Source organism: Mustela nivalis (assembly GCF_964662115.1).
Source record: "Mustela nivalis genome assembly, chromosome: 17".
Classification (NCBI taxonomy): domain Eukaryota; kingdom Metazoa; phylum Chordata; class Mammalia; order Carnivora; family Mustelidae; genus Mustela; species Mustela nivalis.
Window position 1 is genome coordinate 39,586,294 of NC_139036.1, and position 121,896 is coordinate 39,708,189.

Here is a 121,896-nt window from a genome sequence, read left to right on the forward strand (position 1 = left end):
TCTACAGATGGGCGGTAGTCATAGTAGCTCAATAATGTGAATATGTACCAATGAACCATACAATTATAAATGGTTATGATGGTAAATTACATGTTACCATCTTACATTATAAGCATTTTACCACAATTAAAAGAAAAATTGATCTGGCTGTATTCTGTCTGTCTTCTCCCCCTAAGGAAACAGAGAATTAAATTTTTCTCTAGAATAAACTAAAATTAAGTAGAAACTCCTACAATCTGAGACAAATTAAGAAAGATCTGAGTAAGTAGAAAAATATATATTCTTTATGAATGAGAAAGTTCAATTTGCTCTCCCCAATGGAGTCAGTGCAATACCTATAACAATACCAGCAGGTTTTATTGTAGGACTTGACAAGTTGATCCTAAAATTCATATGAAAATTAAACAGACCCAGAATAGGCAAAATCATTTTTTAAAAAGAACAAAGATAGAGGACTTATATTACCTAATTTCAAGACTTAAACAGAACAGAACAAAGAGTACAGAAGTTCAATAGGGAGAGTTATCTTTTTATTTTTTATTTCTTTAAAAGATTTTATTTATTTATTTGACAGAGACACAGCAAGAGAGGGAATACAAGCTCTTTCTGTGACAAATAAATGTCTCAGAGACAAATATTTGTCTCTCTCTGACAAACAAATAAAATCTTTGAAAAAATATATGACAATAAAAGAAAAATTCAATCAATAGAATTCATCAAAGTGGTTGGCTGGCTCAGTCAATAGAACATGTAACATTTGATCTCAGGGTTGTGCCCCACATTCAGAGTAGAGTTAGCATACATACAGACAGACATGCATAAATTGGAATTCACTGAAATTGAAAACTTATATTCATCAAAAAAAAAAAAAAAAACCAACCCTAACAACAATGAAAAGGCAAGCGACAACACTGGGTGAGAGTATTTGCAAAACTATTTGACCAACAAACGCTTGTATCTGGAACATATATAGAACTCTTAAAATGCACTAAGAAGACAAACAAACCCCTAGAGAAATGGCAAAGGTTCTGAATAGACAGTTGACCAAAGAAGAGATAAGGATGGTAAGTAAATATGGACATGAAAAGATGTTTGACATCATTAGCTATTAGGGAAATGTAAATTAAAACGATAATAAGATACCACTAGATAATCACTTGAATAGTTAAAATTTAAAAGTGTTAGCATTTAAAAATAACAAGGATATGGAGCAACTGGAACTCTCAAACACAGTTAATGAGAACATAAAATGGTACAACCACTTTAGAAAACTGGTAGTTTCTTTAAAAATTCTCCATTTACCATATGATGCAGCCATTGTATTCCCAATTATCTACCCAAAGAAATGAAAGCATATGCCCACAAAAAGGGCACAGATTGCTTGTATATTTTTAAAACACAATCTTTTATATTGGAAATAAAAATAAAATTGCCAGAATTTCTGGTCTTGCATATAATAAGTTCAGAAGTTGCCACTCCATCCTAACAACAAGTAAAAAGCTAAACAAACTAAAAAATCAACAACTCTCCATAAATCTGTCAGAGACGTGAGGTACCCTGGGTAGCTCAGTCAGTTAAGCATCTGCCTGCGGCTCGGGTCATGATCTCAGGGTCCTGGGATAGAGTCCCCATATCAGGCTCCCTGCTCGAGGGGAGCCTCCTCGTCCCTCTGCCTGCCGCTCCCCCTGCTTGTGTGCATGTGCATGTACTCTCTTTCTGTTAAATAAATAAAATCTTTTAAGAAATAAATAAAAATTCCAGGAGAACCGGTCATGGGGGGACTCCCCTGACAGTCTTGTGAGTTTTACCTCTGAGAGTTACCAGGTCCTAACAGTGAATGAATATCAGAGAAAAATCCCCTCATGCTTCTGGCAGGAGGAAAGAAAAAGGAGTATTCTGAAATACGATAGGGCGTTCTGTTCTCAACAAAACCTGCCTTCAAGAAAAACTATTTTACCAGAGCTTAACCTGCTGGGTTTTGTCAGAGCCTAACCTTCTTGGGGAAAGGGAAAGAACAAACTCCAGCGCCACCAGCCATCCTGTCCCACCATTGGGGGAGAAAACCTGAAAGTACTGGTGAAGTTCACAGACCAGAGACACCAAAAGATTGAGACCTAGTAAGAGATTCATACATACTCCCCTTACCCCTTCACCTCACCACAGCATTATTAAAGGCCTATTTTACTGTCATTCCTTTTATCCAGCACATCATGTCTGCTTCTCAAAAAATACCGGAAAGCATACTAAAAGGCAGAAAATGCAATTTGGAGACACTAAAAAAGCATCAAAACCCGAGTCAGTTATGGAGGGAATGTTGTAAATCTCAGACTAGATTTTTAAAACTATGTTTAATATGCTAAGATCTTTAATGAGAAAATAGACACATCAAGAAGAGATTGATAATGCAAGTAGAGAGAGATTCTAAAAAAGAATTAAAAAATAAAGACAAATTAAAAGCATAGTAACAGAAATGTAGAATGCCTTTCATGCACTGATTGTTAGACCGTTCAAGGATGTAGAAACAATCTCTGAGCTTACAGACATGAAAAAAGAAACCTCCAAAACTGGGAAAAAAAAAAAAAAAAGACTTGGGGGGTGGGAGGGACCAGAACAAAATATCCAAGAATTGTGGGAAAACTACAAGAAGTATAACATATACACAATGGAATGACCAGAAGGACAAGAAAAAGAAAGGAACAGAAGCAATATTTGGAGCAATGACGGCTAAGAATGCCCCCAAATTAACATCAGACACCAAACCACAGATCCAGGAAGCTCAGAGAAAACCAAGCAGGATAAATGCCAAAAACTCCAAACGTAAGCATACCATATTCGAACTTTGGAAAAATCAAACATAAAGAAAAAGTCTTGAAAGAAGCCAGAGGGATGGGGCGCCTGGGTTGCTCAGTGGTTTGGGCTGCTGCCTTCGGCTCGGGTCATGATCTCAGGGTCCTGGGATCGAGCCCCACATCGGGCTCCCTGCTCCGCAGGAAGCCTGCTTCCCTCTCTCTCTCTCTCTCTCTGCCTGCCTCTCTGCCTACTTGTGATCTCTGTCTGTCAAATAAATAAATAAAATCTTAAAAAAAAAAAAAAAAAGAAAGAAAGAAGCCAGAGGGAAAAAACACTTTATTGAAGAGCAAGATAAGAATTAAATTCAAGGGATGCCTAGGTGGCTCAGTTGGTTAAGCCGCTGCCTTCAGCTCAGGTCATGATCCCAGGGTCCTGGGATCAAGTCCCACATCAGGCTCCTTGCTAGGCAGGGAGCCTGCTTCTCTCGCTGCCTCTGCCTGCCACTTTGTCTGCTTGTATGTACTCTCTCTCTCTGACAAATTAAAAAAAAAAAAAAAAATCTTAAAAAAAAAAAAGAATTAAATTCAACTTCTCAGGAGCCACACAAGCAAGAAGATAATGGAATGAAATATTTATTTATTTATTTATTTATTTATTAAGATTTTATTTATTTATTTGACAGACAGAGATCACAAGTAGGTAGAGAGGCAGGCAGAGAGAGAGAGAGGAGGAAGCAGGCTCCCTGCTGAGCAGAGAGCCCGATGCGGGACTTGATCCCAGGACCCTGAGATCATGACCTGAGCCGAAGGCAGAGGCTTAACCCTCTGAGCCACCCAGGCGCCCCATTTATTTATTTATTTAAAAAAAAAAAAAGATTTTATTTATTTCAGAGAGAGAGATCACAAGTAGGCAGAGAGGCAGGCAAAGAGAGACGAAGAAGCAGACTCCCTGCTGAGCAGAGCCCCTGATGCGGGGCTTGATCCCAGGACCCTGAGATCATGACCTGAGCCGAAGGCAGAGGCTTTAACCCACTGAGCCACCCAGGCGCCCCTGGAATGAAATATTTAAAGGGCTGAGAAAAAAAAACTAACTAGAATTCTGTATTCTTCAAACTGATCTTTCAAAAGTGAAAGAGAATGTTCCTCTCAATCTTGCTGTGAACCAAAACTGCTCTGAAAAAATTAAGTCTTCAAAAAAAAAAAATGGGGAGAGGAGCACGTGGTTGACTCAGTTGTTAAGCGTCCAATTCTCAGCTCGGCTCTGGTCATGATCTCAGGGTCGTAAGACATAGCCCCACGTGGGGCTCCATGCTCAATGTGTAATCTGTTTAAGATTTTTTCCCCTCCCTCCCACTCTGCTCTTCTGCCTGCTCATGTTCTCTCCCTCAGATAGATAGATAAATAAATAAATAAAATACATTTTTTTAAAAAGTGGGGAGAAATAGATTTTTGTCAGACAAACAAAAATTGGGGGAATTTGTTTCAAGTACATATGCTTTTACAAGATATGTTAAAAGAAGTTCTTTAGAGAAAAGGAAAATGACACAGATTAGAAACTTAGATCTATATAAAGAGAGAGCATCAGAGAATGAATAAAAGAAGGTAAAATAAAAATGTTTATGATTGTTATTTTTAATTGATCTAAAAGATAACTGTTCAAAGTATTAATAGTAACAATATTTGATTATGTTGGCTTCTGTATATGTTCATGCATAAGTGAAATGAATGACAGCAATGAAACAAGGGATGGTAGGAAGAAACTGGTCATATTTTGTTATTATAAGGTACTTGGTACTACTTGTGAAGCATTATGGTATTATCTGAAAGTGACTGGATTAATTATAAATATATATTGCAAACTCTAGGGCAACCACTATAAAAAACTTTTCAGATTAAAAGTAAAGTGACAGTAAAAGATATACTAACACTAATCAAAACAAAGTGGGAGTAGCTGCATTAATTTCAGACAGAGCAGACTTTAAAGCAAGAGAACTTAAAAGGAACGTTACATAATGAGAAGGGGGGCAATACTCCAGCAAGACGTAAAAATTCTTAATGTGGATGCATCTAATAATAAAGCATCAAAATACATGAGGCAAAAACTGACAGAATGGCAAGGAGGAACAGATGAATCTACTATTAGAGCTGGAGACTTTAACAGCCTTCTATCAGAAATAAACAGTGTCAGCAGCAGAAATCTGTAAGGATATATTTGAACTCAAAAGCACCACCAACCAATTGGGTATCTGTTGACGATTTCATCAAACAACAGCTTGTGTTACACATTTTACTCAAGCTCATTTGGACCATTCACCAAGACAGACCATATTCTTGGTCATAGATACACTTGAACTAATTAAAAAAAAAAAAAAGAAAGAAAGAAAGAAAGAAATCATAAAATGTCTGTTCTTTGACCACAAAGGAATTAAATTAGAAATCAGTAACAGGGGGCGCCTGGGTGGCTCAGTGGGTTAAGCCGCTGCCTTCGGCTCGGGTCATGATCTCGGGGTCCTGGGATCGAGTCCCGCATCGGGCTCTCTGCTTGGCAGGGAGCCTGCTTCCTCCTCTCTCTCTCTCTGCCTGCCTCTCCATCTACTTGTGATTTCTCTGTCAAATAAATAAATAAAATCTTAAAAAAAAAAAAAAAAAGAAATCAGTAACAGAACTATAGCTGGAAAAATCCTCAAACAATTAGAAATTAAATAATTATAATACTTTTTTTTAAATAATTTTATTTCTTTATTTGACAGAGATCACAAGTAGGCAGAGAGAGAGAGGAAGGGAAGCAGGCTCCCTGCTGAGCGGAGATCCCTGCTGATGGAGCCCAATGTGGGGCTCAATCCCAGGACCCCGGGACCATAACCCAAGCAGAAGGCAGAGGCTTTAACCCACTGAGCCACCCAGGTGCCCCTATAATACTTCTAAATAACACATAGGTCAAAGAAGAACCCTCAAGAGAAATCTTTAAATTGAAGCAGAAAGAATACTTCCTAACTCATTTTATGAAGCTGCATTACCCTACTATCAAAACAAAAGACACATAAGAAAACTATAGACCAGTGTCTCTTAGGAACATAAATACAAAAATCCTCAACAAAATATTAGCAAATTGAATCCAACAATATATAATAAGAATTATATGCCATGACCAAGTGGGATTTATCCTATTATGCAAGGCAGTTTCAACACACAAAAATCAATCAATGTCCTTCATCACATCAACAGTCTAAAGAAGAAATATTACACAACTATCAGAAGATGCAGAAAAAGCATCTAACAAAATCCAATACCCATTCATGATAAAATTTCTCAGCAAAGTAGGAATAAAGATGAATTTCTTCAACTTGTGATAGAACATCTACAAAAACCCTACAACTAACATCATATTTCATGGTGACAAAGTTCAAGCTTTCCAGCTAAGATGAGGAACAAAGCAAAGATGTCTTACCACTGCTTTTCAACATTGTACTGAAAAGTCCTAGCTAATGTAGTAAGACAAGAAAAGGAAATAAAAGGTATACATATTGGGATAGTAGAAATAAAACTGTCCTTGTTCACAGATGATGTGGTCATGTAGAAAATTCAAAGGAATCAGCAAAAAAACTCCTGGAACTAATGAGCAATTATAATAAGGTTGCAGAATATAAGATTAATATATATGTCAATCACTTTTCTATATACCAGCAATGAATAAGTGGCATTTGAAATTGAAAACACTTTATCATTTACATTATCATATTCAAAAACAAAATACTTAGGTATAAATCTAACAAAATATATGTAAGATCCAGGAGAAAAACTACTAAATTCTCATAATAGATATTAAAGAACTAAATAAATGGAGAGATAATCCATGTTCATGGGTAAGATTCCATATTGTCAAGACATCAGTTCCTCCCAACTTGATCTGTATATTCAATCCCAATCCCAATAAAAATCCCAGAAAGTTATTTCATGGATACCAAAAAACTGATTCTAAACTTTATATGCAGGGGTGTCTGGGTGGCTCAGTCATTAAGTGTCTGCCTTCAACTCAGGTCCTGATCCCAGGGTCCTGGCATCCAGCTCTGCATCAGGCTCACTGCTCAGTGGGGAGCCTGCTTCCCTCTCTTCCACTCTCCCTGCTTGTGTTCCCTCTCTTGCTGAATCTCTCTGTCAAATAAATAAATAAAATCTTTTAAAAAAACAAACAAAACAAAACCCACAGCATGTATAACACCAAGAGTGAACCCTAATGTAAACTACTGACTTTGTTAATGAGGTGCCAAGGTAAGTTTCACTGACTTTAACAATTGTACCACTTTGGTTCAAGATGTTGATAATGAGGAAGAGAAGGGTGGGTGGGACAAGGAATACGGAGGAAATCTCTGTACTTTTTACTCCAAAGTGCTCTGAAAAATAAAGTTTATTAGTAGGAAAAATAGAATCAGCATTTTTTTAAAAAAGAGTTTTATTTATTTGACAGAGAGAGGGAGAGAGTGTGTGTGCACACAAGCAGGGGGAGCAGGCAGAGGGGGAAGCAGGCTCCTGCTGAGCAAGGAACCTGACATGGGGCTCAATCCCAATATCCTGGGATTATAACCTGAGCTGAAGGCAGACACTTAACCGACTGAACCACCCAGGTGACCCTAAAATCACCATTTAATTCAGAAAACAGGATGCCCTGAAAGTTACCAAAGACCTGGGAAAACATCTGGTTCCTCAATATAGCCCAGAGTAGTGGTTAGCTTATGCATTAACACAAAGAACAATAGCACATAATAGACTTTATGTTTGAAATCCCCAAAACTCAATATACTCAGGACTTGTAAATAAAGCAGAGGCAAAATAAAAACAAGAGCTCAGAAATAAGGCCACTGTAGTGCCCAAAAAACTTTAAAAGCTTCCTGAAAAGAGGTATTCTGATTTTTTGAAAGGATATACCACTGGAACATGTACAGCAAACTAAAATAACCTGCTAAATATATTAAATAGTAATATAGCATATTATACCCCAGTTTCAATTAAGAATCTAGAAGACTCTCAAAAGGCTTTTTGCTCTTTTTAACGAGACAGCTATGCTCAAGTCTTATCTTCATGTCCAAGTGATAAAGAATATGCGTAACACACAGTTCCCTGGTAGGTTGCAAATTCAACAAATGTCACTATAGCCCCCAAAAATGTTGTTGGCCTGAAAAGTTCTTTAAAATTTGAATACATTTAAATATTCTTTAATACTTTCTTTGGTCTGGCCTCTGTCCCAACATTCTAGCTTTGCTACATCCAGTCCAATTCACTCATGTTTGTTATTTACTTAATCCCAACCATAACTTTGGTTTGAGGCCTCCTACCCTATATTGTTATTTGTATTACTAAACTTATACTTTGATTCTTTCATTTAAAATCTTACGAAGTTCTGCATCATATTCCAATACATTTGTATTAGAAATGAGTATTTCCCCTTCTCTTTCAATTTTCCACATTTCAGAGCTAGCACTTAATTAGTCATGCATGTATTTTCAGAATGATGACAAAAACAACTCTTGCAAAGAGATGGTGGTTTAATGCTATTCCTAATCTACATTTAACTGCATGACGACGGAATATATATCACTGATGGGCTTATAAAGGCCTACTGAAGCTCATGATAAAGGCCTCTGATTGAGTGTGAGGAACGATTCCTTTTTCTCAAGTTAATAGTTTTGCTCAAAATTGTTACCATTTGGCAGTATTTCTGACTAGCTGCTTCATCCTCTCATTAAACACATACATGCACTCATCTGCACACTGAAAAATGTACCTCTGCTTCAAGAAGAAACGTGTTAAGATTTACATGCCTTGCATGGATAAGGCAGGGTGATGCTAGTGGATCTGAGGCTAGAATCAGAACTTTGAATGGAACAGGGAAAATTTCTTCCTTACATAGCTAATGCTACAAACATACCTGAGAGAGTATACTAAGGGAAAAGTTAATACAAAACTTTCAAATGATCAATGTCCGTGTGGTTATGCCCAAGCCATCTATTAATGATAAATTAAAAGTCTCGTTACCTGTCAGGACCTGAGTTCAGGCACTCCTGCGGAAGCTGGTGACAATACTAACCCCTGCACTCACTGTGTAGGGAGGTGCACTCCTTGCACTGGGGCTTAAGTGCTAGTGATTTCACCAACCCTTGAAGTGCAGAACAGTAAAAAAACAGTTTTCAGCCGTTTTTCTTACTGAGTTCTCATTTTTTAAATATTACAAAGATCTCAATTAGGTTTTAAAATAAGTTATTTTTGTTGAAAAGGCAGTGCCTTAGTTTAAAGAGACACACGCCAATAGGTCTTTCTGGGTCACTGCACAAACCACAAAACAGCTTCTTTTTCATCAATTAAAAATTTATACAAAGAAGCAACAACTTCATGACTTCGAACGACTTTCTGATTTTACCATAAAGTACCAAGATTTAGTGGCTATACATATGTAACTCGGTCTTATAGGAGGCAATCATAAATATTAATAGGTACTGTACTAAAGGAGATCAGCCAAGTTAAAAAATGGTAGCTTTCCTATTGACTCAGTTATTCCCCTGTCAAACCATACCACCCTGGAAGGAGCTGGCAATCAAATTTGCAACTACTAATTTCTAAAGAACAGCATGTTGTACTCTTCCATACAGTAAAAATCAAGAAATGCTACTATGCCCAAGGATAAAATTACACTGTGTGTGTATCTGGAAGGCCAAAACTGTTTGACTGAAATCTTAAAATGCCACATTAATACAATTTCCCATTCTCTTATACTCTCAAATTAGATGAGCTTACACATGACTCTAGGTTTTTCCCATTGCTGTAGGAGAAATGAGTTGAAAAATACCCCTTAGCTAGTTTTGAAGAAAATACTTTATGTACCTAAAAAAGAGTAATGTTTTATCTGAATCTCTCTCCAAATCCCCTTCACTTCTACAAGCTTTCATTTCTCTTCTGACCCTCTTAGAACACAAACACTGCTATTCTAACTATTAGGAGCTTGGCACCATTCAGTTATGCATACTCAAAGCATTTGAGTTCTCTGAATTCTTTCCTGACATTTTAGTAGAGGAAGATAAAAACAAAATTTATAAAAACAAAAAAAAATTTAGTAGAGGAAGATAAAAACCTGAGCTGAAACCATGCCAACTGGAGGGTGCGAGTATATTTTACAATCTCTTCCTATCTATAGTGGCACCATTTTAAAACTACATCAAATTTAAATGTTCTCTACCTACAACAGAGCAAGCTTGCCTTGATATGCTTGGCTAAAATGCTTACATTTTTCTTTTCTTCACAGATAAAGAAACTAAATAACCCCTCTCTCATTTACCCAAACAATTTTTTAATGTTGGCACTCATCCAAAGTCCATTTGAAGGATGTGTTCCTCTAGCTTAAAATCACAGCAATTTGATCTCATTTACAAACAACTGAACAATAAATACTTTTTGGCAATACTCTGCTCAACTGCTACTTTTGGGGGGGTCATTCTATGGACAAGATAATTTAAGAAAAATTCATGAAATAAAATAAATTCATGAAAAAAGTATTTATTTTTCCTTATATGCTTCTTTTCAGTGTAAAGGAGAGGGTTAAGAGAAATACAAAATGTTAACTAAACGGCTAAATTTCTAACTTATTTGATATCAAATGAAAAGATTTTCTTTTCTTTTCTTTCTTTCTTTTTTTTTTTTAAAGTAAGCTCTACGTGCTAAGTGGGGCTTGAACTCACAACCCTGAGATCAAGAGCTGCATGCTCTACTAGCTGAGCCAGCCAGGCACCCTGATAGCAAAAAAAAAATTTCTAACAGGAAGTCTCATAGTAATGAAGACTAACCAAAAGATCATTCTGTCAAAAGCAAAAAGCACTTCAGTTCCAGTATTAATACACTTGTGACTTCATGCCAAATATGACAATTTTTTAAAATGGAGCTTATGTGGGAATAAGATTTCAGGCCAAAACAGACTACTCAATTTAATCCCTTGTTACAATTACAAGGTCTAAAATAGTTCTCATTTTAAAGATGCTAAGTGAGTTCCCAGGCATTCTATATATTTCCTTTTAACATATTCTTACTCTGTAACTAACTTGGTCATCTAGCTTCTAAGCTCCACATTCCATCCCGCAGGACAAATATTTTTCTCTCAATTGTGAATAAGATTCATTATTGCAATTTTAATCTACTGTTCAAGAGGGAAATAAAAAATCTTTAAGAAAACCAAATATGAACTAAGCCACCTTAATAAACCAATCTTTCATGTTCAAAGCACTTATTTTAAAAATATCGCTTCAGTTTTGGGTGCCTTGGTGGTGTGGTCAATTGGGCGAGTGACTCTTGGTTTCAGCTCAGGTTGTAACCTCGGGGTCATGGAATTAAGCCCTGCGTCGGGCCCCACAGTCAGTGCAGTGTCTACTTGGGATTCTCTCTGCCCCTCCCACTCAAGCTCTCTCTCTCTCTCTAAAATAAATAAATTAATTTAAAAAAATAACTCTTTAGCTTTATATGCATGGTATTATATTCATTTTACATTTATGGAAATGTAATCTGCCTAGGGTTACAAAATACGTTAATGTTTGAAGTAGAATTAGAATGTGGCATCTCCTTTATCTCATAGAACAAATTATTAAAATATTTCCCACGAACATCTAAAAATGTTTCCTATTTCTAAAGTAACAAACACTGCTACCTTAATCTGAAAATGTATATGCCACCACACATACATGATACACACAGAGAGATAGCAAATTAAATGGAAAACAGCTCTTACCTTCATCTCCCTCTGGTGCATATGAAGCTGTAATAATGTCAATATCAGCACAATTCATCACAATCTGATTGGTTGCCTGCCTCACCTAAGGGAAAAAGAAAAACCAGCAATGTCAGAAATAGCCAAGATTAATAACATGTACATCTTCATCTTGGCCTAATGTATGTCACAGGGCATTTTTTTAAGCCCAGACATCACTAAAACCTAGACTGAGTATTTATACCTAAATGGTAAAAAATAAATGAGTAGTTTTAGGTAATCTAAGGCAATTCACATTTTCTGAATTCTATTAAAAGCAACCATAAACACTTAAGTATTTTAGACTTTAAACATCTGACCAATGAGCTAAATAAAGCATTTTTCCTACTTAAGCTTTTATTTAAAACAATGAAAACTTTCCAAATTAAAAATTAATTAGGGGGTGCCTGGGTGGCTCAGTGGGTTAAGCCGCTGCCTTCGGCTCAGGTCATGATCTCAGGGTCCTGGGATCGAGTCCCGCATCAGGCTCTCTGCTCAGCAGGGAGCCTGCTTCCTTCTCTCTCTCTCTCTGCCTGCCTCTCAGTGTACTTGTGATTTCTCTCTGTCAAATAAATAAATTAAAAAAAAAAAATCTTTAAAAAAAAAATTTCATTTAAAAATTAATTAGGAAACATTTCTTATATATTGCAATTAATTATGTATTTCAACCTACACATCAAACCCATCATAAGACCTTCTTTCAGGATAGAGGAAGAAAAGTGGTATCATAAATCATGTCAAAACTTCGTAAGGCACTCTTTAAATTTTCTTCTCTTATCAAAGTAACATTTTGAATATAAGACACTAATGACTCACCACCAAGATTAAATAAACTTTTTAAGATTTTGTCTTACTTACTTCAGATCCCCCCCAATAAAATATAGATATAATGAAAGCTCCATCCTCGCTTCCTCATTACATGGAGATAACCACTCTCCTAAGGCTAATGTAGCTCTTTATCATGTGTATATATAGTACTTCTGCTACATATATAAAGATCAGTAAGCAATGTTTTTAGTTTTATACAAACAGTATCACCTTTGCACCTGCTTTTTTCATTTAACATTTGTTTCTGAGATAGGAAATGTAGACAGATATAGATCTAATACATTAATTTTAACTCCTATATAGTATTCCATTATAAAAATAAACCAATTATTTATCCATTTCCTTCCTAAAGGAAGTTAGGTTGTTTCCACTTCTTTTGTTTTTTAAAATAGTGCTATAGGGGCTCCTGGGTGGCTCAGTGGGTTAAAGCCTCTGCCTTCGGCTCAGGTCAAGATCTCAGGGTCCTGGGATCGAGTCCCGCATCAGGCTCTCTGCTCAGCAGGGAGCCTGCTTTCTCCTCTTTCTCTAATGCCTCTCTGCCTACTTGTGATCTCTATCTCTGTCAAATAAATAAATAAAATATTAAAGAAACATAGTACTATAACAAATATCTTGGTCCATGTTTTCTTATGCATATTTTTCTTTACCAAGAATATCCCAATTATACTCTACAGTAGTTTCAATTAACACTCCCATGAGCAAAGAGTGAAGAAATACCATGTTCCGGGTGCCTGGGTGACTCAGTGGGTTAAGCCCCTGCCTCCAACTCAGGTCATTATCTCAGGGTCCTGGGATCAAGCCCTGCATTGGGCTCTCTGCCTGGCGGGGAGCCTGCTTCCCTCTCTTTCTCGCCTGCCTCTCTGCCTACTTGTGATCTCTGTCAAATAAATAAATAAAATCTTAAAAGAAAAGAAAAGGAAATACGATGTTCATCATCCTCTAAAAAACTTAAAAATCGGGCGCCTGGGTGGCTCAGTGGGTTAAAGCCTCTGCCTTCGGCTCAGGTCATGATCCCAGGGTCCTGGGATCGAGCCCCACATCAGGCTCTCTGCTTGGCAGGGAGCCTGCTTCCTCCTCTCTCTCTGCCTGCCTCTCTCCCTACTTGTGATCTCTGTCAAATAAATAAATAAAATCTTAAAAAAAAAAAAAAACTTAAAAATCTTTGACAATCTGATTTTCCACCATTGCTTTAATTAGAATTTTCCTGATTAATTGTAGCACTGGTTAAGTAAGCATCTTCTCTACTTAGTTTCTTTCTCCTTTTTTTTTTTTTTTGCCATTGCTTTTTCTCTGCAAATTGTTCATTTATAACCCTTGCCGACTTTTCAATTTGGTTGTAGACTTGATTTTATATACTTGCTGCATTTAAACAGAACCTCAGATTCATTTTCAGACCATTCATTTGAATGATCTGAATGTGGCAGTTTTGAAGAAAATAATTTTTCTATCCCCTTCAGCCTCTCCCTCTCCCTCAGTCCCTCCCTGCTCACGGGCAGACACTTTCCCTATCAAATAAATAAATAAAATCTAAAAATAAAATAACAAAAGTACAGATGCCCTAAATCACAAACAAATGTCTACAGAGGCCAGCGAAACAGGTGAATAGAGTAGGCCAGGTGAAGGCTGTGGATAAAGGAAGGGGAAGTAGTCATTTCTTGGAGCTAACCAATTATGCTATATTGAAAAGCAGACTCCATATTAACAGATCTTCCAACTACAAAAGAACAAAAAACAAAAACAAACCCCACAGGGGCTCCTACTTGGCTCTTTTGGTAGGGCATGTGCAACTCTTGATCTCTGGGTCTGAGTTGAGCCCCACACTGGACAGAAAGATTATTTAAAAAAAAAAAAAGCCACAAATTCAAATTTCATATACGATCTCCCAAATTGTAACTGATGGCAACTAACACAAAATTTGCAAGAACACTGTGCAGTCCAAACAAAACCCACAGTAGGTCAATACTGCCTCGAGATCACTAACAGAACACAGAACCAGGTAAGGAAACAAGAGTAATATAATGTCTGTATGAAAAAACTATACCAAAGAGTAATCATTTTATTAATAACCAATAAATAAACACGATTAATCTCAAACTAAAATTACCTGACCTAAGTTACAGATATATATTAGTAAGCCTGTAAGAATGGCTAACACATAATGTGAAACTATTTTGGCTCATTAAAAAAAAATCCTTTTCAGAGACTTGCTACGTCAGTTGGTAGAGCATGAGACTCTTGATCTTGGGGATATGAATTCAAGCCCCACACTGGGTGTAGAGCTTAGTTTAAAAAAAAATCTTTTTTCATAAATCTTTCTGTTTCTAAACAAAAATGTCATTTGATGAACTTTAAAAAAAAAATTTTAAGTGGCAGGAGCACCTGGCTGGCTCAGTCCGTAGAGCATACAACTCTCTTTTTTTTTTTTTAAAGATTTTATTTATTTATTTGACACAGAGAGATCACAAGTAGGCAGAGAGGCAGGCAGAGAGAGAGGAGGAAGCAGGCTCCCTGCTGAGCAGAGAGCCTGATGCGGGACTCGATCCCAGAACCCTGAGATCATGACCTGAGCTGAAGGCAGCGGCTTAACCCACTGAGCCACCCAGGTGCCCCGAGCATACAACTCTTGATCTTGGGGTTACATACAGACATTACTTAAAAATAAAATCTTTAATTAAAAAATAAATCTTTAATTAAAAAATAAATTAAACTAATCTTTAAATATATAAATAAATATTTTTTGTAAGTGGTAATATTCCTTCACACCATTTACTTCATCAGGAACATTCCTAAGCAGTAACAAAACCTTTCTGTCCCAACTGAACATTTATAGCACTACATTTGAACAAATAAAGCAAAAATGATCCCTGTGCCTATTTATAAATTCACTTTTTTTTTTTAAAGATTTTATTTATTTATTTGACAGAGAGAGATCACAAGTAGGCAGAGAGGAAGGCAGAGAGAGAGGAGGAAGCAGGCTCCCCGCTGAGCAGAGAGCCCGATGCGGGACTCGATCCCAGGACCCTGAGATCATGACCTGAGCCAAAGGCAGCGGCTTAACCCACTGAGCCACCCAGGCGCCCCGAGCATACAACTCTTGATCTTGGGGTTACATACAGACATTACTTAAAAATAAAATCTTTAATTAAAAAATAAATTAAACTAATCTTTAAATATATAAATAAATAATTTTTGTAAGTGGTAATATTCCTTCACACCATTTACTTCATCAGGAACATTCCTAAGCAGTAACAAAACCTTTCTGTCCCAACTGGACATTTATAGCACTACATTTGAACAAATAAAGCAAAAATGATCCCTGTGCCTATTTATAAATTCACTTTTTAAAAATTCAGCAACACAGAGAAATGAAGCACTTAATGAGGCTGGGGTGGGCTGCAGGGAGGTGTCTCCAAAAAGTAAAAATGAATAAAAACCTTCCAGAATTTGAAGTTTATGCCAACAGGATAATAACAGCAGTTTAGTTACACATCTTCAACTTTATTGAGGCAAGCATATTTTCATTCAACAACATCTACAGTGAATTTAATGGTAACCAAGCAGTTAATCTGCCAATGTCAAGATAGCTGTACAACACTACATATGCCAATTGACATTCACCTCACTACTACTTAACATTCTGAGGGAAAGAGTTTGCATACCTTGGAAAGGCACAGTCTACAACATCCATTTACAAGTACATTCTAATTCCTCCTTTATTTAGGGGAAACCCACCTGTTTATACTACTGAGTTAAGCCGTTTGTTGAATAGCTAATAATTTTTTTTTTCCCCCAAGACGCTGCCATTTCTGGAAGGGTGGGAGGGAAGAACCAAAGGAATAAAAATACTTATCTTAGTAACAGAACACTACTCAAAATTTTAAAAATCTCACTGTATACTCTGCCTCATCTTAACCATGTCCTTTAAACAGGATAGAAAGTGTTTGTTTTAGTACTTAGTACCTGATTCACAGTAATCAGTTAATAGATATTGTTATTAAGACACACACACACAGAGGGGCATGTGGCTACCTCAGGCGGTAAAGCATGCAACTCTTGATCTCAGGGTTGTGAGTTCAAGCCCCACACTGGGCACAGAGTTTACTTTAAAAAAAAAAAAAAAAAAAGGCATACATAGAGACCAAGATTAAAAGTGCTGTAATCATAAAGATGTTCTTCCAAATATCATCTAACAGCATTCACCTAACAGTTTATAAAGTGTCTATCAGAATGACAGAAAATTTAAAAGCTTTGTGCTACATTATATAGTACTTTGGATGTCAGCATACATGTACAGATTTTATTTTATTATTTTTTTAAAAGATTATTTATTTATTTATTTATTTGACAGAGAGTGAGATCACAAGCAGATGGAGAGGCAGGCAGAGAGAGAGAGAGAGGGAAGCAGGCTGCCTGCTGAGCAGAGAGCCCGATGCGGGACTCGATCCCAAGACCCTGAGATCATGACCTGAGCCGAAGGTAGCGGCTTAACCCACTGAGCCACCCAGGCGCCCCGAGATTTTAAATACCTACATAGATTTAAGTGCTTCAGTGCCACACTGTAACACTGCTCTTTTTTATGTTTTCCCCACAATAGCACTGACCTGATGATTCACTACATGAATTCTCACATCTAACATCACCATTAGTGATATTTTCCACTACCAAAAATACAGGTAATAATTCAAAGGAATTTCAGCATTAAGATCTTCACAGTTTGCAAGCTTAAAATAGAAGCAAAATGTTAAAGTAGGCATATATATCGTGTAGATAACAAGCTCACTTTCAACATCTCCATTTGATGCTACTAAAGAATGGAACACAGTGTTTCCTTTCCTTGTTTCAAACCCAGGGTTAAGTCCTCTAGAGCCCCATACAGACTGCACTGCAACTCAACCAAACACCAAGTAATGGCTCTACTGAAGAGCCAGCTTGACCACTGGTAACAATTTTACAATGGAAGTTTCCTATGAGTTAGGAAGGCAGCAATGTGAGATTTTTTTTTCCCCCTGAATGAGTCTTTATTATGATCACTCAGAAATACATCTTACAGGTACTATATGACCCAAGAAGTTTTTCTGTGATTACCAAAGCCCTCAGATTTTAGTAAAAGAAAATCTCCAGTGTGACAACTCCAAACACCAGTCTGAAGCCTGAGACACTTTGCCTTACAAGCAATTTCATTGTTAAAATTTTGAAATAATCATTGTCTTTGTGGAATAGGGCTGTAATTTCTAGAGACAATAAGGAGCAGTTAATTAGTAAACACAAACTGAGCCAAGTTTTCTAACAAAAGAGACAGTGAAAAGAGCAAGATGCAGAAAGTCAAATGTAGCACCCCAAATGTAAAAATGTTAAACATACAGAACATTACTATTTATTGCTTATGGCTACTTACATACGCAATAAAACTACATATATAGGCATAATACTCACCTACCTAGAGAGAAGTTACCTCTGGGAGTGGGGCTAGGAAGAGATGGAAATGGACTTTAGTGGTATCTGTGACATTTTATTTCCCCTAAAAACACCAGGCGCAGTCTGAAGCAAATGGGGGAAAACTTTAATATATGCTAAATCTTTGTGGTGGGTTACTTTTCTGTATTTCTAAAGTATTTCCTAATTTAAGTAAAATTTTAAAGTAATTACAAGTGGCCAAATAAACTAAGAGCTACATACTTAAATGATGTTCAAAACTGTATCTCCAAGATCTGGAGAATTAATCTCAGTTAACAAGAGAGCTATCAAAAGACTCAGTCCTTTGCCACTGACTCACATATAGATTAAAATAAAAACTATTTTACAATAAGAACAGGCTCATTTATGTAGCAAAGTTCAGAGAAGTTTCATAATTTACTACTCAAGATCACATTTGTCCAGATTGTATTGATGGACAATATCAATTATTCAGAACCAGGAAGTTAAAAAAAGAAAAAGAAAAAAGAGCCTGTTTAAAAGCCAAAATAAATGATACAAAGTCCATACTATAAAACTCATTCCCTTCACTCAGAAGAGAGTCCATCAAACCCACACTTAGAAATTTCTTTTAAAGGTCAAACAAGCTTTTTTCTGGTTACTTAAACCTCTTCAGATCAAGCTCAGTAAGATAGAAGAGGGAATAAATTGCACAATAGGCAGCAACAAAGCACAGTAAGCAGCAAGAAGTAATCACCCAACAGTAAGAAAAACAAACAAATATGAAACTAACAAATTACAGTGCCCAGTTTGGGGTAATCTGTTGTTATAGGTACTAATGACATATCCAGAATGATATCCAGTATTTTTACAAAGAAAAAAAGAAACAAGACTCGATTATAAGAAACTAGAGTTTAAAAAAATAATACATTTTTGGAATATTTCCATCCAAATCAGTAAATATTTTTTAAAGTCTAAGTGCCTCAAAGGGTAAGATTCATTTATCTGGAAAATTCACTGTAAAATTCATTGCCAGATGATAGTAGATAAAGCTCAACATATAAAAGCTTCTTATATTGAGGTGTTTCATCATACATACATTTCAAGAAACAACAGAAGATCTAAACAAGTTCAATTTCTTATCACCAATCTTTCAAATTTAATTTCTTAAGACCATGTAGTGATCCAGCAAAATGTGGCACAAATTATTGATTTTACCACTTTTTAAGTAATTAAAAAAACAACCAAAATGACTGCATAGAAAATACTCAAGGGGTGCCTAGGTGGCTCAATCAGTTAAGCATGGGCTCTTGATTTCCGTTCAAGTCGAGTTCTTGGGGTCAGGAGATCGACCCCATGTGGGGCTCCACGCTCAGTGCAGAATCTGCCTAAGTTTCTCTCTCGCACTCCCTCTAACCCTGCACACTTACACTACCCACTCCCCAATAAACAAATAAATCTTAAAAAAAAAAAAAAGAAAATATGCAAAATTTGGGCAGAAAATTCCATAACACAGGATTGACAATAACATGCATTTAGGTGCCAAGTTTTAGCCTGCCAAATAAACTACTATATCTGTAACTCTCCTCTAAGTGCCAATTTAGTCATCACCAACACGAATATTTTGTTGGCAAAGGCCAGGGATTGTCTACTATATCCTGACTTCTGGCCTTGAAGGATGAAGTTAATTTCTTTGGCACAGGTTAAATATTTCCATAAGAGAAAGTCCAATTACTGAATAAGCCACAATGCACTCATAACAAGGCATTGTAGCCACTCACATAAACATCTTATCTATTTTTTAATTAATTATCCACAAAGCAAGAGAGTCAGAATTCAAAATAGCTACAAAAATCCATTGAGCTCAAATATCCTGATGTAAAGGGGGAGTGCATGGGAGGGGTGACAATGTCCCATTTCTCTAGGCCCATGGTAGCACTTTTGCAAAAGCTGCTGACCTAGACCACACACACTTATGTAAAAGACAACTACTTATAAAGTCAGTGCACACTGACTAATTTCTTCACCATCCCCAGGAGTCCACACCCCAGACCAGGTTAAAAATCCACTAAGTTTCTAATATGTAACCTGTACAAATACTCTGGGCTTATCATAAAATTTTGCAACTCAAGCAACCAAGCAACTTGTATACTTTGTGTAATGTGATTCCAACTGTTAGGAAACTGACCCAATACCAGTTACAAATCTAGATTTCTAGAGATACAATCCTGTCCACATTTTTAGATTTTCACAATAAGATACCTTATAATGCCACAGTTTAGTCTTACTGCTCCAATCCATGGATCTCAAAAATATGAATATATGCTTCTTTACTAATGTTAACTTTTCACCAACCTGAATTCCTTTATTCTTCCAAAGGTGGCAATGTGTACAATTAAAAAGTCCAATCATTCTTTAATAAAACCTGTTAGAATTCACTCTACTGCCATCTTTCATTTGTGTTGCCCTCTAGCCTGAAAAGAATTTCTGGAAACAACTGCTTTGAAAAGCTCCTGTTACTAAAAAAGATTTATTTCCTTACACCAAATTAACAATTCCCTGTTCATGTCTAGTACATTCCCATGTGCTCCCTCAATGGCCCGAAGCAGCCTTCCACATATTTCTCATCACTTTGGAAAAACAAGGAGAAAAGGGGGAAGGAGAAGCATGTCATTGTCTCCTGCTCTGTCCTAACACTTAAATAAAACCGTCACTTCCTAATAATCACTTAAAAATCTTTATAGACAATTTTTTTCCTGAAATTTTTCCCTAAATAGATATCTCTCAAAATTATAAACCGGTCACACCAGCTAATAAGGTAAAGAAATAAATGATTTTTTTTTTCACATCTTAGTCTTTTCACATAATGCGAACTCATTCATCACAGGTCCTTCTTCCCCAAGGTTTGCCAAGTCACAAGACACACTACTGTTTACAATCCCTCCCATCTGCCCCCTGCCAATATATATCAAACACTCTAGTCACTTGGCTTAAACAAATCGTCTACCAAATAACCCTCTCAAATCCTAATTTAGACTGAAGATACACTCACTCTGATTCATATTCTCAATGGAAAATTTTTAAATCACTTGACTTTCCAAGGGTTAAGTTTTGCCTTTTGATGCAGCTGGACCCTAGGGCCCTCCTGTTTTCACACAAGCACTCCATATATGACAGTATACTTTTTAATTCTACACTTTCAGACATAATTTCAATCTGAGTACTCAGCTTTCAAAGACAACTTCAAACTTTCAATTCATTCCAACACTATACATTTCTTTCATTTTACTGCTATATCCACCCTGTCTTTAAGGTTGAGGCCTACTGGTTTTTCCTGACTACAGTAAAAAAGACACAATATATTTACCACTCTTCTCTTTAAAAACAACTACTAAATAGTTCCCATTTTTCACCAGACTTCACATAATACATCATATAACAAGGTATGTCAGAAATGTCTATTGTTTGGGACCTCTGTAGGGCATCAGTACTAATAGTCTCCGAAATCAAACAATACTTCAGATAACGTTGGGGGGGGGGGGGAGCATGATTCACCAAAAACTGCAATGAAGAGTAATGGAATATTTTCAACAGTGGTATGCTAAAACTAGCAGCTTCTTTCAGAGAAGAGTACTGCTAAGCAACCATCGCCGTAACAATAAATCCACCTGCTTTACAGGCGGCAAAGCTAGGAAGAGGGGAGGAAAAGCAGAGATGGGGTCCTCCTTCAGCTTCTCTAGAGGTTAGGAGAGAACAAAGTCACTGCTGCACTGTCACTTGAGGGGAAGGGGGAGGGGGCGGATCATCTTGGAAACCCAGCCCCTGGGCCGGAGCAGGCGGGGAGAACTCTGCAAGGCTGCCTGGGATTAGCATTCTCCTTCTCACCCTCTCCCCCCTTCTAGAATCTCCCCTCCTCGCTAACGCGCGGCGGCCGGAGTCCCAGATGACCGCCCCCTTCCAATGTGTCCTCCGTGGGGCGTAGGGAGAACCAGAGAAAATAACTGAGTCAGGAGGCTGAGACAAGAGCGTGGACTCCGATGACCCCTCTGGCCTCCTCCTACAGCCTCCAGCCTCGCCCAGAACACTACCAAGCCCGGAAGGGCCGGGGGTCGGGGAGGGGAAGCCCCGCACAGGTGTGCTCGCCGGGGATGGGGGGATGGGGGGGCGCCCCTCGCGCAGTGCCCGCCAGCTCCCTCGCTGCTCCCCGCAGCGCGGCCCGGGTCCCAGCCCAACAGGGCAGAGCACATCGGCCAGGGCGCCCCGCGGCAGCCCCAGAGGGGCGCGCCGGTCCCCGAGCCGGCCTCGCCAACCCCAGGCCCGCAGCGTCCAGGCCGGCCGGCCCGCCCGCCCTCCGGGCCGGGCCCCCAACCCAGCCCGCGGCCTAACTGCTTGCCCCGCAGCTCGCCCCCGGCGCCCGAGGGTCGCCGTACCTGGGCGGCGGCCTCCAGCTTGCCCTCGAAGGTGAAGTCCAGCAAGTCAGGCTTGAGGCAAAGGCTGTAGTTGATGGGGGAGACATCGGCAGGCAGCCGCTCGAAGGGCCTCTTCTCCGGCATCGCGGCGAGGCCCAGGCTGTGGAGGCGGCGGCGGCGGCGAGAAGAGCGGCTGAGGAGAAGAAGGAGGAGGGGAGGAGGCGGAGGGCCGAGGAAGAGCAGGCGGCGAGCGAGGGAGGGGGCGGCGGCTGCCAGCCACATCCACCGAGCGCGGGCGACCGCCTGAAGAGAGCGACCGGGGAGCCTGGGGGGGTAGGGGGGCGGGGGCGGGGGAGAGACCCAGCCGGAGCGCTCGGGGCCGGGAGGGAGGCAGTGCGGGCGGGCTGGCTGCCTACGGGGAAGGGGGCGGAGGGGAGGGCAGGGGAGGAGGGCCTGCAGGGAGGGGAGGAGGCGGTGGCGGCGGCAGCTGCGTGCGCGGCCCCGGCGGGCGGGCGCGCCCCCGCTGGTGTGCGCGCGCGCGCCGGGATTGGGGGCGGAGCGGTGAGGGCGCTGCCGGCTTGGGGAGAGGTTGCGGGGTCGCGGGCGCGTGCTGGGGGCGGGAGGCGGCTCGCTGCGCTGCACCTGTCCGCGCCACTGGGGAGTGCCGACTCGTGGCGGGCGGGAAGGAGCCCAGAAGGGTTTGAGAAACAGAGGGAAGGCGTGTGAGGACCACCTCCAACTCCCAGGAGTATTTGGAAGTTGAAGCCTGTGCAACTGGCCCAGGGTAAAATGTTAAAATATAAATTCAGAGCGAAATCCCACATTGGATTTTTACCTCCACATCAGCAGAAAGCCCTGACTGGAGGCTCTTTGGCAGTAATTATTCCTATATTAAGTAGCAACTTCAGGAGATGGTTATGAAAAGATTTGTCAGAAAACCTTTAATAATCCAGGTTTCTTAAACCAATGCGATCTGAACCTTCGAGGTAGTGATTTCAGAAGTTAGGAAGATTTTTGTTTCCATAATTTAATGTTCAAAATAAGGTATGCTTCACCTTTTTCCCGTTACATCTTTATTTCTGCTTTTTTGAACTAAAAGACGTTTACCAATTATGGCCTCTTTAAACTAGCTGTGGTTCCATCCATCAGTGCTGTAGATAACTCACAAGTTGGGGTTATATACATTTTAACATAAATGTGTTCTAATTATATATAAATATGTATTACATATTTATATTTCTTAAAGTGTCAAGGGCAAGAGATTTATCCATAATCCCCATATTTCTTTATAGACCTTCTCATGTAGAACCTTTGAATTTCCAAAACTCAATGCTGAATGATACACGGGACCAGCACTGTACAACAGAAATATAATCAAGCCAACCAAGTAACTTTAAATTTTCTAGTACAAAATAAAAAAAAGGAAACAAGTGAAATTGATACATCATATTTAATGTAACATATCCAAAGTATCATTTCAATATGTAACCAAATGAAAAATAATTAAATTTTTTTCCGTAGCGAGGCTCTGAAATCCAGTGTGTATTTTTTTTTTATTCCAGTGTGTATTTTACATTCATAGCACATCTCAATTCTGACTAGCCACATTTCTGGTGCTCAGTTGCCATGTGAGACCAGTGGCTGTTGTCTTGGACACTGGGCCTCCCTCCTAGTCCTCGGAATCCTGAATACCTCTTTAGGACACACTGAACAACTGCAATCATTTCAAACTAAGATGTGAGATGGGCCTTTTGTTACATGCAGACCACTTCTAGGTCATAGAAATAAGAATTTTAATAATATGTTAATCAAATTAATATTTGAATAATAATGTATTGAGTGCTTGCTAGACACTTTTCATATTTTAATTCATTTAATTCTTTCAACAACTCTTTTAGGCAGACACCATTATTCCCATTTTACAGATGAGAAAACAAGCACACAGAGATTCAGTGACTTGCCCAGGATCATACAGCTAATAAATGGCAGAGCTGGCATCAGGACCCAGCCCTTTTTTTCCCTCTCCCGAAAAATTTTGAAGCAGCTTCCCTATTTTTCTCTCAGTTTTGTTTTATTTCAGTCCATCTGTATCTCGGCTTCCTACAGAGTTATTCTCATTATACAAGCACCCGTAAGGTTCCCTCTTGTCTGTTAAAGCGTATTTGATTTATAACCGTTTAGGGCACTCCGTGAACTGTCCTTAGGCTTTTTTTTTTTTTTTTTTTTTAACCCTTTAACCTAGATTGTCACGTCTTAGAAAGCTCACCTGTTTGCCATTTGGCCCTTACAGTTTGCTCATTTTCTCTTCTCTATCGTTGTCATGTATTATTGCTGGAAAGACCTCCTTATCCTCTTGGATATCCTCCTTATCCCCTTCCTTCAAAACTCTCCTTTTCCAGAAAGTCCTCATTGACTAACTCTACTCAGCTGCAATCCTTTCCTGTCAGTTCCCAAGTACTGGTTTTGGCTGATTTATTTGTACTTGTTCTGTAATTATACTTTTTTAAAAAAAGATTTTATTTATTTGTTTGACAAAGAGAGAGAGAAAGCACAAGCTGGGGAAGTAGAAGGCAGAAGGAGAAGGAAAAGCTGGCTCCCTGCTGAGCAGGGAGCCCCATGTGGGGCTTGATCCCAGGACCCTGGGATCATGACCTGAGCTGGAGGGAGACACTTAACTGACTGAGCCACCCGGGTGCCCCCCTGTAATTATACTTTTAATTTGTTTTATATGGATTTCTTTTTAAGACGTACTTCTAATCCTTTATAACTGAACAGAACAGAGCCCTGATCCTGGTCAGTTATTGACCCAGCTAACCCATTGACCAAGAGAATACTTTACCCAGTCTGCAGCCTTTCCTTTATGTACAAGGTGTGTGTCCCACAGAGAAATTATGTGAACCTAAGACTAGGGGTAACCTTTTTTTTTTTTTAAATAAATTCCAGAAATGGTTTGGAAAACCTAAAGGCAGCTGCCTGATTCAGTCAGTAGAGCATGCAACTCTCAACCTTAGGGTTGTGAGTTCAAGCCCTGCATTGGTCAAGGAGCCTACTTAAAAAAAAAAAAAAAAAATTAACAATCACAAAGGCCATAGACTTCATAACAGCAGTAGATGTCCCCCTGCTGAGGAAAAAAGGAACTTACTTGGCCCTATCCCTAGTCCCATGACCCAGGACTTTCCAATGAAGCAAGTCAGGAATGGACCCAGACCTACTACCTATAGATTTGGATTGGGGAACGGAAGGTTGTAGGTACAGTTCTCATAAAGAAGACTGGCTAGCGATCAGATACGCTCCAGGCAGTCTTTTCTGGAATAACCGAAATGAAAAACACAGGTCTCTTGGAAATTCATTTGCCTCCATGGTGTTTCAAAAGGAGGTGGGGGTGGGGGTGTAGTGTGCACCCCCACTGGGTGGCACAGTCATTTAAGGACTGGCTCAGGTCATGATCTCAGGGTCATGAGATTGAGCCCCAAGTCAGCTTAAGAGTCCGCTTCAATGACTCTCCCTCCGCCCCTCTCCTATGTGTGCATGCATGCGTTCTCTCTCTCTCAAATAAGTAAGTCTTTAAAATAAAAAAGGAGGGCTCCTGGGTGGCTCAGCGGGTTAAAGCCTCTGCCTTTGGCTCCAGTCATGATCCCAGAGTTCTGGAATCGTGCCCAACATCGGGCTCTCTGCTCAGCAGGGAGACTGCTCCCCCCCCACCTGCCTCCTGCCTACTTGTGATCTCTGTCTGGCAAATAAATAAATAAAGTCTTTTAAAAATAAAATAAAGGGACGCCTGGGTGGCTCAGTTGGTTGGACGACTGCCTTCGGCTCAGGTCATGATCCTGGAGTCCCGGGATGGAGTCCCACATCGGGCTCCCAGCTGCATGGGGAGTCTGCTTCTCCCTCTGACCTTCTCCTCGCTCATGCTCTCTCTCACTGTCTCTCTCTCTCAAATAAATAAATAAAATCTTTAAAAAATAAATAAAATAAAATAAAAAAGGAATGGGGGGGATTGAGTAATGTCTCAAGGTCATTAGTCTTACTTCTAACAGATTTCTAGGTTTCTCTGTTTCACAAAGCCCTTGAAAATCTAAATTCAAAATCCCATGCAAATCGCAACTTCAATAAAAACTAATTAAGAAAGTAAAAACTAAAGTCATTCTAGGGTCACCTGACTGGCTCAATCAGTAGAGCATGTGACTCTTGATCTCAGGGTCGTGAGTTGGAACCCCACGTTGGGTATAGAGATTACTTAAATAAAGAAATCTTAAAAAAATAAAGTCTTTCTAATCTTAGGTACTTTTGTTTTTAGGTTTTAGGCACTAACTAGTCTCAGAGTCTGAGGACACAGTCCCAATCTTATCACTAACTTTATCTATGGCCTAGCACAAATCTTATAATTTCCTTTCTGTGCTTTCCCCATTTGTAAATCAGTTAAGTGCATAATGCACACTTTCCTCAAAAAAATTATGTGACCTGTGGTTCAGGAATTTCTAAAAGAAGGCTTTCATGTTCTTAGTGTCAGAATGGACTTCATAGCAGGAGTGCTAGATAAAGAGTTGGAGTAAGGGATATGTAGAACAAATGTAAATCGTTGAAAGAGATGTTTTGAAGCAAAGAGAATATAAAGGAATTGGGAAAGGAAGCCAAAATATTCATGGAGGAGGGAAACATATCCTGGCTGTGGTACACTGAAAAGGGAAGAGAAAGATGTGGATGAATTTGGGAGACCATTACAAAACCCACCGTATTAGATCAAAACTAAGCATAGCTGTTAATATATAGCCTTTCTGACTTAGAAATTATGGCCTTCAATGTCAATTTCAAGCATGGAAATTATAACTGTAATTTCACTAATGTGAGTCTTACCTGCTGATGATAGTGAGGGGGTTCCGAAAACCAGGGACACAGAAAGCTAGAAAGCAATCCATAGGAGGCTGATGCCATGAGATCCCAGCTTTGACTCTTTGTAACTTAAAATGGCTGTTGGAATGACTGTTGGAAAAGTGGGGAGTAGATGGAATATTGCCTACCCCTCCTGTGTTTTCCATGAAGGGAAAGCAGATTAATTCCATATGTTTTAAAATGTATACTATATTTAAAATAGTGAATATGATACTGATGGATACTATATATAACAGGTGATGTGTGTGTGTGTGTCTGCATATGGATCTAAATACAGCTGACTCTTTTTTTCTTTGAGATTTTATTTACTTGAGAGAGAGAGAACATGAGAAAGGAGAGGTCAGGGGAGAAGCAGACTCCCTGCCAAGCAGGGAGCACGATGTGGGACTTGATCCTGAAACTCCAGGATCATGACCCTAGCCAAAGGCAGTCACTCAACCAACTGAGCCACGCAGGCACCCCTAAATACAGCTGACTCTTGAACAATGCAGGGACTGAGCCACAGACTCCTGTGAGTCTGCATGTAACTGCATGTAACTTTCAACTCCCCCCAAACTTAACTACTAATAGCTTACCATTGACTGGAAGCCTTACTGATACCAAAGTCGATCAACATGTATTTTGCCTGTTGTGTATATTACATACTACAGTTTTACACTAAAGCTAGAGAAAAGGAAATGTTAAGAAAATCATAAGGAAGGGGCATCTGGGTGGCTCAGTGGGTTAGGCCTCTGCCTTCGGCTCAGGTCATGATCTCAGGGTCCTGGGATCAAGCCCCGCATCGGGCTCTCTGCTGAGCAGGGAGCCTGCCTTTCTCCCTCTCTCTCTGCCTGCTTCTGCCTACTTGTGATTTCTGTCTGTCAAATAATTTAAAAAAAAAAAAAAAAGAAAGAAAATCATAAGGAAGAGAAAATACACTTACAGTACTGTATTTATCAGAAAAAAAAATCCATGTATAAGTGTACCCATACAGTTCAAAGCTGTGTTGTTCAAGGGTCAACTATACACATAAATGTCGGTGGCAAGAGGACATTATGTCCATCCAAATGTGGCCAAAAAAAAAAGGTCCTCAGAGTCAGAAAGAGTTCTATTTCTCTTGGTATCTTTCCATCAGGAAGTTGAAAAAGTCATACATTTCCACCTACCTTTCTTCTTTCCTAGCTCCGCCCAGCTCCCCCCCACTCCCCTGCCAACACGCCCATACTTCTACTTCCTTTTCCCCAAGCACTACTCCAGGATTAGTTACCAATCCCAAATGACTGACAGCTACACGACTAAACCCAAGCCCTCTGTTGGTGGTCTTCGTATTGCCATGAGCCTCTCTGGCGGTGTACTCTTAGGAGGGGTTAGCCACCAGTCCTGCAGGAATAAGAGTTTGTGAAACTGACATCCTCTGCCGCAGGCAAGAATGCATATGTCTGGGACTGATGATTCGAGAGTCTCTGGAATGCAACAACATTTCTCATGGAATCCCAAGTCCTTAAAGGTTGGAATGTTCTGGAGCTGGCACACCAGAATTAACTTAGCAATGTTGTTGCCTTGACTGCACATCTAGAAAAATAAGTGAGGGTTCACGTTGAACGAGACCGGTGGAGTAGCCAAGAGGATTAGAAGTCTCAGCAGCCTGGCCATCAGTCAGCCTCAGTTTCTCCACCCTTGGCTCTAGTTCTGTTTGCTTTTCAAATCCTTGACAAAAACAATGGACACCAGGCTTCATCCTCACTCAATACCTGATGCCATGCTCACCAAAGAGATTAATAATCTCAATCTCTGTCTTTCCCTAGATTAAGGGTGGGGTGAAGGAAAGAGACCCAAGACATTAAGACCTGCCAATCTGGGGGAATCACATCCTGTAGAGTGAGATTTTATGAGAGTGATTTGCTTTGGAGTTTTAGCCACATATCTTAAATGAGTGAGGATAAAAAAAATCTGCTGCTGCCAGCCTTCCTACAAAATTTGCATAGGAACCAAGATTAATAAACTCTTAAGAAGTATAGCGAGAGCTAGAAATTGGCTTGTGGCCTGCTTATGCACAGAACTGAACTGAAAGTCATCTTGTCCCCAATAAATGAAGAACAGCAGAGAAACTGTAAGGCGTGTATCTAAGCCTCTTCCATTTTCAGATATTCTATATTTTCTGGGAAAATAGTCTCAGCGTGGAGACTAGCCTTTGGGGATATGGTGCCTTTTTTTTTTCCCTCCCCAAATAAAATCTATATGGTGACATCTCTGTATTGTGGATTGACTCAGGAAGAAGCCAAAAAGAGACAAAGCAATTCAAACTGCTCATATTCTTTCATCCTGGGAAGCCATACCCGCGGATTTCTAGATATGATCTATTTTAGCTCAAAGTGCGATCACACTGTATAAAATATACATTCACTGAGAATAAGACATAGCAGATACCCTAGGGACCTGACATCAGGAATTAGGGCAGGCCAAAAAAAAAGGACAAAACTCTTTAGGCAACAAGGCACAATTCAAACATTCAAGAAAGATTTCTATTTGTCCTGCCCTGAACGTGCATTAACTATGACATAGAGACCACAATTTTAGGAACTCTGCAGCAGGAAGCCCTGAACTCTTGCTGTGCCCTCTCCTGATGTGTCTTCGTGACAAGAGATGCCAAAACAAGACATCTTTGTTTAGCCTTGTGTACTTTTGCTAAGGTGATTGATGACTGTCTTACGTCAATTTAAGAGGACATCACTATATGGCGGGGCTGTAACAGGATCAAAGGAAATGAGAACGTGCAGGGCAGAAAAAACAAGTCGCTACCTCACAGAAAGACTGTTCTTACTGTCTGAGGGGGCAAATCACTTTCTTTAATCTATAAGCCCCTTTGGGGACGCCTGGGTGGCTCAGTGGGTTAAGCCTCTGCCTTCAGCTCAGGTCATGATCTCAGGGTCCTGGGATCAAGCCCCGTGTCGGGCTCTCTGCTTAGTGGGGAGCCTGCTTCCCCCCCTCTCTCTCTGCCTGCCTCTCTGCCTACTTGTGATCTCTCTGTCAAATAAGTAAATAAAATCTTTTTTAAAAGTTTATAAGCCCCTTTTAATTTTTTCCAGGATTTAGAATACTGTGGGTTCTAGCCAGGCCAGATTCAGATTTGAAGTTTACAAATTAGTTGTCCTGAAAGCAGGCACAAGTTTCATTCTCCTAAACAAGGAAATAAAATGGTAAACTCTTTAAGACTTTTGTTTTCCATAGCTTCTCCCCATTCATGGTAAAGGGACAGAGAAACCTAGTAAACCAGGTCACGAACACTAGTATTTGACCTTAAATTTTAAGGCTAGGCAAAGTAAGTTGGAGAAGAGTTCCTTTCGGCTCTGTTCTTTTTTTTTTTTTAATTATTGGTAGAGGGGGTTTCAAATAAAAGAGGTTCAGAAACCGGCACAGGACAGAGAGAGGTACAGTACTATTTGTCCAAGTTTACCTGCAAAGCCGTGACTTTAAATCCACAATGAGAAGCATTTCTGATTGTCGGTCCTGTCTCCTCGCCAAATATCCTCGCCATCATGGGTAACTGTCAGAGGACAAGTGTTGAAATATTAGGGAGATCACAGGTCCTAGATTTTACAGGACTGTCCTGATTTCACATATTCTCTACTGTTGTTATAGCCATGTAACTGTCCTAGAAATTCCAATATTCTGGCATTGGAGTTTAAAGAAAAAGAAAGAATTGTGTGTGTCTGGGAGTCAAGGAGAAGAGGGCACCTGATAGTTGGTGTCAAGGCCGGGTAACAGGAAGGAGACAGAAAGATCTGATTGCTAGAATAACGAGGTAGCTCAAATGATGGTAACAGAATCCTGTGCTGCCAAGCATCAACTGAGGCTAAAAAGAATACTTTCTCCATAAGCGTTTATTTTAATTAATTAATTAGTTAATTAATTAATTAATTAAGAGGAGGATTTTCAATGTTTTTTTCAAGATTTTATTTATTTATTTATTTGAAAGACACACAGCAAGAGAAGGAACACAAGCAAGGGGAGTGGGAGAGGGAAAAGGAGCCTCCCTGAGGAGCAGGGAGCCTAATGCAGCGGAACTCCATCCCAGGACCTTGGGATCATGACTTGAGCTGGAGATGGCCGCCTCCGTAAGTGTTTAAAGATTTTTTTTTTAATTTATTTATTTGACAGACAGATCACAAGTAGGCAGAGAGGCAGGCAGAGAGAGAGAAAGGGAAGCAGGCTCCCTGCTGAGCAGACAGCCCGATGCGGGACTCCATCCCAGGACCCTGTGGGACTCCATCCCAGGACCCTGGGATCATGACCTGAGCCAAGGCAGAGGCTTTAACCCACTGAGCCACCCAGGCACCCCAAGTGTTTAAAACAAACTCCGCAATGTTGCTGTTTTCAACCCACCTCTGGAGTACCAGTACTCCAGCCTCCATCAGAAGCAGGCTTCCACCTTGGAAGCATAATATATGAGACCTCTCAGACACAGAACTAGTCTTATAAACCAAAACAGTATGAAAGGGGTGGGGGAATAACTTCCTTAGAAAAAGATATTTTCATGCGGCAATTTTGAAGTCTTCAAATCGCTTTACAAAGTCAGGTCTGTTCGTTCCTCACTTGGAAAAGCAAACCTAGCAAATGAGTTCTCTGGGTTTGCACATCCTTAGGGTTAATCCTAGGCTCTCAGCCCCTACGCAAACAAACCGTACAGCCCCAATAGCAAATACAGGCTGTATTTAGTACAACTAGTTCATTACCGCTTTAAATAATGGGAAAGACGTTTAAATGCTTTTTGCAGTATTTTTCAGTGTGACAGAGAGAGTAGAGATCCAGGAGCACAAGAAAGATTCAGTTCTCCTTTTCCCACAACTACTAACCTTGGAATTCCATGTAGGAACCCTGAAGACACATTAGCCCCAGCCAGGTTGGGTATCTTGTTCTGCAGAGCAGTAGCGTTCCCCGGGGCTAGGGTTGCCAGAGAAAATATAGGATGCCTAGTTAAATTTGATTTTCAGATAATACATAGTTTTTTTAGTATAAATCTGTCTCAGATATTTCGTGAGACATGCTCATACTAAAAATATACAATATTTGGAGGGAATGCTTATACTGAACGCTATTCATTGTTTCATCTGAAAGTCAAATTTAATTGAACATCCTGTATTTTTATTTGCTAAATCTGGCAAACCCACCAAGCAGTCTACTTTCAGATTTTAAAGATGGCCACCAAAGGCTTTTGAACTGTTTGATTTTATAAAAGGGAATTTTAAAATAGCTCTGTGTGTTTGCAAAAATCTTTTTTCTTGAGAGTTGATTGGCATTCTGTCATGTTTAGTGTTTTGGTTTTGTTTGTTTGTTTGTTTTGGTTTTTTTTAAGGCTCTGAAACCCCCAAACGGATTCTCTTTCTCTCCCTTCTAATTTCTGTATACCCTGAGGTATTAACCTTCATGGAAAACAGGATAGGTTCATACCAACGAACTCCATAAAAAAATCAGCTTGTCTCTTCAAACATTTCAAATACTTTAAATACTTTTTCTGAGATTAAATACTCATGTTCAAAATACGGTGGGGATTGTGCCATATTTTATAAGAGAAATTGCTTTGAGAGCGGTGTTGGCAGGACTGTGTAGAATGGCAGCCAAATGCTGATCTACCAGCCTGGGAAACCGGTAATGGTTTCTGACTTCTTTCTCTCACCACTGTTACTATCTTGATACACTTTCTGTGTTTCCACTCACCTGCAAATGATGCAGGCAGACATTATAGACCCAATTCTGCCACTCCTGTTGTTATCAAATCTTAACCATTTTAATGGTGGAGGGGAAAAAACCCCGCTGTGAAGAATAAATATTCACAAGATTTTAATCAAGGAGTATCCCAAGAGACTCTCACATTTTACCATAACCTAGCAGAAGGAAATCTTTTCTGTAATTAATAATAATTTGGGTCTTTAGAAAAATCATCTCCACTTGCTTATTAAACATTTATTGATTATGTGTGTGTGTGTGTGTGTGTGTGTGTGTGTGTGTGTGTGTATGCTCCTCTCGGTGTATATAAGCTTTTACTGAAGTAAAATTTACATACAATAAAATGGGTAAATAATTCTAAACTTGCAGGTCGGTGCCTACTGACAATTGTAACCTCAGTGTAACCACCACTTAACATAAAATACAGAATCTTTTCATCACCCTAGAAAGTTTCCTCATGGTCCTTTTCGGTCAATCCCCACCTCTGTCCCCAGTTCACCCAAGCAACTACTTCCTGGTTTCTGTCACCACAGATTTGTTTTGCCTATTGTTGTACTTCATATCAATGGAACCAGTCAGTATGTGTTTGGGGTGTGTGCGTGTGTGTATACACACACACACACTTCTGGCTTCTTTTATACAACCTAATGTTTTTGATCTACATGTGTTATATCAATGGTTCATTCCTTTATATTTCTGAGTAGCATTATAGGACTATAATATATTTATCCCTTCTCTTATTGATAGACATTGGGTTATTTCCAATTTGGGGTTATTATAACCAGGGCTAGCTATGAGCATTCTTGTACCATTTTTTGGTAATATGTCTTCATTTCTCTTGGGTAAGGATTGGTTAAGGATGGAATTGCTGGGTCATAGGTTAGATATGTATTTGACCTTCTTAGAAGCTGCCAAACAATTCTCCAATATGAGGGTACAATTTTGTACCCTCACCACCAGTGTATGAGAGCTCCACTTTTTCCACATCTTCACCAGCATTTGGTTTCATCAGTCTTTCTTCAAAGCCCTTTGGGCTGATGTGAAGTGGCATCTCCTTATGGTTTTCATTTGCATTTTCCGGATGATTACTGTGTTGAGCATTGTCATAGGTTGGGTTCCCTTGGAAGCAGACTCTGAGAGGGAGATTAGTCAGCAGGAGGATTTTTCCTGGAGTGTACTTAGGCTCAACCCCTGTGACATGGAAGAAAAAAGCATGATTAGACAGAGGAAGAGCTGAGCTCTGATGTAGTCTCAGAGGTTTCAGCTAACCCTAGAGAAGCACTGAAACTGGTATGACCCTTTAAAAATATTTTGAGTTTGGGCAAGGGCCGGGATGATTAGTCACTGTATGCACGCCACCAAGTAAAAGAGTGACCTTAGGCAGATCAGGACTCTTCAACTAAGGCAATCAAGCATTGGGATGGACTGATAGTCAATGGCTGTCTGTTGGCAGCCTTTTTAACAGCTGAGGAATAAATTCTTCATTCCCCAAGGAAAATCTGGGTGATATATCATGGTGTTTACCACAAGCACCCCTTCATGGCTAATTGGCCATTTATATTTCTTTTTTTTTTTTTAAAGATTTTATTTATTTATTTGACAGACAGAGATCACAAGTAGGCAGAGAGGCAGGCAGAGAGAAAGGAAGGGAAGCAGGCTCCCTGCTGAGCAGAGAGCCCGATGTGGGACTTGATCCCAGGACCCTGAGATCATGACCTGAGCCGAAGGCAGCGGCTTAACCCACTGAGCCACCCAGGCGCCCCGCTATACACTTTCAAAAGCAAAGTTTACAGTGAGGGAGTTTCTGCATATAAATTACTTGATCAACATAGTGAATTCAGAAATTTTAGATGAGCAATAAGAAAACAAAAAGGAGGGGCACCTGGTTAGCTCAATTGGTAAAACTCATGACTCTTGATCTTGGGCTTTTAGAGTTTGAGCCCCACTTTGGGTGTAAAGATTACTTCAAAATAAAATCCTTTTTCTTAAGGATTTTATTTATTTATTTGAGAGAGAGAGGGCACAAGTTGGAGGGAGGGAGAGGAAGAGGGAAAGAATCCCAAGCAGACTCCATGCGGAACATGGTGTCCAAATGTGTTGTATGTATTAATGGTTCATTCCTTGATATTTCTGAGTAGCATTATAGGACTATAATGTATTTATCCCTTCTCTTATTGATAGACATTGGGTTATTTCCAATACGGGGCTATTATAACTAGGGCTAGAGATTGAAAGGCTCAGTCTCACAATCCTGACCGCATGACCTGAGCTAAAACTAGGAATTGATGCTTAACCAACTGAGCCACCCAGCTGTCCCAAAAATAAGTAAATCTTTAAAAAAAGAAAAGAAGGGCGCCTGGGTGGCTCAGTGTGTTGAGCCGCTGCCTTCGGCTCAGGTCATGATCTCAGGGTCCTGGGATCGAGTTCCGTGTCGGGCTCTCTGCTCAGCAGGGAGCCTGCTTCCCTTCCTCTCTCTCTCTGCCTGCCTCTCTGCCTACTTGTGATCTCTCTCTGTCAAATAAGTAAATAAAATCTTTAAAAAAATAAATAAATAAAAATAAATAAAAAAAGAAAAGAAAAGACAAAATGAAATCAGATCACGTTAATAAGACATAGCACTTCTCAAAATCCTCCTTTCTCTTTTTTTTTTTTTTTAAGATTTTATTTATTTATTTGACAGAGAGAAATCACAAGTAGATGGAGAGGCAGGCAGAGAGAGAGAGAGAGAGGGAAGCAGGCTCGATCCCAGGACCCTGAGATCACGACCTGAGCCGAAGGCAGCGGCTTAACCCACTGAGCCACCCAGGCGCCCCCTCCTTTCTCTTAATACCTTATGCAGACGTTGATAGTTTGAAACTTCTCTCAACCAGCCCCTTTTCTCCTGCTTCCCCTGTGCCTGCCTTCCTTTTCCCATCATTTTTTCCTCCCCACCCACAGAATGTTCTGAGAGGATTCCTGTCATGTTTCTGTGAATATCTACCTCTCAAATGTCAATTAAATTAAAGCTGTATCTAATTTTCCCCAGGACCCTCATTTTACTCATCTAGCAGCAAAACATTCTTCTTGCCATGTGGGAGAGAGGAAAGTTGTGAAAACTCATCCTTACTGTATTTTTTTCCTTACATATAAATCACCCATATGAGCAAACTTATAGATAGCTATAACTCCCCCAACACATGATTGTTTGCTTAGACTAAATGCCTAGAGTAAAACCCTGAATCAAAGAGCAAGACCATTTTTTAAAGGATTTCATCTATTTTTATTTTATTTTATGTTCATCTATTTTTTGTAGTCATCTCTACACTCAAAGTGGGGCTTGACTCATGACCCCGAGATCAAGGGTCACATGCTGTTTCGAACAAGTCAGCCAGGTGCCCCCAGAATGTGAATATTTTAAAAAATATTTTATTTGTTTATTTGTTTGAGAGAGTGAGAGAGTTGGGGGTGGGGCAGAGGGAGAGGGAGAGAATCGCAAGCAGACTCCATGCTGAGTGTAGAGCCCAACTCGAGGCTTGATCTCCACCAGGAGATCAAGACCTGAGTTGAAACCAAGAACTGGACACTTAACCAACGGAGCCAGCGGAGCTAAACATTTTTAAGGCTCTTAATACACATTGCCTAACCGACCTCCAGAAATGTACTGATTTATACCCCTTCCAGCATTATATGAGAGTATCTGCTTCCACACCCCCAGAGTGTTATTAGCTCTGTTTTCTTTTCATCTGTGCCAATTTGGTAGATGAAAATGGTACCTCCTCACTCTTTATTTTGCATTTCTTTGAAGTGCACTTGAAGAATTTTTTTTTCCTATTGGCCATTTTTATTGCTTTGGTGAATTGTTGTGCACTTCATACTCTATTCTGTCACTCCCGCCCCCAAATATCACATGAAGCAGATGTTACTATTCTCATTTTTGAAAACTGAGAAGTGCGTGGATTAACTTGCCTGGGCTCTCAGCGGCTGGTAACTGGCAGAACCAGAGCAAGAACCCAAGTTTGCTTGACTTTGAACCGGCACTCTTTTCTCCTCCACTTCTCGTGATCTTTTTCTGTGAACTCCAGGGTTGATAGAATTCAACCCAAAGAATGGTTGGCACAAGAAAAGACTAGAGCTCGGGTTCCCATCTCGCTCTTCCCTAACACATGGTGCATAACTTGGCCCTGTGCAGTGCAGACGAGTTTTTACCCCCTGTTTCATTTAAATATTAAAAACTTGGGTTGCCTAGGTGGCTCAATGGGTTAAGTATTAAAAACTTATGAACATAACTTATTTTCTCTTGATGGCTGTCAGAATCTTCCGGTTTTCCAGCAGTGTCAACCAAATTCTTTATCTGTCTCTAGAACCTCTCAAAGCCTTAGTTTCTTCAATCGTAAAATTAAGTGTTGGACTGGATCATCTTTAAAGTTCTTTCTAGGGGCCCTTGCGTGGCTTAGTTCATTGGGCATCTGTCTTCGGCTCTGGTCATGATCCCAGAGTCCTGGGATCAAGCTCCACATCGGGCTCCCTGTTCAGCTGGGAATCTACTTGTCCCTCTCCGTCTGCTCTGCTTGTGGTCTCTCTCAGTCTCTCTCCCTCAAATAAACAAATAAAACAAAATCTTAGAGTTCTTTCTTTTTTCAAGATTTTTAAAAAAATATTTTATTTATTTATTTGACAGAGATAACAAGTAGGCAGAGAGGCAGATGTGGGGGAGGTGGAGCAGGCTCCCTGCTGAGAAGAGAGCCCAATGCGGGGCTCGATCCCAGGACCCTGGGATCATGACCTGAGCCAAAGGCAGAAGGCTCGATCCCAGGATCTTGGGATCATGACCTGAGCGAAGGCAGAGGGCTCAATCCCAGGACCCTGGGATCATGACCTGAGTCGAAGGCAAAGGCTTTCACCCACTGAGCCACCCAGGAGCCCCTTTCAAGATTTTATTTTTAAGTCATCCCCAACATGGGGCTTGAACTCACAACCCCGAGATCAAGAGTTGCACGCTCCAGCAACTAAGCCAGTCAGGTACCCCAAGTTCCTTCCAGGGCTTAAATTACATTTTCCCATTAATTTTCTGTAGAAAAAGTTAGTATGCTCCCATCTATCAGATTTGGCTAATGAGGGCTGCATCTAACAGTTTGTGAGGTCTAGGAAATTCCCCTTAATAGTAATACATATTGCAAGCATTGAGAAAATTTTCAAAGTTTCTTTCTGCAAAATATCATATACTCAATATCTAAATCCAAGTCAGGCTTGGGAGATCAGTGTTTAACATTGGATGTTTTGTGTTTTATATTTATATTATAATGTTCAAAAGGCAGGTATAACATTTTAATATTTGTCAACTTGCTTTTACAAAAGTAAATCCTAAATTACTACCAAAAAAGAAAAAAAAAAAAAGAATGCTTTTTTCTTTCTGTCCTTCTCACTGTCCTTTCCTTTCCCCTTGATATGTTGCCTTATTTTCCAGAGGATGTTTCTCTCTCTTTTTGTCTCTCTGTTCCCTGGGTTGGGATATCCGCCCCTCCCCACCCCAGTTTTGTTTCCATGGTCACATTCTCTGTTTCTACTTTTACCCTCTATCACTCTCTAGACTCTTTGCCATTTTCCTTGTTTTACTGTTCTTTACTGTTCTCTGTGTTCTTCTCTGTGGCAGCTGCAAGATAGCCATAAAGCCTGGCTTACTTTTAACAGATTGAATCTCCTTGATTGCTTCTTCTGGGGTTTGTAGGTTATTCCGTGAAAATGAAAATCAAAGGTCAGTTACACAAGACAAGGCATCACAGACTCATTTCAAGCACTGATAGAACCTCAATTAGTCCTGCACGCCCTGTGGACCGGCCCATCGCATTGAACTAAATGTTCCTAACGAGGGACATTGACCATATGATGTAATGTTATTGAACATAGCATGGATTGCAATATCTATAAGCCTTTTATTATGTATATTTGCCGGTTTCCAGGTTTTATGACCACTTGTAGTTCATCAATGGATTTTTTCCTTGCCTTTTCTCTCTATGTTATCCATATCTTCATAAGCATCCTCTTCCTTAGAACTGGCCCTTGTTATAACGATTTAACTTTGCAGACGGAACCAGACACTTAAGTGTAGTCTATTGAGAACCAGAAGTTGTAGAACAGCTCAGTTCTATTTTGACCCTTCTGTGTATCTGTCAAGGGCCAGAATTTCTGTTCCAATTAAGAGGAGGAAGTTACTCAAGAGAGGCCCCTTAGCAACACTCAGCATCCATTTAAAAAATAGCCTATAAGCCAAGGACGTTTTACTTTTCCGAAACAGTCTGAGAAATTATTAAAAACAATAAAATATGTCTCTGCAGAGTACTACTTCCTGAGGCCTTTAAGTGTTTATCTGTTGTTCCTTTCTTTCCTTTGTTCACAAAATCATTGAGAGACAAGAATTTATTATTCCCACAGCGCCAAAGAGAAACTGGATGTGCAGATCCGTTTTGAATTTCCAAAGCATTCAGTTTGTTGGGCCAGATCTGAAACCAGAAACTGGGTCTCTCTGCTGGCTGAGTCTCTCATCCCGAGCTTTTCATCCTCCTACCAGAAGCCGCCTGACTCGTGTAGAGGATGTGACTTGGCTTATTCATCGCTCTTGGAAAATGAACCTCTCTCCTCCTTCCCACCTTTTACCTCTTTAAAAAAAAAAAAAAAAAGGTCAATAATACCCTCACTTTACTAAATAAGCAGGAGAAATTTTATAAAGAATCTGTAGCAGCCTGGGCGCCTGGGTGGCTCAGTGGGTTAAGCCGCTGCCTTTGGCTCAGGTCATGATCTCAGGGTCCTGGGATCGAGTCCCGCATCGGGCTCTCTGCTCAGCAGGGAGCCTGCTTCCTCCTCTCTCTCTGCCTACTTGTGATTTCTCTCTGTCAAATAAATAAATAAAATCTTAAAAAAAAAAAAAAAAAAGAATCTGTAGTGGCCTGCCATCGGAAATGGCTCAGGTGACAGCCAGCCACTTGGACGCAGAGAAATGGCTCTAGTCACTGGCAATTTGGGTAATTGTTTCACTAGCTGCCATCACAATTTCCAGGAAAACTGCCAAGAAAAAGCAGGAATTTGCATTTCATAGAACCCACTCCCCCACGTTATTATGGACCTTGGAACTTTTCCCCCCATTGCCCCTTGCCCTCGTGCCTTCATTCCTCTGCCCTCCCCCCACTGCCAACCTCCCCCCCCCCCACCATTCCAGATAAACTGGCAAGGTATTTGACCTCACCTGTGTTTGAAGAACTCAGTACTCATGGAGGTGCTTCCCTCCTGTCAGAAATCCTTATTGAGACCGAGTTCGTATTTCTTTTCCTCATCTAGGATTGTTTTCTTAAAATCAAAACTCCCAGGGACAAGTGCCTTGTCCATACTTTCCCTTTCACTTCTTGTCCTCTCACTCTAGGCAATACACTCAGGTCCTTAGTACTGAGGTACTTCTCACACGGAAGTAACTGGCAATGGAAGCTTATCTTCACCTCCAGAGCATGTGACTCATTTATGTTGTACCCAAACACACCACGGTGCCTGGCCCATTGTTAGGACTCAATGAATGATTGTTGGATGGAACTTGCCTAAATTGGCCTTAGGCATCTCCTGAATTTCCCAGTGTGCCGAGTTCCAGGGAAAATGAGACTCACTAAGCCAACTGCTCCCTTTCCTGTCTGGGGAGACCCACCCAGAGACCAGAACGGGGTCAGCCACACCTCTGCAAAGGGAAAGGGCTTGACTGATGTCCTCTTCTGCCTGCGATCCCACCCCATACTTTTTCCTCTGCTGCAGGTGAAGTCAAGCAGTCCTGAAACTTGTTTTTTCCAGAGCACAGCTGCTAATAGAACAGGCTGTGGGTAGGGTTCAGGGTAAATACCAGAGCCTGAATTGTATCACAGGCATTGCTAAGAAAGGTTAGAATTTGATGAGGATCTAAATAGGACTAATCTCCCAAGAGGGTATCTATCTGTATGCAGGGGTTAAGAGCATGATCTCTAGAGGTCTACCATTTAGGTTCAAACAGTTTTTGCACTTTTTAAACGGTGTGACCTTAGAAAAGCTACTTAACTTCTCTATACCTCAGTTTTCTCACCCGTGAAGTAGGAATCATAATAACACCTGCATCATATGGTTGTTGAAAGGATTAAATAGTTTACTACATGTTAGTGCCCAATATTGTTATGCCTAGGGAGGATGGCTTTGGATGGTAACAAGTTTACCCTGTTGAGGTTTGTGTGTGCAAATGCAGGGCTGGGGCAGAGTTAAGTAGTAGGGTCTGGAGATAGCAGAATTACTTTGCACAAATGATTGAGAAGAATTTGGATGTCAGGGTAGGGGAGCAATCACAGGAGAGCGTAAGGAGGAGAAATGAGGGAGAAGGGGAAAATTAAAAGCAACTTCAATTTTTCACTAATACCAAGACATCTTTTAAGAATGGGCATATTTGGGGCGCCTGGGTGGCTCAGTGGGTTAAGCCGCTGCCTTCGGCTCAGGTCATGATCTCAGGGTCCTGGGATCAAGTCCCGCATCGGGCTCTCTGCTCAGCAGGGAGTCTGCTTCCTCCTCTCTCTCTCTCTGCCTGCCTCTCTGCCTACTTGTGATCTCTCTCTGTCAAATAAATAAATAGAATCTTAAAAAAAAAAAAAAAAAAGAATGGGCATATTTAATTTGAAATTCCTGGTGTTGCTGGGATCTAAACCACCACTAAAGTAAAATGGTACAACTCCTTCAAGAACAATTTGGTACTATTTAAATTAAAATGTAAATATCTTTTGACCCTTCAATTCGATTTCCAGGAATCTATCCTACCTTAGCACTTGCAAACAGATTCATGGCCTCCTTGTTTGTGATACCAAAAGCTAAGAACCACCTAAGGGCCTATCAACATAGTGTATCTACAAAATGGAATATTATATAGTCACTACAAAGATCAAGGCAAGGTTATAATACTATTCACAGAATAATACCCAAGCTAAAAAAGACAGAGGGGAAGCACCCAGGAGCCAATGAGAGAAGCCAAAGTCCAAACTAGAGTCTATATTCTTGAGAAATATACATTTACTAGAGTCTATATTCTAGAGGAATATACATTTCTAGAGGAATATACAGAAATCAGTACATTTCTGGAGGTCCGTTGGGCAATATGTATTAAGAGCCTTAAAAATGTTCAGCTGGGGGGCGCCTGGGTGGCTCAGTGGATTAAACCGCTGCCTTCGGCTCAGGTCATGATCTCAGTGTCCTGGGATCGAGCCCCAAATCGGGCTCTCTGCTCAGCAGGGAGCCTGCTTCCCCCTCTCTCTCTCTCTGCCTGCCTCTCTGCCTACCTGTGATCTCTCTCTCTGTCAAATAAAATAAATAAAATCTTTAAAAAAAAAATGTTCAGCTGGGCTAGCTTGGTCAGTTAAGTGTCCAACTCTTGGTTTCAGCTCAGGTCTTGATCTACTGGTGGGGATCGAGCCCCGAGTTGGGCTCAATCATGTTTGGAGGGGCTGATGGGGGTGATGAAGATTAGGAATCACAAAGCCTCCACAAGAGTTGCATGGAGAAACAATCCCCATTACAGCAGCTGGGGAATTAGCAAGAGGGTAGGTCTTTGAGGATTCCTTTAAAAAACAGCTTGTGCTTATGACTATCCATATAGAAATTCGTAGTTGTGTGGTGCCTCGGTGGGTTTGGTGGATTTAATGGGCCAGGGGAAGATCAGAGAAAGGTAGTAAAGGAGCAGGAAGATGGGGCTAAGAAAATGAGACAAGGGAGTTGTGGTTAGATAATCAGTTAGGTAGATTTTTAACTAGCCTTTCAAAGGATACTGAACTCAAAGGATATTGATTAAAAGATTGATATCAACAAAAAGAGCCCTCTCTGTCCTATTAAACATTTTAAAAAAATCAATAACTTGCATGATGATCTAGCTGGGAAAGATAATTAATAGGATGGATGATAGCAGTGAGATTTAAAATCATCTTGACAGATTGGAGCAAAGAGCCAACATTGACAAGATGAAATTTGACAGGGATCAAGTGAAGACCTACATTTAGGTTTTAAAAAAACAAAATCAATAGTACAGGAAGTAGTGGTACTGGTTTGACAGCATTTTATGTGAAAAAGGTTTAGGACTCACCAAACCCAAGGTGGTCACAGTTTCATGAAAAAACACAGTGTCATATCAAGACAGGTAACCATCTCATCGTGTATTAAACTGCACGGTTCTGGGTGTCCCATATGGAAAAAGACATCGATGAATTAGTATGTGCCCACTTAGAGAACAGATTGGAGAAGAATCCGGTAACTTTACCAGGGGAGGAAGAATTAGTGGAGTTCAGAGATATTAGATATGTGGAAAAATAATACCTGTCCCTGGTGTGCCTGTGAGGCTCAGTCGTTGTCTACCTTTGGCTCTGGTCATGATCCCAGGGTTCTGGGATCAAGCCCCGCATCAGGCTCCTGCTCTGTGAAAAGCCTTCTTCTCCTTCTACCACTCCCCCTGCTTGTGTTCCCTCTCTCACTGTGTCTCTCTCTGTCAAATAAGTAAATAAAATCTTAAAAAAAAAAAAAAAGCTGTCCTCAAAAAGCTTACTTTGTCAAGTATAAGGCTAACAATAAGAAATTGACCATGTTCAACCATTTTAATCTATAAAAATGGCAATTTCATGTGAATCAACCTAAGTAGAAGAGGATGTAGCCTCATTTTATAATGTAGCAGAGAGCCAATGAGAGTCATTGGGTGAAAAGGGGGAGCAAATATAACATCAATATAGAAAGGCATTTATTACAATCTGATGCTCGAGAGGAGAATGAACTGCCTTGCCCAATTCTGGGTTCCCTGTCACTGAGAGAGCCCAAGTGGAGCCGGGTGACAGTCTGTTAGGGATATGCAGAATTTCTGTATTTTGTGGGAGATGCTCTGTGATCCAGCCTGAGTCTCCAACCTCTACAGCTAGTTGCCACAGTACAGGGACAATGCACCAGATTCCTGAGCGCCCTGGCCACGTTGCATTCTGAGTCATCCATACGGGAGAGCGCAAAATTGGAGGAGGGAGGTGCATCAAGAACAAAGAATAAAGGGAAAATTCTAAGGTGGGACAGCCAGGACAGATACCCACACATGAAAGATACAGGAATGGGAAGGAAAATAAATCCTGGCTAAGGGTTAGGAGGAGGGGGTAGGTGTGGTTCCACTGGGCCAGGATTTTAGGCTTGAAGATCTGATATTGAGATTATGGAGCTTGGGGTTATAACCCTGTAGCTTTCTTCTTCCCTCCCTGTGGTGCACTCTCCCTTCTTCCCCTGTAGGCAGCCCTTATGGAAACTCTGAAACTCTTTTTCTCTTTTCTTCCAGATGGGGAGCTCTGGCAGAATGTTCTGGCCTGTGTGCAATGACTCCGTTCTCTCTGCCAAGGGATAGAGCTAAAATCTGCTTTCTTGGAAACCAGCTAATGTCTTTAGGAAGCATGACCCTAGTTAGGGAGAGATTGGGATCTTTGACTAAAGGGGAGGGTAAGAAAATAATGTTCAGCATCCACTGGCACAGTAATTCACAAGGATATTAGGATCTGAATACAAAAAAAAAAAAGATTTAAAAATGGAATCTTTGATCTTGAGATGTAACCTCACACAGACAACTGCATTGGTCTTCTTCGAATCTTAGATAACTAAAAGCATTTCTAACAATCTGTGGAGGAGGCAACAAAATCTAGCTCGCATTTCCACGGGACAGATATTGAAAGGGACACGTATGAAGCCCAGAAGCACATTATAATTGATTTCCTATTGAACCCTCATGAATTTGGGGGTCATAAGAACTCCCGTAAAGTCCAGAAAGCCCAGAACACTGCTATAGGCCATCGGTAACTAGGCCGAGGGAAAGAGAATGGAATTTGGGGTGAGGTAGGCAACTTGACTTCAGTCCCTAAATGGGCCCCTGACTCACTATGTAGATAATGACCAGTCACTTCCTGCCTCAGTGTTCCAGGCCCCTTCTCCCCAGCCCCTGTCGCAGTTCGAATAAAATCAAAGACTGCTTTTCTTCTTTGTTGAGAAAGCGAAGCATGATTTGTTTCTAGAAAAACAATCTGGAAAATAGCCAACCTCTTCGTGTAGCAATATGCGATGATTTGATTCATTTTGTAACCAGTGTAGCCTCCTGGGTGCTACAACATAAAGCCACGAGGACCCTAAACCTCTTCTTTGTTTGGCGGGTCCCCAGACCGGGATGAAGTAGGTAGGTGGTCTGCTTTCCTCTTCTGTCTCTTCTGCCTTCTGGGATGACACGTGTGCTGTTGCTAAGGAAGGCTTCTGGTGAGAGATTTGGAGATAACTGGGTAACACCCAGCTAGGTCAGGGAATGAGTCAGGGCTCAAGGACTCGATACCAACCTCTCCCACTCCTGCCAGGAAAGCGCTGGGTGAGACAGATGAGAGAGTCGCTGAGGGGCGGGCCTCCGGCCGCCTGCCCTGAGGCCTCCGGCTTGTGGTTTCACCCTGGTTTGCCCTGCAGCTGTAACGTGTCTCCTGACACGCAAGCCCTGACAGGCCTTCCCTCCCCCTTTCCCAGACTTCGGCTCTGACCCAGAAACAGATGGCACGTTCCACCCTAGAAGGGACTATGGGAGAAAAGAGAGGACAAGTGAAGAAGGGAACCAGGTGGAGAAGGGATGCTTCAGAAAACACAGGGCTTGGGGCACCTGGGTGGCTCAGTGGGTTAAAGCCCCTGCCTTCGGCTCAGGTCATGATCCCAGGTTCTTGGGATCCAGCCCCGCATCGGGCTCTCTGCTCAGCAGGGAGCCTTCTTCTTCTCTCTGCCTGCTTCTCTGCCTACTTGTGATCTTTGTCTGTCAAACAAATAAATAAAATCTTTTTTTTTTTTTTAAAGATTTTATTTATTTGTCAGAGACAGAGGGAGAGAGAGCGAGCGAGCACAGGCAGACAGAGAGGCAGGCAGAGGCAGAGGGAGAAGCAGGCTCTCTGCCGAGCAAGGAGCCCGATGTGGGACTCGATCCCAGGACCCTGGGATCATGACCTGAGCCGAAGGCAGCTGCTTAACCAACTGAGCCACCCAGGCGTCCCAATAAATAAAATCTTTAAAACAAAATGAAAACACAGGGCAGAGTGCAAGAGACACGGGGGATGGGGGATGTAGTTTAGAACAGGACTGAGGGCTAAGCCTGAGGAGGACCCAGCAGCACCCGCCTGGAAACCTGCTAAGCCTCCAAACAAAATGGCAAACAGTGATATTTCTCACTTGGAGGTACTCAGCTCTGACAAGTCCATCTATCTTTCCTCAGCACCTTTTCCAGTTCATGGCAATTCTTAGAACTCTCCTCCAGGATGAGAGCAGTGTTAGTCACCTTCTGTCTACCGGTCACGCTTCCCTATATGAGTTCACTCAGGACTCCCAGCAGCCTGACGAGGTCAGTTCTATGATCCCCATTTCACAGATGAGTACACCCAGTTTGAAAGTAGTGGGTCCAGGTCTCTATCTATTGCCAGAGCCCTCATGGATTCCACTACCTCAAGCTGCCTTTGATTTGACATCAAATCAAATCAAAATGATATCCAAGGTAGAGACTTCTTAAGCCTTCCAAGGAGCAGGCAGGAGCAGACCAGGTAAGGAACAATGAGCAGAGATCTCTAAATCTTTGAGTGGAGGTACTTGAAAATCCTGGAATGGTTAGGATCGCTAGGCCTCCCTGCAGCCTGAGGTCCCAGTGCAGCCTTAGTACCCTCTAGTGGAAGTTTTCTGCATTCACACAGCTTCCCTGGTTTCAACCCTGAACTGCTGGGAGGGAAGCCCTCATTCAGTCCCTGGAGAGCGTCCCAGAAGAATGGAAGATACATGTTTCTATTGTCAGGGTCTGTGAGGCGCAGAAAAAAAAAAAATACAGGCTGGAAGGGAGGGGTTCTGAGCCCTTGGTTCACAAGGGGCTCTAAAGGGAGGCCATGCTGATATACATACTTGAACTCAGGCCTTTATATGATTAATAGGAGCTCAGTACACATCACATGGATTCAGCTTTTGCAGCTCTAGAAAGAGCCTACTTGTCAGTGGGCAAAACTAGTGATCAGAGACACAAAGTGACTTGCCTGAGGCCACAGGGGAAGTCAGTGTCAGCAATGAAGGGACTACATCCTTGTCTCCTGCCTCTCAGCCCAGAGCTCTTTGTGCTTTATCATGCTCCTCTATTTGTGGGTTGATTTTAGCCATAAGTCGGTGTGCATATAAGGATATGAGGTCGTATGTATAACCAAAGAATTGCTTTTGCCCACAATTTACTTCCTGCCTGCAATCTGTAGACTTTGTGTTCTTTTGTTCGGCACGTTTATAGATCCCAGTTATTGCCAAACATTACTCAAGGCACTGCTTTTCAAATTTGTGGACCCTTTCCCAGGGTGCCCCAGCATAAGAGGATAGGCTTCCAAGCCCCGAACCCCTTGGTTACAGCCCTCCAGGTGGCCCCCCTGGGGCGTCTTCCTGGGATTTCCGATGCTAAGGTGTTAGATTTATTTCTGTCTCCTTCCTCCTGCAGAGGTAATCCCTGGGCATGGAAGTGGGTTAGAAACAGATTACTCTGATCCAGGGGCTTTGCCCTCTCCTCCCTGAACGTGGCACGTGGCGGAGGGTGGGGGCAGAGGGGAGGGAGAGGGGAGCAGGGCATGTCACAAATAGCCTGAAATTCCCTTTTAGGATTATTGCTTGATTTAGCCAGCTGGAGTGAAAGGGGAGCAAGAGGCAAGGGATTAATTCTAGACCGAGCTTGAACAGTAGGCAACAAGGGCTTCTTTTCTGGCTGCACCCAATGAGCACTATCTCTTCTTATATATACCTTTAGAAATAAGGAGTCTGAGGAACGCAGAAAAAGGTAAAGAAAACGGCCTTTGTGCTCAGCAGCAGGGATGAGTGGAAGAATGGATGAGAAAGAACAGCTAGCAGAAAGAAAGAAAAAAAAAAAGAAATGTGAGCAGCACAGAAATGAAGGGTCAGTTGTAGGCTTAGAAATTACATGCATTTCGGTGGTCTTAGCTTCAACAGATGTGAAAACTGCTGCAGTGGATAGAAGCAAAAGTAGGCTCTACTCTGAGCAGGAAACCCAAGGTGGGGCTTGATCCCAAGACTCTGGGATCATGACCTGAGCCAAAGGCAGATGCTTGACTAACTGAGCCACCCAGGGACCCCTGTGGTTTAGGTATTTAATTATCCCCTTTCTATCAGTTAGAAAAAAGGGTTGAGCTAAGATGTAAATTCAGACACTACAGTGTTCTTTTTTTTTTTTCTTTTAAGATTTTATTTATTCATTTGACAGACAGAGATCATAAGCAGGCAGAGAGAGAGAGAAGCTTAGCTGAGAGCCTGATGTGGGGCTGGATCCCAGGACCTTGAGACCATGACCTGAGCCAAAGGCAGAGGCTTAACCCACTGAGCCACCCAGGCATCCCTCCCTATAGTGTTCTTAAGTACGATGTGAAAGCTATAGATGGTTAACTCTTGGAATGACAGAGAAGCTTTGCAAACATTGTTAGCTAAAGATTAATTAGAAGCATTTCTTAGTAAGTCAGAATTCTTGGTTTCCTCTGTCTCTTTATCTTGAACAACTCACTTATTTTGCTTTTCATGCTTTCGCTCAAGAGAGGGAAGTACAATATAAACACATGGCAAGCCTATTACTTGCTTCAATCCAAGTATCACATTGTTTAGTGTAATCAATAAATATTATAATCAGAATCTTCCAGTTCTCCAGAAGGATTTTCTTGGTTCAAATCAACTGTGCTTCTCCTAGAATGTAGGTCACCAGGCACAATTTCAGAAGTTCCAATCTGATGTCATCTGCCACTGGAAGGACAAAAAAAACAAAAACAAAAACAAGAAAACCCCCCCAAAACCCCGCAAGTATATGTCCCACTGCTCAAGGGATAGCCCATTCTCTTTGGCTCCATTGAGAAGTTTCAATAGGAAAGCCAGGGATTCCAGGAATCCCCTATATTTGGAGAAACAGGAAATCAACTTTGCCTTCTGGGATTCTACTCATCCATCTATTGAATAAGTATCTGAGTGTCTACTATGTGCAAGACTTTTTTTTTTTTTTTGCAAGGCTGAGCTCCCAATCGCTTTACTCCTTCCTCTAATTGCTCTTATTTTGCCTTTCCAGAAATATGAACTACTAGGGTTGTAATATTCAAAAATATCCTTTCAGTGTTTGGTGTTAAGACAGCTCCAATTTTCCAGAGAGTTAATGAGATAGGAAGATAATATTAATTTTCCAAATGAGCAGCTATTAAAAAAAAAAAAACACTTACAATTCAGCTCAGAATGAAATTAATTGATATCAACTTCCCTTATTATTTCATTCAGGGTGATATAGACAAGTTTGTATTCCCTGAAAAACTGATTACAGGGGCCCCTAGCTGGCTCAGTCAGTAGAACATGTGACTCTCAATCTCAAGGTTGTAAGTTTAAGTCCCACATGGGGTGTAGACATTACTTTTTAAAAATATATTTATTTATTTATTTGAGAGAAAGAGTGTGTGCAGAAGCACAGGGAGCAGCAGGCAGAGGGAAGGGGAGAAGCAGGTTCCCTGCTGAGCAGAGAGGGGCTCCATCCCAAGACCCTGGGATCATGACCTGAACTTAAGACAGATTCTTAACTGACAGATGCTTAACTACATAAGGCGCCCCAGGTGTAGACATTACTAAAAGTAAAATCTTCCGAAAAAATAAAAAGAAAGAAATAAAATGGGGGGGGGGAACAGAAAGAAAAGTAAAATCTTAAAAAAAAAAAAAAGGAAAGGAAAAAAACTTATCAGAGAGCAGACAGAAGTGATCTGGGATGTACTAGCTACCATGTAAAGCCAATATAAAACTCAATGATGGGGGAAATAATCTCAAATAGACTATCTCAGTATTCTGTATTAATAACCATTCATTATGGAATGGAGCTTCCTCACTATGGTAGGGAGACCAGTTTAAAAAAATATCACATTTTATTTTCTGAGGCATAGAGTCTGTTAAGAAACAATGAGCTATCTCTCATTTAAATGCTTAGTAATATACATTCTTTCATACCTACATCTAGCACCTTATTTCACGTCGCTATTAATGCGTCATGCTGTAGGTTCAGGGCTGTGGCTAGAATTGTGGGAACATTCTTACCCTTGAATAATTTACAGTATAGTTGACAAATTTAGATTTAAAGCAATACAAGCGATCATGAGACCCAAAAGTAATCTCTCTTTGACATCTGCAGCATTTTATCTGGACTTTCGTAACAGTTCCATTCCAGCCTGTAAACTCTTGCATATGCATACCACAAGTTCTTAGCTCATTGCAAAATGCCGTAGGTAAGTGCTCAATAAATACTAATTGGCAGAATAAGATAAGAACTTACAGGTAAGTGTGGAAAGTGTTTGGCATTCAGCAATGATTACGGCACTGGATTTTCCAGGATGACCCCAACGTCAGAAATCCTTTAACAACCGCACTTGAAGCAGTACAGCATAGTAATTACGGCATCGTTTCTGGATTCAGTCAGCGTGGATTTGAATTCCAGTTCTGACAGTTATTAGCCGTGTGACCTTAAATAAATTACACACTTAATTTCTCTGTGACCCAACCTCATAACTAAGAGTTTAACTCTTGTTTGTGGTGAGGAGAGATTGAGTTTATACATGCAAAATGCTTAGAAAATTGCCTGGCACCTGGTAAACATTTCTAAGTATAAACTATTATTTGGGATGATTAAAACTGTGCCTCTTTCCCAAAAGGACAAACAAGAAATGTTTTTGTCAGTCCATGTGTCTTTTGCTTCAGAAACATAGTAGACATTATGTTTGTTCAATAAACACAGTAGGCATTGATCTCTTTAATTCGACAGAATTATCTTCACACAGTTCAGATGGGGGAAAGGATCGTTGTTTAAGGTTACATAGCATGCTGAAGTCAGATCCAGATCCAGAAACTAGTCATTTTTGTCCTGTGATCAAAGTAGGCACTGAAGAAAAACACTTGTCTCCAAAGTGCAATATCTGTTCATTCTTTGGGGAATGCAAGCAAGGTGCAGCAACACCCCTATCTTAAAAGGAATGCTGCAACTCCTTGCGGCCATAAGGCCTCAAGCGCACGCGCAGCTCGCGCTCTAGCGCGCTCTTGGCGCGTGACAGCCGTGCTCTCCGCCACACCCACAACGCCTCTAAGTGCGCACGCGCACAGTCCGTTCTCTGACCACACGCGCTCCCCCACGACGCGCACGTGCGCGTTCGCGCCGCTCATACTTAAGCGGAGGGCGCGCGCCCTGGAAAATTCCACACCCGGAGAAGCTCCACCCCTATGCGCCCTCTCCTGTGCCCTCGGCTCTTAACGCTAGTCCCCCATCCCAGCGGCCTTTGCGGGAACAAAATGGCAGCCCCCATGTCGCGGGGGTTGTTTTGTTTATCCAAAGCTTTAGGATGGTGGTCTCGTCAGGTGGGTCGGGACCGGGTGATAGGATTCTAGGGGCTGGGACTAGAGCGTAGAGGGGAATACTCGTTTTGCAGTTGTCCTTGGTGGGCTTGGGCGATACAAATCACACGCAGTTACGGAAGAGTTTGAAGTAGACGGGACCCAGCTACTAAGCAAAGTTGCGGCGTGGGGAGACCCCCGTAAAGACCCCGAGGACGAGCATATTCTCGGGATGAAGTTTCTCTAGTTTGCTCTGGGTCTGTCTAGCGGGGAGGTATTAAACGGGAAAGAAGTCATGGTTTGGAAGCTGGGCTCGCTTCCCCCTGGTTCTTATGCACAAATTGAACAGTTGAAAGGAGGGAGTCTCCTATTGTCGCTGTACCTGACTGAGCAAAACTCTAGGTCAGAGAGAAGAGAGGTCTGGGCTTTAAAGATATTGTTGATCTTTTGGGAGCTAGAATGGCAGAATGAAGTTTACAGTTGGGCTCCCAATAGAATGAGCAGGATGTAATCCAAGTAAATATAAGGGAGATGCCAACCAGAGGACTTTTCTTACTCTTTAATAATAGCATTCCTCTCTTTTCAGTGTTGGATTTATGTTTAAGTTCCCCATGGGACTGAAGGTTCTTTGAAAGCAGAAGCCTTGTTTTAATCAGCTCTGCATCCCTGGGACTTTGCATAGTTGTGTACAATGGAACGGTCCAGAGGAAAGCCTTTAGGATGTTGAGTGGTGTTAGATGTTGAGTGGTGTTAGTAAAGGTTGCTTACCGGCTTCTAGTTAAGACACTCATAAGTGTTTCCCCCATCATATGTGGCTTTATAATTGTTCCTAAGTCATTCTTTGGATGTGCCCTTCCTATCCGCTTAGAGTTTGTTCAAGATAGATTTCTTTCCAGGTCACCTTTATCATAACCTTTTCCTGTCTTACAGCCAGTCCTGGTGACGCAGTCCACAGTTGTAGTTCCAGTGAGAACTAAGAAACGTTTCACACCTCCTCCTTATAAACCCAAATTCAAATCTGAAAAGGAGTTTATGGAATTTGCCCGGAAAGCAGGTGTGGTCATTCCTCCAGAACGTTTGGAGCGTCCCCTACATCTGGCCTGTACAGGTGAGGTGTGGTATTTCTTTTCTTTCTTTTTTTTTTTTTTTTTTTTAAGATTTTATTTATTTATTTGGCAGATCATAAGTAGGTAGAGAGAGAGGAGGAAGCAGGCTCGTTGCTGAGCAGAGAGCCTGATGCGGGGCTCAATCCCAGGACCCTGGGATCATGACCTGAGCCACCCAGGCGCCCCAGTATACCATATTTTAAATATATTTATTTATCTTTGGGAGAGAAAAAGAGCATACACATGCATGAGTGGGAGGAGGGGCTTAAGGAAAAAGTCTCAGGCAGACTCCCCGCTGAGCTCGGAGCCCTACTTGTGGCTGGATCCTACAATCCTGAGATCGTGACCTGAGCCAGATTTAAAACTCAGATGCTTAACCGACTGAGCCACCCAGGCACCCCTCATGAGGTCATCTTTGATCTTGTTTACACACCTGTTCTTAGAATTTCTCCATTTTGTACAAGAAGAACTTGAGGCTCTGAGAGAAGACTTAAGTTACCTTATTCTGCTTTCTGTAATGTAACAGAGCTCCCTTTGCATGGAAGTTTACTTTATTAGTCTACCTTATAGCCATGGTACCTGTTAATTTTATATGACCTCAAAATGACTTTTTTCTCAATCTGTCAATGCCTTCTTGTATTCTTCTTTCATTACAGCTGGTATCTTTGACACCTATGTTCCTCCAGAAGGTGATGCTCGCTTGTCGTCTCTTGCAAAGGAAGGACTGGCACAGAGAAGTGAGCGATTGAAGAAGAAGGTGGCATCACAATTGTCGTAGGTGTCTGGAACAACTGGGAATCGGTATTAGGACACAAATTTCTTATTGCTACTTTAATCCAGCGAGGCCATCTTAGGTGAATTGGGTTGGACATAATTCCTTTGATAACTTGACTGTATATTTTTCTCTGTAATAGAATTTAGTTAATGTAGAAGAATATGGGCTTTTTGATTTTTAGCCTCTCAGCCCTCATTGGTCTTTTTGTCACATCAGTTGAGGGGGGTGACTTAGAAATTTGTAGAACACTTTTTTGATCACATATTTTAAAATTTAAAGTAATAAGAAAATCATATTTTTATGGGGAGTACCTTAGAGTTTGAACTACAGAGAGTAAAAAGCTAAAAAGGGTCAAAAAGACAGACCTGTTTTACGGAGCTAACTAGGTCTTAACTAAGGAGCAGAAGCCAGAACCTTCTTAGTCTCTCTTTTAGTTGCAAGGATGGAAATATTTAGTATTTGTCACTCAAAGGTTCTTTGGGATCATTTATAGATTTTGTGCAAAAGCATATTGAGTATTTATTAATTCTTCATGTAGCCATAATATATTTCTCTAAATACAGATCTTATCTTCTCATCTTTCCATTAAACCTCTTCTGTGGCTCCCTCTTACCTGGAGAATAAATCCAGACTTCAGTGGTATTCACAGCTTTTTGTAAATCTGGCTCTTATCGTCTGTTCCACTGTCATCTTCTTATTACACTTTTCTCATCCTAAACTTGAGCATTCCCAAATTAATTTCCAGTTCCTTGACGGTATTGTGCTATGACTCTGTGTCTTTGTGCATTTTTCCTTTGCCTTGAAAATGTTTTCTTCCTCCTCCTTTACTTGATAACTCTCATTTCTCAAGAACCAGTTGAACATCGTGTATGCTTTTAAGCCTTCCCTGACTCTTTCTGGAGCGGCCTTTACTGTAATTGTAACTGTGCACTTACACCTGCTATTTCTGATAACTGCACTGTGATGATTTCCTCTCACGTATTTCTGTTCAGGACTGTGAGCTCTTGGGTGGTCGGGTCCATGATGATGATGAACAGAGCACATGTGGTTCTATCATGGAGTTTTCATTTAAGGGAGAAAAACAGCCATTAAATACTGATTGCACACAATTAAATAATTACAGGTATAGTAAGTATGAGTGCTATGGGATCACATGACAAGGAAAGATAACTTGGTTTGGGAGTTCAGGGAAAGCTTCCCTGAGGAAATGACATTTAAAGCTGCGACCTACCTGTACCCCTGGGGCTAATAATACATTATATGTTAATAAAAAATTAAAAATTAAAAAAAAAAATAAAAGCAAAATCACCTAAAAGCAAAAAAAAGAAAAAAGCTAGGACCTAAAGGATTTGTTGCAGTTAGCTAGGTGTGGTGAGGAATAGCATTCTAGGAAGACAACAGCACAGGCAAGGCTCAGAGGTGGAAAAAGTATGAATGGGGTATCAGATTTTGTCAAATGCTTTTTCTTTGTCTACTGAGATGATCATGTGATATTTTTCCTTTATTCTATTGATACATTGTATTTCATTAATGGATTTTTTTTTAAAGATTTTATTTATTTATTTGACAGACAGAGATCACAAGTAAGCAGAGAGGCAGGCAGAGAGAGAGAGAGGAGGAAGCAGGCTCCCTGCTGAGCAGAGAGCCCAATACGGGGCTCGATCCCAGGACCCTGAGACCATGACCTGAGTGGAAAGCAGAGGCCTTAACCCACTGAGCCACCCAGGTGCCCCACATTAATGGATTTTTGAATGTTAAGCCAACCTTGCATTCCTGGGATAAATTACATATGGTCATGGTATTTCTTATCCTCCAGTATATCTACCACTTTGATTAGATCAGAATTTCCTGTTTACGTTATTATAACTATGAAAATACTGTTGACAGTGGAGTCGCGCAGGACATTGTCATGGCTTTTCCTGCATAATACGTTTTTTTCCAGGAGTTAAGTGTGGTCTTTTTTTTTTTCCCCCTCATTTGCTTAGGGAATATCTGGTCATATAAATTTCTTCTCAGTGCATTGAAAGCATCAAGTATTTTATTAATTTCATCTTCAAGAAGAAATCCCTCCTGGCCCTTTCTTACTTGTTTCTATCTGGACTGATTGCTCTTCAGGCCCACTGTACATTTTGTACAGTGTACATTTACTTCTCTCATCCTTTGGATAAGTCCTTTTGTCTCGCCCTGATGTTGTTTTCCCTGTTTCCTGGATTTTACATCTGTCTTTCACGGTTTATTCTGTTATTCTGGTGGAGCACATTCCTCAGTAGCTTCCTGAGAAAGGGCGCTTAGTAGACACATGAGATCATTCATGTCTAAGAAACAGTCTTTTACTCTCCCACTTGATTTATAATTTGCCCACGTGTACATTTCTGAGCTAAAAAGAATTTCCTCAGTTAACAGCACTGCTCTGTTGTCTTTCTAACTTCTAATGTTTCTAGTTAGAAGCTTGCCGTCATTCTTACTCTTGAGCTTTTGCGTAAAATCTGTATTTTCTTTCTTAGTGCTTATAAGATGTTTTCTTTAATGCCAGAATTCTGAAATTTCACTATGAGAAACCTTGGTCTTTCTTTAGAATGATTGATGTAAGTGTGAATTAGAAGGTCAACTTTATAGACTTGGCACATTCAGAAAACAATTATTGAATAAGTAGAGAGACATTAATGACAGTTAACGTAAGCTGTGAGTTATGGATAGTGTATAAAGTCTTTAGAAATGATTCTTGGTGTGCCAGCCTGGCCTAGTTGGTAGAGCATGCAACTCTTGATCTCAGGGTCATGAGCTCAAGCCTCACGCTGGGAATGGAGCTTACTTAAAAGGCAGAAAAAGAAAGAAGTATTCTCATACTTAAATATTCTCATACTTAATTTTACAGAGTCCGGAAGATAAGACAATATGATCCGAATTTTAAAATAAAGGACTTCCCTGAAAAAGCTAAGGATATTTTTATTGAAGCTCACCTTTGTCTGAACAAGTAAGTGAATTCTATGTTATACCTGTTATGTTTTCAGCAGCTGTTATTCTAGGCACAGATTTTTTTTCCTTTGGTTAAGAGTTCTAGAGTGATCTAGATAAGTCTCGGTGTGTGTTTGAGCCAGCCAGGCGGCCCTAGGTTCAGTTTTTAATGTTAATTTCATATCTTAGGAATTGTTTCATCATACAGGTGTCATAAATTCTGTGTCCAAATCTGAGTGTAACGTGGGCTTAGGATTTTAATTTTTTTAGTACCCCTAACTCAGCCCTTGATGGAGAGAAGCTTTATCTCTCTACTACTATTGTAGTCTTCCTTTCTTGCAGGTTCAGGACTCTATTTCCAACTCCCTGCTCTTTGAGGGTTCAAGGATTTAGGAAGAGTCTGTTCCCAGCCATCAGATCCTATTTCTAGATCCCTTTAACCATCCCATATGCTTTCATGATGTCAGGTGGTGGTCTTTCCATTCTGGTTTTAGCTCTCCTTCCTTTTAGCACCTAGGAGATTTACCTTTCATGTGAACTAGAGCATTTTAAAATGTGTATCTTTGTATATTACATTTCATCCAGCATTTCTAGATGTTTATAGTGGGAATAGTTTCACGTGCACTTAGTCCATTATGTTGCCAGAAATGGGTATCTTCCTTTTTTTCTTTTGGTGCAAGTCTATTATAAATGCTAAGTGAACTCCTAGACAAGGGAGTTTATTTCTACTGAAGATCTGTAGGCCAGGATAGTGAGGAGGAAGTGTTCACTGAGGGGTGCCAGGCCTGCTGGTTGCTGTAGTTGTCATCACCACTCAGGTTAGTCTGGTCTAGTCTAGTCTAGAGCTACAGTGGGGGAAATGACTTGCGGGAGATGACCTTTCCTGTTAGGAGTAGAGGTCAAGGGAAGCATGTGAACAGAACTAATCCCTTACCCACTCTGGGATTATTGGACAAGATTGTTTGAAGGAACAATGATTTAAACCTCCCAGGAGGTATAAACTGTGGGGGAAAGTCATGAATGTATATCTGAAAGACAGTAATTCATGCCTGACCTCAGGTTTATTTGAAACTCCTCAGCTAGGAACCTTCTAAAATCCTATAGATCCAGGAGCTGGGGTTTGCTGTCTATTTTCTTGCTATTACTGGGTAGAATCAGCATGACTTAGGTCACTCTGGTAGCAGCAAGGATTGGGGGAGGTGCAGGTGGGGTGGAAGGAAAGGACCAGAAAAGACAGCTGCTTGTCTTTTGGCTGGGTTCACAGACAGTGTAAGATGTAGGGCGCCCAGCTGATTCAGTCAGTGGAACGTGTGACTCTTAATCTCAGGGTTGTGAGTTTGAGCCCCATGTTGGGGGCAGAGATTATTTAAAAAAAAAAAAAAAAAAAAAGTTGAAGGTGCATGGCCGATCCAGTTGGTATTGTTGATGTGTCTGAGGTAAGAGGAGATGAGCTTTTTGGTTTTTTGTGATGGATTTGTGAGGTTCTCTTCCCCTTAAGGATGTGTGGGAATTGGGGCGCCTGGGTGGTTCAGTGGGTTAAGCCGCTGCCTTCGGCTCAGGTCATGATCTCAGGGTCCTGGGATCAAGTCCCGCATCGGGCTCTCTGCTCAGCAGGGAGTCTGCTTCCTCCTCTCTCTCTCTCTGCCTACTTGTGATCTCTCTCTGTCAGATAAATAAATAAAATCTTTAAAAAAAAAAAAAAAAGGATGTGTGGGAATTTCTGAGAAATTTGTTTCTGCTCTTGAGATTCAAACATAACTTCACTCTGCATTTAGATTTCAGGGTCTTTTAACCATGTTCATCTTTGTGTGCATGGAATTTAGCATATTACCTGACTTATTATAGGCATGCAGAAAATGTTTACAAAAAGACTTGTCCATATTGAGGGCCATTTTTTAGCTTTCAGAAGGGGCATCATGAAGCAGGAGCCAGTGATGTTTATCTTTTTCTGTTTTAGCTCAGACCATGACCGGCTTCATACCTTGGTAACTGAAAACTGTTTTCCGGTAGGTCCTCGACTTCCTTAGAACTGTGGGATTCCTGAATGGGCAGATTCTAGACATCACCTTTGGTTTAAGAAGGATCAGTTTCACAAGTACAGGAAGTTAAAGGCAAAAGCTGAAGTTCCATTGTTTTGGGGTGAATGGTACTGACTTGGCTTGGACTTTGGTAAGGGCTCCGCAGACAAGGAAGGAGGAAGTCCCACAGCAAGCAATACTGAAACCTCAGGCTGTGGGGGCTGAGGTCAGGGTGTGGGCCATATTAGACAGCCCTCTGTGCACCTGCAGGATTTAGCGAGCATTCACGAAGCTTACATAGTGTGTTAACCGGGTGCTAGGTACTATGTGGTTCAAGAATAAGAACTTTAGGGACGCCTGGGTGGCTCAGGTCATGATCTCAGGGTCGTGGGATTGAGTCTTGAATTGGGCTCCTGAGCAGGGAGCTTGCTTCTCCCTCTCCCTCTGTCTGCCACTTCCCCTGGTTGTATGTGCACATTTTCTCTCCCTCTGACAAGTGAATTAAAAAAAAAAAAAAAAAAAAAAAATCAGCATTAAAAAAAAAAGAATAAGAACTTAAGTTTCTATCCATTCAGCCTCATCTCCCTATGGTCACATATAATGATCATATATGTGATCATACAATGATTCTCACCAGCTAGCCTTTATATCTATGCAAAATCCCATTCTTCAGTGCCAGCAGGTGAGGGGGATAAGACAACATGTATGCAGTCAACAGGTACATGTGCAATAACTAACAGGTTATGAAAGTGTAAGGGAGGGGCATCTGGCCAGCTCTGTGGGTAGAGCATGCCACTCTTGATCTCGGAATTTTAAGTTCAAACCCCATGTTGGCTGTAGAGATTACTAAAAATCTTTTAAAAAGAACAGAGTGTAAGGAGGAGAGGATAATGGCGTATTAGATAAGCTGGCATTTTGGAGTGTGGTTTTCACTGATTTGAAGAAGGTTTCTTAAGAAAGTAGGTGGGTCTTGAGTTGTTAATTTGGGTGAATAGGATCTTTTTTTTCTTTTTTCTTTTTTTTAAGATTTAATTTATTTATTTGACAGAGATCACAAGTAGGCAGAGAGGCAGGCAGAGAGAAAGAGAGGGGAGGAAGCAGGCTCCCTGCCAAGCAGAGAGATCATGACCTGAGCCAAAGGCAGAGGCTTTAACCCACTGAGCCGCCAGGTGACCCTGAATAGGATCATTTTGAGGTGGGCTTCCCTAAAGGAAAGGAAAACCCCAGCTGACCTGTTCTCCTCTGCCCTCAGGACATGGTCTGGGACATCACATACAAGACCGTCCGCTGGAGCTTCGTAGAATCCTTAGAGCCACCACAGGTGGTTCAGGTCCGCTGTTCAAATTTGTTGAACCAAGGCAACATATATGGCCAGATCACTGTCCGTCTGCACACCCGGCAGGTAGAGGCACCAGTCTGCTTTCCTCTAGTTTTTCTTCACTCTCAGGTTGGGTACCTGTCTCTAGTGTCTTGGGGACGGCTTCCCAAGACTGGGCTCTAAGGAATGGTTCACTGTGGTGGTCTTCCTTGCTTGGTCAGCGTGCCCAGCCTACTGATAGATGTTAGCTCTGCTAAGACAGGTGTGAGGATACTCTCTTCCACCCATCCTGATCCTCCCTCCCCCACCTCCCCAGTCCTAGTCAAAAACCCTCCAGGAGTAGAGTGTCTATAGTTGATCACTTAATTATTCTAGATTTAGAATTCTGAAATACTTTCTCCTACCCATTAGAAGTTTTTGTTATGGTTGTTTTCAGATGGGTTGTGTGGCATTAAAAAAATTAAAAACAAAGAAATATAAAAACAAAACAAGAAACCAACTCTGAGTACTCACAGGTCAGATTTGCTTTCATCCTTGCAGACTCTGGCCATCTATGACCGGTTTGGCCGCCTGATGTATGGACAGGAAGATGTGCCCAGGGATGTCCTGGAGTATGTTGTGTTTGAAAAACACCTGGTAAATCCCTATGGGAGCTGGAGAATGCACGGCAAGATCGTTCCCCCGTGGGCACCCCCTAAGCAGCCCATCCTTAAGGTAAGGGTGATTTCAGAGAGCAGGGGCAGCGCTTATGCCATCTTAAGCCACCCCTGTTGGGTTCCACCTAGTGGAGAGAAGGGGTGATGCAGCACCAGGAAGGGGAGTGCTCCATGGAGGAGGTAAGGGTGAATCTCTTCAGGGTAAGTCATGGGCTTGGATGGTAGGTAACTCAGCTTTCTGCTCTTTCAGACTGTGATGATCCCTGGGCCCCAGCTGAAACCCTGGGAAGACTATGAAGAGCCACAGGGAGAGGCTCCTCAGCTTCAGCTGTCCTGATTGGAAAAATGACTCTGGGTTGAAACATGGGTAATGAGTTGGCTGGATGCTGTGGAGTCTGGGAGCTATGAAGTCCATCATCTCTCCATCATGCTGTAGAAAGATCTACTTTGTCCTTTCTTGTCCTCCTTGGGTGTTTCCAGCCATCTCGGCAGCCATGGCTGATGGCTGGGCCCAGGTAGGTGGCTGGCTGATGCATACACAGCCACGAGCCCACTTCTTATTCCTTTTAAAATGGTATATCTAGCTTCTGAGTTTCGGATACCTGTGGGAAGTATGTTTTGGATACCTGTTTTTTTTCAGCGGCAGAGACCAGCAGGAAGCAAACTGGCAGAATTTTCTTTTTAATTACAATGCAGAGATTAGAGTTTGAAATAAAACACTGTCAGGGTGTTGGACAAACTGTGGTGAGTTGTGTACCTGTCTGTGGGCTTAGACTAGAAGTAGACCAGAGGGCAGAAATGGAAGGTGGACTAAACTGTGAGTGATATGGCTTCTAAGAAATCCAGACGTGGGGGGCGCCTGGGTGGCTCATTGGGTTAAAGCCTCTGCCTTCGGCTCAGGTCATGATCTCAGGGTCCTGTGTCGGGCTCTCTGCTCAGTGGGGAGCCTGCTTCCCTTCTTCTCTCTGCCTGCCTCTCTGCTTACTTGTGATCTCTGTCTGTCAAATAAATAAATAAATTTTTAAGAAATCCAGACGTGGGAAAAATAATTAGTGTTCATTGAAGGGTCAAGGTCTTTTCTCAGCTACTGACTAGATATACATCTAATCAGCATTTGTATTTCAGAGAAGATTGTGAATCGAGAGAAATTATTTATCCTTCAGCCTTTGAACTGTGTTCCTAATTATCAGCTGCATCCTGGTGTGGTTCCAGGAAGCGTGGGAGGAGACAGGGGCCACGGAGGAGGTGATACATCTGGGAAATCCATCTCTAAGACTTTGTTCCCTGATTTCTAGAACCTTTTAGAGATGGTGACTGTTCTTTCCAGCCCCTGCTGGTAAGGCAAATATACTAGAATTCGAGCCTGTTTTGAGCGAAGCAGCCTGGCCCCATCTTGTTCCTGAGTTCTAGCTGGGCTATCAGGAGGAGGGTGTGGGACTTCACCTGTTCGCGTGTCCTGGCTGGTCTGAGGTATGACAAGGGAAATCACTTTGTACCAGCAGCAAGCTTGGCTGGTACTGTTACTTTGATCAATCCAGTGTGGACTCCCCTTAAAAAACAGGACCTTAATTATCATACTTCCTATTTTCCCTACAATTTTCTTTTAATGAGTCTGTCACTTAGGGTCAGGATTAATCTGTTCTGACTTTATCCTGAGAGCAGAGTCCAAAGAAACTAGAATCAGGTCAAGAATAACCTAACTCCAGGCACCTGGGTGGCTCACATGGTTAAGCGTCTGCCTTTGGCTCAGGTCATGATCCTTGAGCCATGGGATTGAGTCCCACATCAGGCTCTCTGCTCAGTAGGGAGTCTGCTTCTCCCTCTTCCTGTCATGCTCCCCCTGCTTGAGCTCTCTCACTCTCTCTGTCAAATAAATAAATTCTTTAAAAAAATAAATAAATAAAATAACATAATTCGGGCTGCCTGGGCAGCTTGGTCAGTTGAGCATCCAACTCTTGATTTCAGCTTGGGTCGTTATCTTTGGGTCCTGGCATCAAGCCCCAAGTTGGGTTCCACACTCAAGTGGGGAGTCTGCTTGGGATTCTATCTCTCCCTCCCCCTCTGCTTCTCTCTCTCTCTCAACTAAGTTCATTAAAAAAAAAAAAAAAACAACTAACTCCTCAGTCTCTCTGAAACTACCGCGTCAGCAAGGCAGCCAACAGACCAGTCCTCACTGGGGAAAACTGATGTTTTTACAACAGCTGCTGAATGCAGACGCTGGGAATGAAATGTGTATGCCTAGGGGAGAGGCAGCGCTGGTGGGTTAATCCAAAGCAGCCAGTCTTGATCATACTACTTAAGTCTCAACCCGTTTGGCTTAAAATGCACATCAGTTTGCAGCATTTCCACTGAAGTGAGGTTTGGCCACATCCTATTTGCCTGAGCCCTGGATTAAGGCAAAATGAGAAGGCAAGTGTTATCAGCAGGATCCACAGCTGGGCACTGTGGAGTGAGGGGAAGTAATCCAGGGAGGGGAGGAGAGCAGAGAAAGGAAAAGAGCGCACTTATTGGGCACACGACCGACGGATTTCTCTGACTAGGTAAAAACAGTGCTTCAAATGAGCTGTTTCCTCCCACTCCTCCAGATGGGTCTCAGGGGTCTCCAGATAATCCGGAATAGCTGCTGAGCACTAGCTGCCATGGGCAGCCAGAGGATAAGTGCTGTTTCCATTTTCCCTTGGGATCAGATCCAGCCGAGTGAATGGCCCAGATGTAAAGGATTGGCTCGAAGGCCTGGGCTGAGTCCGTCTGCGGTGCCAGCCATGGAGCTGGGAACTGGGCTGACAATTAGCCAGACCGCCCTGAAGCCCCGAAGGCCGGAAGGCTGCAGTGTAGTTCCCTCGGGCTAACCCTACCTGTCTACTGTGCCTGTTTAAAAACGTTGGAAAAAGAAAATCACCATAATGAATAAGCTGGAGCTAACGTGAGTGATCAAGAAAAAACATTCTTTATTTTTTTCCCATGGTTTATTTCTCAGTAGGGGTTATCGGAACAACTTTTCTGTTTCCAGCGAGACCCGACCCAATGGACTGGTTCTGATGTGTGTTCAGCAAACTTCCCAACAGCTTAGAAGCAGCAAGGTTAACTAGCCAGAGCCCAGAGCAGCAGTACGCTTTAATTACTGCTCTGAAATCCCAGGGCAAGGGACCAGGTAAGTGGGAGGGGCTAGATAGGAGAACAAGGGCATCTGGTCCCTGAAAGACTGGGTTTTTCCATTCTTTGTTTTTGGAAATGGAGGATTTTGTTACTTTTTCTGGCAAAGTCTTAAAGCTGCCCAGAGTATGTATATGCAAACTCGTATTTTACCCCCATTGGGTATTTGGTCTCCTTGTTTTGTCTTTTTCTTCCCTGTGAATGGCATCAGGGTCCACGCAGTTAGAGGGCAGGCTTACTGTCATCTTCAGGGTCCCTGCCAAGCTCTGCCATGTCTAGTCTGCCTGTTTCCTCCCCCCTCCTAACCCCTGCCAATGCCAGGGCTTTGACCAGCGCTTTTCTCCTTCCTCACTTCCCTCTGATAGTATCCTCTCATTCCATCACTCTTCTCTAGGACCACTTAAGCAAGGGTAGCCTGAACTGAACTCACTTGAGAGGATAGAACTGAGCTCACTAAGAAGGCTTTGTGCTTCTATGATGCCCTTTCCCCCACCTTCAGGCCTTGAACCTGCCTGGTAGGGTTACTCTTTCTGAGGACAGTTCTTAGCGCCGGCCATAAACAGGGCTTGCTTGCTTTCTTGCTTCTTGGAAAGGCAACTGATGGCGGGCCTCTTGTTACTGAGCAAGTGATTTGGAGCCGTACTCACATCAGAACCAGAAACCCCTGGCTCCTGTTATACCAACAGCTGAGTGGGGTCCCTTTGATGACAGCCCTGGAAGGCTGGAAGGAGAATGAGCCAGAGAGGTGAACTCACCGAGATGGAAAACATGGGGCAGAAGTGGGGGGAAACCATCTGAAAAAGCTAGTAAGGGGCACACGCAGATGGAAAGGGTGTCTAGAAGGGAGGGCTCCCCCTGGCAGGACTTGGAGCCACTGCCTTACCTCCTGTGCTCTCCATCTCTGGTGTTGCTTTGGATGCCACATGTTGGTAAGGAAGTAAGAATGTTCGATTGGCTCTCCATCAGCAGCCAGCAGGGTGGGCATGAGGATCAATACGGCAGAAGGGGAGAGCCAAAGTCAAGATGGAAAGGTCCTTAAGGCATTTCAGAACCCTCTTGAGCCATTTAAGTTTTTCCCCAGACTTATCCTTGAACTTGAATTAAGTGACTTCTCAAGCTGCCTACGGTGACCTTCACAGCCTTCCTCAGTCCCTAATACTGCCAGTGCCTTGCATGGTTTCATTTCTTCTCAGAAAATGGTCAAGAAAGGGGGTCTCCTTATGAGAAAACGTGGGCTGGGCCTGCTGACTTTTTTCCCCCCGACACTGGCTGCAGAAGCAGGTGTCCAGACACAGCTCGTGTTGAGTCCTCTAGCTGGATGGGAGGGTTCCCCTGAAGCAGAAGGTCTGGCCTTTGTTTTCAGGAGCAGGAACAAGAGAAGAGAAGAAGGGGTGAGACTCTTGGGGCCTGAGCTGCCCGATCTTATATAGTTTGTCTCAGAATGAGTTGCCTTCTGGCCTTGTTGGAGAAGAGAAGTGGCCCAGTGTCTCTGACTCGGCTCTTTGGGAACACGTAGGACTTGGAAAGGACCTTGGCTTCGGAAAACCAGCCACCCGACATTCGACTTCATGTGTTGGCATTGTTACTCACAGTCCCAAGGATAGACCGTTGGCGGGGAGAGTTCTTCGTGTGGAGCTGTAGAAACCCCTTCTCCTTGGTCCACAGTTAAGGAGGAGGATTCCTGAACCTCAGCTTCTTGGAGACTCTGCTCTGGGGCTGAGCTTGTCCTCGGCCCATGTCCTGAGGCTCCTTGGAGTTCTCTGACACCTTCCGGAGCAAAAGTATTGCCTGCCTTACTCACCTCAGGGCGGGCGCTTTTGCTTTCTGGAAGGGAGCTACCCAGAGGACTGTGGACTAAAAGGCATGGTGGGTTCTCAGGGACTGTGGGGAAAAACATTTCCTTCTGAGTTGCTGTTGAAGCCAGAAGGCCGGATTCCTCAGATGGCACTCCAGTTCCCTCCCAGTCACAGACGTCTGCCATGGTGCCCTTTATCTTATTCCCTTCTGGATCTGTGACTTCCCACTGACACACCTCTGCCATCCTGCTCCTTGCACGGCTGGCTCCCTGGGGACTGCATGTGGGATGGCCAGTGCTGGGAGCGTCTGGCTGGGGGCAGGGTGCCCCCAAACCTCTGCCTTCCTGGGGGCACACGGTCTCCTGCTCTCGGCTGACTTTTGCTGCTTCTTTGTAAATGTGTTCTTCTGTCCCTCCAGAGGCTGCCTTTTGAAGGATCACTTCTCCCCGCCCTCGGGACTTTCCGTCCACCTCTTGCCCCAGTCCTCCTTTCTCTGCAGCTTCCTTATTCACCTCCCAAGGGCAGATTTCCACTTCTTTAGCAGATGGAGCTGCTTCTGCTTCCCACGGACCCACTGCTGCCACCTTGGCCCCCACACTGCCTGCTGCCTCCGAACTGCCTTTACGCCTGTCAGAAGCTCGCGGGGCTGGCTGTGGAGACAGCTCCCCACAATCTTGACTCTCCCAGGGACACACCGCCTCCTGTTTCCCATCTGCCCTCTCTGGCTTCTCCTGAACCCGCACAGCTTTGGGCTCTGGTCTTCCCGGGGCTCTATCCTTCTCCTCTTGAGGTGGCCCTTTTCCATCCTGGCTTGCCATCCCTTTGTCTGGGGCCCTTTCAGGCACCTCCCAGGGGCAGATGGCAGCTTTGGTGCTGCTGTCAGGTTTAGGAGCATCTAAGGCAGGAGCATCCCACGGGCAAACCTCAGTGAGCCTGCCCCCGACGCTGGCCGGTGTCTGAGAGCCAGCTGTAGGTTGGTCACGGCCCTGATGGTCAGGGTGAGAGACAGTGCCTGCCGGGGCCATGCTGTCCCAGGGACAGGCAGATTGTAACTCATCCCTTGCTTTTCCCTCATCGTCAGTAGTGAATTCTCCTACTTTTGAGAATGGAGCCCTTTCTGGGGTTTTGTGTCCTGGGAGGGAGCCCGTCTTTGGGTCGTGTGTCAGGCGCCCTTTCTCTGCTGCTTCATCTCTCACTTCCAAGGAACGTCCCTCAGCCACTTCACAACTCATGCTGACGGATGAGTCTGAGACCTCAGGGCCCTTCGCTAAGGGTTCCCTCAAGCCCTTCTCCCAAGGACAAACAGCTTCCTGCTCTTGACTCTGTTTTGTCTCCCATTTTGGTATGTCTTCTCCCAAGGAGGTGAGTCTCTCCTTTTCTAGAGTTTTCTCCCCCTGCCCTGCTAAGTCACTCCTCCTCTCTTGGTCCAGTCCCGTCCCAGAAGCTCCTTCATTCACCTCCCAGGGACAGATCTTGGCTTTCTTACTGGCAGGGGCCTCTTCCACTTCCCAGGGACACACCTCAGCTGCCCGGCAGCCCACGTGGTCCAGTTCCTGGAATCCAGCTTTTGGTCTCTCTGTGCCCAGAGAGTCTGAATGCCAAGAGGAGCTGCCTGGATCCAAGCTTTCCCAGGGACAGGCCATCTCCCGCTCCCAGGCTGGCCTCTCTGGCTTCTCTGGAGCAGTAACAGCTGTCTTGCTGGGTCCAGGACGTGCAGAAAACTTTCCTGTGTCATTTGGAAATTTCCTAATGGCCTCAACTCCCAAAGCCCTTTCCTGCCCTGCTCCAGCACCCACCTCCCAGGGACAGACCTCAGCCTTCTCAGCAGACACAGTGTCCTCCATATCCCATGGACAGATCTCCGCAGCTTTGCTTCCCACACTGCCTGACATGTGGAAACTGGCTCTAGGTCCATCTGCTTCTTGAGGCCCTGATTGTGGGGAGAAGTTGCCAGGGTCCACATTCTCCCAGGGACAGACTGCTTCCTGCTTTTGGATCTGTGTCTCAGGCTCTTCCCCAGCTGTGCCATCTTTGATCCCTGACATCCCAGGCCCTTTCTCCTTGTCCTTTTGAGATTCTCTTGCTTTTGCTGTCTGGTCCAATGTCCAGTTGTCTCTTATTCTTTCATCCACCTCCCAGGGACAGAGGTCTGCCCTGGCAGATGTTGTTACTTCCTTTGGCTGTGGCCTGAGATCTTCCCGGGGACTTACCTGTGTTGCCCTGCTTCCTCCCTTGCTAAGGAATTGGCCACCAGCTTTGGTTGAGGAACTATCTAGACATGGGCGGGAGGGCCCAGGGTTTGAGGTCTCCTGGGGACACACTGACTCCTGCTGCTGATCCCTTTTCTGCACTGCCTTCCCAGCCTGTTCTCCCATCTCTCCAGGCTTTCCAGGGAAAGCCTGTCTGGAGGCTTTCCCCTCTTCGTGGAGAATATTTCCTCCTGCCCCCTGACTCAGCATTTCCTTCCTCACTACCTCATCACCTAGCTCCCAGGGACAGATCTCTGCTTTCCTGGCAGGAGCATCTCCTGCCTCCCACGGACACACTTCTGAGATGCTACTGCCCACACTCCCCGAGCATCCAGGGGCTCCTGGGGCCGGAGTGGAGACTGCTGAGGGGCCCCGGAAATCTGTCCTCTCCCACGGACAAAAGGACTCCAAGTTTCCACTCAGTTTCTGTTCTTTCCAGAAGGTTGCTTTCTTGGAGGTTTCCTGCTTTTCCTGGGGAAGCTTCTTCATGCCCTCCTCGAATGGTTTCCCATCCCCTCCCTCGCATGCCTCCCAGGGACAGAGCTCTGCCTTGGCAGCGTCAGCTGTACAAACTTCTGGGCCTGTACCCTCCTGCTGATGCTTCTTCACCTCTCTAGCCTCTCTCCTGCTCACTGCCTCAGACCTGCCCTTGATTCCGTCAGAGTCCTGAGAGACTGACCAGCAGGACGGACTCCCAGGATCGACACCCTCCCAGGGACACACGGCCTCCTTCCCCCTGACCAGCCTCTCTGGCTTTTTCCGAGCAACAACCACCACATTTGAGGGCTCTGACTTTTCTGAGGCTCTCCCTCTCTCTTGGGAGTCATCGAGATTTTGTTGTAATGCCCCCTTCTCAGGGGCTCCTTCGCTCGCCTCCCAGGGGCAGATCTGGGCCTTGTAGCCATGGTCAGGGTGACACACTTCCGACTGGGTGACTTCCCTGGGGCACATCTCTGCCATCCTGTGGTCAGCTCCGCCCAGGGACTGGAGGCCAGCTTTGGGCAGTTCCCGCCACCCAAAAGGGGCTTCTTTTGCTCCCTCAGCACTTTTGTCCCCAACTGTGCTTTGGCTGGCTTGCCTCAGTGTAGCAGACTCTGCTTTACCTGCTCTCTCTCCTCTCTCCTCCCCTAGACAGTGGGATGTCCTCCTGCCTCTGTCTTCTTGTTCCCTGCTGCCCTCCCGGCGACAGACTTGAAGCATTCTGCTGGTGTGAGCGTTCTGTTGGTTCTGGAGGGATTCCTCGTCATCACAGGGTGCAAGAGCAGCCTGCTTACTCACAGCCTTGGGCCGGCTTAGCCTGGGGGACCTGGGGCACGGCCCCACACCCTCGCCCCCAACCACAGCTCTGCCTTTCTCCTCTGTCTCAGGACTCCCTTCCCCGCTCTCCTTCTCTTTGTGAGTGCTCCGGGAACGAGTCAAAGCTTTGATAGCCAGGCCTAGACTGTGCACGGAAACTTGCTGAATGGGGGTCTTGAGGCTGTGGGATTTAGAGAAGACCTTAGACTTATCCTCGTCACCCTCATCAGCTCCCCCTTGGAGGCGTCCCTCCTCTGTGGTCCCCGCATTCTCCCCTGTGCTCCTTTTCTCAACTGCAACAGAGAGGGCTCTCCAGAGCTTGGCCCGAGCTGGGGAAGGGGAGAGGCTGCTCCGCTCTGGCCTTGAGGGGCTTTCTTGAGCCACATTTCCTTTCTTGACTGGCAGTTCTGCATTCTCCCAGGGGCAGATGAACGGGAGTAAGTTGGGGCTTTGGGGGGGCACGAGGATTGGTGCCAGGACAGGGACTGGTGTCGGGGCTGGGGCTGGGGCTGGAGCTGGGACCGGGACCGGGGCCAGGGCCAGGGCCGGGGCTAGGGCTGGGGCTGGGGCTGGGGCTGGGGCTGGGGCCGGGGCTGGGGCTGGGGCCGGGGCCGGAGCTGGCATCAGAGCTGGAGCAAGGGTGGAGGTGGGAGACAGCATCCTTGGCTCTCCCAGGCCTGCTCCAGACAGGGCCATGATGGGTGTGGAGACCTGGTGCCGGACGGGCGGGTGAGGCAGCCTCCTGGCAGCCTCCTCCTGAAGCCTCCCTGTGGCAGCGGCAGCCTTGTGGGAGCCGTCCACACTGCGGCTCTTGGCCGGGGATGGTGGGGCTGACAGGGGGGCCCCTCGAGCTCGCTCCAGCCTCCTGGCTGACGGCCTCCTCACTGGGCTCGCCAAGGCTGCCTCGGCCTTCTTCCTCTCCTCCCGCTCCTTGGCCTGCCGATAGGTCTCCTCCAGGTAGGCCTGGCTGGCCACGAGCAGGGCCTTTTCCCTGGAGCCCGCCACCACACTGAGCGACTTCTGCAGGGATGTGGGCCGGGCCCTGGGGAGCCTCTCGCACACCGTCAGGTTGTGGGCACTGGCAGACCTGAAGCCCAGGGCAGGGGGCCCCTCCACCGACTCCCGACTCTCCCTGCTTTCCCTCGAGGCCTTCTTGGCCAGCTTCCTGCGCAGCAGCGAGTCAAGGAGTGGTGGGTCCTGCTCCCGGCGGTGACCCTGGCGCTCGTGGTCGTAGGTGCTGTGGGACTTGCGCAGGGCCGGGGTCCCCTCGGGGTTCTGGAAGCTGGAGCTGAGAAGCCAGCGGCGCGAGGAGCCAGGCAGGCTGCCCAGGCTGGGGGACCCCGAGTCCCGGGAGTGCTGGCGGGCCAGGGCCTCCGGGAACTCGGCCAGGTACCTCATGAAGGAGCGGCCCAGGCCCTGGCGCGAGCTGCCCCGCTTCTTGGGCAGGTGCGGGTTGTTTGCAGCCATTTCCTTGGTCTTGTGGACCTCGAGCTGGGCGTAGAGCTTCTTCAGTTCGTCCTGCAGTGAGGGAGGTATGAGGAGAGCAGATGGAGCACGGAGCTCTCTCCAGGGCCTGACTGCCCTGCCTCCCGCTCTCCCAGCCATTATTTGGACCATTTTCTTTGGAGCATCTCTTCCCACCAAGCTGTGTCCCTTCCCTGCTTAGACAACCCTCAGAATCCACCTGTGTTCTCTGAGTCACATCTGCTTGGTTCTGACGATGCGGGGGCACTCCTTTCTCTGTGATCTGACGGAAGTCACTTGCCTGGGTGACGGGAAGCCTGGGTTCCAGGCTGCTGACCCAGCATGTGCATGAAGGCTGTTTTATTTTTTTTCAGATTTTATTTATTTGAGAGAGAGCATGAGTGGGGGTGAGGGGCATAGGAAGAAGCCGACTCCTCGCTGAGCACAGAGCTTAATCCCAGGACATGGGGCTCCATCCCAGGACTCTAGGATCTCGACCAAAGCTGAAGGCAGCCGCTCAATGGATTGAGCCACCCAGGCACTCCCTGAAGGCTCTCAGAGCCTCTGCTTCTATGAGGTAACAAAAGCTGGCTGCCCCCTGTGAGAGTCCTCAGGAGGGTCACGTGAGATTGATGGTGAGAAGTGCTCTATTTGGGTTCAAGTGCAGGAATGGGAATTTGAGAAACTTCTACTTTGGATTCCTCCCCAGAGCAGCATCAGCATAGGGACGGAGACTGCGTGCTGCTCCGCAAAGTAGGGGTATGGGCTGGCATTGCTGTGGCTGAGCACCTCCACACTCTCTGGCCTTCCAGCTCGACTGGGGCCTCGGTTCAGCCACTTCCCCAGAAGGCAGAGCCCAGAAGGGAAGGAGGACACGGGGAAAAAACAGGCAGAGGCAGCTAGGACAAGGACGAGTTGGGAGATGCAAACAAGTCAAGGGTACAGGGAGGCCCCAGGGGAGATGGAGGCAATGGACAAAATGGCTCCCTGAGGTTGTTCCCACACCTTGGATTTGATCAAACAACAGGCTGAGACCACCAGGTTTCCTTATTTCCTACCCACTGAGCTTCTGATCTGGGTTCCGTGACTATGACACCCCTACACTGAAAAAGAAGGGCAAAGATGGTCTCCTGATGTAAGACTCAGGAAAAACTTCCCTTCTCTAAGACTGCCAGGTCCAGGGAATGGGTGTCCTGATATGGAAATCTCTGGTAGTCGCAAACCGCCTGAACTACACAGCTCCGTGGTTGGCCCTAGGGTCACCAAGTGCCCAGATGTCCTGTCCCTCACGACTGCCCCTGCTGGGTGGGAGTGGAGCGCCACCCACCGCCCTGCCTCTCACTTGCCAAGTGGCCTGGGTTTCAGGGATGCATGTTCTGGGCCTCTGGTGGTCTCTTCACTTAGGTGGTGTGTGAAGGCATCTGAACAGTCAGGGGAGGCAGCTGGAGAAGGGAAGGAGGAAAGGAGGCAGGTCTTCGAGAGAGGGAAAGTGAGGGCCAGGGGAGGGGCCTGCAGGATACATGGCCCAGGCTGCAGGGCAGCAGGGATCCTGGCCCAGTCTCTAAAAGCAAGCATCCAAAGGAGGCGAGGAGGCCCGCACATACCCGGATGTCTCCGGCGTCCAGGCTGCGCTCGCTCCAGGCTGAGGCGATGCTGCTGTCCAGGTAGGAGCCTGAGCGCTGCAGGTCCAGCTCATCCTCGTACACCTCATCCACCATCTCCTCTCGGGGAGGAGCCCCCGGCTTCTGGAACTGGCCAGGGTGGGTGTGACGGCGGGAGAAAAAGAGTCAGCTCGCCTCCCTGTTTACTCCTATTCCCACCTGCTCCGGGGAATCCATCTTTACTTGGGGCACCTTAACCCCCTCTCTAATTCGCAATTCCGAGGGCAGGAAGAGTTTTGCTCTCTGTCATCCTCCTCCTACGCAGCTGCCCCCACAATTCCTAGTCATGGCCTTCAGCTCCCTGACCTATCTCTCTATAATTGTTTCCAAGTTGACTTTTCAGAGTCCACCACACTAAACTGCTAGGTGTGTTACAAAGAGCTCTCCGGCCCTAGCTCTGATTTCCTTTGCCCTCAGGTGGGAGGCAGAGAGACACAGTCGCTTCCTCCCCACCCCCCTACCCCAAGAGGGCTCCACCCACAGGCCCCTGCGGCTCCGCCCACTCTCCCCCAGGGGTCATCCTCACTCTGACCTGGAGAGGGCGCTGCGGCGGCGGCAGATCCACGGTGCCCTTACCAAGGGGCTGGGGTAGGCTCACAACCAGGAGAGGGGAGACCTCACCTTAGGAATGAAGATCAGAGCCAGTGTGGTGGTGACGGTGCTGTGGGTGTGGAAGAAGAAGAGAAGCAGGGTCCAGTCTGGGTGCAGGGAGGGAACCAGCAGAAACCTGAGGGTGTGAGGGAGGGAAACATCAGCTCTGGGTGACAGGGGCCTCTTCTCCCTCACCTGTCTCACTGGCTCACCCCCTAGCTCCAGTCCTGATCTCTGTGGAGCTTCTGGGTGGGCTGAAAAGGGCATTTCTCCTTCTTCTTGCCCTCCCAAGGATGTAGGTCCTACCTCAAGGCTCACATTAACCCCCACCTCTGAGAAGCCCTCCCAGACTACTCTTCTCTGGTCACCTAGAGCACAGATTCGTGCTCCCAGCTCTGTTATGGATGCCCTGTGGGTTGATTCTGCCTTTGCCACACCGCCAAGTCCTTCTGAACGTTCACAGCGGGCCTGCTGCTGGAGGGGCTGAGGTGTGAGGGGGAGAAAAGGCAGGGAGAATTGAGCATGTGTGGGAAGGAGCACAGTGGAGGTGCCGGACATGTGGCCTAGGACTAGGAGGAGAATTAGGAGCAGACACGCTTCCTCTTTTGGGGTGCTGTGTAAGACCTGGGGTGCAGGAAGGGTATCTGAGGGGCGGGCCACCGATGGCGGAGGGGCCTTTCTCCCCTGGCCGAGGCCTGGCTGTGTGGTGAGGATGGCTGTGGGATGGGGTTCCTCGGGCCTGGGAGAGGCAAGAGTGGTGGGCGATGGGGAGGTGTGGTGGGTCGGGATGGGGGGCGGCCTCACCTGGCCGCGTGGAAGGCAGAGGAGAGAAGCAGCTCGTTGTGCAGGGCGATGCTCATGTAGCGTGGCTCATGGAAGGCGGAGGGAACGGCTCGGGTGGCGTAGCACAAGAAGCTGCCCCAGCACAGGAGCAGCACCTCAGCTGTAGAGGAGTGAGGGGCAGAGATGCGAGCACCAGCTCAGCAGCTGGGCAGTGGCCTCTCTCTGTGCCGGGTGTGCTGGGGGAGGTGGGGACTAGGGACAAGGCCAAGGCCAGAGGACCCCTGCAGGTGCAGCATGGGGGTCCCTGGTGAGGCAGGCTCAGCAGAAGCAGCTCACCCACAACCATGATGTAGTCCCAGTGGTCGTGATGGCAGAGGTAGAAGTGACGGCCCTCAGGAGTGTGGCCACGGGCCACCAGGGGTGCATGGCTGCCTCTTTCCAGGGCCCCCGCCGTCCACACCACCAGGAAGGCCAGCACGAGCAGCAGGAGCAGCCCCAGCCGCTGCAGCAGCCGCCCATTGCTGAGGTGGGGACCCCGCTGGGCCGAGCGAGACAGAAACAGCTGGAGAACTCTACAAGGGTGCGGGTGGTGGGGAGAGGCATAGGCGGAGGGCCAAGGAGAGGGGCCAGGTCTCTGGCCTCTGTCCATGGCTTCCCCTCCATACGTGCCTGTCCTCCTGTCCTTCCCATGGTTGGCTGCCTCCCTGCCCCCCCCCCAAATGCTGCATCTGAGGAGGGCTATGGTGATAGGGGTGGGCCTGGGGTGGGGGTGAGGGGGTGGGGTGCACCGGGGAGTAGAGCTGGTAAGGGTCTGGCTGGGAAGAACTCCACCCCTTTCCAAACGACCTGGGGCTGCCTGGAGTAAGCAGCCCCAGAGCAAGGTCTGCCCCAGACCCTACCTATAAAGCTTGAGTATAATGGTGCCGTAGACAGTGGCAAAACCCAGCAACCGGACCCAGCGGAGAGCGATACAGCGGAATACACTGGGCTTGAAGTACAGAATGAAGACCTGGGGAGTACGGGAGGGGGACAGAAGTTGGGGCTCTCCCATGTACTTCCTCTTTCTGATCTGCTGCCCTTTCTAGTAGCCTTGCCACAGAGGCATCATCACCTCCATCCCTCAGAGGAGCAGCTGAAGTATCAGAGAGGTTAGGTCATTTGTCCTAAGTCACACAGTAGGATATCAAGCTCTTTTTAGCAAGGACTCTTTGGCTTCAGAGGTCACCAGGCCAGCCTGCCATTTGTAGATATGAGTATGGAGATTTTGAGGTCTCTGAATCTCTCTAAGGGAGCAGAAAGGATGTAGAATTCTGGGGTTTGGAGGACACCAGGCAGGGATCACGTGGGGTCAGACTCTGGCCACAGACTCACAGGGAAGTAGAGCAGCAGGGATCCAAAAAGGATGGCTTCCAGCAGGACAACTCCAGAGGTTCTGATCCTCTGTGAACCCAGGAAAGAGAGAGGTGTGTGAACGGGGCAGTGGGAAAGCAGAGCCTGGACGATCGTGGGGGAGAATCTCAGGCCTGTTTTAGGGGTCACTTGATGGCCCTGGGCTAAGGTCTTATCCTGTAACATCAGCTCTGCCATCTTGGTCCACAGCCACACCCTCCCCCCAGGCTAAGACCAAGGTTGCACATAGAATCTATCCCCCAACCCCGCTCCCTGCCTCCCAACTCCTAGAAGGGGCCTGATTGCAGACCTGGGCTCCAGTCACAAGCTGCTGGAGCTAGAAGGATCCCACACATTGCCCAGACTTTGGGTCAGACTGCTTCTTTGTCTAGGTAACCCCTTCTCTGCCTGGAAATCAGTCAGTTGACCTTCAAGACTGGCTCAAATGTCATATTCTCCAGATGGGTTTTCCCAGGCCATCTCAGGCAGGACAAGTGGGTCCTTTCTTTGAGCTCACATGGCAACCAACACACACTTCCATCCTCGCCTCTGTTGTGCTGTGTTGTCATTTTCTTTATAGGCCTGCTTCCTCCGTTTAACTGGGAGCTCCAGGGGAGTCTAGACCACGTCTCCCTAGTGCCTACACTGTGTTTTGAATCAAGTCCAATGCCTACACTTAACAGGCAACAAATCTAAGGCAATGGGGTCACTTGCCCAAGGTCACCTGGTGTCTTAGGTTAAGCATGAAGACCAGAACCCATTTCTTCTGAATTCTCATCTTAGGGAGCCTCTGGCCCCTAGGTGATACTGGGGACCCAAGGGATGGTAGGACACGTGTAGGAGAAGCGGGACCTTCCTTGCCTTGCTCCGGCGGCATCTGTAGGAGAGCAGCATGCTCAGGAAGACCGCCAGCATGCAGCAGGCCTGGCAGGCCAGCACTGCTGCCCGCAGTGCTGAGACTTCCTCCACCAGGCACGGCCTAGCGTCCCTGCAGCTGGTGCAGCCCTCGGCACACGGCTGGCACCGCAGCAGCCTCCCGGAGCTGCCATGTGGGGCCCCGAATTGCCCACTCTCTCCCAACCCTATGAAGAACAAGATGGCTGCAAGGAGAGGGGCCCGGCGGGGGCATGCCAGCCTTCTCTCCCACAGGCCACCATAGCCCTCTCCCTGCCCTCCTACAGTTGGTCACCCCTGGGGGCGGGCTGGGAAGCAGGGTGAGTGAGGAAGTGGATATTCCCAGGGAAGGACCGGGAAACAGAAAGAGGCAATGCCAGGCTAGGACTCACTGCGAGGCTCAACTTGCATCAGACTGGCATGGTAAGGGCTCATTTTCAGAAGGCTCAGACACCCCCACAGTGGATCCTGCCTGCCTTGCCTGCTTCTCTCCACCTTCTGCCCTTGCCCCACAAGACCCTTGCCAGTGTCTCACCCCAGCATTTTCTCCCCAGATGCCCCCTCCACCCAGCCCAGCCTGACCCTCACCACGGTTAACATACCCCCGGAGCGGCTTGTCCCGTAGAAACCAGGTCGGCAGCGGCAGAGGTAGTGGCCGAGGACAAAGCCCTGACTGTCCAAGGGGACACACTGCAGGGATGACAAACAAGATAGGGGTTTATATGGGGTTTTCGCTCCTGGGAAGAGATGGAGGGTCCGCGTACCTTCCTATTCACAGCACCTGCTCCGTACAAGGGACCCACTTCCCCCACTAGAAGTCCTTCCAGTCCTTAGGAATCCTTCTCTCTCTGGAAACCCTACTCTATTCCCGTCATCACCTTTTTTCAACAAAGAGTTTGGGAAGAGATCACCCTTTTATTCTGAGAGGCAGTGACGGGAGCCTCACAGATCCCATGTCCCAGTGCCCAGCTGTTGCTACAGGGAGGCACCAGGGGAGGTGGAAGTAGGGAGAACTTGGAGTCCAATCACATCTGTGTGCCTACATCCTGTCTCAAAGGGTCCCCATCACCTTCCCTTTTTGGTTCACAGGTGGTTTGAAAAGGCCCCCACAGAGGAGAGGCTTCCCCTACCAGGGGCCATCTGGCTTTGGCACAGGACTGATTTCCCCAGCCCTAATGCCAGGCTAATGCCAGGCTCGTGGGATGCCAAGGCCGCCTCTTTATTCCACATCCATCCATTGATGTCTGCCTAGCAGGGGACGGAGCAGACCTTAGAGCCAGGCAGGGGAGATGAGCACATGGATGAGGTCAGAGCTGCTGGAGGCAGTGGTTAGGGACAGACCTAACAGTGGGATGAAGGAAGGGCTTCGCCCTGGGAGCTTCCACATCGAGCACCTGACTTCACCTAGAAAAGTTACACGGTGGTACTTCTGAAATCGTGGCCCAGCTTCCCTTCTTGCCAGGAGCATGAGAATGCACTATGTTCCCACCAGCGTCTGCACAATCAGGCCAATGTGTACGGAGACGTGCTGTGGCTGGGTTTAATAATGCACTGAATAATGGGAGCCCTTCTCCATCCCTGGACTTAGAGTTCCAAAAACATGTGCCCCAAAGAGCCACAGATGCCCAAACCCGCCCCACCTCCCAGCAGGCTGCAGGGCTTGCCTTGGCTTTGGTTCAGCTCAGGCACGACACGCGGTCAAGTGCAGCCGTGGAGCAGATTATTATTAGTTCACTGGCCTCCCAGCTTCTCAGTCCCAGGCTTGCAGGATTACCAGCCATTGTTTTCCATTATCCCGATCTCCTGCATCCATGGCTTTGAGTCTGCCAGCACCTGGCTTGGGTTCCCTCACCTTTACCAATCCCAGAGCTCTTCAAGCTCCTTCTTTGGTTAGAGTCCTCCCACATCCCAATCAACAATTACACTTAGGAGCCCTGTCAACATGGAGAATGTGGTCTAGGAGAGGGAAAGGGGATGATTAATAGGGACTTAGGGAGCGGTCCTGGGGGTGGATCTTAGGGCACCCAGTACCAAAAGGGGAGAGCAGACAGGGAGGCATACTGAGAATTCAAAGGAACAAGGGTGACTATCTCCATTGGAGGATGGGGAGCAGGCTGTTAGTGTCCTCACTTTTTTTTTTTAAATTTTATTTATTTGACAGAGTTCACAAGTAGGCAGAGAGGCAGGCAGAGAGAGAGAGAGAGAGGAGGAAGCAGGCTCCCTGCTGAGCAGAGAGCCCGATGCGGGACTCCATCCCAGGACCCTGGAATCATGACCTGAGCCGGAGGCAGAGGCTTTAACCCATTGAGCCACCCAGGTGCCCCTCATTTTTTTTTAAAGGTTTTATTTATTTATTTGACAGAGAGAGATCACAAGTAGACAGAGAGGCAGGCAGAGAGGGAGGGGGAAGCAGGCTCCCCGCTGAGCAGAGTCTGATGTGGGGCTCGATCCCAAAACTCTGGGATCATGACCTGAGCCGAAAGCAGAGGCTTTAACCCACTGAGCCACCCAGGCGCCCCTCACTTTTTTTTTTTTTTTTTTTAAATGTAGGTTCTACACTCAATGTGGGGCTTAAACTCAAGGTCCCCAGAGATCAAGAGTCACATGCTCTACAGACAGCCAGCCAGGTGCCCCCTCACTTTTTTTTTTCTATGTTCATGTTTTTTTATTATTCATTCAACTTTAAGTGCCTATTATGTATCAAGCAGGAGAAGTTGGGAACTTCTCAGAAATGACCATCAACATATCATTTCTGAATTTTCTTTTGTCTTTTAGTTTTTATTTTTTTATTGAAGTATTTTTTGGCTGTAAATGTCCTCGCTTTTAAATAGCCTGGTATAGGGGGCGCCTGGGTGGCTCAGTGGGTTAAAGCCTCTGCCTTCGGCTCAGGTCATGATATCAGAGTCCTGAGATCAAACCCCACTCGGGCTCTCTGCTCAACAGGGAGCCTGCTTCCTCCTCTCTCTCTGTCTGCCTCTCTACCTACTAGTGATCTCTGTCAAATAAATAAAATAAAATCTTTAAAAATAAATAAATAAATTGCCTGGTATCTGAAGGTGCCTGGGTGGCTCAGTTAAGTGTCTGACTTCAGCCCAGGTCATGATCTCAGGGTCCTGGGGTGGAATCCTTGCTCAGTGGGGGATCTGCTTGTCCCTTTGTCCCTCCCCCCACCCCATGCATGTGCATGCACGCGCACACGCATGCACACACACCTACTCTCTCTCAATCTCAAATAAATAAATAAAATCTTGAAAAAATAAAAATAAAAAAAATTTAAAGCCTAGAATCTCATTTCTGTCTCTCCCTCATCACTAGGGATTCCCCTGAAGCCCTGAGGCTGATATGCTTTGGTTCAGTTGCTCCCAGGAGCTGGGTGGTGGCAGGGATGGGAAAGGGGAAAGGAGGCAGGACCCCAGGCGCCCCTCCCCCCACCATCCTCCTTATCCTTACCTGGGTGCTGTTGAGATCACACAGGTGTGTGTTGGAGTACCAGCCTGGCCCACTGGCACACTGATTGATGTCCACGCTCTGAAGGTCTATGTCCATCTGCACCTGCCCCCTAGGGCAGTGAATTGGCAGTTAGGGGTGCAGCAAAGGGTGCCAAGGTGGTCATGTGTCCTCAGGCCCCAGACCAGGGAGCACTGCAAGCTTTGCAAACTTTAGTAGAGCAGTTGCAGTGTGCAAGGACAGAGGGCACACCTGCATTCCATTTCTCCAGTGCTATTCATCCTCACTGTTTCTGTGGGCAACAGTCTTCTTCCCTGTAGGTTGTGCCCCAACATCCCTCAGCTTTTCAACATCCTAGCATTTCCTCTTTCTATGAGTGGGTAGACGGAGGGAGCATGTCAAGACATGTGGAAGCCAGGGCTCTGATGATCTGCCTGAAGGGGATTTTCACACTTCTCCACCACATGTATACACACACACACACACTCGCTCGTGCGCGCGCTCACAGGCCCTGAACTCAGCTATTAACCACCCCCTCACTCTGCCCAAACCAGATATGAATTGATCACAGCATAGGAACTATGGAATGGAGCTGCCTGGCCCCAGAGCTCCCAAACTCTGCTCTGGGCTGTATGGGGAGAGCTGGCTAGAGGCCAGGCTGCTGGCTGGCAGGAGGGGAAGCCTGTTGGAAGCAATGAATAGGGACACAGAGCTGGAAAAACAATTTGAGTGTTGCGTGCCTTGCAGTTCTGTGCCCACTTGCTGCCTCCTCCCCACCAGGGTTCCCAATCACCTCTTTATTTCGGTTGAAGGAGGAGGTCAGTCATCTGAAGAGTACCAGTCAGGACAAGCAGGACTGGAACCCATTTGAGGTGAGAATATAGTCACTGAGAGTGACCCTGGGGACCTGGCCAACTCCTCGACAGAAGGAGCAATGAATGGTTCCCAAGCTTTCCCCCCCCCCCCGCCCCCGCCAAGAACTCTTCTTCCCTTGGAGAAGCCTCCTTTTATAGTTCTAGATTGCTTAAGAGCAGCAGGTTGGTCTCCTGGAATGCCCATGAGACTACTTGTGCATGGCCTGTCAGCTGTCATCCACACTAAGCCTGCTCCTGCCTTCTCCCCACTCCCCAGACCTGGGGGCAGACCTATGCCCAGCTGTACACACACATATGTCTATACCTACGTACAAGTGGGTTGATTCATACACACTGTGTACACTCACACCTGTATGTGCTAACAGACAGTTACAGATTCCCAGAGTCAACTGCAAATAGCTGAATGCAAATAGGCACATCTGTGCCCCCCCAGATACATATGTGTGTGCCAAATGGCCCACGCACAGCTGGCTGGACTCGGGCCCCCACCCCCACGTACCTGCAAATGTGTCAAAGACTGTGCAAACACACTTACCTGACCTCTGGGCTGAGGTCTGGCTGGAGACCATAGAAGGTGGCAGAAAGAGTGACAAGCCAGCCAGGACGGAGCCGGCCCTCCTGGCACTCCAGGAAGGGAGAAGAGAGCTTCACATGCCTCATGTCCCCCACATAGCCATCCCCCTGTGGCCACTTGGGGCTGCCGAGGCTCCCGAGGTCATTGGTCAGCACTCGCTTCTGTAGAGCAGAGGTGTCCGGGGCCCTGGTTGGGCTCTCCTCCTGAACCCTGGTCCCAGACAAGTCCTGAAGGAGGGTCTCCTCCCCCATCCGTGTGGCCTGTAGGGCCAGAGGCAGGTGGCTGGCCCCTGGCGGAGGGTCAAAGGTCAGAAAAGCCCGGTATGCCCTTGGGTCCCCCTCGGCCACGCTGCGGACCAGTGCCTGGTACCACTCTACATCCTCCTCCACACTGGACTCGCGGATGTCATTGGCCTGCAGCAGCATGTTGAGGAAATTAGCAGCCTGGGCAAGGGTGCCCGCTGCCCTCCATAGGACTGGGGGGAGCCCTGGGCTGGCTTCTGCGCCCTGGGCTTCGTAGCGTTCACTGCAATTAGCCCCCGACAGCTGTCGGGTGTCTCCAGAGTAGAGAAAAGCCAGGGCTGCCTCGGCTCCCTCTCGGGGCACCCACAGGGGCCCAGACCCCGGTTGGACATGGGAGGACAGAGGTGGCCCAGAGCGGAGGGGCCGCGGACCTCCCAGAGCCCAGCTGCAGAGGAAACAGCAGACCAGCAGTCCCCACACAGGGTGGAGCATGACCCCCGCTCTGGGGCCCATCCTCAGGGCAGCTCTCTGGTCCCTAGGGGTCCAGGCTGCCTGGGGGATCTAGGGGCTCAGGAGAGCCCAGGCTGAGGTTGGCTGGCTCCACGCCTCCTATCCTCGCTTTCTCTCTTCCTCTCTCCCTCTCTCTCTCACGCTGTGCTGTCTTGCCTGTTTTTCCTTCTCTCTAACGTCATCAGCTGGCTTCTGGATGTAGGCATGAGGGCTCTGCCCCTCCTCTCTCAGTGTGACCCCCCATTGCAAACCCTCTTAATCCTGGCACCACCCCTCTTCCCTCCTCCTCTCATCCAGCATCTAGGCTCCCTTCCCCCACTGGGCATCCCACATCGGCTCCAGAGAGAGAGATGAACGGGAGGGAAGAGAATGAGACCAGACCAGTCGCACTCTCCCTCCCTCCCTCCCTCTGCCCTTTGCTCCATTAGGAGAGCTGGGCAAATCCAGGATGGGGCGCCATAGCAACCGCAGATGAGCTTGTGCCCCTCTCTCCTCCCCTCTGCTCCACTCAGCCTCCTGGCAGCAATAGCGACGGGCATGATAAAGGGCCAAGCTGCAGCTCCTGGCAGGCAGCTCTGGCTGCCTGTACCCCCCTGACACGGTGCTTCCGAACTTGAATTTGAGATTGGGGGTGTTGAGGGGGGGGAAGAGAGCCTAATATAACCACAGCCAATCTCTGAACAAACTGTGGCAGTTTATCAAGAGCTTCTTGTGTGCTTTATCTCAACGGATCTTCCCCACAAGCATGTATGGGAGGTCAGTATTATCCCCATTTCACAGATGCAGACACTGAGGCTCAGAGACTCACCTGAGATCACATAGCTCACTTTAAGTTGAGACTCAAGCCCAGAGCTCTGACTCTCCACACTGGCCCCCATCAAACTCCCATGACCCTGTTATTCAAGACTAGTTACCAAAGAGTGAATCGAGGCCCAGAGAGTTTAAAAGTTCCCCACCCCCCGCAAGGATCACACTGTCATTCATGACCTCAGCAGGTCTTCACCTTCCACTCAGGGGAGCCTCTCTTCTCCAGCACCACAGAGGTAACAACCCCAGCCAATGGGGTGTATGTACGTGTGTGTATTTGCGTGTACGCACGGGCGCTTGTGTGTAATGAGGACAGGGAGAAGAGAGTGAACAAAATTTTGCTTCTGCTTCACACGCCTTCATTTTGTCATCCTAAATCCCGTCTCTCTTTATTGAGTTAGTACTGCCTTGGATCCAGAGGGTGTATTCTTTTTTTTTCTTTTTCTTTTTTTTTTAAGATTCCATTTATCATTGGAGACAGAGAGAGAGGGAGGTACAAGAGGCAGGTCAGGGCAGAGGCACAGAGAGAAGCAGACTCCCTGCCAAGCAGGGAGCCTGACACAGGGGTCGATCCCAGGACTTGATCCCGGGACCCCAGGATCACAACCCAAGCCAAAGGCAGATGCTTAACTGACTTAGCCACCCAGGAGCCCCAGAAGGGTGTGGATTCATGCAGGTAGCCATAGAACAAAGCTCCCGCCTTCCTCTCCTGCCGTCTTCCATCACTCTTGTGCTCTCCACTATCCCACTCCCAGAGATCTGGCCCCACATACATAAGCTGTCTCTTGGCTTCGTTCTCTCTCGCTCTGCCCACTCCCTTAAACCTTTGATGTCCCAGAGCACGGAGTGTATGCAGCAAGGGATGGGTGATGATTTCTAGAAACTCCCTTTGCTTTACTGGTGGGCTCTGCAAACAGTTCTGCATTGGATCCTAAGTGAGAACATCAGAGTGGGAGGGAGAGGAGGGGCTTGAGGACAGCCCCCCAGCAGAACCCCTATGATGGCAGAACTGGAAGGGCCTCTAGTTCAGACCTTTCTCCGATAGAGAAGGAAAATAAGACTAAAGCTGCGGGTGGGCATCGTTGACCTTCTCAAAGCCATGAAGCTGCTTGTGAGTGGAGTCAGACCTGTAGGACGCATGCATAGCTCTCTCCCCAGCCATTGTGATTCCGTGTGCTAAGAGAGAGGGATGGAGGGGAAAAGGCACCCATTCCAAGCTCTGGGTCTTACTGGTTACTGTTAGTGGAGGGTCACGAACACACTGTATGAAGACATAATAATAATAATCGTTTTGATCCCCCAAGAAGCTTTTCATAATAATAACTACTAACATTTGTGTCGTGTTTTCGCATTTCTGTGTAAGCTTTCATTTAACCCCCACAAAAGCCCCTGGGGGGAATTATTAGTGAACCATTTTTGCCAATAGAACACAGGTTCAAAGATACTAGATTATTTACTCTTGGTCGTCCATCCAGGAAATGGTGAGTAGGACTCAGAGTAGCTGGAGAGCTCTAGAGGGGCAAGGATGGTCCCTGTCTCCCTTATCACTGCAGCCCCGAGGCCTAGCCCACCACTGAACGACTAAGTGATCTCAGGAGCGACTTCAGTTCTCTGGGTTTCTCTTCCCAAACCTTTGAAACTAGGGTCCTACCACTTCAGGGACCACCTAGATGGGCCTCAGTGAAAGAGATATGTGTAGACGCAAGACCCATTCAACAAATACACACAAATTCAATTCATACAAAGATAACACTTCCTTTACTTGAAGCTGAATTTTCAATGCTTTTTCCCAGGACCTGAGCTCTAGGCCTCACATTTAAGGAAGTGGAGAAAGGCAGTATTCCTTGCCCTGCCTTAGAAAGAGCTTGGGGTGCCTGGGTGGCTCAGTCATTAAGCGTCTGCCTTCAGTTCAGGTCATGATCCCAGTGTCTTGTCAAACCCTGGGTTGGGCTCCCTGCTCAGCAGGAAGTCTGCTTCTCCTTCTCCCTTTGTTTGTGTTCCCTCTCAGACTGTCTCTCTGACAAATAAATAAATAAATAAATGAATAAATGAACGAATGAATGAATAAGCAGACATAAATAAATAAATAGACAAATAAGTAAACAAACAAACAAACAAATAAAATAAAATAAAGAGCTTGGATGTGTTGCCCTATGTCTCTGTGTGCTCTGGTGCTGGGGTGGTACCCTAGATGGGGTCCACACCAGGTGTAGACAGAGCTTCCCTCCCAGGCCAAGAAAGTAGCTGGACAGCAGAGGGCGCTGCAGAGCTACAGACCTCGCATTCGTAGGCTAATTAACCGGTTCTGGGGCCGGGGAGGTTTTCCAGAGACAGCCAGGTATCTTGAGCTGTTCTTAAGCCTCTGGAGTTCTGTGATCCTGTAGCAATTTCTCTTCTTTTCTCCAGAAATCTGAGTGACACCTGCCAGGGAGCTGAAGGAGAGTGGGTGGTTTTGAATTCCACTTCTGGAATTGTGTGACCTTAGGTAAATAGCTCTCTGAGTTTCAGTTTCTTCATGGGCAAGGGAAGACGGTTTGTTGTGCAGAATTAGACATGAATTTGTATCAGGAGCCCCTTGCAAAGCATGAGGTTGAACAATCATCCCACGCTTCTATTTCAGTGGTCCACTCTGTGGCAGGAAGCATCTGTGGCACGGGAGGAGTCCATAATGGGTGAAAAACAGATCTGGCTCCTGCCCTTGTGGAGTTTACAGCCCAGTAGGGAAGACAAGATTTTGATCAAATAACCCCACAGAGAGATGAAAAAATCACAGCTATGTCGGAAGTGTGACAAAGCAACGGTATGCGGTCTGCGAGCTGGGTGGGGAGGAAGTAAGGACCCAGGCAGGGAGAGTTCCCTGAGGTAGTGAGGAGTGAGTTCAACCTGGGGGTTTATAGGAGTTTAAGCTAAAAGAGAAGGGAAAAAAACCTTTCAAGAAAAGGAAATAGCTTATGTAATGGCCACATGTGTACGAGTCTCACACAGGGCTAGAGGAACTGCCCTAGAGAACAAACTGAAGGCTGGTGGGAGATGAGGCCAGACAGAAGCAGGGGTCAGATCACACGGGACCCCACAGGCCTCCTTAAGGAGTTTTCTCTTCAGCCAAAGAACGATGGGAAACTACGGAGGGATATAATCACCGGTTACAGACAAACTTCCATGTTATTTATTTATTTATTTATTTATTTATTTTTAAGGATTTTATTTATTTACTTGACAGCGGAGATCACAAGTAGGCAGAGAAGCAGGCAGAGAGTGAGGAGGACGCAGGCTCCCTGCCGGGCAGAGAGCCCGATGCAGGACTCCATCCCTAGACCCTGAGATCATGGCCTGAGCAGAGGCAGAGGCTTTAACCCACTGAATCACCCAGGCGCCCCTCCATGTTATTTTTTAATGTTAATTTTAGTCTTAAGTAATCTCTACACACAAGGCAGGGCTTGAACTCATGACCCTGTGATCAAGAGTCACATGCGTGGGGCGCCTGGGTGGTTCAGTGGGTTAAATCTCTGCCTTTGGCTAGGGTCATGGTCTCAGAGTCCTGAAATCGAGCCCCGCATCAGGCTCTCTGCTCAGCCTGCTTCCCCGCCTCTCTGCCTGCCTCTCTGCCTGCCTCTCTGCCTACTTGTGATCTCTCTGTCAAATAAATAAATAGGATCTTAAAAAAAAAAAAAAAAGAGTCGCATGCATTTTGGACTGAGCCAGACACGCGCCCTGAAAAATTTCTGTTTTTAAAAAGTTCTGTCTGGGGGTGACTGGGTGGTTCAGTCGGTTAAGCGGCTATTTTAGGCTCAGGTCATGATCCCAGGGTCCTCAGATCGAGGTCCACATCAGGCTCCCTGCTCAGAGAGCCCACTTCTCCCTCTCCCTCTGTCGGCTGCTCTGCCTGCTTGTGCTCTCTGTCAAATAAATAAATAAAATCTTAAAAAAAAAAACCCACAAAAACTCTCTCAGGCTCCAGCTCTTCACTCCAATGCACCCTCAGGTACAAAATTGCTAAGTTCTGCTGGCTTATCCTTCCTCCTATCTGTTGCATCTCTCGACATCTCTCAGGGTACAATTTCAATGGTTTCCTAACTGATCTCCCTGCCTGCTATCTCCAGTCCAGTTGTCTCCCTCCCCTCCAGTCTATGATCCTCTACACAGCAAGCTTTCTCTAATTTGAGATTTACAGCATGTCTGCAAGTAAATGAAGCAGCCATCCTGATTCCTATTTTGCAGATGAGAAAACTGAGGTATGAAGGTGCTGTGGAGCTGGTTCATACAGGACTGTGAAATCTGTTAAAATTTCAGGAATTCTGTAAGCCAGTTGTGAAACACAGCCACTATTCGAAATTAAATTATGTACACTTATAATTAAATTATGTTTAAAACAAAGGTAATAAAATTTTCAAAACTCATCACTTTCTAATAATTTTACTATTACTATTTACCTGTGTTCCTGGGGTTGTTATTCTATCTGCATGATGAAACTATTACATAAGGGTACCTCACTGTTCATCTCTAACTCTGTGTTCAGTAACTCTGTGTTCTGAAGATTGAAATCAGCCATGGTGGGAGTATTTACACGATGGATATCAGCAAATGCTACAAATCAGGCCCTTGATTTATTGTTTTGTTGATTATCTATATTTTAAAAAGTGATGAAGGAAAAATTTGTAATTCAGATTTAAATTTAATTGTTATGCCTGTAGCCATTACACCATGAATAGTACAAAAATTAAGGAAACATTCTTTTTTTTTAAAAAGATTTTATTCATTTACTTGAGAAAGAGAGAGGGAGGGAAGGAGAGAAAGGACACAAGTGGGGGAGGGGGCAGGAGAGGGATAGGGAGAAACAGACTACCTGCCCAGCAAAGAGCCCCAAGGTGGGCTCCATCCCAGGACCTGGGGATCATGACCTGAGCCGAAGGCAGACACTTAACCGACTGAGAAACCGTTTTGATTCAGCAAGCAAGTCACTCCCATAATTGACAGTTAAGACTGTCTTTTATTTTTTTCACTTTCCTCTTACACTGACGTTGAGGAAAACATCAACCAACATTCATGCTGCAATTCCTCGATTAATTGAAACCTTAGGTTGGCTACCCACACAAGAGTTTGACCAAAACCAATAAAAGGATTCTTGAGGATCAATTGGTTATATAGGATTTGCAACTGTATACTATTATTATCATTTGTAAATTGTGTCCTTTACATCAGTAAAATTCATAATAAACTTATGTACATATGTATATATATATATATATATGCATACAATGCCCCCTGCCTCCAGAGAGCCAACATTCATCATCACACCGCTGACTCTAGAACACATTATTCATGTGTCATTCCACAGACATTTACTGGATGCCAGCGGGGATACGGTTAGTCAATGAAGAAATGACTTGGCCAAGGTCACACATCGAAGGCGGCACAGCCGAGACATCCAGATACTCCCCCAAGGCCAGGCACTCTCGGCCAGGACCAAACCAGGCTTTTCAGGGCCGCTCCCCACCACACCGGGGAGGGGCGGCTTCGGCCTCAGCGCCCGGGAAGTGAAAAGCGAGGGTCGGGACAGGGGACCAACGACCAGGCTAGAAGCAGCCCACCGCCAATAGCGGCCCAGGCTGTACTAGACGTCACGCTCCGCGGAGGACAGCGCGAGCACGCCCCAGGGAGGGGGCGTGGTTACGGCCTCCCGGAAGTGACGCCATCCGGGGGCGGTCCTCGGCGGCGGCGGCGGCGGCGGCGCGCGGCCTGGGCTCGCGCTGGGCTCCGCGCGCCCCCCGCCCCCCTCTATGAGGCAGAGGCCGCGGCGGCCGTTAGCGCTGTCGCTCCGGGGGCCGCGGCGGGCGGGGCTCCGGCGGGGCCCGGCCTAGTCCCCACCCCAGCCCGGCTCCCAGCCGCCCGCCCTCCCTCCCTCTCCCCGATGCAGGGGGCCGAGCTCCGGGACGGCGAGGCGGCGGCGGCCGCCGCTTCGTACCGCGTCCTGAGCCGCCTGCTAGGCTATGGAGAGGCGGTCCCCGAGCCAGGCCCGCCGCCGCCGCCCCCGGGCCATGGTCCCCCGCCGCCACCCTTCCTCGCGCGGCCCGGCCCGCGGGGCTCCCGGCCGCCGCAGCTGATGGTGTTCCGCAACGTGGGTCGGCCGCCGGAGGAGGAAGACGCGGAGGCGGCCCCGGAGCCGGGACCCTCGGAACTGCTGTGTCCCCGGCACCGCTGTGCCCTGGACCCCAAGGCCCTGCCGCCGGGGTTGGCACTCGAGCGGACCTGGGGCCCGGCGGCTGGACTGGAGGCGCAGTTGGCGGCTCTGGGGCTCGGGCAGCCGGCGGGGCCGGGGGTCAAGACGGTCGGTGGGGGTTGCTGCCCGTGCCCGTGCCCATGCCCCCCGCAGCCGCCCCCTCCGCAGCCCCAGCCGCCTGCTGTCGCCCCGCAGGCCGGGGAGGACCCCACGGAAACGAGCGACGCGCTGTTGGTCCTGGAGGGCTTGGAGTCGGAGGCCGAGAGCCTGGAGACGAACAGCTGCTCGGAAGAGGAGCTCAGCAGCCCGGGCCGCGGAGGAGGAGGGGGCGGCCGGCTTCTGCTGCAGCCCCCGGGTCCCGAATTACCCCCGGCGCCCTTCCCGATGCAGGACTTGGTCCCCCCAGGGCGCTTGGGTAGAGGGGAGCCGCAGCAACCGCCCCCGCCCCCGCCTCCTCCCGGACCCCTCCGGCCACTGGCGGGCCCTTCTCGGAAGGGCTCCCTCAAAATCCGCCTCAGTCGCCTCTTTCGCACGAAGAGCTGTAACGGCGGCTCCGGCGGCGGGGATGGAGCCGGCAAGAGGCCTTCTGGAGAGCTGGCTGCTTCTGCTGCGAGCCTGACAGACATGGGAGGCTCTGTGGGCCGGGAGCTGGACGCGGGGAGGTGAGACTGGCGGGGGGCGCTGACTGACAGAACTTCCCTTTTCTTCTTTCATATCCCTTTTATTCTGCTGCGAACATGATTCTGACAATTCTTAGGATGTGCTTTTCATAAGGATGCATAGAGACGTAGGCCTAAAGGTGGTGACTTCGCCCATTAGGTCAGAGCTATTTGGGGGAACAGTTTTCACTCTTAGTTCAGTCTGGTGACATTTCTCAGCTGGTTAGCAGCCCCCCAGTTGGGAGAGGATTTGAAACCATCCTCCCACCCCCACCCTGGTCTGGCTTTTATAAAGTTTTCCAAGGTGTAGGTCTACCATTACTTCTGGTAAGGAGGTTGCTGGAAATGTTTGGTCTTAGGGGCAAAAAGTTGGTCCTGTAACCGTTTTGCTTATTATTCTCTCTGTGTTCCCCCCACCCCTTTCATGCTTATGCCTACAAATTATGTGACACACTTGTGTGGCTGTAGGCCAGCAATTGTTTGGGCATCTCTATTCAAAATGTTAATGTTTGCCTGGTTGGTTTCTTTTTTTTTTTTTTTTTTTATTTTTTTTTTTTTAAAGATTTTATTTATTTATTTGACAGAGAGAGAGATCACAAGTAGGCAGAGAGGCAGGCAGAGAGAGAGGGGGAAGCAGGCTCCCTGCCGAGCAGAGAGCCCGATGCGGGCCCCGATCCCAGGACCCTGGGACCATGACCTGAGCCGAAGGCAGAGGCTTTAACCCACTGAGCCACCCAGGCGCCCGCCTGGTTGGTTTCTTAGATAAACCTGACTTATCTTAAGCCTGTGCTGACCATCGACTCTGAGGATAGAAAATAGTTTGCTCTCAAGCCGGTGTGAGTGTTCTAAGTGTGAGGTATAGACATGGGTGTGTGGGTTCTAGGCCAGCTGATGAAAATTCCAAACTTAGTGGTTGTTTTTTTTTCTCTGCATTTCTGAAGGGTGGACGGCACTCTGGCATGCAGTGTTAGGTCTGTATACTAGTTTAAAAGCTGTCAACGTTTGTGTCAAGTGAGACTTCCCTTGTGGTAACTGCCTTGGTGGTTTGCACTGCCGAATGGGTTCTGAACAAAGATTGGAATTGTTTTGGTGCCGCTCATGTGATGGATTCTTGAGACACACTGGCAACCACAACCCAAGGCTGAAGAATGGGTAGACAATAGATTTGAGAACTTTACTGTGTACCAGAATCACGTGGGGAGCTTTGGGAAGAGATGAGTGTGCCTGAGGGCCCAAGAGTTTGAATTTCTACAAAGCTTCCCACATGACCCAGAAGTGTGACCTCCACTGGGAACCACTCATCCTTGGACTTCTTTCAGGGGAGTTTACGTGCTCCCAAGAGAAAAGTATGGGGTCAGTTTTGACTTTGCTGCCCTTTCTGAACAGTTGGGCCAGAACATCATCTTGGGGATCAGACCCAACCCATATTTCCTGAAGAAGTCAGTAGGTTGCTGTGTGTTGCCCCCTCAGGTAGACCTATGTTTCTGCCTTTGCTTCCCAAGTGAACTTACGCTGGGAGCTCAGGTCTTAAAAACTGTGTGGCTTCCTTTTGTTGTAGGCTCAGCATTCGATGCTCTACTTCCCAGTTGTAGAGGAAATGTTCATCAGAGGAGGGGGAGGGCAGGATTGAAGCCGTGGGTAATGACATAGGATAGACTGCTAATTTTCTTGTGGTCCGTCTTGCCTTTATTCCATATTGACCAGGACTCGGTCTAAGATTTCAGAGACGCCAAATACGAGGTGTGGCGTGAAATTAGCTGCTATGTCTAATAGATTAGGAAGAGGAAAAGGCATTTAACATTATATGGCTTTTTGCTTTTGGAAGCAGAATTTAATGGTCATTGGCGGCTCTGTTACCAACCCTCACACTAAGCACAATACAGATTTCTGCTGCAGAGCAAATTGGGATGTAGCTCTGCAAAGAAGCTTAGTTCAGGGCACTGGAGAATTACATTTTTTGGTCCAAGGGCTTTCTCTGATGAATTGAAGAAGAGCTAGGTATTTGTGTATGAACGTTTGGTTGACTGCTATTAGGAGGCAGCGTGTTGCACAGAGAACGTGAACATCTAGGTTCTGCTTACAACTCCAGCGTCTGTGGAATGTAGCCAATTTTGTCTTCATGCTTCCTCTTTTTTTTTTCCCCATCTGTAAAATGGGAGTGATTCTCGTCTTGTTCCTGTCCTTGTAGAAATAGAGTGAAGACAAGAGAAATTGAGATGGAATATTTTGTGTTCTTGGAGAAGTAATAAGATTGAACTGGTATTTCTTTTTTAATGCTTAGGATTTGGTGCTGCTAGATTTGCTTGTTAGCTTTTCCACAGCTTACGATGTGCCAGTCTTGTTGGCAGCCTCGCAGCTGTGAGAAACTTGGTAAGTCTGGCCAGGGTAGTTGTGATTTCTATGGATCTGCACCTCCTAAGTGCACCCCGTTGGGAGGAAGGATGAGTTTGGAATTTTAGGTTGTTCTCTTTTTTTGATTGGTAGGGGCCTGGAGGCTGTGAGAAATGTCAGTCTTTTGCCAGAAGGTATATGGCCTCCTGCCTTATTGTTGTTTGGAATTAATTACGGGTCTCTGCAGTCTTCGCTGTATAATTTGGGGCTTTTCAGTAACCTCTGGGTATGGTTCTCTCTGCCCTTCTCCACATCTACCTTTCCCACAGCTATCACTGGAAAGTACCTCCTGCTGTCATATTATAAGGCTTAATAGTTTCCATGTTTTAGCATGAAGCAAACCTTTACTTCTTTTCAGATGCTTTAGAGTCTGGGAAATGGACCTGCCTGGATATAGCAAGTCTTAAGTCTTCTGTGTGATAGCTTAGAGAACCCTTTCCAAGTGAAGGAAGAAGTGGGCCACCGACTAATCAGGTTTCTCTTCTGGAGAACTGGGCTAGGCCTTGTAACACACATATGTTGGAATTCAAAGAGCTGGGCTTGATGCCTGTGGGCCTCGGTGTGATATAGAATTGCTATTTCAGGAAAACCAGTGAAGTTCCCTTGTCTTTTTCACATATGTTGAGCTGATTGTCTTCCTTTGTATTTGCTGAGAAATGGCATTTGATCTAACCTTTTAAAATCATCACATAATACACACATGGTCAGAAATATGGGTACCTTGTTCATTTCTCAAGGTTTGTTTTTTCAGAGTTAACAGTTGAGATTATTCCTGGCAGACTTCGTAATTGTGAGGTGGGAAAATGGAGAATAGTTCTGTAGTGGTTTCCTATCTATTTGTTTGGAAAAAAGATGGAATTCTGGAAAGAGAGGCAGGCTGCCTTGGCATTAGTCTGGGGCCCTGCTGTCATGGAGAGACCCGGCAGACATGAGAGAGCCTTCTCTGTTTCCTCGGGTCTTTAGGTCTAAGGGAGTGTTTTTGAGAATAGTCTGACGTGGCGAGAGCAAGATGACTCTATGATGTGTGTTGAGGAAGTTCTGACTGTGGGCTTGGGTTTTGGGTCCATACTCCGTGGATCTTTTTAACTCTTATGCCACAAAGTGGTTGTGGTTGGCATCTTTCGGAGTGAGCCACCTAAGTTCAACCTAAATCTTTGTCCATTGAGCCTGTATCTTTCATTCCTTCACATTTTTCCTGCTAAAATCATTCCAAGGTTTTAGACCTTGGACCACGTCTCTTGGCTTTTCCCCGGAAGTTCCCACCATAGGTTCTTCAGTTGGTGTATGATGGAGTTTTGGATCTGACCTTGCTGCACAGATGTCTGTGTATTGGAACTACAAATGAACACATGGTTTTTGTGCCTGCAGCACATGAACAGACACTGGCTTATGACGTGTTGAAATGGCACGGCTGGCTGACTTGGCACTGTGTGCTGTAGCAGGCGCAGAGGTAAATTGTGGCCATCAAACCTGGCATTTGGACATCTGAGTTTGGGAGTTACTGTAGAAAAGGACCTGTTTAAGTGTTAGGACATCAGTAGATGGGGTTTATGGACAAGGGAGAGTGAGGACATCATTATTTCGTGGTTTATATTTTAGGTTTCAAGGAATTTGAAAAGTGGCCAATGGTTTTATCAATGTGTTGACGGCCTGTCTAGTCTAATGCTTGTAACCCATTTTCTCCCACGGATCTGTTGCTGTCCAGTCGGTAATTTGCAGGGTGGCAGTGGACAGAGGCATTCTCTTTGTCATCTGTAGCACAAGCAGTGTGTAGCTGACACAAAGGACTGCTAGCCGCAAAGAAGACCTTTGCCTCAGGTCTTCTGCTGCTCCTGTCCTTTTCTGACACGTGAGATACAGCCCACCAGATCCTCCCCACCCTACCGCTCAAGTCTTTCTACTACAAAGATGCAAGTGGCCTACTGGCAGAGTTAAAATGACTTAACTCTGCACTCTAATGCTTGTCAGGGTGATCAGAGTGATCTGGGGAGGAATAAAATAACATGGGAATGTAGTATGGAAGGGTTAGTTAAAAATGTTACTGGAGCTGAATCATTCATGTTGCTTTCCCAAAACAGCCCATCCAGCTTAAATGGGCTTTTATCATTTTAAATGCTTCAGACCTACAAAAGGAGATATATAAAGTGTATGTACTATAATAATAATGAATTGCATACTTGGGTACCCACCACTAAGCTTAGCAAATAGAATATTATTAGTAGCTTTGAAGACCCCTGTGTGTTGCTTCCTGATTACATCTCTTCCCTCCCCCACATAACCACCATCCTCAATTTTATGTTAATTGTTCCCTTGCTTTGTTTTTTATAGTTGTCTGGATTGGTCTTTTCATGAATGACTGCCATTAGAATGCTCTCAGGATCCTTGAGACAGAAACTGCTTAGGATTTTTAGTTAGCGTCTACCCGAAGAGGGAAGGAAGCACTTGTTTTTATTATTAGCCTATCAGCCCCCTAGACCTTCTACCTCTTCAAGCTTCCTGCCCCAAGGCCCCCTTATTTTCCAGAAAAAGCCATCCTAGGGCTCTCAAATGGCTCTGCCCATGTTCAGATTCTGATGTATTTCTTTCTCCAGATCCTAGAAACTATGATTTTCTTCTGCAAAATGCCGGGGGTGGGGGAGAAGATGAGCCACAGTGAGAAGGCCCCCGCAAGATGTGTGCATTTGGGTACTGCCGTTCTTCAGTGCTTGGCACTGAAGAGACTCGTCCCCAGCATGGGCAGATGGCAGAGTAATGCAGCTTCCTTTGAAAAGAGGCAAACGGCCAAGTGGCTGAGGTGTGAACCCTTTGAGAGGCCAGTGCTTTGGGTTTCTGCTTACTGGGTTTCATGTTGTACCCACAAGTTATCAAATAAAAATCAGCTTGGAAGCCCTTCAGTCTTAAAGTTCATGTCCAGCAGAATTAACTTTCCATCCCAGCCCTCTAGAGCATTGGAACTAAGCTGCAGACTGTCACAGGCAACTTACATAAACAGAGGACTCCGTGGTTGTGTCTTGTTTTGACACAGCCATGTCTCTCCTGTGTGCGACTCGGGTGGGGCAGGCATAGGCGGCGCCATCGTTAGATGAGAAGTCTCAGCGTGGAAGAAGTTGCAGAGGGAGCGTGAGGTAGGAACCCAGCATCTTGGCCGTTTCTGAGTAAGGTCTTCGCAATATGGTTTTGAAATTTTGTTTGGAGGGAGTCTTGAGAAGCTTAGACATCTGTGTTAAAACAAATGTGTAAAGATCTTCCAAAGTCAAATAATTTAAATAGGGTTTCATTTCGGATTTTCTATGCAGCTTCTCTGTTGGTGCATTTGAAGTTTTATTTGGTTCTTGGGTGAGAGTAATTTTGGAAGTTGAGCCAGGTATAAGACCTAGAGTCAGGCACTCAATTTGTGGGTTTTTTTTCTTTTCTTTTTTGTAAGTCTGGTTTGTTGCGGCATAGTTTATGACCACCTAAAATTCCCCCCCCCCCTTTTTTTAGGTGTCTAGCTCTATTAATATTGGCAAGCCTGTACAGTCATATAAGCTCTGCCATAGTCCAGATATAGCATATTTTTATCACTTCTGCAAATTCTTTACCTTGTAGTCAATTCAGTCATCCTGAGGTAAGGTTTTTGAACTTAGCACATTTCTGGCCAGAAAGTCTTTGTCAGAGTCTTTTGGATTTCGTTCATTTCTCACTGAAAAGCCAGTTGCAATTGGTACAAAGTAAAGTTACCTGTGGTGTATCTTTTCACGGGAGATCTGGGTTTTCCAGCTGGCTCCCTGGAGCAGCATCAAGAAGCCATGGGGAGCTGTGTGACTGGCCGCTCAGAGAGGAGAAGGGCCATTTTCTTTGGGACCCAGGCAGAGAGCCCTTAACCTGAGGGAGCCCCCGAACTAAGCTGATAGTTTTGCCCTATGGCTCGGGGGCATTTGTATAGAAAGCGGGGATCTTAGTGGTTTAACATTGCCTGTGCTTCTTGTGCCATTCTCAAGTCCAAATCTATTCCCTCGTTCCCTTTGGGACCTTCTGCACCTTGGGGCAGGGCCATAGGGAAAGCGTTTGCTCCAAAATGGCACCTGCTCAGGTCAAGAGCCAGTGTCTTGACTCCCTTATGAAAATCAGCCTTGCATCTGTCTACCTTCCTCTAGAAATGGACTTGCTAATTCCCACTCAAGGTGTTTTTCTCTTCCATTATGCTGGATGTCAAGAGATCTAAAGGGATTTCTCATTGCTTTGTAGGCTGAACTTCAGAGCAAAATTTATTTAAGAAATTGCCTGAATTATTTCATTCTCCCCCTTTACGTTTTAGGCTTTGTTACAGACGTGTTGTTGACAGTGACTGGGATTTGTTTGGTTTTTCAGTGCATCTAGACTTGAGTGTCGTAGTGACTTAAACGCAAATGTGCTCATCCCCTCTCCTCCCTCACATTCTCTGTGTGCTCTCTCACCTCCTAGGAAACCCAGGTTGACAAGAACTCAAAGTGCCTTTTCTCCAGTCTCCTTCAGCCCCCTGTTCACAGGTAAGGGTGACAGCTCTCTTTTTCTTCTGACCTCTGAAAGCGGGAGTGCTCTAAGACCTTGTCAGGGGGCGCTTACAGATGCTCCACAGAGCAAGCTTCCAGCGGGCCTGCAGTCACTTCCTTCATTCCATGTCCACTGGGGTTGGGGAGAGGCTATTTTTATGGTGTGGAATGTGTTCTTGACTTTGGAGGCTTTATAGTTGGAGGTAGAGACTTTATAGTTGGAGGTGGCATGGCAGGTACGCAGTGCTCCGTTCAGGGTTAACGATATAAATTAAAAGTAGGAATTACAAATTTATAGGCTAACAGTGCATAAATGACTCTCTAGAAGTCATGCAGTTCCTGTTCCTGCTTCCAGGGGAGTTCGTGGATGATCTAATCAACATGATCCGTGATCATCTGGTCTATTTTTAAAGACTCTGGGCAAAGGGTATTACGTGAACTCTTGGCTTACCCATCTGGGGGCCAGGGGTTCTTGCAGCTGTTGGAGTTCTTCATTGTGTCTAATTTAAGTCTTTCCTCTTGCAGGAGGGAACACAGTTGCTCAAGTAGGGAAAGCGGTCGAATGTACTGCCTTCTCCTTAATGGGGAGCTTGTTCAGATAGGGAGCCTTTTCCTTATGTCAGTCCTATATGGAGCTCCTGCTTGAGTAAGTGCCAGAGGAGGTCTCTAGCACAGTGCCTCTCGTCTCAGGCACGGAGTACTCCTCATTGTTTGTGGCCCAGCCAAAAAATCCGAACTTCAAACTCCTTTGGAGATTGTGTCCCTCGAAAAGATGATTGGAAGGATTATGAGTTAGGAATGGACATGTCCAGAAGACGTTCAGCGGGCTTGTGGGACCCCCATTACCACATGGACTGCCATGAGGTGTCCGAACAACTGAGCTGGTGTCTGTAATAGGCACAGGTGGAGAGGGAGGCCTCTGTTCTTACCCAACGTCCAGAATTAAAGAATTCTGTCCTGTGGCAGCATGTCTTTCTTGTTAATCATTGTTTCCTCTAAAGTAAGGAACGCTCACCCACATTTGTACTTTCGGGTTTGATGTTCCTGTTTCAGACAGCCTTAGCTCTTTTGAATTACATCTTTTTTTTTTTTTCTTTTGTAATTACATGCTTTATTTGAGTGCTGTACCTAGGGGTGCCTGGCTGGCTTAGTTGGTTAAACTTCTGCCTTCAGCTCATGTCATGATCTCAGGGTCCTGAGTTTAAGCCCTACATTGAGCTCCCTGTGCAGCTGGGAGTCTCCTGCTGCTCCTTCCTCTGCCCCTACTCCCATTCATGCTTTCTTTTGCAAATAAATAAAATCTTAAAAAATAAGTGCTATAGGGGCGCCTGGGTGGCTGAGTGCGTTAAGGCCCCTGCCTTCAGCTCAGGTCATGATCCCAGGATCCTGGGATCGAGCCTCATGTCGGGTTCTCTGCTCAGCATGGACCCTGCTTCCTCCTCTCTCTGCCTGCCTCTCTGCCCGCTTGTGATCTCTGTCTGTCAAATGAATGAATGAAATCTTCGGGAAAAAAAAAATAAGTGCTATACCTATTGTCCAGACCCTTCAGGAAACGCACTTGTCTGGGCTCATGGCGTTGCTCTGAGCTGCTAGGCTCTCAGTTACTAAGCTATGTGATGAGTCTGGGTCCAGCTTCCCAGAGCTGCTGATGACTTTTAGCAGAGCTTTTTTTTTCTTTTTCTCTGTTGTTCCCTTCTTCCCTGCCTCCCTCTCTCTCTCTCTCTTTTGTTGCTTGTTTGTTTCTTTTTCTTTCCTTAGGCTCTATGCCCTATGGGGCTCTCACTCATGACCCTGAGATCAAGAGCCACCTGCTCTACTGACTATGCCAGCCAGTGTGCCCCTTACAGAACTTTTCTGCTTACCTTAATTAGTGCTCCAGACCTTTGTAAAAACCTGTGTTATTAGATTCTGAAAGCCCAACTCTTAGCCTTTTAGAGATTTTGGTTACCTCATTTTCTTAACTGGGAAATAATAAAATTCTAGCCGAGGGGTTAATTCAGCCTCCTGAATGAGAAAAAGTTGATGGAAATAACACTTTAAGGGCCAAATTAGAGAAATCTTGAGAGTCTTCTCCCTGTGGGTCAGACCTACCAAAACTTGTCTGTCAACCTTTGTTATAAAATACCCTTTACCCTCTGGTGACTGAAGTAGAGAGAGGTAGATGGGCTTGGATGGCAAGATGGAGTGTGTAAGGCAGAGAACGGAACTGCATGATAGCCTGTAAATAGAAGAAACTATGTGCCATCCCCCATCAGGTTCCTCTGGAGCTTACCTGATTTGGCTGACTGTGGAAGTGGTTCATTAATAGGATTGTAAATGCATCTTTGGCCTTCGTAGTCTCAGCTCTTAGGAATTAGTTGATATGCAAAATGGTTGCTTCTCTTGTGAGGGAATATTCTGGAAAATCTAGATGTAGAAAGCCATTTGGGAAGAAGTTGAGGCCCACCTTGAGACCTTTATCTGCATTCAGGTTACCGTGCAGTTCTTATATTTTTCTGGCACTTACTTTCCATGTCCATTTGGACTTGCAAGCTGCTTACCTTCCTCCCTAAGGCAGAAATTGGTACACCTGTCTGTAAACATACATGGTGTGGGTTCCATTTGAATAAAGATCTCTTGTGAAGGTTACATAGTGAGCGGCACAACCACAATTAGTTGGCCTTTCCACTGTCAATCCTGTTTCTATCCTAAAGAATCTTTGACCTTTTACAGGACCAAGAAATGATAGAATTAAAAACTGACTTTCCCAGGTGTTTGGGGGTGACTCCAGCTCTGGGAAGCATTAAGATTTGAGGTTTTTGAGAGCCAGGGGAACCTCTTGCCTCCCTTGCTTGCCCTTCGCTTTCCTCTGCTTTTGGCCTCAGCTGCGGGCAAGGTGCTTCCGTAACGTGCTTGGTCCGTGAATCCCTCAGGTGAAACTGTGTCGCTTGTGGACGTGGACATCTCTCAGCGGGGCCTGACCTCTCCACACCCTCCAACTCCCCCTCCTCCTCCGAGAAGAAGCCTCAGCCTCCTAGGTATAGTCTCTGCCCCTCTCTGCTGCCTTGCCCTAGTGGGAGGGGATGAGCTATATGGACCTGTTGTTCTTTTCCAGGAGCCAACATGCTCCTGGGTTTCTAATAATGACCCAATTATTCCCTGTCCCTTTCTCAGCACCCTTGTCATCTCCCTAAGCAGTTAAATGGGTCTCTTACCTGCATGCTGTAACATTTACTATCCATCTGTGGATCAGCCCTGAATCTACAGCTAGTAGACTGCTTTCGGAACATCCTTACATTTCTGCTTTCAACAAAGGATACCAGATTAAGATGCTTGTTGCCCTCTGTGCAGAAAGACAGGGGGAAGGTCAGGCCATCTCGATCCAGAGGGCAGCCTGATGATCCTTCTCCCTCGCCTCTGCTTCCCCTCACTCACCGGTGCTCATATTTCTGAACCTCTTGCTTCTGTTCTCTCTTCTAGATGATATCAGTGGGACGCTGCCTACATCTGTCCTTGTGGCTCCGATGGGGTCTTCCCTGCAGTCTTTCCCCCTACCTCCGCCTCCTCCACCCCATGCCCCAGGTTAGCTTAGTATAGAGGCAAGCCTTGTAAAAGTTGGGAGTACAAAGTGATAGACTGTTGATGGATGGGAGAGGTCTATTTATGGAAATAATCGGATTTACGAGAACACTTAAATCTTATCCCCTTGGCTGGGCCAGAACTCCTTGGAATTGAGGCCAAGAACTGGTTTTTCTAACCCATTTTCCCTGTGGAGGTGAATCTGACTTTTGTTAGGGATAAAAGACTATTGAATTTTTCACCTCTTTGCTGCTGAGACTGCTTTGCAGTCTCTGAGTAGATATCATTTAGGAGACAGCCTTAATTTTCAAATGGTGAGAACGTTTAAAGTATTCAAGGTTCTCTGGTGTTTCTAAGCTTTCCGTATTTACTGCAGCCTTGTAAATAAGTACCCAGCATTTAGTAGCCCACACCTGCTTTGCCAGTCTCCAGTACCCAAGGAGTAAAATGAATGAAATCGGCATTCTTTCCTACTTGCCTGGCAAAATCGTTCCCCTTCCTGGGCAAGTAAGCGAGTCACTATTTCCAAGGCTGCTTTACCGGCGCTTCACCTCGAGGTGGGAGAAGCTGGAATCGCTCTAGGCTGGTGAAGCCCCTGACGTAGTCACCTTAGTCAGGTTAGTGAGCAGCTCCCCCACCCCGCTCTTGGGGTCAGACGCCCCCACCCATCCTTCACAGCTTACACGAGCCCACACAGCTTTTTGTTACAGTCCATCCAGCTCCTTCCCACTGCTTTGGCTTCCACCCTTTCCAGCTTAGCTTCTGATGCCTTGCCCCTCTTCAGTTAGCATCTCTGTTTGGGGGTAGGGAGGGTCTGCTTGTGGTTGGGAGCCGGGAGGGTGAACAAGTAACTGCCCCTCTCTCGCCTGGCAGATGCGTTTCCCCGGATGGCTCCCATCCGAGCCGCTGAATCCCTGCACAGCCAGCCCCCCCAGCATCTCCAGTGTCCCCTCTACCGGCCCGACTCAAGCAGCTTTGCCGCCAGCCTTCGAGAGTTGGAGAAGGTAGGCGGTGCCTGGAGACTGGCGGCTGGCCTCCTCTCCCACTCTCCCTCTTCTGTCCTGGGCTCCCCTTTTCTTATTTTTAGAGGAAGAGTAGTTCTCTTGCCTCTATATTTACAGTGCCAAAGCAGTGTGCTGCGATGATCAATTCCATAAGGGACGTTGGAAAAATCGAATCACGGAGAAAAACATTTGAATGTGGTGAAGAACGGTCGTGGAGAACTGTTTACATAGGGGAAGCTGACTTTGACAGATTAACTGACCCAGTTCCCTCTTCTTTTCCTTGTAGGCCTTGGTAATGGGATTGTAGGCTTCGTTACTTTGGAGGGCTAAAAGAATGAGTCTGCTCTTGGTGGCTAATGGTTAAGACACTGTTAGCGGCCCTTATCTAGTGAAATGTTTTGGAAGTGGTGGGAGGGTGGGGATTCTCCTGCAGTAAAATAGATTGTGCTGAAAATGTACCCATTTCCTCCATGCTGTGAAGTACTTGACCACTTCTTGTCTTTGATAGTGTGGTTGGTACTGGGGACCAATGAACTGGGAAGATGCAGAGATGAAGCTGAAAGGGAAGCCAGACGGCTCTTTCCTGGTACGAGACAGCTCTGACCCTCGCTACATCCTGAGCCTCAGTTTCCGGTCACAGGGTATCACCCACCACACAAGAATGGAGCACTACAGAGGTAAGAGGTGCTGCTGTTTGCCATGCTGCCGTTTGTGGAGAGCCTTCTTGCCCCTTTGCTGGTCACTACTCCTGCTGTTTGGCCTTTGTGTGGGAAGGTTTTATGGAAGTGGAACTACGGATTGGGAGAAAAATCTCATCATGCTCCATTGAATGTTGTTATGGGTACTGGTTTCAGCCCTAGAAGGATTGTTGGAAGGGGTAGGGAGGAAGGTGACGGTTCTCTTGAAAAATACTCTCAGCATTTCTCTCCAAAGGAGGAGAGCCTGAACAAGATTGTTAAACAGAGCAAAGCCCATAGAACTCTCTCGATAGAAGGAAGAAATAACCTAGGACCATTCCACAAATTCTCCCAGCCTCTGTTCATAGTTAGACTTAACGAATGATGTCACTTCAACTTTCACCTCTATGTAGGTAATTGCTGTAGCTATAGCTAATAAAGAAAACATAATTAGACATGACATCAAGAGAGACTTCTGTTATAATCCTATACCCAGAGAGGAGAATTTAGTGTTTACCCTGTGACCATCCTGTAGTGAATTTCTTTGCCTGAGAGTCACATTAGCTCCTCCTCCCAGACGGCATGGTGATAATTTCTTCAGGTCACCTGTGTGGTCTCTTAGGAAATAGCCATCAAAACTCAGAGACTTTGTGGGATCAACATGCTTTAGACTATCTGCCTTCCTGTCTCCTCCTCTGTGCTCAGCTGGTGCTGAATGCTGCGGTCACCTCTAGAAGCTGATTTGTTCAACCCCGCTGTCTGGATTGACTTTACATCGTGGCATTCTGTGTTTGACGTGGGCCAGAAACTCAGGCGGTCAGCAGTGGCCGGGCTGGTTCCTACATCCTTTGTCCAAATAACTCCCTGTGTCACAAACTTGAAAAGTGGAGAGAACTTAGGGGAGTTTCAGGGATCAGCCTCAAAAGAGCTGTGTTAGCCGCTCTTGCAGGCTCTTCTCGGCCCCCGCTGTGTCTTCTCTCTCAGCCGTGTTGTGCTGTATTTATTTGGTTTGCTTCTCATGTGAGGCAGGAAGTGGCATGTTAGGCCAGCATAGCTCTGTCCATGGCTTCCTCCATCCCCACCCTTGCCTTAAAGGTGCACGAAGAGAGAGGCCCATCAGTCCACAGACCTGAGAATTAGTTAGATGGCTGTTGCCTGCTCTCCTGCTATTTCCAAAGGCCAAAATCAAACCAGCAGAAAAACACCCTGCAAAGTAAAGCATTTCAGAATGAAGTATTTTTATAAGTATATGAAAATGATGAATGGCTTGGCCATGAGACAGGAAATGCCTGACCTCTAAGGTCCCTGATAGGCGAGAGGCCAGTAAGGAGAGAACCTTCACATGGTGCTCCAGTTACTTTTTGTTCAAAGGGGCTTTTCTTCCTTGAATAAATGGAATTTTTAATGGGAGCCTGTGGGTCTTTAAGTTGGCAGTTGCAATGGAGCATTTGTCTTCATCTTTTTAAGTGATACTGTAAGAGTAGCTAGAGAGACTCAGAACTGTAGTTCTCTTGGATTCCGTCCCTTTTGTAGGTGATTCCTTTGCACTTAGTGCTTGAGTTTTTGGTTTGTTTTTAGTCACGGGAGTTTATATTCCCTTTTGCTTTTGGGTTTGGGGTGGGATCTTTGCAACGTACCAGGGGCGGGGGTGGCTTTGGAAGTTGAAGAAAAGACTAGAATTCGGTGTTTTGTGCCTAACACATGAATGAGTGAGACTTGCAAAACTACTCTTCCTTTCTTGGTTGACTGTTCTATGAATGCTTGAGCACAGACCTTCCTGAGGGGATGGCATTTCAATCGGCTTTTTCTGTGGCAGTCTTTTTTAATGGTCTGTGATTTAAGGATTAGTGTTTATACTAATGTCTTATTAAAGACAATTTCGATTTCTTTTTTTCCATTCATTGTGGAACATAGGGGAACAAGGCAGCTTCAGGGACCTCTGTCTGACTGCTTGCCCACAAATGACCCTCCCAGAATTGCAAATTGTTAAAATGTTCAAGTGAGCTTCCCAGATGCTTTAAAAGTAAGTTTTTACATCTTTATCTCTCCCTAATTTTCCATGGCAGGAACTTTCAGTCTGTGGTGTCACCCCAAGTTTGAGGATCGTTGTCAGTCGGTGGTGGAGTTCATCAAGAGAGCCATCATGCACTCCAAGAATGGGAAGTTCCTCTATTTCTTGAGATCCAGGGTTCCAGGTGAGGCTAGAGTTACATTACGTAGTTTCCGTGGGCATGATGCAGTATAGTATCAACATGTGTCCCCCTGCCTCCCGGAAAGAGCCATACTTCCTTGTAGTCATTTTTCCTGGCTCTTATGGCAGCCGCTCTTCCTGGAGTCCAGTGTTTAAGTCCCTGCTCCTGAGCATTAATCCTTTGACGTACTGAGAAGGAATCTGCTTCTCAGACCACATGGATGAGAAACATTGTGAATATTTAATCTGTGAATATTTATCATTCAGAGGTGTCCCCTGTCCCTGATCTAGGCATCTCATGCTTCCATGTGAAGCAGAGAGGCAAGAACTTGCTCAGGCTGTTTTTACGGGTACAGGGCAGGTAAAAGAGTATTCACTAGAAAGGCCACGGTGAGTGGCAGAGAGGCTGAATTCAGTGGCCATCTGCTGTGGATTTTGTCTGTTCATACGAAACTTGTTATTAAAGACTAAGTAGTTCTTGTGTCTTTTATCTCTGCCAGCGGCAAATATAAAGTCATCTCTCCATTTGGGAGCATTGGGCAGTTCCCATCCCTTGTCCTTACTGGTGTGTTATGTAGCCTTTCTGCCCACGAAGTAGGGAGCTGTCTGTATCATCTCTATGGAGCGGAGAGAAGGGGTGGTTTGGAGGAGTTTGTCTGCTTTTCTAAGGCTGGGGAAAAGCAAAATGACAAGCATATTAATTGAGGGATTTGTAAGATACAAACAGAACTTAAAATGAGAACTTCATGCATTCCCAGTGAATCAAATTAAGATTCTTAAACAAACTGTGTGCCAAGAAATTGCTCTAAAAAGAAGTTCCAGGGGAGCCCCAGGCAGAACATCAGTAACAGAATTGAGCCAGGTTACAGGAATGCGTTTATAATCTTGGTGATTTAAATAAAGCATGACAGGGTGAGAACTGTATTAATTCTCACTTCATTTTGTATTTGCCTCAGTGCCGTCAACATAGTTGGATCTTGTGCAGTTGACTTGGTTAAAGGGAAAAATTAGTATCCTTTCTTACAGGAATTGACTAGTAATTTTTAAAATTTGTGGCTTTTGGAGGTTTTTTATTTAACAAACATTTATTCTGTAACTCAGTATCAAAAATAAGCCACATTTCTACCTTTAGAGATCTCATAGCCTCAAAGAGAGGACAGGTAGGAAGAAAAAGGCAAGACCACATGTAGAACTCAGTAAAAGGCATGGCGGTTTGTGGTGGATGATTGACAAGGGCTGGGGGAAGCAGCTCTGTTTATGGGTGAACCAGGAGATCATCTCAGAGGATTCTGGAATCTGGAGCATGTAACTACCTATAGAGTATTTGAGAGACTTTGCAGAGTCCTAGACACTCTGCTGTAGCTCATTTCATTCTACAAATGTCCCCTGTTTGCAGAAATTTTAACCAAGATTCTTAACATTGGTAAGGGCTCGAAATTGTAGCAGTTGCTACTATTTATTGACTGTGTATCCTGTGCCAGTTACTTTGTCAGGTACTACAGGTCGCATTTCTTACAACAACCCAAAGTTAGCTAATAGATTGGTCTGTTGATAGGTAAGACTATTCTCATTTGCCAGTGAAGAAACTGAGGCTGAAAGGCTCCAATGGGAGGTCACTTAGCCTATCAGGGTTCAAGTCAGAGTTCAAACCCAGGCTCAACTGACTCCAAAGCCTGTGCTTTATCTGCTGCCAGTCTGTTACCAGGGAAAACTAATAGCAAGCAAATTGAAATCTGAGTTTGAGTAGATTTGTGGAGACTGCATAAGGAAGTCAGCAGTGTGTTTATTAGTGGAGGATGTCTTTTGAGGACCTGTGAGGAATGCTCCAGAGAGGATATCTATTTGCACTTAAAACTGCAATCAAGCTGAGAAGGTAAAGCAGAGTTCGTATTTGCTCCCAGACCGTAAGTGACCTCTCTTTGAAGGTTTGAGGCAAAAGCAAAGCCAGTATTCTCCTTTACCATTGTTTGCTGTCCTCCTTTGCTTGTCGTAGAAGTCTAGGCATTCTGGGAGGTTGATTCTGTGAGGGACTTGGCGTGAAGAAGAGGTAGTGATTAGCATTTGGGTTGAGCGTTCTCAGCCTGCACCAGTCAGTAGATTCTAAAAGGAGCCTGTTTGTTGAGACTTTGGGATGATGATAACCCAATGTCTAAAAGGGTAGGTGTTATTTCGTTTAACCCTTACAAAATCCTTTAAAGGAGTATTACAGTCTCTCTTTTCTTTCCTTTCCTTTCCTTTCCTTTTCTTTTCTTTTCTTTTCTTTTCTTTTCTTTTCTTTTCTTTTCTTTTCTTTTCTTTTCTTTTCTTTTCTTTCTTTCTTTCTCTCTCTCTCTCTCTCTCTCTCTCTTTCTTTCTTTCTTTCTTTCTTTTTGATACAGATTAAGAACTGAGGTACAGGGACACCTGGGTGGCTCAGTGGGTTAAAGCCTCTGCCTTCGGCCCAGGTCGTGATCCCGGGGTCCTGGGATCGAGCCCTGCATCGGGCTCTCTGCTCAGCAGGGAGCCTGCTTCTTCCTCCTCTCCGCCTGCCTCTCTGCCTACTTGTGACCTCTCTCTCTCTCTGTGTGTCAAATAAATAAAGAATATCTTTAAAAAAAACAAAAGAAAAAAACCAAAAAAAACCTGAGGTTCAGTGGGGCACCAGGGTGGCTCAGTCGGTTAAATGTCCTTCTCTTGATCTCAGCTCAGATCTTGATCTCAGGATTGTGAGTTCAAGTCTCACATTGGGCTCCATGCTGGGCCTGAAACCTGCTTAAAACACACACACACCAACAACAGCAACAGCAGCAACTGAGGTGCAGTGAATTGCAGAGCCAGGGTTCAAAGTCAGGTTTTCTTTCAGCTCAGCACTAGGGTGGGGTACATTAACAGGGCCTGCAAGCTGGTGTTAAAGGGATGCCAGGGATCATGGGAATCATAAAACTAGGACTAATAGAAAAGTTCTGGATGGTGGCAAATCAGAAGCAGAAGGAAGGAAATGAATTGAAATAAATGGAGTAAGTGGCATCAAGGGAGGGGACCCTTAGTAAAAATAAAAATGATGGCACCTAATCTTGGTTTCCGCTTTTTAATAGAGGAGCATGGTCGTAACAAAACTGAGGTCACTGTCTGCATCTCAGTCTGGTCCACCAGGCAGCAGTCTCAAAAAGAGACTGTGATTGGATTAGCACAGAACCCTTGATGCTGTTTGAGCCAAAACTCAAAAGTGAGTCTATCTCTCTTAGTTAGGAGGACCTTCATCATCTGTGAAGTGCATAAAGAGAAAAAACTTTTTTTTAAGCTTTCATTTTATTTTATGTTTTATTTTATTTATTTATTCGACAGAGAGAGAGATCACAAGCAGACAGAGCAGCAGGCAGAGAGGGGGAAGCAGGCTCCCTGCCGAGCAGAGAGCCCAATGCAGGGCTCGATTGCAGGACCCTAAGATCATGACCTGAGCTGAAGACAGAGGCTCAACCCACTGAGCCACCCAGGCGCCCTAAGATTTTATTTTTAAGTAAGCTCTACATTCAACATGGGGCTCAAACTCACAACCCTGAGATTAGGAGTTGCACGCTAATCTGAGCCAGCCAGGCACCCCAATACCTTTTGTTTTTTCATCGCACTTTGAATTGCACAACATTAAGGAAATTGGTCTCTTTCGTAACCATCATTAATCTTATAATTATTTGTTCAGTGACAGGTATTCCCTGTGTCCCAGGGTTTCTTAATTCTGCACTATTGACATTTTGGCCTGGAAAATTCTGGTCTTCAGGGAACAGTTTGGTTTGGCAGAATGACCTGTGTGTGGGAATGCTCAGACTTGGGAAGAGATTTGTCACCCCCAACCTGCTGTTTGTTGGGGGGAGAAAAAACAGAGAAGTGGCCAGAAACTGGATTGGTGCCCAGGAACCCTGGTATGAAGGACCAGAGGAAGGTTCCTGGTGGTCACAGTCCACCTCACCCTTTCCCTTTCTGCTGTCCTGGTGTGCGTCTCACATTTATTTCCATTTCTAACCTCTTCCGCTAACATGCTCTGGATGTGAGAGCTCCAGCTGTTTGCTGTCTTTGGGGCAAACAGGAAGTGGTCAGGCTGACCCCAGGGAATATCAGAGAATTAACAGGTTTCAAATTGCTATTTGTGAACCTAAGGCTAAAAATAACACAATTAAATAGGCAAGTATTTATGGTCATTAAAATTCAAGTAGGCAAACTATCAGATAATTTTATGCTACTTATTATCCTGATCTCTTTAAGCACAGGTCTGATAGTACTGTGTCTTTGGGAATAAATAATTAGATACGTAAATTACCTTTGTTTTTGAAACATCATTTGAATTTAGCATTATTACAACCCACCCCCCAAAAGCTTTCTGTTTGCCATAGTTTAATTACTCAAGTTTAATTTACTAAAGAATATATATATATATATATTTTTTTTTAAAGATTTTATTTATTTATTTGACAGAGAGAAATCACAAGTAGATGGAGAGGCAGGCAGAGAGAGAGAGAGAGGGAAGCAGGCTCTCCACTGAGCAGAGAGCCCGATGCGGGACTCGATCCCAGGACTCTGAGATCATGACCTGAGCCAAAGGCAGCGGCTTAACCCACTGAGCCACCCAGGCGCCCCAAGAATATATATTTTTTAAGATTTTATTTATTTATTTGACAGACATAGATCACAAGTAGACAGAGAGGAAGGCAGAGAGAGAGGAAGGGAAGCAGGCTCCCTGCTGAGCAGAGAGCCCGATGCAGGGCTCGATCCCAGGACCCTGAGATCATGACCTGAGCCGAAGGCAGAGGCTTAACCCACTGAGCCACCCAGGCGCCCCAAGAATATTATTTATTTATTTATTTATTTTTTTAAAGATTTTATTTATTTATCAGAGAGAGGGAGAGAGCGAGCACAGGCAGACAGAATGGCAGACAGAGGCAGAGGGAGAAGCAGGCTCCCTGCTGAGCAAGGAGCCCAATGTGGGACTCGATCCCAGGACGCTGGGATCATGACCTGAGCTGAAGGCAGCTGCTTAACCAACTGAGCCACCCAGGCGTCCCAAGAATATTTTTTAAACATAGGAGAGAGAGGGTAAATTCAGAGGCCTTTGAACCCAATACCATTTTAAAACCACTTGAGTTAAAATATATTCAAGAGAGAAATCCATGTATGATGTATGTGTGTGTGTATGTGAGCAGAGAGGACCATTCATGAGGGTGGAAGAGGGCTACAGTGCTTCAAAGGATAAGCCCCAGAATTGAAGGGATAGGAGCAAGGAGAGGCCTGAGAGAGGCTGGTCATGAATCAAAGTGCTGGGGCTGTCCTGGACAGTGCCCTCGTCAGAGAGCAGAAGGGCAGATGCTCTGGGGAGACGCCTGAGGAACCCTCCTTTGAGGTTCTGTGGGCTCAGCTCTTTCTCAGACAGAGCAGATGCTCATGGCAGGCCGGCTTTGTGGGTTCTGTGCCACAATAAAGGTCTTTGAGCCCAGTAGGCCTCAGTTTCTTCATATGTGAAATGGGGATAATTGTGATACCTGCCTCAAAGTATAGTTCTGAAGACTGAATGACTTAAATGTGTTAAAGTCAATCCTACTTACTTAGTAACAGTGTAATACATATTTTGACTTTCTTCTTTTTTAGAAAGTCTGTTATCAGTGACCATGCAAAGGCTCTGGGAGACAATCAGCAAGCTTTAATTTTTTTTCTTCTCATCCCTTCAAACAAAATTTTAAAATGTTTGAAATTAAACTCCTGAAATGGTAGATATGTTATTTTTCAACAAGTTGTGTCCTCAGAATTTCTTTTGATAGGACAGCGGCTGAGAGATTTTGCAGCTCAGATTCTTTCTGAGAGCAGTTTGCTTATTTACCTTCTGTAGCCCCTTTGTTTAGTGAAACCAGAATATTCTTTGTTCCCCTGGACCAGTTTCAGTGTCCCTGCCATTGTGGATGTCTCCATTCTGTGGCACTGACCCCTGGGTGGGGCTGGAATTTTGCAGCACTGAGCCTGCTGATGCTGATGAAAGCAGGGGGTGGGGCTCCCTTCGGGCCTGGTTGGCATCAGGCAGCGGGCACTTTGGCACTGAGTGGTACTAATTCCAGCTTCCCCGAGCTACCATCATTGGTTTTCTTTTAAAAGCATCATCTTTTTTTTTTTTCCCCTGTTCCTGGATCCAGCCTAAAATTTCTGGAGCACAAGGGGCGGGAGGAGGCGAATGGGGGGTTGAAGTAAATGGCAGGGGTGATGGGCTTGTAGCCTTGATCCCAGCCATTGCCTTCTGCTTACCAGCCTCTTAGCTGGAATTGCCTGGGGACCCCTCTGAGAAGCGTTTCTGAGTTCTCCCCTTCAGGATGCTTTTAGATGTGCCATTGAAGTATCCCCCCCTTTCTAGCAGGGGTGCGTTGATTCCTGCTCTTCACGGAGAGCCTCAGGCCTGGGATTGGCCACGTGGATCCAAGTAAAGTCTTTAGCTTGGCGGTTTTCACTGGGCTGTTCTGAAGAGCAAGACTCTCAGCTGTGAAGAGTAATGCTAGGGAGGCCCTTGGCAGAGGAGGATTGAGTCCCTTGAGTGAAATACAGTGGTAATGTTTCAGCAAATGGAAATCAGTTCTTTGTGGAAGGAGCTTTTGCACCCTACAGAACGCACATGAGAACTATAAGGAAGCCTATTTTCCCTTCCCTGGATTCGCTTCATAAGCGAATTGTAGTTAGCAGCGTTGTTCCTTCTGAATATGTCTTGGTTTTCATTCTTGAAGGACTACCACCAACTCCAGTCCAGCTGCTCTACCCTGTGTCTAGATTCAGCAATGTCAAATCCCTCCAGCACCTTTGCAGATTCCGAATCCGACAGCTCGTCCGGATAGATCACATCCCGGATCTCCCACTGCCTAAGTACAGCGGGTTCTTGCGGGTCGGGGCAGGGATGGAGGTGTAGTTAGAAATGTGAGTGAGGCCTGCCCGCTGATGGCACAGGCATCCTCCTTTCACTTCTCGCGTGTCTTAGCACCTAACTCTAGAAGTGTCACATGGCAGCTCGAAGGGAGGAAGGTGTGTGTGTGTGAGACTCCCTTCTGCAGTCTCTACGAAGAGTGGAATGGAGGTGGTAAGAGGGAGGGAGACAGAAATTTAACAAGTGAGAATGTGGCAAGTTTCTTAGGTCGGCTGAGGGTTTTTTGTGTGTTCCCAGGCATATAGGGGTTGAAGAAGAAGGAGGGCTTGAACAAAGGGGATCTTTTGCTTAAGGCCTTTGCAAATAACACTTCATGTGTATTCCTCTTTTGTTTTTCGTAGACCTCTGATCTCTTATATCCGAAAGTTCTACTACTATGATCCTCAGGAAGAGGTGTACCTGTCTCTAAAGGAAGCGCAGCTCATTTCCAAACAGAAGCAAGAGGTCGAACCCTCCACGTAGCGAGGGGCCCCCTGCTGATCGCCACCAAGGGTATGAGCTCACTGCCTCACTGTCCAGCCGAGTCTCTTCCTGGACAGTTACTGTCATGCACTCACCTCCCTCCCCCACACCCCATGCGTGTACTCCTGATCCAGGCATCTGCCCAGAGAGTCACGAAGTCTGATAATGGGGGTCCCCCAGGAGGCACAGACACCAAATGGGAGAAGAGTAGATAGACACGAGGGGCTTAAAATGTATTTGCCAAGCAATGTGCAAGCTAACCACCAAATATAAACAAGGAGGAGGACGCAGAAATGTAGCTAAGTGTGCAGCCTTCTCTCATACTTTATCTACCTGCTGTTGCACAAATGACATGGAAAAGAGGAAACCAAAGGGAAGGATAATGTCGTCAAAGAGAACGCAGACGTGCCTTTCATCGCAACAGGAATGCACTTCAGTGAGAACTCCCGAGGTCCAGTGGTTTGGAATGTGAGGGTGAGGAAAACAAGCTCGCTTTTCGAGTGAGGGTTCCACCTGGACCACTGAAGAATAAACGATCAAAAAGATTAAGTGAATTAGCTAAGGGATCCATTTATCTAAGAGGCTCTTCTCCCATCACTACTTTAACTGAATTCTACTCATTAATTTCCCCATAAAATATCTTGGAATACTGGTTTGTGCAGATCGATTGTAATTAGTCTTTTAAACTGCCTTCTTGGAGGCACTGAAAGGTAGAGGTGAGTAGGGAACAAAATTGCCAGTGAGTCGTGAGTTTGGTGCTTTGGGTTACCTGTGAGATCTCACATTCTCACCGCCGGGCGGTGACCCTATCTGCTCTTCGTGTAGGCTGTCCTCCTTGCGCACTGACTACGTCTGCTTCCTCTCCAACCTTCTTTGTTCCCCAGCGCTGTCTCCCACACGAGACAAACTCGGGGAGAAACCCACAGGGAGACGGTCTGAGGATGAAGGGAATCTTCATCTCCCTACACTCTCTGCTCTCTTCGTAACTGGAGAGTGTGATGACTGTCGTTTGTGCCCCCACGGGTTTTTCTGGGCTGTGGCTAAAGTGAACCCAGCTGCGTGCCTCCCCTCTTAGTTCTAGAAGTCCCTGATTCTATTCTACGTGGGGGAAAGCTCTCTAGCTGGGTAACAAAGATTAACAAGGCGAGAAAGAATGAAAGAAGAGAGATCAAGAAATCCTAACTCTGGGACACTGCAGAGCTTTAACTTAGAGCATCCTGGACTGGGTGTACGTCTTGTCATATCTTCGATTACATGCAAGTTGTATCCCCTCGGAAGCGACTCCTAAAACATCCAAATGTTCTGATGGCTGGGGGTTTTCTCTGTTTGGCAGCTTGGCTGCAGTTAGGATGGGAAGGTAGGAAGGAGCTAGGGACGCACTGACACATGCCGTTGTGGAGGAATCAGGACCCACTAGTTAGAGCCCCTCTGTGGGTGTTGTGCTTCAAGAGGACCCCTCCCCAGCAGCACAGTCAGAGGTGGGCTTGGCGCCGGGGTTGGGGGGCAGCGCTCCCAGCTTCAGCAGGTGAGGAGTAAATGACTAACACGGAGCCGAGACGTTTCAGGGTGAGAGGGGCTTGCTAGCTGAAAGAAGTGTGAAGCGGGGATGGTTAGACTTACCCTGTGTGGCTCTGGGGGTAGGACAGGGGCCATGATGGATGTAGGGTGTTAAGGAGTTCGACTTCAGTCCCACTTCAGAAGAACTGTTTTACCAGACAGGTCCAGAATCGGAGTGGGTTTCCACAGGCCTTAGTGAACTCCCTACGGGGCTCTGCCTTCAGCTCTGTGTACTCGTTAAGTCCCAGTGTGGACCGGGAAGAGCGTGCTGGGCGAGGTGGTCTATGGCCCTGACCTCGCGGAGCTGCCGTTTTCATGAGGAGAGACAGACAGGGAGCATATAAAGAAGTGAATAGGCTAATTGCAGTTGACCATCTATGTTACCAGGAATAAAACCTGGTGGAGTTTAGTGATTAGTGGTGGGATAGTGGTAGTCAAGTTTGGGTGATCAGGGTAGGCCCCTGTGAGGAGATGTCATTTCAGCTGAGCTATTCATATCTCCAGCTGATCATCTGATATCAAGGCAGAGGCGTTCTGGGTAAGGGGGTCCAGTGAGTATAAAGGCCCTGAGATGGGAAGGGACTTGATCCAATGAGGTATAGGCCAGGGGTAGCCAACTGTCATGAGAATGGGGGGAGGGGCGGTCATGAATTGGCAAAGGGTTGAACTGAATGAACTCTCAGGGTGTCTTTGATATGTGTGACACCAGGATTGTCATCTATGGCAAAGAATAAGCATCTTGCTGTCCTCGCTCCTGATTTAGACCTTAGGGCCCCTTGAAAAAAAGGGAAGTGATGCTCATGAAGGGAGAATCTCTATGTTGTAGAATTTGGCCCTTATGACTTCCTGTCAGTCAGGCTGATGTTAATTTGGGAATTCTGAGTGGGCCACTTGGTCTGTGCATGCTGTTACCTGGGGAGTTTCACGTTGGAGTGCTTGGAGTCAGCAGACAGAGTGACAGGTGGGACGATGCCCTTCTTAAATCAGAAACCACATTGACCTTTGTGACTGTGTCAGTCCTCTTCAATAGCCAAAAGCAGCAGAGACCTGTGGCTGTTCCCAGCTGGGCTCACCAGGGGTTACTCCAGTTTTGTTCCAAGATTTTATTTAGGGGCGGGTTGGGGCATCAGACAATTACGTGTCTGCCTTCAGCTCAGGTCACGATCCCAGAGTCCTGGGATCCAGTCCTATCCCACATCAGGCTCCATACTCAGCAGGAAGTCTGCTTCTCTCTTTCCTTCTACCCACCCCCTACTTGTGCTCCTTCTTTCTCAAATAAATAAAATCCCCCCCCTTTTTTTAAAGATTTTATTTATTTGACAGAGAGAGAAATCACAAGTAGGCAGAGAGGCAGGCAGAGAGAGAGAGAGGAGGAAGCAGGCTCCCCATGGAGCAGAGAGCCCGACGTGGGGCTCGATCCCAGGACCCTGGGATCATGACCTGAGTCGAAGGCAGAGGCTTTAACCCACTGAGCCACCCAGGTGCCCCAAATAAATAAAATCTTAAAAAAAAAAAAAAAAAAAAGATTTTATTTAGAGAGAGAGCGGGGGTTGGGGGAGAGAATCTTAAGCTGACTCTGCTCAGTTCAGTCTCTCCACCCTCAGACTAGGATCTGAGCTCAAGTTGAGTCAAATGCTCGGGGCACCTGGGTGACTCAGCTGATTGGGTGTCTTCCTTCAGCTCAGTCATGGTCCTGGAGTCCCAGGATTGAGCCCGTGTCCGGCTCCCTGCTCAGTGGGGAGCCTGCGGCCCCCCAACCTCTCACTCTTGCTCTCTCTCAAATAAAATTTAAAAAAAAAAAGAAAAGAGATACTCAACCAATTGAGCTACCCAGGCACCCCTTTTTTCTTTCTTTTTTTAGTCTCTGGAGCAGGTGAGCATCAGGAAAAGAGTAGGGGGAAAAAGTGGGTGGAAAATTAAGGGGCAAGGGAAATAGAAGTGAGGCGATAGGACAGAATACATTTGTCAGTTATTTTAGGACCTTTTTTTGGCATCCAAGTCATGGGCTAGTCAGGTCCCCCAGCAAGTGCTGTTGTTATATCCTGAGCCCTCCCCACGGTTTGTGGAAGCCTTTGGCTATCCAGAATTCTCCTTTGGGGCTGTACTTTTCCACCTCCAGAGGCTGGGCTCTTCTCCATTTGCTTCCACTCCATTGAGCTGCTCTCATTTTTTTCCTTTTTTCACCTAGGCATTTGGTTGCCAAGCTCCAGTTTTGAAGAACCAAATGAAGCTACTGTGGAAGGGGGAGTGAGGAGAAACGAGGGAGTTGGAAGGGCTGAGATCCTCCATGCGAAGACTTTGGTCCCCCTCGCAGCCCTGGGGCTTGGAAGAAGCACACGACCACACTCTGTGCGCGGGGCTCCACCTCGTCACGCCCAGCCCCTGCGCTACCCTGGAGCTGGACGAGCTCCTTGGAAAACTGGAAGAAGTCTCAACACTGTTCCTTTTTTAGACGTTTTGTTTTGGATATTTGCATTTCTCGGTATGGAAAACTTCCTTTAAAGGCAGCTGGGGTCTGTGCCCATTGGACTGGAAGTGGTGCCAAGGGTGAGCCAGGTTCAAGGGAGGGGAGGGGAGGGAGGGGATTGCCAGTGACGGTCATTCAGCTGGTGCCAAAGGCCGAGTGTGAGTGTTCACCGTTGACCTTGAAGAAGGGAAGGAAGGAGTCAGAAGTGCAAATCGAGTTGGGAGTTTCTGAGGGATGAGGATCCTCTTCTGTTTGAGCATGGGTAGCTTCAGTGGGAGCAGGGAAGAAGCGAGGGTGGGTAGTCTCGAATAGAAGATAGCTGAACAAGAACTGGCAGAGGGCCTCTGGCGGGGAAAGCAGGGACGCCTCACATCCTTTTTCTTTAAAGTTTAGGAACCTGGTTTCAGAATCACCTCTCATAGAAGCTGTGTTAGTTTTGTCATACTGAATTCCTCAGTTTTGTGACCTCAAGTCAGTCCCATTCTTCCTCCACCCTCCTCCCCTCCCCTTGAAATAACTGTACATTTCACTCTGTTCATGGTAGCATCATTCCTGTTGCTTCTGCCAGCTGCCAAGGCAATCGAGCAATCGACTTTCTCATCACCTGAGAGGTTGAAAGCCCTAATCACGAGCTGCTAAAGTTAATGGAGCACGCTTCCAGATTCTTAATGGCAGACTGTACTCATGACTTAGGAGTCAGTGTTACTTACCTCCGTACGTCTGTCAGTGAGTGAGAGGGAATATGGAGAATAGGGAGAAACAGAGCTCTCGTGCTAGCGCTCTTCCGAGAAGCTCTCCAGTGTCTCAGCCTTAATGGAGTGTCTTTGGATCAGAGAGGAGGAGAGCATTGGATCTCGTGTTTTTAGGTTTATCCCTGTTGTCCCACTTCTGGGATGGGAGGTAGCAAGGGCTTTTTTATTTTCCTGTGTTTTTTCTAGCAACCCAAACACTTTCCTGAGTCTGATCCTGTTTGCCCCCCCACCTTCATTGGGAAGTCTGTCCGGTGCTGATTTGGGAGTTGTCCACCTTCCAGACAGAAGTGAAGGAGTGGAGTGGGGGGGTGAAGCTCTGGTGTGGTTCATGGTTGTTGAGTTTTTCTGAAGTGGGCCGTTGTCAAGTCATATGATATTTTGAGTTTGCTTTTCTGTAGAGTTACTCTGGGGAGAGGTTTGCTGTTAAGATGTGAAGATTGAGCTGTTTGTGTGTTTACTGCTCTTTTTCGTAAATGTTCCATTAGCCTGCCTGGTTCCCCTGGGTTTATATCTGCCTCGTCTCATGAGATAAATAATATCTTCAGGTTTGTGGTTTCCTGATGGTTTGGGGTGAGGCCCCAGTGTCTTGGTAATTTATAGGACTGTCTCATCTGGAAGCACTGGCCTTCTGCCTTATGTCTTGCATGGAATGACCAGTCTTCCTCCTTATAGCGGAACAGAAAGGAAACATGCATTGTTATCTGTCTGGAAAGAGGGGGTCACAAAACGAGCTTCGTGGCATAAACATATCCCACCTCTGATTTGTCATGAGGTACCTCTTTTCTCCTTGGATCCTGAAGACAGTGGTCCCAGAAATTGGCTGAACCTGTGAGTCTTGCCTCTTGAGGGTGCGGATGAACTTGCCGTCTTGCAGAACGTGCCCCCCAGCTTGAGAGCCCGCAGTCTTTTATCCATTGGGATCCTTGAGTAGCTGATGTGCAGCTCTTTGGGTTTTTTGGGCCTTTTTTCTTGTATACATTTCAGCCACCCATACTTTTAAAAAAATTCTTTTTTTATAGTGTGTTTTAATGCATTTGTCTGGCTCTGGGGTAGATACTGTGGGAAACACAAGAGGGGAAGGACACCATATCTGGCCTAAGGGAGCTTTTAAGTGACTGCCCCACGCGCAGCAGCTGCAGAATGACTCTGTGGCAGCAAGAACCAAGGGCTATCTTTAAAGAAATTCAGCTGGGTAAGATCAGGACAGACCAGATGGTCTGGGAGAGCCCTGTGGCAGTGAGGCCTTCGGGTCCTAGGCGAGGGTAAGACAGGCAGGAAACACACAACAGAAACATGGAAACAGCAATCTGCAGGGTGTTCTGAACAGGACACAGCCCCAGGTTAGGCGACGGTGTTGGTCGCTCCTTTCTCAGGGCCTGTGGTTTAGATGGAAACTTCTAGTCATCAGGCAAGTCTCAGTGCTGAGGGCTTGTGAGGTGAAGTGAAATCCAAAGCCATAAGTTGGCTAGTTCCTGCCTGTGGCCAGGAGCCTCGCTGCTCTCAGCACAGTCCAGGGAGGGAGGCAGAGCCCTTGCACCCCTTGTGGTACCAGGGGTTTCCACTGGACAATTCGTGCAGTCAGGTCCAGAACCAAACCAGCTAAGGAGGCATGATCCAAGCTCACCACCATCCTTCTTTCTCCTTCTGGGAGAGCGTAGTATGCACACGTGTCCGTGATTTGTCTGTGTGCTAGTCATGGCCCAGGCTATAGCCTAGATCTTCCTCAGTAGAGCGAGGCAGTTACACAGGGAGAGACAGGCTCCATCGGGAGGGGAGGGGAGGAAGAGGCGGGATTGGGCAGCTGGCTGAGCGGCCTGCCTGGTCAGAGCGGGAATAGGAGTGGCTGCCCTGTCGCCAGCACTCCCCTTCATCGTTCCCGGCTGGGCCCACTCCTCCTTTGCCAGTTCTGTGTCGTGCTAATCGAAGTGCAGTCCACAACTTGTTCCTTTTTGCTTGTTGTATTTTAAAGTCACAAACTGGAAAAGGTTCTCACCTCCAGGGACCCATCATCGATTTCACAACCCACAATTAATGGGTCCTTGCCTGTGTGACCCTTGTTCGTGATTGATCTACTGTAACCTTCCTCAGGACAGGTGTGAACCACTGTGAGCTAAGTGACAACTACTGCTACAATTCGCTGTTGCTTGAAATTCACGTGCTGTGGCAGGAGCGCAGAATAAGGAGGGTGGGGCTTTGCTCTGAGGACTAGGTAAGTGGGTAACGGCTGGGAGTTTGGGACCATTGGCGATGGCTTTGGCCCGGTGGCCAGCCTGTGCCTAGATTAGTGAATGTGAGCCACGGCCTACAGCGTGCAGGCTTCTGAGAGGAGACGCTCGGTGGGGAGCTCACCATTAGGGTTTCTACTCCTCCTCTCCTCCCTCTCCCCAGGGGCTGATGGTGTCAGCCTCCCTAAGGTTGGGAGTGCCGCAGAGACGGCTGCAAACCCGCCTACGGTGCACATCCAGGAAGAACTGGGGAGCCAGGAGGGGGCTGAGTGCTCACATGTCCGGGTATGAGAGGCAAAAGTAGAGCTGGATGCCCCGGGGTGCCCGCCTTTTTGGCCCTCACCCTACGCCCCCAAAAGGGCAAGACTGCTTGAAGCCCTTAGGTCCCAGCAGGAAACGGGGCTAGGCAAGACTTTTCCCTTAGGTTAGACCCTTTCCCTGACCTGCTGCCTTTGCCTTGGCTTTGAGCCCTGGAAATGGAGGGCGAGGTGCTGGGGTCTGGCTCTCTGGCTGCAGGAAGGAGCTCTGAAAGTCAGTGTACATGCATGTATGCGTGCATGCATGTGTGTGTCCGCATGCGTGTCTTCATTTGCAGGAGTCTTGCTACCAGTTGGGGTGTTGAAAGCATCTCCATTGTGGGGAGACCTGCCATTTGTTTTCCACTTTAAAGAGAATGACATGCCCCCTGTCCCTAAGGGAGGAGCTTTTGAGTTAGACATTTTCCCTATGGGAATCCTCTTGGTTTGGTTTGTTGTGGGGGGGGTGGGGGGTGGATACTGATTTTTAGCTCTAATTGTCAACACAGCTGTTCTTACACTGAATTTGTGCTATTGCATACATGTAGCCATCTTTCTTTTCACTGCAGCAGTGTTTATCAGTAGTTCAAAATGATTTATTTGCTCCTGGGGAGTAAAATCTTTTTTATTAAAAAAGAAAAAGAAAAAAAAAAAGGAGAAAGAAAGCAAAGTGTGGCTCCCTCCCCCCATGATAGCTGGAGGATTAGTGAGCCTCAAAGCTCAAGAAGGCAAAGTTGAGTCTGCCAGTCCCTGTGACTTACCCTGTTTTGACATCAGAGCCTTCGTGCTCAGCACAAAAGGACAGGAGGCCTTGAGAAGATGGAGAGCAAAGCCTTGGAAGAAGTGAGGTGGGGTTTGGACCGTAGAGATGGAGGCACTAGGGGACTCAGGTGCTGCAGTTAGAAAAACAGAGTAAGGAATTGTATTTAAAATACTGATTCTCTAATCTGCCAGGGAAAGACCTTTCTTTGCATACAGATTCCATACTGCCATTGTCATTTTCATCGCTTCTTGACCTTCCTGGTAGGTGCCAGCCCAGTTTCTTCCTGCTTCCCGTGCTCTCCTCTGTGCCCCTCTGCCATCCTTCCCTCTCCCATCTACCTCTAGGAAGCCAGTCCTGCACACTGAGTCTGTGACTTGCCTTCACACTCATTTCATCTCAGTTAGAGGGTCCCTGGAACTGCTCCCTGCCTCCCCTCAACCCCCGCCCGCCCCCGAAGTGCCAAAAGGTACAAAGGGGCAGGTCAAAAGCAGCCAGCCGTGGTGGGAGGACGTGAGTGTCTAGTTGCAGCCGGACTGCAATCTTTGCTCCTGGAGAGGGTATGAAGAGAACCAAGGACTCTGTTGATCAGAACCTAGGAGCTCATACACTGCTCCGCCCGGCTCAGGTGGGGTGGGCAGGCTGGTCTGGCTCCTCCATCCCTGGTGCTCCCTTGAATGGGAACCTGCCCCCTCACGGTTCTGCCCAGCACCTTTTCCAAGGGACAAGCATGATCCCGGCACCGCTCCGTGGGCAGGCCGGTCATTGGGTTGCCCAGACTGGTACTGCCTGTGGCACGGCCACTGCTGTACATTTTTTGGTTGTTTTTAAGAAACTCTGTGAAGAGGGGTGTCGTTCTGGGCTCAGGGTGGCTGCCAGCCCTTCACCAGAAGGGGAGCCGCACCCCTGCAACCACTTCTGTCCTCATGTGCCGCCCCACCCTGCCCTCCTCCAAGCCAAAGCGTGGCCTGGCTTTTGTCTTCCCATTTCGTTTTCCTCCTCTCTTCCCCCTTTTTGTGCTTAATTTATTAAAATAGTTGCTGTATAATTTATTTTCATAAACTATAAAAAATTACTAAATGGTTAAAATAGACTTGCAGGCCAATCTTAAATGGGGTGGGAGGGTCTGCGGGTGGGGTGGGAGAAGGGAAAGATGTTTTGATATAAACAAAACAAATGCACTTTGGGTGTGTTTTGGTATTTTTCTGGGGATAGATGGGTGGGTGTTGGGCTGTCCCTGTAGATTAGTTCCAGAACCGGGTGTTTGTATATACTGTATTAATAGGCATGTGTGACTCTTACAAAGGGACGTTAGTAGCTGCTGCAGGTCCTGTTTGGAAACCCCTTGTACAACTCCCAGTTTTTTGTAAGTGTCAGTGCGGGAGACATTGGACTCTTGTGTTTGTATCTCCTTTTTATGATTGCTGTACTGACCCATGTCTTTTTGGGGAGGGGTGAAAAGAGATTTGAAATAAAAATGTTTAGAAATTACTTCAGGTGGTTTGGGTTTGTGTTTGTCAGTCCTTCTCTCGTCTCCCGGACTCCTCACATCACCACCAGCCCCGCAGAGTCAGAGAACCCACCCCTGGTGACTAGGGCATCTCTTGTGATGGGAACCAAGCCGGGTGCCTCCAGAACTGGTCTTGTCAGAATTAGAGATGTTGAAAAGTTCCCCAGGCCCATGGCCATTGCTCAATGCTGCTTTCTCCTTCCCCGGGAAGTGCGGGAGAATTCCAGTGCCCGGGCATTTTTTGGGTTGGTGAGCCATGGGGTGGGGCTGTGGCTAGGCAGAGTGCACGTGTCCCTGCAGCAGTCAGTCCCCACGTTTCCTCGGACCGACAGGCGAGGTTTCTCATGAGTTTAACCTGCATCTTTCCTGTCTTGCTAAGCCCAGTACCTCTTGAACCATGCTCTTAGGAGAGAAAAGAAACAGTGTTTCTCTGACAACCATGTGTACTCGGAGCCACTGGAAACTCCCTTCCTCACTTCCCCACCTAACCCTTTCCAAGTCCCCTACTTAGGGGGCCACTGTACCACCTTGGCACATTGAGGAGCATTTCCTGCAATTTCTCTGCATCCTCAGAGGAGCAAGCATGCTCCGTGAGCCAAAACCCAGTTTGGGGGAGTTGTGTTTTCACTGGACTGGTGGCAAGAGCCGCCCCAGGGGAGTCTGGGAAGCCCCATTGCCTGAGTCCCCGGCCCGTGTTAGGGTGAGACGGTATGTCAGTTCTGTGACAGGGTGAATTTCTTTCTTTCTTTTTTTTTTTTTTAAGATTTTGTTTATTTGACAGAGATCACAAGCATGCAGAGAGGCAGGCAGATAGAGAGGAAGGGAAGCAGGCTCCCCGCTGAGCAGAGAGTCCGATGGAAGGCTTGATCCCAGAACCCTGGGATGGTGACCTGAGCCGAAGACAGAGGCTTTAACCCACTGAGCTACCCAGGTGCCCCAACAGGGTGAATTTTTTTTTTTTTAAGATTTTATTTATTTACTTGACAGAGATCACGGGCAGGCAGAGGTGCAGGCAAAGAGAGAGGCAGAGAGAGGGGAAGGGAAACAGGCTCCCCGCTGAGCAGAGAGCCCGACGCGGGGCTCGATCCCAGGACCCTGAGATCATGACAGGTTAAGGCAGAGGCTTAACCACTGAGCCACCCAGGCGCCCCCAGGGTGAATTTCTGATGGAAGTTTTCTTCCCTTTTCGAAGGGAAGGTGCGCCAAGCTACGGAGGGTGAACGACACTATGAGGGAAAATGCTTAACCCAGAACCAGCAGTTCAAACGCCCCCTTGGCCACCGTCTGCACACAGTCTTCAGTCGTAAGGACCCTTGGCTCACACCATCGGTCAAGAGTGTTAGTGCACATTGCTTCAAAATAGAGGCGCAGATTTTCATAATTTCAGACGAGCATCGAGCATCGTTCACAGTCGAGATAACAACTCGTTAGGAAAGAGAGCTACAGGAGCCTCTGACTTGGGTGATGAAGCTCAGAGAAGGAGAGGCATTCTTTTGGTCACAGTAAACCCCAAATAAGTAAATCAAAGGGTCCCCTGCCCTCCTCTTCACCCCCAACACCTGACACCACCTACGTCACCCCCTGTGTTTCCCGGCCATTCTCTTCAGCCAGTACTTTGATTCTGTCCCCAAGCCTGGTCCGAGACACACAGCAGGTGGTGCCCCTCCCCTCTCTGTCCTGGCGTGTGTCCCCAAGGGTGAGGATGAGCATGAGGGTGTGCAGGGAGAAGGGAGTTTTCAGTCTCTCTGGGTTCCCTCCCGCCTCACCTCTACTGTGAGCGTCCTGTGTCTCATGGTTCGAGGGCCTGTCGGTGCCACTTGGATTCTAGAGAACAACCTTTTCATCTGGCGCTCAGCCAAAGGCTCGGGCTTTGACTCCAGCTCTGAAGAGGCATGAGCTGAGTCACCGCTGGCCTCTCGTGGAGCCCCATCCGAGAAATTTTTTCAGGAGGAGATTTGACCAGACT

General features: G+C 45.9%; 4 protein-coding genes and 1 long non-coding RNA gene across 8 annotated transcripts in view; 2 read left to right on the forward strand and 3 right to left on the reverse strand.

Annotated features, from left to right (window-relative positions):
- The window catches only part of NPEPPS (aminopeptidase puromycin sensitive), an 84,066-nt gene extending 61,350 nt beyond the window's left edge, over positions 1-22,716 (reverse strand). The window contains exons 1-3 of one of the 2 annotated variants that reach the window (XM_082704735.1): positions 22,239-22,696; positions 11,551-11,635; positions 8,820-8,940 (exon numbers count right to left, since the gene is read on the reverse strand). Coding sequence is in view for 1 of the 2 variants with exons in the window: in XM_082704734.1 (XP_082560860.1) it covers positions 11,551-11,635; positions 22,239-22,499 (346 nt within the window). In the remaining variant the exon portion in view is untranslated. Of the gene's footprint in view, positions 1-8,819; positions 8,941-11,550; positions 11,636-22,238 lie in introns of both variants that reach the window. The other variant, XM_082704734.1, reaches the window with a different exon arrangement.
- A 10,967-nt stretch (positions 22,717-33,683) lies between these two features.
- LOC309851504 lies at positions 33,684-40,257 on the reverse strand. The gene is made up of 2 exons (XR_014304807.1): positions 40,027-40,257; positions 33,684-34,001 (listed from the first exon to the last, which is right to left on the reverse strand). It is a non-coding gene; the product is annotated as an uncharacterized lncRNA (long non-coding RNA).
- A 10,710-nt stretch (positions 40,258-50,967) lies between these two features.
- MRPL45 (mitochondrial ribosomal protein L45) lies at positions 50,968-60,780 on the forward strand. Its single transcript, XM_082704816.1, has 8 exons — positions 50,968-51,236; positions 52,143-52,320; positions 52,975-53,092; positions 55,969-56,067; positions 58,006-58,054; positions 59,319-59,468; positions 59,925-60,098; positions 60,291-60,780. Exons 1-8 carry the CDS (start codon positions 51,102-51,104, stop codon positions 60,375-60,377), a joined length of 990 nt encoding a protein of 329 aa, XP_082560942.1. The 5' UTR covers positions 50,968-51,101; the 3' UTR covers positions 60,378-60,780.
- Positions 60,781-62,933: 2,153 nt separating this feature from the next.
- GPR179 (G protein-coupled receptor 179) lies at positions 62,934-81,079 on the reverse strand. Its single transcript, XM_082704871.1, has 11 exons — positions 80,174-81,079; positions 78,767-78,875; positions 75,919-76,006; positions 75,284-75,504; positions 74,405-74,473; positions 73,933-74,042; positions 73,370-73,605; positions 73,055-73,193; positions 72,281-72,386; positions 71,603-71,749; positions 62,934-70,052 (listed from the first exon to the last, which is right to left on the reverse strand). Exons 1-11 carry the CDS (start codon positions 80,965-80,967, stop codon positions 64,776-64,778), a joined length of 7,296 nt encoding a protein of 2,431 aa, XP_082560997.1. The 5' UTR covers positions 80,968-81,079; the 3' UTR covers positions 62,934-64,775.
- A 6,409-nt stretch (positions 81,080-87,488) lies between these two features.
- Positions 87,489-119,911, forward strand: SOCS7 (suppressor of cytokine signaling 7). Of its 3 annotated transcripts, XM_082704753.1 has the most exons (10): positions 87,504-88,650; positions 95,482-95,546; positions 98,462-98,566; positions 99,009-99,110; positions 99,981-100,111; positions 100,620-100,788; positions 102,855-102,983; positions 109,708-109,843; positions 110,243-110,393; positions 114,109-119,911. In XM_082704753.1, the coding sequence occupies exons 1-9, from the start codon at positions 87,680-87,682 to the stop codon at positions 110,361-110,363; spliced, it is 1,929 nt and encodes a 642-aa protein (XP_082560879.1). In that variant the 5' UTR covers positions 87,504-87,679; the 3' UTR covers positions 110,364-110,393; positions 114,109-119,911. The 3 variants fall into 3 exon arrangements, with proteins under 3 accessions (XP_082560880.1, XP_082560881.1, XP_082560879.1); XM_082704754.1 differs by lacking the exon at positions 99,009-99,110 and having other exon boundaries at positions 87,489-88,650; XM_082704755.1 differs by lacking the exons at positions 98,462-98,566; positions 99,009-99,110 and having other exon boundaries at positions 87,498-88,650.
- Positions 119,912-121,896: the final 1,985 nt, after the last annotated feature.

Coding starts and splice junctions, on each gene's coding strand:
- MRPL45 (XM_082704816.1), top strand. CDS start 51,102: ATGCGCCCTCTCCTGTGCCCTCGGCTCTTAACGCTAGTCCCCCATCCC. Junction 53,093..55,968: donor AAGGTGGCATCACAATTGTC/GTAGGTGTCTGG, acceptor TTAATTTTACAG/AGTCCGGAAGATAAGACAAT. Junction 56,068..58,005: donor GCTCACCTTTGTCTGAACAA/GTAAGTGAATTC, acceptor TTTCTGTTTTAG/CTCAGACCATGACCGGCTTC.
- SOCS7 (XM_082704753.1), top strand. CDS start 87,680: ATGCAGGGGGCCGAGCTCCGGGACGGCGAGGCGGCGGCGGCCGCCGCT. Junction 100,112..100,619: donor GCCTTCGAGAGTTGGAGAAG/GTAGGCGGTGCC, acceptor TGTCTTTGATAG/TGTGGTTGGTACTGGGGACC. Junction 109,844..110,242: donor CCGGATCTCCCACTGCCTAA/GTACAGCGGGTT, acceptor TGTTTTTCGTAG/ACCTCTGATCTCTTATATCC.
- GPR179 (XM_082704871.1), bottom strand. CDS start 80,967: ATGGGCCCCAGAGCGGGGGTCATGCTCCACCCTGTGTGGGGACTGCTG. Junction 76,007..78,766: donor GTGATCTCAACAGCACCCAG/GTAAGGATAAGG, acceptor TCATCCCTGCAG/TGTGTCCCCTTGGACAGTCA. Junction 70,053..71,602: donor TGGACGCCGGAGACATCCGG/GTATGTGCGGGC, acceptor CCCTCACTGCAG/GACGAACTGAAGAAGCTCTA.